Below are 125,339 nucleotides of genomic sequence, written 5' to 3' on the forward strand. Positions count from 1 at the left end.
GCACAGATCTAGGAATAAACACTGAAAGCAATGTCTTGTTATGCAAAGCAGATAGTATTTCTGCTCATTTGTCTTCCACTCTTTTTCTCAACTTGAGTGTGCACCTCCTTTTAGAAAAGTAGAATCAGAATCTACTCAGTGTTCATATTTTTTAATTACTACCAAAAAAAAAATCAACCAAAACAAACCCTGAAAGCTAAATGACACTACCATGTAGAACAAAGAGGGAGAAAACTTTAGTGTGTTGGAGGAGGCACGGGGAAAAGGGGAGGCAACAGACTCATTGTGTTGTTCCGGACAGGCAGGAAGAAAGATAAGATGCAAGGGATGTGGTTTATTTTAGCTGCAGCTTTATTAACTCAACTCCCCTGGGAACTACTATCAATAACTTGTACAGTGCAGGTCGTCATTCTTTCCATAATTATTCCCACCTGCTGGAGAGCTGCAGTTGGCCTCCTTTCTCCCATCACTCCTCCCCTCCCCACACACACCTCCACAGCTGGTCACCAGCCTGCTACTGACCATCAGACCCCATCAAAAAGGGTAACAAGGCTGGAAGAGAGAGTTATCTCCTTGCTGTTACAGCAGTTCCGACTCCCTCTCGGTTTCCCTCTCAGCTATACCTTTCTCTAAGTCCTCCTGCAGTTCCAGTTTATCAGACGTTTAGGTATTCAGGGAAGAAATAGTTGTGCTGTGCATCTGCCACTTGAAGAAGACAGCAATTGACCCTCCTCCCTGTTCCCCAGAGTTAATTCACATTTACAGTTATGCATAAAGCTCAGTGTGTACAGACTCAGTAAAGTGCCTGAACTAGAAATAAATGTCATTTAGCCTAAATGCTGATTATCATGATGTTTAAGATTGCTGTAACTTTTACTTAGATCAATATTTGAAATTACTATTTTAAAATAGTAAAGGAAGTGTTTCTTTATATTAGTCAGAGAAAATAAGAAGCAAAGAGCATTCCAATTCCTATAGTTGTTATATATACATAAGATGATCTGTTGACCTCACATTCTTGACTTTGTTCTTTAGCAGCTCTAGGAATGAGTATGGTACCAACAGGAACAGAGAACCAAGAACTTGGAGTAAGAGGAATGATGTGTTTCACAAGATCCTGAAAGAAGGTTGTGGCAATGTGCAGGTCTGCCTTTTCTCCTGTGTAACTAGTTATAGGACTAGAGGGAATGGCCTCAAGTTGTGCCAGGAGAAGTTCAGGCTAGATATCAGGAAAAAAATTCTTCTCCAAAAGAGCAGTCAGGAGCTGAAATAGGCTACCCAGGGAGGTGGATGAATCGCCATCCCTGGAGGTATTCAAGAGGTGTTTAGATGTTGCATTGAGGGACATGGTTTATTGGGGAAATTTTTGTTCAAGGTGGATGGTTGGACTAGGTGATCTTGAAGGTCTTTTCCAACCTGGGTGATTCTATGATTCTATGATTGTATCACACATATGAGAATCAGACGCACCTACTCTCTGCATGCAAGACAGCCCCTTGGGTTACTTAAACACAATGTTTATATGAGTTGCATTTGTGCATGTGTGATATATGAGTGCATGTGTGCACTCCTTGAGAACAGCCCTGCAGAGAAGGACTTGGGGGTCCTGGTACACAATAAGCTGGACATGAGCCAGCAATGTGCACTTGCAGCCCAGAAGGCCAAGTGTGTTCTGGGCTGCATTAAAAAAGGAGTGGCCAGCAGGGAGAGGGAGGTGATTGTCCCCCTCTACTCAGCTCTTGTGAGACCCCATCTGGAGTACTGTGTCGAGGCCTGAGGCCCCCAGTACAGGAAGGATGTGGAGCTCTTGGAGCAGGTCCAGAGGAAGGCCACTAAGATGATCAGAGGGCTGGAGCACCTCTCTCATGAAGAAAAGTTGAGGGAACTGGGCTTCTTTAGCTTGGAGAAGAGAAGACTCTGGGGAGATCTTGTGTCCAGGTCTGGAGCCCCCAGTACAAGAAAGACAGGGAGCTGTTGGATGGAGTCCAGAGGAGAGCCGTGAAGATGATTAGGGAACTGGAGCACCTCCCCTATGAAAACAGGCGGAGGAAGCTGGGCTTGTTCAGCCTGGAGAAAAGAAGGCTGCAGGGTGACCTCACTGCAGCCTTTCAGTACCTAAAGGGAGCCTACAAACAGGAGGGGAATCAACTCTTTGGAAGGGTTGATAAATGCAGGACAAGGGGAAATAGTTTTAAGATGAAGGAGGGAAGATTTAGATTGGATGTCAGGGGAGGTTCTTTACAGAGAGAGAGGTGAGGTGCTGGAACAGGCTGCCCAGACAGCTTGTGGATGCTCCTTCTCTAGAGGTGTTCAAGGCCAGATTGGCTGGGGCCCTGGGCAGCCTGGTCTAGTATTAAATGGGGAGGTTGATGGCCCTGCATGTGGAAGAAGGGTTGGAAATTCATGATCCTTGAGGTCCCTTCCAACCCTGGCCATTCTGTGATTCTGTGAGATCTCATGGTGGCCTTCCAGTACTTGAAGAGAGCATATAAACAGGAGGGGGAACAGCTGTTTACGAGGGTGGGCAGTGATAGGACAAGGGGGAATGATTTTAAACTGAGACAGCGGAGGTTTTTCATGCAGAGGATGGTGACTCACTGGAACAGGTTGCCCAGGGAGGTTGTGGATGCCCCATTCCTGGAGGCATTCAAGGCCAGGCTGGATGTGGCTCTGGGCAGCCTGGTCTGGTGGTTGGTGACCCTGCACATAGCAGGGGGGTTCAAACTAGATGATCATTGTAGTCCTTTTCAACCCAGGCCATTCTATGATTCCATGATTCTATGATTCTATGATTCTATGTATTCACTGGCAAGAACATGAACCTGCGTGTGCAGTCCGTGTTGGGAGGAACAAAGGATGGGCAATGGGAAAAGACAAGAAAAATCCAGTCAAATTATATTCCCATTACAAGTCCATTTTTTAAGAAAATAACCAATTGTATACTGAAAAACATGCAAATAAAAGCCATTTATCAGGAAAAATGCACAAAATTACCTAAGGAAAATTCCATTTAGTAATCAAAATGATATGACTATTGCATCTTAAAAAGTAAACCGTTAATTGTTATGCTTCTAATCTGCTATGAATTTTTATTTATTTTGGCAATATATTTACATCTTCTGTGAATTGTCAGTGAATGTAGGAAAGACTTTCTAAGATCCTCAGCATAACAGATTTGATTGAAATATATATATATATTTTAAAGCCATTAAAACATGGTCGTATGCAGTAGTTTTGCTATCACTTCCATGTCATTTTAGATAAGTATCTCCCTTCTGCAGACAGCTATTAATGCAGATACTAACCATCCCTTCTTCCAAACTGTCTCTTTTTTCCTCTCCTATTGCAGAAGTAACTGAATTAAAATAATTAAAAATTATACTGGTTTTAGACTCAGTATGAGACCAGAAATAAGTCTGTTCACATTGACTTCAGAGAAAATGGCTCATGAGATTCTGGCTCCAGTAATACATAAGTAGAAGGATTTTGCATTTCTTTTTGCTATTTATTTATTTCTTCACACCTAATTAATACATGAAATCAGTTGTGTGAAGGAAAAAATGAATATATCAAAATAGAACACATTTTCATCTGTTTTTTACATTTTCTGAATTAATTCCCTTAAAAATGAAGTATTGAAACACAAATAATATATTTATTGCTTGTAAAAATATGTCATGTGCAAGATGTTGAATGTTGAACTGCTTAGAAAAATTTACTCCTTTCCATTTTTCACAACAAGTTCCACTATATGAAGTGATGGATCTTTTCTGGAACTGAAGAGATTTGTCTCTGTTCTTGAATGCAGAAGAATGGAAATATGGTATTCTATCATTTTGCTGTACTTGGTCCAGGTTCATTTGATTTTTTTCCTCATGTTTTGGAAATATACATGACATGAAAACCAATGTCTGGCCCAGTAAGAGATAGTAAAATACTTCACAAACACCAGATGGGATTTTAACAATGCTTGTAAAAACATAAAATGCTTGAAGCGTTCTCTGGAAACCTAAACCCAAACACGTTCCATCTCATTATAAGCCTTTTTTTCACCTAGTGAATTCCTTTAAATTTTCTGTTTGAAGACTGACGGTGTAATAGAACTCTGCTAAACAGAAACCTCCAAATCAACCTTTTTGGAAACTAACATTGATACATATGATAAAATTCTTGTGTGATGTCACCAATGTAACTCCTATGTAATCTTAATAGCATGATTGCATGGTCCCAAAAAAAAAAAAAAAAAAAAAAAAAAAAAAACCCACATCATGGTATTTTTTGTTCCATTATTCTATTAGATAACTGAGGCATAATATACATTATTGTATTTATGTTTTAACAATCAGATAATATTTTAAAAGTAAAAAAGCAGACTACCCATCCATCATCACATCAAAAGAAATAATGAGTTCCTACTCCTCCAGGATTAGGAATGCAGCAGAATGGAAAAATTTAAGAAATCTACTTTTTCCACAATACATACAATGATTTAAATTGAAATTGTCTGGAGGGTGATGAGCTAGTTTAACCGTATTTCTCCCTTAGAAAAAAGTATTGACAAGAGTTATTTAGATGACTTTCCAGTTTATTTTCTGTTTGATGCATTTTACTTTCAAAGCTTTAATCTCAAAATGTAAGGTAGTTATAGTTGAAATAATATACATTAAAATGGAATGATATATTTAGAAACGATCAAAAAAGAACCATTCATGTCAAAACAGTAGGTAAGCTCACAGTCATCTCAAATTTCAACATACTGCATTAACAAAGGATGAAGAGAATCATCAAAATCTTGTAAATTTTCCCTTTCTATATAAAACCCTTTCTATATAAAAGCAGACTTATAGCCTACTCATTCACTTAAATCCAAACAATATTATAACTAACTGGATATTTTTACGTATACATTACTGAACTATTTTATTTTTCTCACAAACATTTCTTTTTTATAGAGTGGCTTCACTTTCCTGAGCAACAGATGAGCAACTCTCATACAACCTGATATTTTTCTGCCTTCATGAGACAAAGAAGTTCTTTCAAGGTAAGATTTGTAGCCAGCATTAATAGGCATAAGTATGTGTTTTACTAATCCAGGAGTCCAAGACTCCTTTATTCTGTAAGTGGCAAAGCCAAACTTTCTGCTTTCCTTTTGACTGCAGATCTTTGTGATCAGGGTTTAGCACTCTTCTCATTGTGCTTTGACTGGGAGCTAACTCAACACCAGGAAAAAGGAAAGACAGTGCCTGAAGATAGCCAGGCGTATCAGCTTCATGGGCTGCCAGGGTCATGCCCGAGGATCTTTAGGCAGTACCAGAAGAAAGTAATGTTGGGAATTAGCTTTTCTAGAATCTTCTTTAGGAGTTAGGTACCTTATTTCAATGCAGATTCACCAGTCATCAACTTTTTAGACATTCTGGGGAAGGAAAGAGCAGCTAAACAATAATAATACAAAATAGATTAGATTAGTAAGATTTAGTTACAGAAATGCCTGTTTCCATTTGAAGGTACTTAATGGAGTGTGGCACTGTAGGTATTTTTGCAACAGATTCAGCAGATTTTCTCAGTTGCAATTTGTGTTTATTATTTCATTTTAAAGAGGTGACAAATTTGTGACCCCCTTAGAATACAGGATATTATTAGAATATAGTATTAGAATAGTAATTGTGACTCTTGGATGAATTTATTTTCAAAAGTACAGTAAAGCTGCAAATAAGTTATCTTTAAATAAGGTCTTGGAGTTAAGTGTCTTGGAGTTTTTCTATCCCTTTGTACTATGAGCCAGCATCTCACAAGGTGAAGCCTGATATCCGTATGTTTTATGAGCCTAAATTTTGCACCAGCAAGTGCCACAATCACATCTTCAAACATAGACTTAGCTTGAGAAAACAGATGGATATTTGGGTGATTGAAAGCCCAGTGAAGACTAATTGAATCCAGTGTGAACATTTCCACCAATTTAATTGGTATTTATGTTCACAGCAGGACTGTATTTTTATTACAAAATTAAAGATTTATGTAGACAGGTACATAAAACAAACAGTAAAAGCATGGAGTCAGAAACATTGTGACCTCTGGTTTGGTGTATGAGAATCCCACACTGAAGGTTGTCCAATGAAGGATGATTTCAGCAAAGCCAGTGCTGAAACAATCATTTTTTGTTATGCATTTTGTGAAGTTGCTTGTTCTATGACTTTAGTAACAGATATCAGCTACAGACACTGAAATACTGTGCATTATTTATTGATGGCATTTATTCTCTTCTCCTGTGGTATAATATTGTAGTTCCTGAGAGTTTGATGTGAAATGTTTTTTCTGGGTTTTTTGGTTAAGTATTTTTAAAGCCCTAAAGCTATCAAGATAAAGAAAAGGAAAAGCCATAATAGATTCTACTCATGAAAATTTTATTTTGGTTAAGTAATGTATGTGCATCAACTGCACATTTGGCTGCATCCACTTGCAGACAAAATCTGCCTTCATAGAAATTTATGTGCAAAAACTAGAGACAAACTTTAAAAGTCAGAGCACTTCAGTGGAGATCTTTTTACAAGGGTCCTACAATTTGAGTTCATCAGTTTCACTCATGGCATCTCCTGGAAGCCCACCCTAATTTTGAGCGTACAGTCGCAAAAGAATCAGATGCTATATATATCCCTAAGTGAGAAAGATATAAGCAGTCAGTATCCTCAGGGAATTCACAGAATATAATCAATTTCACTATTTAGTTGCGTACTAAAACACATATTTGTACAATTGTGGTCTTTTCAGTATTTTTATTTCTCTGTAATCCCATATAATTTCTATCTTAACTTCAAAGTGAAGGTATGTGCAGGGTTCCTTTTGTGAACATCAGCCTTCCGCACTATGTCTGAAATGTACAAGTCAAAGTAGTTTTTCTCAAGTTTATATTCATCAGCATCACCAGTAAAAGATCTGCAGCTGGACCTCCATTAGCAATGCTATTGTGCAAGACTGATAATAAACCAAATCATTCTCACTGTATTTTCTGGCTCTAGAGAAAGAGGAAAGCAGCTAAAACATACTGGCAAGAGCAACACCACCTTTGGAAGAGCTGTGAGCTACACATGTTCCAGTTTTTGTCTGCCTGCTGCCCACACATAACTGCTGAAGGACAGGCTGCAGGCTGCCTGGTGGTGCATCACGTTGGATGTGGGCCTGCACTGCCTTCCCTTTGCTTAATTTTATGCTTCAGATTTCCTTAGCGTGTATTTGAGAGACTTCGTCAGTCCTGAAGGAGTTGACAGCTCTGTAGGCCAAGAGTTCTGTGGTTCTCTGAATTATGAGAGCTTTGTCATCAGACTATACTCATCCTTAGAATCAGTACAGTGAGCTGGTAAGACTCCACACACAATGAGAGCATGCAAGAGAAGAAAGACTGTACCATCTTTATTATGCACCTTCGCTTTATATACAGTAATTGCCTTCAGAGTTGCATGCTGAAGTGTGGCGTCTGAATTTCAGTATCTCCCTTCGCCTCTTTCGAATATGGCTATCTGTATGTTACTTAGGCTGCCACAAGAATTAAAAAAAAAAAAAAAAAACTAAGTCATATTGAGAGAATATTTTTCCAGTTTCTTTTTGGCTAAAGAATGCAACTGTCAGTTATTTGCGCTGGTGTGTCTATGTGTCCAGATGCTGCTTTTCAAGTAACACATCCTACCCAAACTCCACATAATGGCTCCATCCACATCTAGAGCCTTCAACTGCTCTGGGTTCCCACTCCTACCTCCTCTTTCTCATCCAAGAGAGAGTCTATGAGGCTGAATGAGTCCTGAATTATAATCCTTTTAATGGACCCAAATACTAACTGCCCTTTGTGTGTTTGAAAATTTACATCTGGAAACAATAATAAAGCCACTTTGCCTATAAGTAACTTTATCCATTCCACTTACAATTTACAGAGCATTTTCTTTGTATTTCTATTTAAATAATTTGGCGAAGAGATCTCTCGGATCCTGGCTGATTCTCCTTGTCTTGGCTAAAGGGTGCAGTGTACCCTTTCAACCTCCAAATGTGATCTTTCAGGCTCTTCTGAAAAGAAGGCTTCTCTTTGAAGTGCTGAGGCAAGCCAGTGAGGCTGGTTCACCCTCCTGCTTCCAGAAAACATATTATTCATAAATTGGAACACCTACTCGACTGTATAGGACCAAGCTATGGGCTTTGATACAGCATATTTCAGCAAACATTAGCCCTTGTTATTTCAGTAGAAAAACATAAAATGGAATAAATGATTAAAAAAGAATTTATTCTTCTATAAAAGCAGATATATTGAATATAAAAAGAGGTTAGGAAAAATAAAACAGATTTCATGGAATATAGACTGCATTTTAATGAACAGTGCATGCTTCTCCTAGGATTTTTTAGGCAGCATATGGAAGATTTTCTTTTTTTTTCTTTTTTTTCTTTTTTTTTCTTTTTTTTTCCTTTTATAATAGAATCAAATTGGCTAAAACCCAGATGTCAATGAGAGTAGCATGTTCATATTTTTAAATTAAATGGCATTTATACTAATTACATAATTGGTTCTCCAGAACTTTGGAAATGTGCTAGAAAATCAAAAAAGCGTGCATAAATCTAACACCTAAAGCCATGCTCCTTTTTTTTTTTTTTTTTTTTTTTTTTTTGAAAGCAGATGCTGTTCAGCAGTGGCCTCAATTCTTCAAGCATATCTGTGCTGTGCAGCATCATCTAATGCAGCCCTTCAGTCATTCATGTGAATTGAGCTAGCTCTGCTACCTGAGGCATTTGTCCAGAAAGACTTGTCAGTACTGTCAAAGGAAATTCAGGTATACTGATATACAAATACACAGGCAGGTAAACAGCCATGCACTGTGGCATAATTTATCCCTTCTGACTCAAAATTTCCACTTAATTCAACAAAAATTAGCAAAACAATGAGTGAGCTGAAAGATTAGTCCCTACAGCTGAGGAGTTGAGATAATTGTGCAAGGGAATGGGTCCCTGAAACTACACTGTGCTCAGTGTGAGCTGATCCCCCTACCTTTCCTAACCACATCCTAGCTCAGTTAACTGAAATATTTTTGTCACAGAAAAACCAAGCCTTGAAACATCATCACTCAAATCCCAGTATGTGACAACCAGGCACGGACCCAAATATGAACAATACAAATTGTTTATTACAGGTTCTCACATCACTTACACATGTTCACAAGTTTTCCTTCTTTAGATTTCCCATCCACCTTTACATGTCAACAAAGTGTCCCACAAACACTCCTTAACTGTGCATACAGGTGCTTATCCAATCAGAGCCATGGGCCATTTCTTTTGCTTTTTTCTTCTAGAGATGCCATTGGTTCTCTGCCTCGCTTTCTCATTCTGTTCATCTTGCTTCACAGCTGCTGCTCTGAATAGTCTTTCTTATATTCCCACACAAGTATCATGTGTCTCAAAGCCAGGTATAAAGCAGAGACAAGTTTCCAGTTTGAGGATGCTTTCAAAGCAGGTTGTTTTCCTAAAACTCCAAAAGTAATACCTCCTGTTTATTTCACAATCAGAATTGTAGGGGTTGGAAGACACCTCTTGAGATCATCTAGTCCAACCCTCTGCAAAGCAGACCTCCTACAGCAGGCTTCATAGGTAGGAATCCAGGAGCGTTTCCATTTCCACAGAAATAACAACAGATACAAAGAGTATAATAACACAGTTTGATAGAACAAATTCTCAGCCACAATACACTATTTTTCAACACAGCTAGTACCATTAGCTACGTATTTTTGCATCAATGAACAACAGCCGGCATGCCGCACTCATCAAAATCTACACCAGAGGAGGGGACCCACAGTTTCACAGCTGCTATGACTGAGCCATTGCAAGGAAAATGTTGCCCGCGCGGTCCACCTTTTGTAAGTGTGAACAGATGAAAATCAGAGGGCGCCAAATCCAGACTCAGTGGTGGGTGTGGTAGGACAGTCCAACCAAGACTGGCAATATGCTCCACAGTTTTAAAATTAGTGTGGGTCCAAGAGTTATTGTGTTGCAATGGAAAAGATGTCTTATTCTCTGATCTGACTCTGAAAGTTCAAGCCTTCAACATAGCATCATGATGTAGCCATCAGAGTTGATGGTTTGACCAAGTTCCAGAAGGATCATTTCTTTGCTATCCCAAAACACAGTACATATCACTTTACCCTCCAAGGGCTGTTTCTTGAACTTTTTCCTCAATGGGGAATTCACATGTCACCACTCCACAGACTGCCATTTTGACTCCAGCTCATAGTGGTGACACTACATCTCGGCACCAGTGATGCAATTCGGGAAGCAGTCACCTTCAGCCTTGTATTTGTTCAACAGGTTCTAACAAACTTGCATACAGTGTTCTTTTCCTGTATGAACGTTCATGTGACTCACCTGGCACAAACTCAGAGATATTCAAATGTTGCCACCATCAGTTCCAACATATTTAAGCCAATTTTCAGCTCCTTACACAGTTTCCTGGTTGCAATCTACTGATTCATGTGGATGAGCTGATCAAGACTCTCATCATGTCTTGTGTGACAGCTGTGCTGATGCTTGATGACCATCTGGAACATGGCTCGTCTTTCACGTCACTGTCACCACCGTTGAAATACACCACCCACCATCTCACTGTGTTCCTATCCACTGTTTAGTCTCCATAAACATTCAGTAAGCATCAGTGACTGTCAGCGGTACCATTTTTTCCGCACAATGGAATTCAGTGACACATCTTTTCTTCATATGCATTTCCCTGTAAGACACTGTTTTGTCAGACTGCCCCTTTTGCTGCCAGCTGTTATACAGCAACAAAATATAACAGGATATTGATGGGAAGGTTCAACCTCCACTGCCATGCTACCAACATCTGCCTCTGATGTCATGGACCAACAGAATGAAATAAGAAGGCATTACTTTCAGAGAAATCTTCATAATTTAGAGTGGTAAATGGTGTCTATTGACAGCACCTTCATGGGCTGAATGCAAGTGAGTTGTGCAGACCTATCTAATACATGCTGTTGATACAGGGCACTTCTGAAGTAGTCACATTATCACAGTGAGTTCTAAAAATACCCAGTTTACTAGTCTATACGTCATACCAAGCCTTAACTATAGATGTGTTCAGTTTCCTTCACATTCCTGAAGGAATATTGCTGTTTCTATGTGCTTTTATCATGCCTGTGTATGTATCAAAAGGATTAAAAAAAGTTACAGATGTGTTAATGTAGCTAAAATCATTTTAAATATATGTACATTATGCTACAAAATAGATTGAAGAAGGATTGAGTGTTCTCTGTAGATAACATCCGGTAGGTGCTACAACAGAATAGAGTCAATTAGGGGCACGTGCCAGTACTATCATTAATCCCTTGGACTGCATTGTAGGTTCAACATTTCAGCAAGTATCACTGATACAAAACAACCTGTAAAACATAAAGCAACTTCAAATACAGTTTTGTCCATGACATATTCAATGCCAATTCCTTCTGGTAAAACAGACCGGCAACATATTAAGGATCATACGAGATTTTTCCAGCTTATCTTTGTACCTTCCAATTACGATATTTTTCTATTTCCTTAAAATTTGTCTAGTGAATTGAGTACTTTGACCAGTGAAAACTAACTAGTCATGAGGACTATTGCCATAAAACTGCCAGGATGTGTTGTATCCCCTTCATCATCCTGTTACTTACATTATAGCTGAGTACATCACTGCTAACAGGGAATTGAATTTGTCACCCTGTTTCTTAAAGATTTCAAACTGTTCCTTCAGAATTGACCTTTGTGGGTTAGGCTTTAGTCATTAAAACAAAATAAAACACAAAAACAAACAAACAAACAAAAAAGCAAGAACTTTGAAATACATTTCATAATAATTCTGATAGCATATTTATGAAGGCAGCTTTCCTGAAGATTAATAGAAAAAGCATTGTCCTTCTTTTGAGGCTTAGCTTTAAATGAAATCACAACACAGGCTCAGACTTTTCATCTGATACATTCATGGCAGGATGAAATGGAATCTGTTGTAGTAAGCTGATCTCACTACTTTTTCATACCTAATTCAAACTCATCAGATAAGAACCGAAATCCATTTTCATCCATGGCCTGAAGAACCAAGAAAATCACATTGGACTCCTGAGTAAAAAAAGGGAAAGAAGTATTCACAGAAGCTAAGTCTAGTCTTCAAAGAACAGACTTGCTAGACTACCTTTACTGTTGATAGAGGAAAAACTGTACTAAGAGAAAAAAAAAAACAAAAAAACCAAGAGCATCTAGAGCATGGTTTTTGCTCTGAATCATCTTCTAAAGAAGCCTCTCTCTCTTGTGAATACTGTATGTGTTTCCCTGCTTCCTTATGGCAATGTAAACTTTCATATAACCTGTGTACTGTTGTTCAGTACTTTGAGGAAGGATGGTGAGCTCGCAGTCATATATTTTCACTCCTGTGCAGTGAATGGTTGTGGAAAGCAGCTCTGTGGTAATGGTTGGTCACAACACAGGGTGTTAAAAATATTCCTTTACATTCATACAGTCTGTGTGTCTTTTCCTCATTGTACAGGCATGTTGGAGACTACCAGATGAACCCTCAGTCTAAAATTCAGAGTCTAGGATTCTTTTCTAAACAAGCTGTATGTGATTTTCCCCAGCTTTATTAATCAGTTGGTGCAGGGAACGGGAAAGCATTTTCACTAATGACTGAGGAACTCACCAATCTGCAGCCCTGTACTCTGCACCTGTATTATACTTCTCTCTCCTTGCTAAGGCCTGCTGTTAAGCAGAGTTGAAGTGCAGGAAGTGGATCTGGGACACTCTCTTTGCACAAACAGAATGACATTTTCTACTTTGGAATATAAAAGACCATTCAAGATGAACACTGTGTTAAAGGCTGCATTATACAAACTCTTTTTCATAACTTTAATGTTCCTTTCATATACTACACGTTTAGTATTGAAATATGCAACACTGTATGTTGGATAGAGGAAAAGCTCACAGAAGAGATCTCATTCAATCTTCAGCTCATGGCAGGACCAATTTCAGCTCAAGTTGCTTATGGGCTTATCCAGTTGAGATCTGAAAAGAAATCAAAGGATCTTGACGTAAATTATGCTTGAGAGTACGGGAATGGCTAAAAGTAAGTTACAGATGGGATATTCATTTTCTGCTGAGTTTTACACAAGGGTTGTTATACTGCATCCTCTCTTCTCTACTCTTCCATCTCCTTTAGTCTCTCAGAATTTAATTGTTTAAATAAACTGCAACTCATTTGTTCTCAATTGCGTTGTTTGAAGTTGTATTCTAGAGAAAGGTTCAGAACACCAGCAGCAGCCAGCAGAGGGGGCCCACGTTTTTAACTTGGTCTGGTCTCACTGAAATCCCTAAAATAAGGAGCTTATGGCTTCTGCATGAAAACGGGAGCGTTGGTTAGAGGTGGTAGCCAAATTACTTCTAATTTGAGCAGAAATCTCTCTCTTGTGTGCGTGTGTGCTTTTGGCAAAACAACAAATAAAATTCCCGGCTTCCTGTAATCAGTAGTAAGAAGTTATTTGCTATGAATATACAATTGTATGGGAATCTATTCAACTTCTTCACAGATCAACTTATAGATATGGTTGGAATCTTTTAATTAACCCTTGGCCTCATCTGCCTTTTTGTCTGTCACTACTTTTTCAAAAGTCAAAATAACATCTTCATCTTCTTCACTTTACTTACCACTTTAGGCTCCAGCCTTGCAAACATACAGTGACTTTGTACACACAAGCAGGTCCCAGAAAAGTTTTGTAGCACACAAGAAGTGTATTTATAATATCTACGTGTAATTCTTCCAGAGAGTTGTTTGTTACTTCTGTGTCTTTCTGTAATATGCTTTTCTTAATAGCTCTATCATAAGTCATGTTAATTACTCTTTGTATGAAAGTATTAATAAAAGGTACTATATTTTCCATGTTAGGTAAATGTTTTGCAGGATTTTCTCTGCCATTCACCTGAAGGTAATTCTAAGCTTTGGATTTTACTCTGGTGATGTGGTGAGACAGAAATTGAATAGTCTTGCATAATAAATGCTACAAAAGCATCTATTATCTGGACAGCCCATAGTAAATAAGCAGTTGCATTTGAGAAATATCTATGCACTTGGTAAGACATTCTCTTGTATCTATCAACATATATAAATAGTAAGAGCCAAAATAGCTTACTACCAGATTATTTCAAATTTTTGCACCTCAGAATAAATTCGTGTTGGAATTAACTGAATAATTTCTTTCAGATCTAAAATTCCCAAGAAACAGAAGGAATTCTTACTATTTGGGAAAAAAAAAAAAATCTCTTAAAAATGCATTGGGAAAAACATTGCCGATAGGCTGCTGGGCACCAGTAAAACTGGAGAAAATTCTAACTACTAAAACTCTGAATTAAAATGTAGCATAGATTATCTCTTTTTGATTACCACAGTTAGTCTAATGTCTTGAATTGTTTTTAAGTTGTTCTGAATTAATAACTCCGTCCTGCAAGGTGAAGACAGCAAAAAATACTAGTGCCTCAAAAATGAACAGTTGCATTTTGATAATATAAATACACAGAAATACACTGTTCTGAAGATTTGGGGTACAAAGGAACATTACTAAAGAGTAGTAGTATCTGATTTGACTCAAATTAATCTGTGAATGATATGCTCGTGACCTAAAAAAAAATTGAATATAAGTATACAGGCATATTCATAACATAATGTATAATCTGACAATGTATCCCAAGCCTCTAACACTGCACAGAAGATGTAAATTTTTGCTCTCTGCTACAAAGGAATGGGTCAGGCTGCAAGTTGTTGAGAAGATATAAAATCTGAAGCAAAAGTGGGTGTCTGAATTCAGTATGGCCACCCACAAACAACACAGCACCCTTTATGAAGCCTTCCTCTCTTCCCAAGTCATTTCAGTTGTGTTAAATTTCCATTTTCAAAGAAACACTCCCTAAAATAATCAGCCAACAGACCTGGTACTTATGACTTCTTTCCATAATAACATTTGCTAAAATTCAACATTAAACATTATTGTTCTTAATATAAAATGCATTAAGCGCATATTTGTTGTACAGATGAAGATGTGTTTCCTGAAAAGGAAAATGTATCATGGAAATGAAAACGTAGAAATAAAATGCAATTGACTTGGTGCTTTTGAAACACATTCCAAGTGGTCAAACTTAAAGTAATTATTTTTCAGTACAATGCATTGCTTTCTCCTTTTGTCATTTTCTTCCACTTAGTATATTTTAGATTCCATCTGTTTTTACCATAGTTCACAGAAATATGTCAGAGAAAAATTAAACTTGACCAAAGGCCGCTTCCTATTCCACTGCTCCTTCTGATAGATTCCAAGTTGCATTAGACCAAAATTATTAGTACTGATTTTCTTTCAACCTTCAATTTCACCTATCTCAGGGGCCCATGCTTTGAGCCAAATGCAGACAAAAATATGTACGTAATCAGAATACTAAGCCTGAGTTTTTTTTATATTAGCCCTTATTTCTCAAAGTTTCCTCTCTCCTGAGTATAACATCTCAGAGCTCTGCTCTACTGTAATGTTAACTTTAATCACAATCAATGCAAGCTTGCTTTTTCTTGGCAACCTTGGTTTAACTATCCACAAATACATAAAATAATTAATATAAGTGCTTTGAACTACCTTCTGGAAGAATCTATAGCTCTTAATCAGCTTCAGAGAGATGCCTAGGAGATTAAATTTGGGTGGTATGAACACTCTCTCCTCATCTACTATCTCCATTAATTACTAAAGAAAAGTAGCCAAATGCTTAGAGGCCTGATTTATTAACAGAAATAAATGCATTGGCTTCCGTGAAACCATACTAACACTGTATTGCCCTGAATCTTGCCCTTTCAGCTACTACTGCAAAATGAACTTTACTCAGGATTTACAAGAACTTAACCAAGGTCTGAACCAGATCCATAGACTATAAATTTGAACTTCTTTCAAATGCTTCTTTTTTAAAAAGTCCTGCAACAGCCATGCTTTGGACATTTCAGTGCTAATGACAGTAGTCTCAGAAATATCCAGCACTGAAAGCCTTGTAAGAGGCTCTAAGGTTCCCTGCACAATCAGTGGACGTTAATGAAGTTTTCTCAGCTTAAAGCCAGAGTTGGCAAGTGCCACTCAGGAACCCCTTTGGTTTCAAAAGTGACAGAGGAAATTCAGTGATATAACATCCTGTTCCATGCTTTTATAGAGACGTTGCATGTTATGGGTCCATGCTGACACTCCATTAAGCAGGGTTTATAAATAGAAAGGTAGTTCAAGTAAGCTGATTGCCTCAAAGGGAAACACAACTCAAAACAGCCATGCCTACCCTACAGTCAGCTCATCAGCCCTGCCAAGGAGCAGAAGAGAAGCAACCTAAGGCATGTTAAAAACACATTAATATTATATAAGACTCTGATTCTAACATTCAATCCAGAAATATATCTCCATCTTTCAAAAACGTTTAATGCAAATATATAGCAATTAACAGACTATTAACACTATCACGGGCACAGTTTGTAGAAAGGCCACAGAAAATTGATGGTTGTGTACTTCATAATGACTACAGATTCCAAGCCTTTTTACCTCTTTCCCTTGCAAGTCCTTTGTGAGGCACTTTCCCAGTTCTTCTTTGTAATGACTTCCTTGTGACTCCCATTCCAAATTGCCTCTTAGTTCTGAATGTCCCAATATTCTTCTTTCAAACACAAGGCTCCTCTAACTCATCCATTCTTGTCTTCCTATAAATACCTGGGCTGTAATCAGTCTTCTTCCCTTTACTCCATGTTTCTCTTCATAAGGCTCCTTAAGTCTTCAGCAGCTGCAGGCGCACAGCTACATTTTTCCTTCCTTCTGACTGCACTGCTGCAGTCCCCTTCCTCCAGCTGCAGCAGAGGCACTGCACAGGTGGCAGCCATTAAGAAGAAACAACACTTCTTGCTCATCTATGTAAGCACTCCATTTTTCCTGCCTCACTGGTAGACTCTGGTGGAGCCTTTGTGTATCTGTTAGAGGGATAGACATATGCTTTAATCTTTCCCACTCTTTATGTCATTCTGAGTTACTGTAGATGGGACTACATTAACACAGAAGAGTTAAGAGGTGGGTAATGTGTCCTATCAGTTTGTCATAATGGTTAAACTTATCAAAGTGAAAATGAGGTATAGGGACCACAGAAAGATGGACTCTTCAACACTTGCTCCAATTAACTATGTACTATAAAGCTTTGTTGCTTACTTTTGCACTAGACAATATACCAACAGTTTTCCAAAACTTTTTAAAAAATAAAATCCTGTGGAGTATTTCCTGTTTGACTGTTCTAAAGACCAGTTCAAGAATGGGAAAAGCACTATTATCACAGTGATATAGAATGTCTGAAAAATTTTGGTCTTATTTGTGACCAAAAAATACTTCGCCTCCCTTTCTGCAAAGAAATCCTCTTTTTCTGTGCTTACAGCTCAGGAGCCAAACACTTAGATAAAAATAAAAAATAATGTAACTTTTCCTTTTAGAGAGGGATTTGCAGGAACACCAGGCATTAGACCACATCTAAAGTCTCTTGTTAATTTGTCACAATTAGGTGCTTCTTAGATGTAAAACTGCTGATCCTCAAATGACTCTTAAAACTACCAATGAAAAGGAGAAAAAAAAGAAAAAGAAAAGAAAAAGAAGGAAAAAAAAAAGAAGAAGAAAAATCCATTATTGTGACCTCCTTCAAACAACTGCAAAACAATGTATTCGCTCTTTATACAGTATCATGCAAATACACTTCAAAAACCACAGGAACCCCAGGGTGTTTGCCACACAGACACAGTGAAAGAAGGAAGGATGAAAAGAATTGGACAGAATTTCTGTATGAGTTGCTAAATTAAGAAATGACTCTATGCATGCACATGGTATATATCAACTCTCATCTTTACCCAAAGAAGAATGCAGATCTCCACAGCACGTACAGGACATAGAAATACATCATACATCTCCACACACCCACATATTCAAGGGTTTTATGTTTTAAAAATGTTAGGGAAAAAACTCTGCAACTCTCTATGAACTGGAGTTAACTTCCTCACAGATGTGGATGTATTGACTTTCTACTGAAATATGGAACTTTTGTTGCATTAAGTGAGAAATAATTTGCAGAGCTTCCTCCAAATCCCACTGACAAACACCACCAGATATGGCACTTTCTGGACTTACCACTGTGCTATAAATATGTGCAAATTATTTTAGTATTTGGCTTCAATATTTGCTGTTAAACTGAATGACTGGTTACCGGTTACTCTGCTGCAGTGATGAAGAAACTGTACAACTGAGAAAACAGTCACAGTGATTCATCCATCACAATGTATCTTTCCAATGTCATGCTTTTTCACATTTTTTCAGTCTTTCTTGAGCAAGATTTGATACCACTTGTTATTTGAGGTTCAAATTTGTCATATGCTTTCCTGTGCATGTAAGAACAGACAAATGCATGTGAAAACATGACAGACTGTCTCACTCACAGACCTGTTGCAATGACTTATTTACAATCAGAAGGTGTGGTTCAGAAAACCATATAAATTTGGTTAGTGGAAGGACCCAGACGATTTGACTTGCCTTAGTGCCATACTGCTTATGCCTCATGGTTCTTAAAAAGCTGCATCATGTCTGATGGTGATTCTCTATGGCTATAGTAAGGCAAACTTTGAATGGACAGTTAGATACAGCTTGAGAAAAAAAAAAAAAAAAAAAAAAAAAAAAAGATTGATGAGCCAAACAGAGAGCTGATGTTTTCAAATATTAGTTGTATTGATGAGAGATATTCCTCCTCCTGTATCATCTTACCATTCTTCATTTACATACAGCATACGTGTTTTCCTCTTGTGGTCTTATATGATATACAGATATATAAAGATACAGTAGCAGACCAATTACTGCTAGAGTTTAAAAGCATCACTGCAAGTGTTATTTAAAACACATCTTTCCAATTTTGGTGAAATATTCACTTAATGCTTTTGCAGCCTGGCTTTAATTCCCTAAATGATGTCACATCCACCTCAAACTCAAAGTAATAGTTTTTCTTTATATAGCTTATTTCCACTTCTTCACCCTAACACATGGATTTTATTTCCTATACAGAGTATTACTGTAATGATCAGCTTTCGTTCTCTCTAAACAAATATTCAGTAAATCAGCCTCCTATGTATTTACATTTCTTCCTCATTTATATTCCCAAATCACTACCTATTAAAATGTGCCTGGAAAAACATTTCTTTTTCACTTTCTGTGCGTGCTTTGCAATCAATTTTTTTTTCGGAGTGAAAGTTATATCAGACATCACAACGTGCTTCAAAATTATACTAAATCAACTGTCACAGTACAAATTGTAATAATAATTCCGTTTTTCTATTTTCGTCCCTTCTTCCCATCAGCAATTTCTCTACTGAAGAATATTTCAGGTAAATCCAAGTAAGCTTCACTTGTCAAATGTGCCATCTTGCTTTTAGCATAACTTCAGAACTGTTGAGGGAAGACTGCAGCTAGGTGGCAGTGTGCCAAACAAAAGAATCAACATAAGAAGATGATTTCTAAAGATTCGTGACAGAGCATGCCCTAAGTAGCATGAAAATCTGAACAAAAACAAGTTAATGGCACATAATCCATAATATCATTGCAATTGACATGTTGTGGCCATGTGGTAAATAGAGCAAGGGTAATTATAGTTTTGTATTTCTTCTAGGTTCTAAGAGCGACTCTGCCCTAGCCATTCTCCATTTATTATGTAAAACAGAAATGGTGCCATCTGCCTTGGTCTGAAGAACATTGTAAATACATGTTTTAGCTTAAGATTCTCACTGAAACAAGAAAGCTACAGGACGCAAGTGTGAATGTTTACTGACAGGTAAATATGAAATTGAACATAGCATACAGCCTTTGCTGTATGTATAAAAACACCACATAGTGATAGTTACCAACTGAGAACTATAGTTACTTAGTTATTAAGTGAGAACTATTGGTGATAGGCGGATGGTTGGACTGGATGATCTCGTAGGTCTTTTCCAACCTTGATGATTATATGATTCTGTAGTTCTGTGAAATGGCATACTCAGTCCCTCGAGGCTGGCCAGAACAAAAGGATGAGTCAGGTGTCCTGCAAAGTGAAAAGAATCCTTCTGCACAGATAACCATGCAGCTCCAGCACTGCCCTGCAGTAGCACAGCCTAAGGGTTAATGGAGCTTCACACTTGCTTAATGAACCGTCTCAGTCTAAGGACTACAACATGCTCAATGACGAATTTGCTCCCCCAGTGGTCAGAAAAAGAAATCCCACTCTGTACAACAGCTTTGTTCTTCCATGGCCTAACTACATGGTTGAACTGCCTTCTGCGTACTTACTATGGACAAGAAAGGAAGAAACATGGTATGTTCAACTGTAAACATAAACCTTCCCAATTGTTTTTTTGTTTTGTTTTGTTTTGTTTTTGTTTTGGTTTGGTTTTGCTTTGGCTCTGTACTGGAGTTGCCTTAATACCTAAGCACTGGCTGCTACCTTTGCTAGTGCAGGATCTGTTACCCTTTCTGTTTTAAACTCCATTTTGGCTGGGACAACCAATCATTGCAGAATGAGGTATAACTTTCCATTGTTAAATGCTTTAGGCACACTACTTTTCTTTTTTTTTTAATAAGTTCATCCAGTTTAAGCTTCCAAAGCAGAAATAGCAGTTAAAGTTTCTTTTTATAGTTCTGTACTTTAAAATCAACTTTCACATGAAATCTAAAGCTTGTCCCACTGTAATTAATGATCTGCCCAAAAGACACATTAAGTATATCTATCTACTGTATGAATTGGTGTGTTTTTAGTGTGCATATAATACATAATGTTTTTTGTTTCTTAGTACACAAGCAATCCAGGAAAATGCCTTTTCTATTGATAAGCCTTAGAGCTGGAGGATCATCACATTATTACAATCAGAAGACAGCTTCTTTGTTTGAGTATCAGGAAGACAGGAAGAGATTCAGGACATCGTTTTGCTGAAAACCCTTTGGGTTTTGTTTACTACCCTGATAAAATCCAAAGATGGCTGCAGAGTAAGTGACTAAGACTGCATGCCAAGATGTGAGAACCTGCTGAAAGTCTTAGGGTCTCAACAGCCTTTTGGAACAACAGCACCTTCCTAAAACATTACCAAACCGGCAGATGTTTTTCCTTTTCTCTTTGTGGAGAATCAGGGACCTGTAAGAAAATAAAAGATGAAAAGAAAATAACTGTAAAGTCTAATTTAAAAGCACAAAAGTAAGAACTATCCATATCCAATCCTATCATATCCTTCTTTTAGTCCTCCAGTTACTCTTCTTCCAAAAATTCTTTAAATTAAATAGAAGCACATTCAATGTTTCAAAGAAAGTCACTAGCAGAACAAATGTATTCATGAAAAATAAACAACACTCAAAGGAGGATTTTTAAAGTTAAACTCTCACTACAAATTTATCTGTCCACTTTCAGATATCTTGTGCAACTGGATCAAATCCTCAGTGGAAAAGGAACTAACAGCATTTGCCTTGTTTTCTAGAACAAACAAAATATGTATGTAATAGCCTCAGGTTATATAAATACTATTTCCCTACACTTATGAGAAATATTTACTTCTTTGTTAACTAAAACTATTCTGATACCTGTGGCAGAGAATGTTCGTGACTCTAAAGTCATGAAGCACAGATGCCTAAAAAAGACTATTTTGCCCCAGAATAAAGTAAAATATTCAGAGTTTATCAAACCATTAGCACATATCTATTCAGCACAACATAGAATCATGGAATGGTTTGGGTTGGAAGGGACCTTCAAGATCATCAATTGCTAACCCGTTGTCACAGGCAGAGTTGCCATGCAGTTCAGAAACAGAACTACTGCTATTTTGCAGAGACACTAGGCATGGTTAGTCTGAGATTTGGAGTGGAAAAGGTCACCCTACTTCATGCTGATTCTTGCAGAATTTTTCTACTTAGCCATTTTTTCCTGTAAATCTGTGCTTTCAACGACTGCTCTCATTAGCTTAGAATAAGGTGATGCTTGGGGAAAGCTTCCCACCAGCACATAGGCCTAGATTGACAAAGCATTCAGCCTAATGAGCAAGACAGCAGATTCCTTCTTTATTAATTTAAGTAGAGCACTTGAGCTCCAGTGCAAGGTCCTTCTGCAGCTCAGGTTACATCCAATGATGGTCCAGAGGTGGGAATAGGAATTAGAACCTGGGTGGTATGTAAAAAACAGTATTTTGCCAGCCTTTTCATTAGGCTCTCATTTCAGACTTAATTGTAGATTCAGAGACGGCATAGCTGAAAACCTTTAACTAATTCTCTGCAGTGCACAGCAAGCAGCTTGACCAACCATCCAGCCACCAGTTTAAACAAGACTTGGGCTGGAACGTGGTTATTAATCTGGTTGCGAGTCCCAAGCCTGGAGCCTGTGGTGTGATTTGGAGGGGGACAAAAAAGAACAACCACAACACCAATGTGGCACAACAAAAAGGCTCAAAATTTTGCCATCCTCACCACTCCCTCGTTTTTGAGGGAAAAGAACGAGGGAAAGAGGGGGCCAACCGCCATTTCACGACTACTCCCCTCCCGCCGCTGCCCTGAGGGGAGCTGCTGCCCCGAGGGAGCTCCCGCCCTGAGGCGAGCCCTGAGGCGCCGCGGCCGCCCCGCCCCGGGTACCCCCCGCCTCCCGCCTCTCCCCGCCCGCCCGCTCGCTCGCACGGCGACGCGGGCAGGGCCGCCGCGCTACGGCGGGCAAGGCTGGGGCGGCGTCAGCGGGCGCGCGGTGCCGGCCGCAGGGCTTTAAAGCAGCGTGTAAGCTGAGATGCTACCACAGACAGCGGCGCGGCGGCGGCGGCCGCAGCAGCTCCACGAGCCCAGCCGGCCGCGGGGCGCGCGAGCCGGGACTCATGGCGACGTCCCGCGCTGCCCGCGCCCTCCTCCTCCTCCTTCTCCTGCTCTGCCTGCCCGCGCTGCGGCGGGGGGCGCGGGGCGGCGGGCAGCGGCCGCGGGGCTGTCCTGCGCCCTGCCGCTGCGAGCAGGAGGGCATGCTGCTCCGCGCCGACTGCTCCGACCTGGGGCTGACGGCCGTGCCCGCCAACCTCAGCGCCTTCACCTCCTACCTGTAAGTGCGGGACGGGAGGGGGCGACTTCCATAAGTGCCAAGCGGCTGTTTGAGCAGCGGGCGGGCTGTAAGGCGTTTATGGGCTTCTCGCTGTCTCCGCGCCCGCTCCGGTGCCTGTAGAGGATCGCCATGCGATGTGCCGTTCGGAGGGTAATTGACAGCGGTTGCAACAGCAGAAACTCGATTAGATCCGCGGGGACGTTGTCTCTGAATTCTCTTCCCGGGACAGCGCCGAGAGCTGCGGCTGCTGCCGGTGTAAGAGCGGTTAGCGGCTGAGAGCGGCGGGCAGGTGACCGGGCCCGTCCCGCAGCCGCCGCTGTGCCCCGGGCACTGCCGTAGGGAGCCCCGCGCCGGCGCCAGGTGAGCTCCGCGCTGCGCTGCGCCGTGCGGGGCGGCCGGGACAGAAAACCGCTGCATTTCTTGTAATAACAGTAATAATCCCATGGAAACTTTCTTTCTTTGCTTGCTTTTGAGAGGGCTCGTCGTTAAGCCTCTCTTGGTTTTGTGCTGGTGCATGGTGTCCTAGTGCCCTTCGTGCTGATTGCACGCAGTCCTTTGCGGCTACGTGTCCAGTAGCTTGTTAGTGGGATGCTTCTCTGTATCCAGCACTTCTTGCGTCTGTCTTGTCCACCTGTGTATGACTGCTGACATCCATGCTACTGCAGTTGCTGTGAAGATGCATTCCCCGGGCTGCGTGCCTGTGTGGTCCTGATGTGGTAATTCTGAGCTACCTTGTCACTGCTGTGCTTCAGAGGGCATAGAACACACGTTGCATCCGGAAAAGTGGATGGAACTCGGCTAGAAATGACAGACGTGACAACATACGCAAGGTAGAAATGAAATTCAACCAATAAAACGTGTTTTAGAAGAGAGCTTAGTTGAGAGAAAATAGTGGCTTTGAAAAAGGATGTGCGACTGAAAGCCTTTTCTTTCTGCACTTTTCTGGAATTTATCTTCGTAAGATCAATTTTAGCTTATTTTATCCTAAACATTTCAAAGTCAAAGCTATTAGTAACGTTAAAAGGCGGAAGCCCATGGTATTTAATGGCTGCTTACAGCACAGCAGAACTTGGCTACACACAACTGAAATGCAGTCTTTAAGATGCGCACAGAATTTTTCACTGGTTTCTCAAGCAGCAGGTGAGGATTTGGGGAACACACATGACTCAATACTTTCTTGTGCTTTGGAAAGTCATTACCAGAGAGATAGGTAATGAACGTATAATGGCATACGTATTTAAATTGTACATGTCCTGTGTCAAGAAGAAGATCCCCTAAACTCAGTACTGCTTGTAGGAATGCTAAAACTGGAGGGGAAAAAAAAAAAAAAAAACCAACCCACAAAACAAACCAAACTTCTGAAAGCCTACTGTTTGACTGTTTTATGAAGAGAAAAAGAACATAAATATGCATGATGATGTCAAAACACCACTGCTGTGCACATCTGCTCTTCAAAAGCTGTGTGTCTCCAGCAACCTGCTTCTAAGCAGACTAATAACCTGCTCCACACTTTTGGTTTTCTCAATCCTCTTGTCCTTTAGTGGGAGAATGTCCTTCTCCAGTCAATAATTCTGTTCTGCTCAGTAGCATGCACCTTGAAGTGTAAAAACTCCACTGCGGGGCAGGCAGACTTCTAAGTGACCTAGACTGTTTGCATGCATGCGGTAGTCAAGTGGGTAAAAGACTGCCGCATACACGGGTGCATCCACACTTACAAGGCTGTTATTCTTGGATTGATTAATTATTGCCTAATTATGCAGAGCTGTAGCTCCTGACTGCCTTCTGTACAGAACTGCCAAGATTCATTTTCTTTAGATGGCTAAGCAATGGTATATTTTAAAACATGCTTGCTCGTTATAGAGATATTTCCTTCCTTAAGCTTTGTGGTGCCCAACCAATTGCTTCTTGATTTATTCTTTTGCCTTTGGTTTTGTTTTCTGAACAAAAGAGAAATGTCTTTTTGTGTTGTGACAATTTTTGCTTTAGAATAAAGCAGGAGGTTAAAGCTTTATGCTCAAATTAACTCTCTTTCCAGCAAAGAACATCTTCTGTGGCAGATTCCCCCATAGTACAGTGTATACATCTGGCCAAAAACTGCCTGTGGTATTACCTTATGCTAAAATTGTGTTTTTGTAGGGTTGTTTTTTTTTTTTTTTTTTCCTGAATTTCTGTCATTCATGTCTCATTCACTTGCATAGGGAAAAAAAAAGATAACAATATCTTGTTGTATGCTGGATATTGTGTGAAAATTTCAAATGCCAAGGCCACATTTGTCTTATGCTGGGACAAACATGTACAGATGATGATATGTCATGGTGCCTAGATTCCACTTTTTGTATGAAGGTGCTCTTGCAGTAAAGCCAAATGTAGTCTACAGCTGGACCTGTTGTATGTTTCCGCATTCTCATATAAAGTTTCAATCCTTGTTTCCCCATCAAAAATAATTTCACTGATGGTTTTGTATCTGCTGCCATGAACTGTTAGACTTTTTAAGAATAGACAAGGAGAATCCAGGAGTTTCTTGCCGTTTCTTCTTCATTTGCTTCTAGGCTAAATAATGTACTCAGTGTATGTAACGCAAGTCTTGTTGACATTAATGTGAATTCCATGTGCTGGTGAAGGGCAGCACTGAGTCTCTGTTTCAAATTAAGAACATGTCACTTTCCTATCAGTACGCAGTGAAAAGAAGAAGCCAGGATCTACAGGTCTGTGGCACATGGGACCTCATTAATTCTCAAACCAAGCCTGTGAGTTAGTGAAGTATTATTACCGTTTATTGTGATGTGGAAAACTGAGGCAAAAAAGGGGTTGCTCAAAGTTAAAGTTTATGACAAAGTCAGTAATTAAAGCCAGAATGCTTTATCCTAACTCCATTCTTTAACCACAGGCTCAGCCTATTTCTCCTACATAACTGCTCATTAAAAATAGCGTAAGATTTGCCTACTCCTGTTCAAGAATATTTAATATGACAAGTATATTAAAAAAAACTGTTTCATATCTCTTGTGATGACAATCCAGAATATAGTATTTAAAGATTCTGAGGGTCTTTGTCGTATGGTTGGGTAGCACAGAAAAGAAAATCAATCATAAATGCCAGTGCTGTCTGACAGTTCAGCTGCTGTGTTCTTCATGATCAGAAACTTTCCATGAGGCCTTTAACAAGAAACTCTTAAGTGGAATATTTTCATAATGTTACAATCTTGGATTGATACAGATGTGTGTGCATACATGTGTAACTATCACAGGATATGGTACATTGCCTTTTCCATCATGATTTACTTAATGCGGTATTTTAAGCTAAGTGTTAATCACATTTTAAAAATGCTACTTTTGAGTACATTGTAAATCTGCATAGTAACATTTAGAAAAATCTGGTTTGTGTCATTGTTAATCCTTTATAGGAATTACTTGTTAAAAAGATATTCTTTTTTAAAACTATGTTAACACTGATAGTATTACAGTAAAGCCTATGAATATCATAAGTTTTATAATACATTCCTGGGATAAACTTTGGCCTTCTGTTTCATTCATTTCCATAATGTTGTATTTAATAGTAATTATTCCTGTAAAGCACACTTGAAGCTTTTGAGGGTCTTTGAAAGTGTTTAAGAGAACTCAACATTTAAAAAAAACAATTCTGGGAGAAAAATTATTTATCTTGGAAGGTTAAAAAGTACATTTGCATAAATTATCTGCACTTCTGAAATGAGACGATGGCTTCTGTGTTGGGAATATACAAAAACATGAAGCCAGATTCTTTGGGGTAAGCTTGCCCTATTTTATTATCACATTCTAATATCACAGTGCAAACTCAAGATCTGTATACCTCTTCATCTAACGTACCATGGGAATGACTGCAGTGTTTCGGGGAGATCAGACAGCGAGGTATCGTCTTAAGCAGGAGCAAGCTCTTTAAAGTGTCTTGCAACTTGCAGATCCCTTGACAAGTCTGAGGTGTTAGGTTGCTAGTAAAATGCCTGTGTTTCCTTAGAAAGGATTTCTTTACATAGCTACAAACTTTATAAACCATTTTTTCTCCTTTCTAGTTGAAATACGTTAAATGTTCAGCGCATGGTTTCAGGTCATAATCTGAGTCTCGTCCTAGTGAGAGATGAAGGTAAATCCAGATTCTGGGTTTAGAATTTGGTGTTACATTCCCTTTTTGAAACAAAAACAGGACCTTTTTCCTCACTGCTCAGTGGCAATGGTCGGTATAGAGAGGTAAAATGTATGCGTAGGTAAATCAGAGATGCATGAAAACCAGGGAAGTAACAGCCTATTTAATGTTCCTGTTCATCAGCTTCCAAGGGACTTGCTTTAAATTTCAAAACATAGTGTGTCAACTCTCAGCTAGTTTCTTTGTGAAAAAATTTAGATTGAGTTTGACAGTGTCGCTCTTCACACTTGAGAATACGGTGCTCAAATTAACTCCTTACACTGCTCTCAGTATAAAGGCTGAGCAGCCTTGTGCTGCTCAGAGGGGAAGAAAGGCGCGCGCGCTACCTCTCTCCTTTGTAGCATTTACTGCGTGGAAATGCTGCATAAATTGACAGGGAAAAGGAAGCTCTCTTTAGGCTGGTAGAATACAAGGAGCTGGCAGGGTGGAGGCACCTTCAGTTCGGTTTGGTGTCTGAAGTGCACGGGACAATTGGCCGGGCAGAGGGGGCCCGACTCCAGCTGGGAACGCGTGCTCCAGGCTGACCTTCCCAGCCAGCATGCCAGCAGAGATTAGACTTCCCTCAAGTGCTCCCTTGTTAACCCAGTCTTTGCTCTGACATGATTTGTCTTCCAAATGTATAAAATTGCTACTAGTTTTGCTGTCTAGATCTTTCTTTTTTTTTTTTTTCTGTGTTTGCTGGCCAAAGATAATATTTCATCCACATGCACTGCTTTCCTAATTCTCTGTTGGTCATTTAAGTGGTCTCGATTAATGCATTTTATGGTATTTTCTTTCATTTACTTCCTTGAACTGTCCAGCAGATCTGATTCTTTTCCCAGTAAAAATCATGGTAAATAAGGTGTGGTTCCTTTGGCTCCGAGTAAACTGACTAAGGGCAGAACATGATGTGGTGTTTCTGACATACCAAAACAGCTTTAGACTTCAGCTCAAAGAAAATACCCTAACGTCTTTAAAAAAGAATGAGATGTGATCAAAGCGTGCTTACTCCTCAGAGATTTAGCAATTCAAGTGGCAAATCCTTATGCTACACACTCTGTGCTGTTTGCTGAGGAGGCCTGAGTAATGTCTGTGCTCTTCTGCTGATCAGGTGTGGGAAAGTTAATGCCTGGAGAATTGCAAAAGAAATAAATGTAGCTGGGGAGGGGCAGGGTCTGAAGTGGTATTGCTCTTGCTCACTGAAGAAGTATAGTCCACTTCTCTCTTTCGGAATGGAGATTTAGATGAAAACTGCACAAAGCGAAGACAATGAGCACCTTATACTATGTGAGAGTAACTCATGGTACCCCTCTTTTTCATCCAAGCATGGTTTTGTGTTTTGTTTTCTAAAAGCTTATGGGCAACAGCTTGGAATTTTTGAACTAGAGACCTCAGAATGAGTATTAAAGCAGCAGCACTCATTCTGAATTCCATCCTGGAGCCTCTTTTCTATTGAGCTGAGAAAGACCTATCAGCTGCTGCTTGGAGACAAGCAATTGTTCAATCGGGGAGAGCACAAGCCCAGTGGTACAAGGTACAACCACCACAATTAGATACAACCACCACCTGTTACTCTGAACAGGAAAGGAGTGGGATAGCAGTGCAGATCCCCAGGAACTAGTACAGGATGTCCCCAGCTTGATAAGGTCTTTGCAGAGACAGCGCATTCTGTATCACCTTAAGATTTATGATTTTGCTATGTTTTATTATACTTTTTTAGCTACGAGCTTTAGGTTTTGGAGTCAGTGGCCACCTTTAGGAAAAGAGCAGTGTCCTGTCTAGACAGTGCTGCAAAAGTAATTATTCAAAAGCGTATTGTTATCCAGCAGTGATAATTGTAATAATCAACCACTCTCAAGACTTTATTGGTAACAAATGGACTCTTAGTTTGGGCCTGATTGTATAATTTGGCTTCAGTCCTGCAAATACTTATTCGGATACTTAACTGTAGTGTCAGGAGTGGTTCCACTGAAATCACATGTGCAAATGATTGTAGGAGCAAGGCCTTGTGTAATTTTAAAGCAATTCTCACCTTCCCCAAATATGAATTCATTTGCGTGACATAGTTTTATTGCAGTGTTCTTAGAAACTGTCTCGCTGCACAGCCTAAAACATTAGGTATATCATAAAGAACCTAAAAGCCTGTATTTTCTTTTTTTTTCTTTTTTTTTTTAAGTTTTATATAAAATGTATACATAATTTAATGTGAAAAGCACTATCTTTCAACAATTATGTAATTGCAAGTAAGCAATGTTATGAATAGATTTTTTATAACTATTGCTGAAATATTTTATATGATAGTATTTCATGAGAAGCGGGAATCACTTTGGCTGGGGATAGGACACTCCTGACAGGTGGGTAGATACTTTTTTAACAGTGTGCCCAAAGCATATCAGCACCTTGCAGTAGAAACAAATGCTTCTTCCATCTCACAAAGTCTCTTGCAGAAGCTTGAATAAATGTTTCTTTTTTTATTGATTGTAACCATGCTTACTAATGTCACTCAAGAATGAAGTTTTTGGGTAAGGCAGAAGTATTTGTGGGATTTAGACTTAATCTGTATAATGATTGTGTATAAATTTAACCCTTTTCATCTTAAGAACTTTTGTTGTGCTTATAGATACATAACTATGCCAATAAAACCTGTTCAATAATTTCTTGAGGCTTTTTACGAAGGGAGTGTAAAGATGGTGTTCAGCACTGCCTGTTTAGTGCTAATACTTTTCTATTTTGTTTATGTTTTTTGCTATTAGTTCATTTACGAAACACTTTGATCCATTTTGCTAGAGGATTAAACAGTTATAGCACCAGTGTTTAGACAGAAATAAAACTTCCCTAGCTCTTGTTTCTGCAGCACTAAGCATCTTATAATGCCAGTTACACCATGTCTTCTGGATCCTGCGATAATATAAATGCTAGTCTTAGTGAATGAGAGAGCAGATGTGAGATGATGTCAGCACTAAGAGAAGTGTAACTGCACTGATTTGGCATTCACTGAGTTTGTAAATGAGTCTCTGTGTACCCTGTGGGGAGAAGTAGGTCATAGCTGGCAAAGGAAACAAGATAAGACAAAGCTCTCTCTCACCCATCTCTGAAATTTACCTGTTGTAAACCACCTTGATGAGTAACTTGCCTTTGGGTCTCAGCCCAGTAAGTTTAGCGTTTCTTAAATGCCCTGCTTCACAGAGGTTGCCATTTTGGAGGCATGAGGAAAGAGAAGGAACTGCTCCTGCAAAAACGGAATGTGATCAATAGCCAGGATCCAGATAGTGAGACCTTTGGGTTCTGCTGCTGACTATGGTCATAAGTAATTTACAACTTCAAGCAAGTCATGCAGCAATTCTGCAATCTTACTGCATGGGTTAGACAGCTATCTACATCTGAGTTTAACTAATTTGGTAGTGACTGATAAATGCTGGAGATCAATAGATTAAAAACACATAATGAAGTGCTAATTGTGAGTATGACATGGTAAAACTAGGTGAAATCCCAGAGGATTTGTGTGTGTGTGTGTGTATATGTACATCTCCCTTTCAGTTTTGCTCATGGTTGCTTACGTGGTCTCAAATCAGTGATATATATACAATTCTTATTGCAACAAGTAAAATCTATGCAGGCATCTGAAAGCAATATTTGACCTGCTGACAAAAAAATACAGGATCCATATGTTTGGAAGTATTGCCTGCGCTCATGCTGAAGTTGTACAAAGACAAGGATTTGGAAAAAGGCCAAAAGAAGTGCAGGTTCAACTTTGTGACCTGACAAAGGTCTCAGGGAGTAAACTGCAGTCCTGGGGTGTCCCTGTATAAAGCCTCAGTGTATTGAATTTAACCTGCAACAGGCACACACTATTTCAAAGGGATTAACAAAGGCATTACAAGTGCATTGTGAAGAGAAGGCAACAGGTAGCCCAGAAATCTGTCTGTATTGGAGCTGTGGAGCAGTGAAATGTGGCTCTCATCAGGCAGCTCAACTAACTTTAAACCCCTGGGACAGGATTGGAAATCACGGTTTTCATTTGTGCCAGGTGTCAGCAATAAGATTTCATAGGGTACAGTTACCTTGGCATAGTTATTACCTGAAAGGTGTGTGACTAACTGGATCTACTGGAAGTAACACATAAGTATGGCTGTAGTGGGGTGAAAAGTATGGGTTTGCAGTGCTGCTGCTGTTTGTTTTGAGTATGGGGCACTGTGAAAGTGCAGTTGGGAACAAGATGAGGTGTTCACATGGTGTTATTTAGGTCAGCACTGACAAAGGATGGTGTGAAAGCTCACAATGCTGAGAATAGCATATGGAAAAGCTGTTTCACAGCATACAGTCTACTCATCTGACCTGTTGCCTGTACATACGTAGAGTAGTGTGAACTGCTGAGTGCCAGAATATTTCTGGCTAAGACAGAAGATGTGAAAATAAAGGGCAAGACAAGCATCGTGGAACATCCTCTCTGCCTGAAGACCAGAGACAGTAAGGAGGGTAACAGAGTAGATTCTGGAAATCTTGAAGTAGATGCGTTTTTATTTTTAAATTCTAAATACTTGCTAAATACTGATTAAGGGAAAAAATAATCTGGTATAGAAAAAAAAAACCCAACATTGTGTAGAAACAGATATATATAGGAGAATATCATACTAACAGTATTTCTAGGGTTTTCTGAGTGGAATATTAGGAAAAAAAAAATCATTAGAGAATGGGGGAAAAAAACCCAGTGCCAGATTTATCTCTATATGTTATTCCATCCGTGTGTGTAATTTAATGTTTATGCCAAGGAAGACCTCAGGTAGGTTTTTCTTTACTTATACTGATGGAGCTAACTTGATTCTCTAGAATTAGGACTGCTAACACAAATTCAGTTTGAAAAATTCATAGATTTTAGGAAAGTATTAATATAATTAAATTAAAATATTTTAGTCATAATGTGGTAGCTCTTGAAGGAAAAGTCATTACTGTGCAGGGTATCTGTCTATGAAACAAATAGAAGTCAAAATTATTTTAAGGAAAAAAAAAAATAGATGTGCAACCAAGTAATCATTTCTGTCTTGCTTGTATCAGGATCTGTACTTTGCCAGGAAAGTTTCATTGTGTCATAGAGTTGTGATCAACTATACAGATTTTTCAGCAGTTTGAGGAAGGTGAGATTTTTCTTTTATATTTCAGTCTTTTCTGTTGCTGAATGATAGCATTCAGTGGAAAATGCAACAGATTTTTTTTTTTTTTTTTTTAAGAGGATGCTTACATAGCACCATGATGCTTTTGTTATGTTTATTATGGACAGATATCATCCCACCAAATAGAGTTATCAAATCACATTTGTCCACATACTGGTGCCTCAGCCTTTAATGGCTATCTCCAGTCATCTGTGAAGAATCCTGTAAACTTGAAGCCAGATGTGGTCTGTTTTCTACATTTATCATCAATCATGACTATAGCATCTTGCAGGCACGTAGCCCTGTGTTCCTGCCTGTCTGACCATAGGGCACTGCTGTAAGAGCATCAGATTTCATAAAGAATTTGCAATATCCAAATTTGCTGGATAGTATTATATTCACTGTTATATCTCTGTGTGGGAAGCATATAGGGAAATGCTGCATGCTGTCAACATACCACTAGTTAATCTGTTCCGATAAGGGCTTGTGAAAACTAATTATGAAGCAGTTCAGTTCCCAATGAAGCTAAAATAGCATCTCCTTGTGATTATATGGATTGAGCTCCTGGAATGTCAGTTAGCTCTATTGTAGTACGTCCTATTGGGTCACAGCGAGTCTAATCCTTATCCAAATATCACTGTGTGTCGAGTATGTAAACGGATTTGTTCTTCATATTTGGTGAATGAATAACTGCCTGAGAACACAATAAGAGTAATTAATTGTAAATTATATTCATTAGTGGTTTTGTTTATCACAGCATTGAGGGCTTCCATTAAAAGTGTTTCCCGCTTTTATAAGATAGCATTAAGGTGGTTGTTCTGATCAAGATTAGACCATAAGGAAATAAGTGTATCATCGTGTAATAGTATGAATTCAGTAATGGTTGGCTGTCCTGGCCACAGGAGAACAATAACAGGAAGACATACAAGAAAAAAATACTTTGTAGCAACACAGCACTATGCCTCCGTTCCTTCAGTCAGTAATACCATTACTAAAATTAAAGATAAATGAAATATATATCAAGCTGTAACAGCGTGAAACAAAATCAGAGGTGCCCTATGCCTTCTATTTGTTGTTTGCTGACAGCAACATAGTGTTGTTCATCAGAAGCAATTTGAAAATATAAAACATTTGGTAATCTAACATTTAATGCCACATTTAGACATTAATCTGAGTGTTCCTCCATGCCATCAAGTCCATCACAACAAAATGCCTCAGACCATTACTCTCTAGTGTGACTCTGTCTGACAAACATCTGGTATGTTTGTAGGCTTTTTGACTGATGGAGCAGCTCCTGGCTTATTAGACAGGCTGAGGTGTTCAGCAGTGTGACAGGCAAACTTCTGCATTGGTCCCCTTGGGTGCAATTAGAGCAGGCCTGTTGCTACTGCAGTGACCTCGGGTGCACTTTGGGAACACGTGGCTCACCACTGTGTAAGCTGACCTGAAAGAAACAGCCCAGGGCTGTTCCAGGTGGGGAGGATGACACAGAACAAAGGGAACTCAAAATTTTTCTTTATGTACTACGGCAGAATTATTGATGTAGTTGAAATTGATGGAGGTGGAATTTCTCAGTAGTTACAGTAAAAAAAATAGGCTTTGAAGTTGTGTACTATGATGATTCTACAATGCTGTTTCAGAGTGTATCATTCTTTAGTATTTTAATGATGTAATACATACATGTTTTTCACTTCTAGTTAAAAGAGCTTTGAATAGTTTCTAAAACATCAGGGCAAGTACAAAAAAATAGTTGAGGTGGTGGATGCCCTGCCTCTGGTTACATTCAAGGTCAGGCTGGACAGGGCTCTGAGCAACCTGATCTAGCTGTGAGTGTCCCTGTTCACTGCAGGGGAGTTGGACTAGATGACCTTTAAAGGTCCCTTCCAATTCAAAAGGTTCTGTTACTCTATGATCTCAGTGCATGAGGATCTAAGTGTGGAGAAAGGAATCCTATCAACGTTTCTAAATTCAAACTCAATCTTTACTTCTGCATCAAGATGTATCTGAATAGATAATGCAGCTCATGTAAAAACATGAATGCTGTTTCCTGATAACTTTATTTATTTAATATTCATTGCAATCTGTTGACAAAGACCACTGGATTTAGTAAAATTACTTAGTTATATGGTGTAATAGGTAAGGTGATGGTTAGCTTTATTGTTGTTTTGTGCTGGCATGGGATCATACACTAATTTAAAATTGCTGAAGAGCACTCAGAGCACAAATTGCATTGATATAATACATTGGAGTATTAACATATGACACATAATTGGTGGATAAAAATTTTAACTAGAGAAACAAAAGAACAAGATTGACCATGAAATACTGTTCATAAACAATGGCCAAAAAAACCTCCAAAAAACAGGTAAACTTCACACTGTGTATAAAAACATTTGAGATGTCAGCATGGAAGCATATACACAAGGCTGAGTTATATTTTGAAAGGAATACAAGATTGATTTTATACCAATTCTGTACCTCATGCTGATCTTTCAGTATTTCACAAAATACAACATACAGTTGATTTTGAAAGATGCTGATTAAGAATACTGATTAAGAAGAGTCCTATAAGGGATACTGGAGTAGAGCTTTTGCTGCTTCTAAAAAGCCAGATCTGGCAGGGAAAGCTAGAAATTTCTTCTGCATTTTTTTACAGCTAATATTTCCTACCCAATGTAGGTTACTTAGGACAGTACTACAATTCACAGAGAAAATAGAAAATGCTTAAAGGCAGCTTATCCCATAGCTATCCTAGGAGCAGCTCCACTCTTCAGAACTGTCAAGCAGGAACATGAATTTGTTCCATCAACTTCTGAAGATGTTTGTCATGTACCACTGCCAGTCTGGTCCTGAAAGGCACATTAGCTGTGTTCACACTGATCCACAGCTGGGAGAAGTCAGTGAAGCACTGTTCCCAAGTTCTGTTAGAAATGAACAATATCTGCCAGATCTATTGATTTAGTTCTGTAGTTGAAATTATTGGCTTTGCTTGAATCTTAACAGACTTGAATCTGTACTCGTAAGCCATCATGTATAGAAGACCCAACAACAACAAGGTTTGCTAATTCTAGACAGAAGTCTCTGTTAAAATGATTGGATTTATTACACATAGTATTGTCTGTTTTTTGGAGACAAACAAATGCAAGCCAATGGAAATACTTGCATCTTCTGGTTAATTACTTCAGCTGCAATGGTTCCATAAGGTGCAGAAGCTCTGTACAGAAGCTTATAAATTCTTATCCTCAGTATGAAGTGTAAAATATATAAAGATATATTTAGCTTGGAGAATAGAAGGCTGCGGGGATACCTCACTGTGGCCTTCCAATACTTGAAGGGAGCATATAAACAGGAGGGGGAATGGCTGTTTACGAGGGTGGATAGTGATAGGACAAGGGGGAATGGTTTTAAACTGAGACAGGGGAGATTTAGGTTAGATATTAGGGGGAAGTTTTTCACACAGAGGGTGGTGATGCACTGGAACAGGTTGCCCAGGGAGGCTGTGGATGCCCCATCCCTGGAGGCATTCAAGGCCAGGCTGGTGTGGCTCTGGGCAGCCTGGTCTGGTGGTTGGTGATCCTGCACGTAGCAGGGGGGTTCAAACTAGATGATCACTGTGGTCTTTTTCAACCCAGGCCATTCTATGATTTAAGAATCATTGTAATTTTTATCAGTGTTTGAATATTTCATTTTGTCAAAGGAAAAATACTTCTGTTGTTCTATTAGATAGATTAGTTCTATTAGATTAATTAGATACTAGAATATCATGTTTTCTAGTAAGTTAGACAATGATGTAGTTTTGGACACAGATACAGACCTACCTATTTTGTATTTGGAGGGAAAGACAGATCATGGTGTAACTGGTGTGATATCAAGTAATCCAAATGTGGGGACTGTTACCTCCATATTATCTACTCAATGCCAGATTCATTCCCAGTAAGCCTGTGTTTGCTATCTGCATCTGTAAGTGCCAGTACTGCTTTTAAGATTTTTATCCCTTCAATCTTCAAACTATTAAAATGGGAAGGAGATGTCTTACAATGGAAAGCTAATAGCTTACTCAAGCTTCTCAGATTACTATTTCAGATCTAGGAAGGGATTGTTTATAAGAAGTTTCTAGCGATTTTGTCTGAATTTCATCTCACTTTATACGATATTATCAGATAAGACAAAGAATGGATATCAGAAGATTGCCTTTGCAAGTTACATTTGGTAGAAGACAAATATATTTCTGTGCTTGTATGCAGATTGGGAAAGAAGTTCTTACAAATATTTGGGACTTAGAATATTTATTTTTACATTAATTTTTATATTTTATATTGTTTAAATGTGGCTGGCAGTCTCTCTGAAGAAGACCTGGTAATAGACACGTGCTGGCACCATCAAAGGCCCTTTTTCTTGGAGCACCTCTCCACCTAAATTGTTTTTCTTCATAAGAAACTTGCCTTTCTAGAAAATCCTAAATCTGTTACTCTTCACAGCTTACAAAAAAAGTCTGTTTTGGTTTCTTCTGCTTTTGTATGAGGAGATTCTATGCTGAAAGAAGAAAACGTGCATAGCTATATCAGGTAATAAAGCATATAAATCAAGCTTGTACCAAATATATTTTGTAATCACATTTTATATATATATTATACATATAACATGATAAGGATTTGCATTAAAAGTCTAACAAGATGAACAAAGCTGTATTTTGAAGCCTCCTACGTAGTGTTTAAGGCAAAGAAAACTATTATTTATCTCTTTGTAAAAAGTATTTCTTAAAATTGACTTTATTTGTTTTGCAGTTCAGAAGACTCTGCAGGTAGCCTTAAGAGCATGTACATTTCATTATTATTAAACCAACAAGCAGAACTTCTTTCTGCCATTCTCTGGCAGGATTAATGGATTTTGGCACGATTTTGGCAAGAGTGAAAGCTCTTGCTGCGTAAGCTAGCAAGCTTGACTAATTCTCAGTTGTGCTAACTTCATAAACCTATTTTAAGGTTTTAACTTTGACTAAAGATTAAAGGTAATGATTTCATGCTGCTGCCTTTGAATATATGATACTCTAATACGATTACAGTTAGTAAGTGTAAATAAAATATAGCATACATATATCTTACGGTACACATGAAAAAAATGTATGTAATGGATATTTTACATCTTCCAGCAAACTCTCATTTTTGAGAATTTAAAATGAGATTCCACCAAATAATTGATACATTAATATTAAATACACACAGCCATTAAAATGTTTGAAATACTAAATGATAGACAGAACTAGTAAGCTGTATAATAGGAACAGATCATCTGTGTTCCAAAACAATTTACACTTGAATCAAAAAAGTGAACAGTTTTGATTTGATCTGATGTGAGGCTGGCTTACTTAGCAAAGCCGTTTTAACCTGTAGAGCATTCCAGTGCCTATCGGGTTTTTCACCTTGCCAGACAACCCTAGAATCAGTATTCAGAAAAGCCTAAAGAAAGGAGAAAAGAGAGGAAAAAATATTTTCAGCCTGTCTGACAAGACTACATAAAAAGCTCATGATCAAAGGATCTTAAATACACGTTACTGGTGTGACAAACAACATTTTTGTCCCTTTATTAGATTTATTTTTCTTCTGAAAACTGCAGTGGCCAGTGCATAGTTTGTGAAAGAAAGCTGGCAGGGTTGTATTCTTTGATTCCTAATTAACACCTTCAGTCTCAAAAGAGAACTAACAGAAATACCATAAAATGTTGCAGCTGCATTGTTATTACGCTTGGTTGGTTTGTTAAAAGTCGGCTGGGCATTGGCAGCTGCAATAAAGGAATAGCTCAATGGATGTTTTGTATTGTGCCCACTGAAGTGAAAGAAGGCAACCATTTTATTTTCAAATGGGCAGCTGCATAGTGATGTTTAAATGGAGCTAAATGTGAGATTTACTGTTAATTTATAGTAATTGGTTATAAATAAAGTAGCGGTATAGCTTGGCTTTCATCTGTTAAAGCCGTAGAACACAAGTTGAAGGGAAACTAGTTATGAAAGGCAAAAAGTGAATCGTAAGATACTTGAATGGTAGAAAGTGCTGCTTAAAGCAATTACTTAGAAGGAGTAACATCCAGTTTTGCAATGTAATGTAGCAGGGACCTTGAAAGCATCTAGCCAAGCCATTCTTTAGGTTGTGCTATGAGAAGTTAAGGTAGACAATGCTTCGTCCCACTATAGTGAAAACCAAAGTTGTAGTGATGGGGTCAGAACCAAATGCAACTCTGCCTGCAGTGTATAGATTTGTATTTTGGGTAGTAGAATAAAGGAAGCATTTAACTCTGGTCAGATAAATCTCACTCACATTCAAAAAATGCAATTAGGGAAATATGTAAATCTAGATGTTTCATCAAATGCTAGCTGAGGGGTTACCAGTTCTTTCCGTGCACAATGACTGAACTAAAGAACTTCAGTGTCTGTGTAAGAACCATTGTCCCGGCCTCAGAGCCTGTTGGAAACAGAGTCCAGACTGGCCGTGGGAAATACCTACATATTTGACACAGGCCCTGTTTCTGAGAGAAAAGGGGGTGGAATAGAAAGTATGGAGATTTTACTGTTGCATTCTAATCAGCCATGATCTGCCTAATTTGCTTTGATCAGGAAGATAAACTAATTTTCCTATAGGCTGGATAAAAGTAATTAGCAATCCAATGCTTTCATGTTTTTGAAAGGAGTGAAGAAAGGAAGAGCAGAAATTGTAATGGTGGGAGCAAAGTACATCTTTTCGGCTCATTTGAAAGCATTGTTACTTGAAAATAGGATGGTGCCATAAGAGAGAGGCCCTGATTAAGGTGGTTTTGTGAGGCAGGGTATCATTGTACGCTGTGATCTGTAATGCTGTGCAGCTAATAGTTTCTGAAGATCGGTTTAACTTGAGTTTTGGAATATTTAGATTCTGTTCTCCTTTATGGGAAAGAATTATCCTTCATAAACAGTGCATCTGTCATTCTCTAAGGATGCTGTTTGATTTCCCAAGGCATTTTGGTGTCTTTCTCCATAGTCATCGTAGAATAATTCAGTAGTTAATTAAAGGTTGGATCTACTGCTGACACAGGACTTACAGATGAGGGTTTTTAATCCCACAAAGTGAAAGCAAAAAAGCCATAGCCTAAGCCAAATTGCTGGACATCTTGATTCCTGATTCAGGTAGGTAGCAGCTCTGCAGGCCTAGCTGTGGCTGTCAGCCCAGTGCATGTGGTATGGCAGAACTCAGATAGGTTTTCTGGGAGATGTTATTCTATTTCTCCTTGGCTTCAACTATTATATTTAAGTATAAATCAGGATGCCCTGAAAGAGGTTAAGTTTCGCTCTAAAAGCATTAACATGCAATCAGCATGAAATGCCAGGGCATGATCCTGCAGTCTTAACCCAGACAAACAGTTGTCACTCATGCAATCTTACTGAATGAAGTTCATGGGTTACAGAATCTTCCACTTTTAATCCCTGTCTTTAAAACGAAGACTGTTCTGGAAATACTTACTAACCAGCCTAACTAGTATTATAATAAGAATCCTTCAAAGAATATATGCACCTCTCATTTTGGAAGCTTGCTGCCAATCAATAGTCTGACATTCTGTCTGTAATATGCCTATTATTGTAAGCAGATCTCTAAATGACTTAGAAGAAATCGCTGAACTGCTTTGTTCAGTGTTTAGCTATCTCACTTCGACAAATGTGTCTTACAAGGATATAGAAGGTATTGTGTGGAGGGCATTGGAGTTGAAACCCTTTCCTTGCAGGGCCAAGACGAACCTTAAGGCCTCGCATTTGCACATATATTTTTGTGCTAAGCAATAATAATGCGGAGAAAAATCGTGTAACCTTAGGCTGTACTAAAGGAAGGTTAAGGATCTTCCCTTAGGCTTCCCCATTTTTCAGAATCGAGTAGTTCAGCAAGCAGCTACAGCCAGCCTGCTTCCATCCACCTACATCTTTATATACTGAAAGTTATATTTAAAAGTCAGATAAGCATAAGGATTCTATTTATCATTTCTGTTTCAGTTATATTGCAGTCCACAGCCATAATCAGTACTGTGAATCCACTATGTCAGGTCCAGTTAAAATACAGAGGTAGGCCCTATAAAAGCTTTAGTAGGGAAAGAAAAAAAAACCAAAAACAGCTATTTATGATGAATGGGAAAACCATTTTATGGTGTGGATAGAAAAAATGGGGCATATGTTCTGTCTCAAAGACGCTCCTATTAAAAAAAATAATATCCTTTAAAGACTGAGTTTGGAAAATTAATTTTCCCTGCCAGCAAGATGCACTGAATAGTGTTTGTGAGGGGAAAAAAAAGTATATTTCTGTATGATGTCACTCTTAAACTGAAATAGATAACAAAGTTTTTGGTTGACTTTTTATCTTCTACAAAATGTTGGCATTGTAAACATCTGCAGTACTTGTATCCCAACCCATGTTATGTCATCTGCAAAAGCTATGTTAGTTTGAACGTGAGAACATGGTCACAAAAATAAAAACTGATGGAAGAATTGCAACAAAATGTAGATACATTCATTGAGGCACTACTGAGAGTTGAGGTTAGCCAGGGAATATTTACTGTTTATGCTTGAGGAGGCAGTGTCATCCCGTAGGTGATCTGACAATCAGGCCTGGATTTTCTTCTCAGTTTCACAATCCTGCTTGCCACAGCAAGATCAGTTCCTCTCTCTTTTTACAACCTCTTCAAATTCTAAATAGTAGCTTACTCTTTCTTTAGGGGTTTTTTTGAAAACTACTCCATAATTGAATATTACTGTATAAAAAGAAAAATTAGATGGAGGAAGTGGTAAGCATGTAATTACTTCAAGTCAGATAAGATGTTCCTGCCCAGAAAATTCTCACCTCCACCATCCCTGCCAATGTATATCATTCATGGTTATTGCTGGACAGAAGATGCACATCTGGTCCTTCCAAGAGAAGAGATAGCAATTGTGTCTCAGAACTTTAAATTATATCACATTTTCTGTACAATGCAAGCTAGAATACAGATGCCTACAGCTCTTTATCCACAAATCAGAGGAAGGATGAGATTGCTTTTTCCCTTTTTCTGAGCTGCACAGAATTAGCTTCCTAAGTCCTTGGGGTATTTAGAATAAAAACTAGGAGGAAATAAAAGGATCTATGACTCCTACATTCGAAAAACACTGGCCCTTGTTCTGAAAGTCATCCTTCTTCCAATAAAAGGCCAAGGTTTTTTTTAAATGACATGGCAATCTGGAAATCCAACTCTTGTAGTGTACAGATAAAGTTTTACAAGGAACACTTCACTCTTCTGCAATACCACTCATTTCTAGTCCCGAAGGATTCAACACACATTTGGAGTAACATCTACACAGATTTTTTTAGAAAGAGGTGTGAACTCTGCCTTGTGTTCTGACCATCTGGAAACCATCAGCAAAACACTGAGTCTAACCTTACCTGGCAGGACAGTGTGAATCCCAATCTCAGAATTCAGTGTAATTGCCAAAGCATAAGTAACTATTGCACTTGATTTGCCTTAGGGTATCCTGCCTGGTCTTCAGCTGTGTCTTCAAAAGGCAGCTGGTCTTGTTGTAGATCATAATGTTATGTTTGCCAGGCTTGCATGGATATCTCACGTAACTTAAGACTATTTCAGATGGCTCTATGTTTAGTCAACTAGATTGATTCTCTGTATTTTAATGCAGCATTTAGCTGCTCACACATACTTAACTCATGCGAGTTAGGGTACTTCAGGTTGTTTGACATATCCCCATGGGGTGAAAAAGAGCTGATCAGTGCAGGAAGCGCATTCCCTGCAGTGTGGAAAGTATTTAGAAGACAGACAGGATACTCTAAGGCACCTCACGGAGTGGCCCAGAGATAAAAATCTGACCCAGCTTACAAGAGACCAGTGGCATAGTTCCTCCAGAAATCTTCAAAATACATAATTGTGATATTATTAACACAGTAACTCGGGGTATGGAGAGGGGCCAGTTTTGATCTGGGAAAACCCTGCTGCTTAGGCAGTGTGACACACTTCAGATTAGTTTTGCAGTGAGTTGGGCTGAACTTAGGTGATCTGTTAGATCACATCCATGCTGTAGCTCATACTTAAAAGTGTGAAGTCTCTTCAGCTGATAGCAAAAAAAGTGGGGGGCACTAGTCCATATAGGTTGATAGTAAGGTAGATAAAAGAAGATGCAAGAACTGGCCTTCAGGTATAGTTCATGTAAATTTGCATATATAAGTATTTGATTACGATTTTCCCTTTTGTCTGAGTATGGTGATCTTCGGATATCTTTGTGAGGGCTGTCCAGTGAATTTCACTGATCCCTACTCTGGGTATGGTAAAAAGGTCTATTTGTTCAGACAATGAGATTTATCTGGACCAGGAGAAATTTGGCAGGGATGTGTTTTCTCTTTTGTGTTTTTGGTTTTTTTTTAATCTATTTAATATTAAACAATCTGCCTAACATTGTGTCATTGGAATCTCTTCCAATTTTGTTTCTGTTTTTCTTATTTTCTGTGATGCAAAAACATTTTATCTTGATTATTTTAATAGTAACAATAATTAGATGCTTTGTACCCTTCAAAATGGTATTACTGACTGGTTGCAAAATGAAAAAAAAAAGGTCATACAACAACTTAAATAGAAGTGTGCGCATTATTAAACTTGCAATGCATAAAGTTTTTATTAAATAATAGAAAGTAAAAATGTTGAGCTACAATTATTACAGAGTTCTATCTTTGCTTTTACTTTAAACAAAAAAAAAATCTTCTGATTAAGGGAAATGTTAAACTGTTTCATTAGATGAAGCAATCAGGTTGTGCTTTAATCTGTTTCGTTGTTGAATTAGAAGAAACATACCTTCCACTCTTAAAATAGTAATGTAATTGTAAAGTTGTCAGTCTGGGGTTACTATTTGAACTGATTACACTTGATAAAAATAACAAGCCATGACAAATAGAGGGGCTAGGTTTCAGTAATTCACTAAAGAATGTCTCTACGAAGGCTTTGTGGCAAAATGTCTTGTTTGCAGGACAAATGAAGAGTTGAAATAACAACCCATGAATACCACTGGTGAAATGGCTATGTACACAAGGTGAATGCTAAAGTTTTCCCTTCTGAATGGACCTTTTAATCCAGGCATTATCTAGGGTCTGAAAAAGTCTTCAGTGGCCTTATGTACAGATTAATGGGAAAAGCTGAGACTCGGAGTTGGGCTATTTGCAGAAACAGTTTTCAAGATTTACTGATGGTTGACAAATGCCATTTAAGCTTTCAAAGCCATCAATATGCTATTGAAAGGGATTTAGAGGGAAATCTTCCCACTATAGAAGACGAGGACTTTGAAGGATCTTGGTGGAAGCCCTTGGTCTCCCCACCCCTCCAAACCTTTCACTGCCTTCCTTCAGCATATAGAGCCTGAAACGCGTGGCTATGGGAAAGGGGGGTGAGGTCCCTTTCAAGGGCGTTTGTATATAACCAAATGTGCCAGTCTGCTTTTGTTCAGCCATGAGAACTGAATAGGAGTGTTTCTAGAAAAAGTCTCTTGTGCTCATGGTCAGCTTTTCAATAGGCTTTCTGCTAATAGATTTTTAATATGTGAGCTGCAAATGGTGAAATACAAGTTTGAAAATTTTATTTAATTGAAAAATTGCCCAGAAAAGACTCTCTGCCCTATAGCATTACTTAATGATGCTACCATTTCACCATTTCCTTCTCTAACTCTAACTTCTAAATAAAAGTAACCTCATACATTATACATATGACAAGACAAATCATCGGAGCTTTGATTTTAATTACTTAAAATAATGCCTTGTCTTTTTTTCCACAGACATTTTAAAAACATGCTTCTATGTCCTTTCTTTTCTTTAGTTATTTAAAAGCTCATTTACAAACCACATGTCTTTATTAAAAAATGTTCATTACGGGACCAGGTTAGCAAAGAAAAAAAAAAGACCTTTGACTACCGTGTTTTTTGTTAAAGGGGTTTTAATTTAAGATCAGGATAGCTTGAAGTCTTGGTTTGTTTTATGTGCTTTTTTTTTTTTTTTTTTTTTTTAATGTACTGTTCTGGATACTCAGAAGCCATGATGAAAATTCTGAAGAAATTAATAAAGCTACAAAAGAAAAAAGAACTTGCCAGCGCCTGTGGTCCTCTTAATAGCAATGGTGTTAATACATGTAGAGCCATGCAGTGCCATCATCTTCAATCTACTGCAAGGGTGTGAAAGTGCTGCCATCCAAAAGCCAAAACCATGACTGAGAGGGGAATCCCTCACCTAGCAAGTCTTCACACCAGCCTGTGGGTTGGGTATTTTCTTCGTGTATCAGGTATGTGGGGCACAGACCTGTCTGCACCAGTCTGAGTCCCACCAACCCTAAACACCCCTTGGAGAGAAGGCCAGGCTGACTGGGCTCAGGAGAATGCGGGCAATAGGATAACACCTGTGTTTCAAGATCTGCTTCTGCTTCGCAAATGCTTTGACTTTATTGCTGTCCTATATTTCATTACCACCTGAGTCATTCTCAAACAAGCATCCTTTTTCTCACTTCTTATGGAAGAGTTGCCAAAGGTAGGCAGTGTTGTGATCACTTGTGCAACTTGACCATCACAAGGTAAATTAAACCTTGAGAAGATCTCCCAGAGCATCATAGAGGCTGAGCCTTTAGTTCCAAAATGTTAATTCCTCTTCACCTATAAAGAACTATCACAGTGTAGATCATTGTGAGTAGACTTTCTGTGCTCCTGGTAGAGCTGACTGGAAACCTCACATAAGACAAAAGTCAAGCAAAGGCTTGAGAGGAGGAGGAAAGGAAAAATGAGCAGAACCAACAAATTGCTTTGGAAATAGATGAGGAATTAAAATATAAGTACCCAAATAACTGAAGCAGCCATTACAAGGAAAAGAAATAAAAGAAATAAAGGCTTTAATGGTGAACAATATGGAAGTAAAATAAACTGAGATAAACCACTCTTACATTTTCTGAACCCTCTTACCTGGGAAAAACAATAATATTGATTTTATATTAATATTGTGCCTCTCTCTCCTTACCATTCTATCTTTAATTCAACAGATTTTAAAAATGATAAAATAAAAGGGCTAGAAAAAAAAATAGGTAGCAATCTTCCCAGTGAACCCAGCAGTACCCTTATCACTACTCCAGGCAGAGATGTGCTGTTGCATGATTTCCATGGCTATGCAATACTGCCTATTGGGTAGAAGCTGGCATGAGGCATCGCAGGAAGATGTTCTGCTTCTATGAATGTCAGTGGGAACTCTGCTCCCAGCATCAGTGGAGCCAGGTGTTTGCCCCCAGGCTCTGCTGCAGCGCTGACATTGATTTGCTGTGCTGTGAGTTGTAAGTCATGTAAATAGTAGGACGACTGATTCTTTCCAGCATTTTTATGGCATTTGGAACTGCTAGAGAAAAGAACCAAGAACTTGGAAAGTTCATTTCATGTTTAAAAAAAAGCAGGACAGGTGTAGTATAGGGAACATACTTATGTCATATATGCACCTGTGTGCATATATATGGCTCTGCTGCCAGCTGTTGCTAGTAAATTCTTGCTGGTTTACATTTGTTAAAGATTTGTTTTGCCTACTGATGTCTTATAATATTACTCTGTGTTATCTCCAGGAAGACCCCAAACTGGTATTTGATACTTGAAACTAAGACATAGCAGTAGCTGTGGCTGAACGGTGCCCATTAACTGTTTATCCTGAAGAGATTTTCTGCAGATCATTGTAACAATCACAAGAAGTGGTGGGTCACTGGCCTTGAAATGAGGTTGCCAAACAGTAGATTGCATAAACACTGTGAATAAAAGGAAGGAAACAGGAATCATTTAGCTTGAATCACAGTCTGCTAGCTCCACTCAAACTAAATGTTAGTCCAGCTGATCTCAATAGAAATAGTTGTGAAGTATTTTGCCTGCATCGATTTTGCATGTACAGCTCTGATTCCAGTTATTTAAGTAATGGGAAAGGTAAGAAAATTATCTGAAGAGGAGACACGTTCATAAAAAAAGCAGTGCAGCCCTTTTCCCTGATGATTGTGCTGATATGACAACATATGAAAATCCATGCCAGCTCTGTCCTGCACAAGTCAGGTCTCTACTGGAGGTTTCCCCTTGGCATAGTGAGTTAGTGTGTGCTCAGCCCTGTCTCACAAACTGAATTCCTAACAGCTACCTCAGGTATTTGCTGACATGAAGTACAACTGTTCAGTTATAAGCAAACAACGTGTGTGGACCAGGTATAGATGATGTCTATATAATATTAAGGATTTGATGTTTATTTATATTCAGAGTATTTTATACCAGCCCGTGTGAAAGTATTTGATGATGAGAGAATTTTGAGCATTTCAGGAAAAAAAAACACAACTTGATGGAGAAATGCAGTATTTTTAAGTGTGTTATCTTTGTAAGAAAAAAAGCTATAAATATTTCCTGGCACTTACTGTTGTAGAAGTTTTGGTGTTCAATCTGCCAGTGACAAATCTGACAGCTCTGTCATTGCACAGAGCTCTGTGGAAGGTGTTGTAAGAGGCTGTCAGACAGTCATGAGATGGCTCTGTTAGGCAGAAAGGGAAAATGTGTGCATAAAAAAATGCACAGCTTTGTATATCAGAAGAATATTGAGACTATTTGCATCCAAGGCATAAGACTACCCCTAAGCCAACATGGCCAAGTAAAAAACATTCTGCTTCACTTCCCTCATTTGTTTCTCCTCTGTACTTTTTCTGGTGGTGGCACAAGCAGCAATGCAATGAACCAGATCAGAGAATTGATTTGCATTAAAAGTTTTTTATTTCCCTGCTGGATTTGTTTTAATCTAGATCAGATGCAATTTTGATTCAAAAACATCCTTAAAAGGAAGGTGGGATGGGAGGAGATCAGGAGTGATTATTCTGGTAAGAAAGTCAACTGAAAGACTGTGCAGGTAATATGGCACTCATTGGATTGTCCATGCAATAAAGAGAAGCTTCTGTAAATAATTATTTCAGCTAAGCAACAGCACAAATACAGTCATGTGAATAATTCAGACTTGTAGTTGTGATACAGCATAGCATCGTTTACTCTTAGATAACTCTTCAATAACACAAATTTTAACTGAAGTATGGTAAAAGTAACAGTGCAATTAGTTCAGATAAAAGAAGTGAACCCTTGGCATGGCTGAATGAAGATTTTGCCATTTCCTTTACCAAGCTAAAACCAATTAATGAATACCAAGTTTATATCGAATACATCTGCTATTGTACCTTACAGAAAATAACATTGTGCAGAGCCCCTGCCTTGTGAAATTAATACATCATAGCAGCATCCAGCACTATCAGGGAAAATTAGCCTGTCTGAGAGCACCTCCCATGATTAAAGTAGCTTCAGCTCCAGATCTAACACACTCACCCGTACCTGGGGCTCTCAGCACTGGGCAATGTAGCATGTGAATTTCCTGTTCCAAATGCAGCACAAATTCATGCACAAATTTCTGTATACTCAGGCTCCACCACAGCTAGAATGCATTTGCAGTAGGTGCTGTCAGAGCTGTTTAATGGTTAAATCTTCAGATCTGTGCTATGGAATAGAGTTGGGGCAAATTAACACCAGCAGAAGTTATTTAGAATGTATTTTGTTATGAGTGAGATCAGGCTGATCCTAATTCATTTCTACTCTCAGCAGCCTCACTGAAGTTGTACTGGATGTTTTGATGAAAATGAGTTTTAAAATTGATTTGTATATTATGATCTGTACTGTGCGTTACACTCATCTTGGTATTGAATCCAATTGGCTGTGTGGCCTATGGCTTCCTTCATGGCTTTAGACCTGTATTTTGAGTCTGTTTATATTCAGGTGTCTTTTGAATTCCTTTCTGATGTTCTTAGGGTGTAGTGGGCCAGTAAGCAAAGTATTCTGTGCTTTGTAGGCCCCCTCCTCTCCTATCACTAGTCATGAGTTAGGAATAACTTCATTGAATTCTGAGGGATGAAATGACAAAAACAGAATTAAAAGAAATCTGTGCCTACTTTTTCTGAAATAAATGAACATGCCACTTTAGGAAAAGAAAACTATTCTTCTAAATTTTGGCATTGTTGTATCAAATAGTTGTAATAATAAGCAAAATGTAGAGTTGCAGAAAGTACTATGAAACTAAGAAAGACCCCAGTACTTTTTCCTAGACTTGGTCACTTCTAACACATAACTTTTCTGAAGTTAACTGTGCTGTCCATCATCAAAAACAAGATAAACAGTACCTGATAAACAAATAGGAAATGACAAAAAACAGAATAAACATTGTAGTAGACTTCTTCATAAATTGCAATAAAACATGTTGTGTATTGTCTTCAGTATTTGAACAAGATAAATAGTGTCTGCAGAACTCATATAATCTATTTGAATTAGTGCAGCAGAAACAAGTAATAACTCACAAAGTAAAATCATGCTAATGCAATCTGTGGGCATGGGAGGAAGAGGAATTCTATTCAAGTCTCTTTTAATTGCTTCTGCTGGCTCCTGTGCTATAAAATATTCCTTTAGATATTTAAGCTGTAAATTATACGAGTTAAGTACAGTGTATGATTGACATGTTGGAATGTTCTTGTAACTTATCCTGCTAATTATTACTTACTAGACTGAGTCTTCAATGCCAAGCGAAGAGCCATGAATCAGCTTTGAAAGTACATGGGTAATTTCACCTAGGGAGCATTGTGAATTTGATACACAAAAAAAGCACAGCACCAGAATCGTTGTACCTAAAATAAAATGTCAGGTACTTGTCAGATTAATTCAGCGCTGTGTTTGTTTGATCTGATCTTTGATCTTTACTTTCTTTTTGACCTTAATTGTTTGCACTGCCCTGCTCCCTCTGCTGGAGTCTTGGATAAACTGAATGGCAAAATTGTTTCCTGAAAAGATTAATCATGCACGTACTGTTTGCTTTACAAATGTTCTGCAGTCTAGATTTAAGCAAGCCTTTGATGGCTGTTTATATGACAGAACAGCCTACCACATTCAGAAATAATGCATGCTGGTTAAAGTGAGATTGGTACAGAGCTGCTTCAGTGATAAACCATTTTACTTTCTATGATATTAGAGGAATCCAGTGACTGGTGCCAGGAAGTTCAGATTTTGACCACAGAGTTTCATCAGTTCTGTTAGCGTTGTTGAATCCAGCCACGGCCTATCAACATGGTTTGCCTGGATCTGTTACTCAGCATTTGCTTAGCAGCAGAGAAGAGGTGCAGACAGAGCACTCCTGACCTTCCCATTGATCCTTGCGTAAGTTCAAGCCATCTATGGAATCCTTCCCATAGGTGTCTATTTAAAATTGCAGAGGTTCCATCATCTTTAAGCAAAAAGCACTGCTGGAAGTCATACCACTGGTGTGCAGAAGAAAGGGAAGCAAAGTACCGAGGGTCAGAGGGAAAACTGGCCCCATACATTAGCACAAAGCCCATGGAGTGGTGCCAACACACACACTGTCACCGCAAGCTCTATTCCGATACAATCTGGAAGATTTTTCTGAATAAAATGTTTGCTGCTTCAAATGTGAACCATGTGGTGGAAATTCACATCTTAATCATAGTTTCACTATGCAGGCCTTCAAAGAACCACAGGTGCATTTAGCAGCTCATTTTGAGAAGAAATGTCATACTTTAACTGCTAGGAAGCACTCCTCCCTGTGCTTCTCTCCATGGGTGTGTTAAACATGGAAACACATGCATACCAGTTTGCAAGTCAATTTTGGAAGACAGTATAATCCAGAACCATTAGACTGAAAATATGGTCATGGTTTTGTGTAGCCATTTTGTAAAGCTGTTCACAGCTCATGCATCCCCATTTGGAAGAGTACTATGTGAATGCTTTGGGGTACATTGGGGATCTAATGGAAAGGACACTGCACAAATCATCTTGGTGTTTGGCATACAACTGAGTTTGACTGACAGCACATCGCTTCACCATTTCTAATGGTCTTATGTCTTATGTCTTATGTCTAATGTCTTAGTTTCCCTTCTGTAAAGTGATGATAATTATTTATCTATTTATATATGGAGACCCTTGAATGAAGAAGTGCTATAGGAATATATTTTAAGAAATGGAAACTACTACTGCGGTGTTTGCAAGATTTATCTGCTTTTAGTAACTGTAGCAGATGGAGTTATTTTTAATATACATAGAGAAGCAATTGTGGCAACAGACAGACAGCAAGCTCTTAATAGCTAGCATATTCCTCCATCAAACAGTGGAGCTGGTAAAGTGTTCTGCCAACAGTGAAATCGAGCGTGCTGCAGTAAAAGGATATGCATAGTGAGGGAAAAGAAGCAGTAATTCTTACTCCTTTTTATTATATTGCATCACTACCTGTATGATAGTGTCCAATTTAGCTGTAAATGGATTAAGGAAATGGTCTGACTTTAGAAGTTATTCTCAGCTGGTAGGAACTCAGTGTATTCAGTTTATTGTCACTATTTTTATGTGAGTGCTTTCTCTTTCAAAGATTGCCATAAAAATAATTATTAATGCATCTTGTTGGGGCAAGGCAGTCCTAGAGAAAGCATAACTAGCAATCATAATAGTAAGGCTTGATCATTTTTTTAAAATTAGATTACAACTGTTAAAAAATTATAGACTACAAAATTCATTGTCTTTCATCCTGGATTATTGTATTAGCCCTGTGATGGGTAGAGAAGTTTGTACTACTTAGTATAATAGAAGCATAACAAGTGATAGATGAATAGGTTGGTGGAAGCCAATAGAAAACTTGTATATGCCCAAAGATGGATTATTGTTCTCCTTTAAAGGGCATAAGAACAATGTGGAAAACTGATTCCAAGGTGAATAGTCCCTGAAACATCTCTTGTAATAATAGCTAATAACAGGTTAGTAACTTGGCCTCCAGACCCTACTGTCATATGTTAAGAACTAGTTCACTTAACTTGTTTTACTGGCTTTGGAGAGTTTACTGTGAACTACTCACTTTAAGATGGTAACTGCATATTTTTTCCATCTTATGTATGTGTGGACAACAAAACTGGATGAGGGGAAAGACCTGTGTATTTACCCTTCTGAGCTCTGTTTTGCAAATGTTCATAGTTTGTTCATAGCATCACCAATTTGGAAAAAAAAAAAAAAAAGATTAGATGCACGTTGCAATTTGCAATATTTTCTGTTCTTCAAAAAAATAATCTGCTGCAGAAGAACCTGAGAGTTAAATGACAGGTAGGAATCTTTTCTCAAGTCACCAGAGACACAGCTGGTGACTGATTGGCACAGTATAATTAAGATATCATTACAATGAGCCATGTTGCCAGTGTAGTCAGTGAAGCAAATCTTTATCTTCTGAAAAGATGGAATTTTCATTTGCTGGTATGTTGCTTTTAGAAACACCAGTTGGAAATAGACTGTTGGAATGCTAATGGAAAAAGAGACGATATGTTCATTTGACTATTCAAAATAACCTACTGCCTTTCTAGCACAGTTCTTAAGCTCATGCTGAGCTTAATTTTCACATATGTTGATTTGATACTACTGCTATACAATAGGAGCATTTTAAAACTCAGCACACACCTTAAACAATGCAGCTCCTTACTGACATCAATGAAGTTTTCAGGTAATTTGATGGTGGAATATAGGAAAGGTTGTGTCTATCAACTCATTAAAAATTTTCAATACACTAATAAATTTAAGTTTTTCATCACAGTAGCTTGTAAGACTACTGAGTTGGATAAGAATTGATTGCAGTTTCAACTGTTTTGCTTCTGCTGAGTATATATGCACAAGCACACAAGGCAAATTGGGAAATGGATCTGATACAGAAACAGAATAGTTCCTCTGGGGATGGTTAAGAGACTTAGTACCTTGATTTAAATATTTTCTCAACATTACAGCGCAAATCCCAATGTACAAGCCACGTTTAATCTCCTTAAGTTTTCCAGTAAGAGCAAATTACTGATTTTGACAGGCTAGCCCTGAAAGGAGAAATCAGAAAACCTGTTTGATGTGCTTTTCGAAAAGAAATCATTGCATTTGCAGTGCACCTTTTATAGTCATAATCTGTAAGCCTCCAATTTACCAGCTTGCTCTTCCTGGTTGTTAGCTGATCAAGCTGATCAAGTTGATAGCTTGATCTATCTATGGTCATAAATCACATCCTAGATAGGAATTACAGAATGGCCTGGGTTGGAAGGGACTTTAAGGACCATGAAGCTCCAAACCCCCTTGCCACAGACAGGGCCACCAACCTCCCCATTTAATACTGGGGCCCAGCGCCCCATCCAACCTTGATGAACCTTGAACATCTCCAGCAGGGCATCCACAACCTCTATGGGCAGCCTGTTCCAGCACCAGGTATTCTTGGCAGTATGGTCCAAAGGCTGGCAAGTTTACTGAGAACCTCCATTTTTTCGTCCTTAGGACAGTATGAAGAATTTCTGCTCAGCAGCAAAAACTTTACAGTGTGATCCTCACATGAGATATGACTGGTTGCATTGCGTTAACTCTTCATGATTGTCTCACTTCTCTGAGCATCACTCCAAAGTAGCTTCGGATTGTGGGACTTCTAAGTCCCTTAGTTCCTTCAGCAAATGAAATTGGATGAAATGCATCCATGGTGACTCTGAATCTAGGAACCGTAAGTGCAGATGAATTACTGCAGTGCAAGTGATGTAAGGTTTATACGGGTGAAATAATGTCATCTAATCAGCCAGTTGGTACAGTTGGGAAAAGCAGAGGTTTTTTATTCTTCTGTTTGAAAGTTTATAAGTATTTCCAGCTGTATCAGCCTAATCAGAAGATATTACCTCTCTCTGCCGTAGTCTTTCTGAGATACTGAAACCATTAAAGCTGCAACAATAACATAGTGACAACACGGATTGCAGTAGTCAGTGTATTAGTTATCAGTGTGTTAAAAACAAGCTTGGAAAGGCATTATTGAACAAATCGGGAAAAAAAAAATTGTTTTTGAGAAAAATATTAAAAATATACATACTTATACTGATACACAAGGGCTGCTCTGAAAGTAATCCCTCCTACTTTATTATGTTGGCCCAGGACATCAGAGGTAAATGTTAGAGGTATGGCAATACAAGTTGAATCTTCCCATCAATATTCCATTTCATGTTGTTGCTGCGTGACAGATGTCAGCAGAGGGACAGTCTGACACAATGTCATCTGACATGGAAGTGTGTATGAAGCAAAGGTGTGTCACTGAATTCCTCTATGCAGAAATAATTGCCCCCAGTGATATTCATCGATGCTCGAAGAACTTTTGTGGAGACCAAAGAGTAGGCATGAGTAGTGCTTTTTGTAAATCCACCTCTGGGATCTAAAGATGCTTTTAATAAAATGTATATTGCTGATTTTCTGATTGTGCATCAAAGCATGTAATCAAAGTGGTCTTTTGATCTGATCCTCTTCAGATAATAGAGTGAGTCTGGTCTGCAGACTGCCTGTGAAAGATGTTATTGAGTATGGATCAGGAGTTCAGAGATGTGGGGCCTTGGGGATATCAGACAAGTCCTGCTTACTACTAATATAGATTAATGTACTATAAAAATAGATTTCAGATTTTCCTGGTCAGTCATCCAGAACATTGATTAATGCTGTTTGTAGAATGCCCTAAATACTTGCCTATTTGAAGAAGAATCACTCTCACCTTCCATTACCTCTGGCTTTTTGGGTCTAAAATGTGTTTTGCTATGTTTACAAAAACCCATTAGGACTAATGTTGAAATCCCATTATGAAACCATGTTAAAATGCCATTGTTGTCTTCATATTCAGTAGAATATGATTCACTGAGTGAGTTTTGCTTGTGCCAAATAAATCCACGTATTTGTTTCTCTGTCAGAATAAATCCTTTGAGCATTTATCAAAGTGAAAGGCTAATAATCTGCTAAACTGTATGGAAAAATTAGGTGATAAAGTATTACAGTAAAGAATGAATTTAGTAAGTGCATTTCTGAAATTATACTTTGATTTTGAAGTGGATGCAGAGAAACCAATAGTGATTTGATAATTGTTGTGAAGAATTAACACATTCCCTTTATTTCTTAATCTCTACGTGAAATGTTTTTAAATTACACATTTTTAAATTCAGAAAAAGATCAAAGATCAAAATTAAAAATGCTGACTAAAATATATATTCTGTAGTATGAAACAGCCTGTGAATAATAGAAAGTGGATGGAACACGAATAGAAGTAAGAATAGGAATGGGAATAAGAATAGGAATAGAAGTAGGAGTAGGAATAGGAATAGGAATAGGAGTAGGAATAGGAATAGGAATAGGAATAGGAATAGGAATAGGAATAGGAATAGGAATAGGAATAGGAATAGGAATAGGATGCCTACCCACCAAAGTACAGATAACTTATTTACCTTATGAGCTTTCAACAGCTGGAAGAAATAAGGTTATTCAAATACTATCCAAAGCCGCTAGAACCTTTAAGTGTGCTTTCAAGTATATATGTTTATATTGCTTTATTAAAATGATCACATAACATTGCATAAAATATGCCGTCCTCTGATATTTTTATTTTAACAGCATCTATAGTAATTTTGACATAGTTGTATAAGTTTTATCTTCCGTGTAGAATTTTATTATGCAGTCTGTTTACAGTTTTTACTCCTTACGCAAGTCAATTGTAATGATAGTAGTAGGCAAGACAATGGAAAAAATGAAGAAGCACCTTCAGAATAAGCAGTTATTGTATGAATTGTAGCCTGAACCATAGCCTGAATGAGCTCTGACAGAGCTGATATGGCTGGTTGTTTCCTGTGCCAGGAACTACTGTGGAACCCCACCAGGAAGTGTGCTACAGAGAAGGATCACATTACACCCTTGTTTTATGGTTCATTTCACTTATTTAATGCAATTTGAGAACCTGCAAAAAAAGAGCACTCTAGAAAGGCAATGTTTATTTTTTGAAAATATGTCCCTTATTTAATACAAGTGAGTTGGGTTTTGGGGACACCTAATGTGACACACGGAAAATCCGTAGGCTCATGCAGCAAGTTGTACAGCAAAAGCATTATTTTTCCATGCTCATGAAATGTAAAGAATCATGCAAATAGGTTGCACCTGTGCAGCTTTGCTTGTCTGCTTTAGTCAACCTACGGTATGCTACACTGCAATGACAATATCAGAGTAGTTTTCCTTTACTACTCCAAATAAATTTTAATATAGTACAGCGGTTTATTAAAATTATGTAGCCTAAAAGGGTTGTTTAGTATTCCAGCTGATTTATGGAGAGTGATAAAACATTCCAATTATTTTTTTAAATAAGGAACATGCGATAGCTTGTATTGCTTTGACAAAGCCATTTTCATACAAAAGTAGAATGTTTAAAGCACTAACTAGATAATGATTCATCAGTTCTGGCAGAGGAACTAATTTTTGTTAATGTATTACTTAAAAATGTGTGGAATGAACAGCTGGATACCACAGTTGTGACATGCCATATTAAGTCTCTGTCTGTTTTCCCCTACAGTGATCTCAGTATGAACAACATTACTAAGCTGCCCTCGAACCCCGTGCACAATCTCCGTTTCCTGGAAGAGCTGTAAGTATCATTGTATCCTTGATGGGCATAGTCAGTGCTAGACACATTCCTGTGTTTGTCTCTCATACTTACTGTGGGAACCAGATAAAACGGTGCAGGAAAGCTGTCAGCCTGACACTTTTGGCACATGCGGAAACACTTAGTTGAAAAAAATAGATTGCTTGTGATTCTGGAAGTGAACTTATAAAAGAGTTACCGAGAGGCTACAACTTCTCTAGGCAGGGACAGAGCCAAACAAATTAAAATTTTCAAACAAGGGCTGTTTAAAAGAACTGGATTGCTTTTTGGAAATAGTTAAGCAGCAGGATATTAAAAGTTTGAATGCTGGCTCATGTTTATTAAAATCGCAAGTAAAGCTATAATCAAAACCAAATCTTGCTGCTTCGTTCTGCCTGTGTCAAGGACAATTGAGTCCACATTTCGTAGTATCAAGGCTTCTTGTCCCAATCACTTTTAATTACTGTTTCCTTACTCTTAAGTTTAGCATCCCTGAAGGCTGACTGTAAAATGCAGAATCCTACACAAAGCTCAGTTAGGCCATCTAGTACGTTCACTGAGGGGGAAAAGCACACTGCAAAAACCAGCTGACCAAACACTACATCAAAAGAGGAATGCTGGTTTGAAGTGATGGTGACTAACCAAAAGTGAAAAGTATTGTGCATTCTTGAGACCTGGATTTAGCAGTGACCCTAGCTACAATGACCCAAGCTTAAAAGAAAATTTAAGTTCCTGAGGAGCGACAGAAACTCTGTAAATGATGTACCAGAGCTCTTGTGGGAAAGAGCTGGCACCTGCATCTGCATCTGCATGAATACCTCTAAAAGTTGATTAAAAGAATTGTGTAGGCATCGACCTCTCCTATGAATCGTGCTTTATAAGCTTTTAAAACGAAAGCCCTTTTTTTTATAGCGAGTTTAGCTACTAACACACCATAAAACCCACATAAGATATGCAAAGTCATGATTGTGCCCTTCTTGCAAAGCCGCAGTTTATTTTAAGCTGTGAAATGTGCACAGTCCTCTGCAATTTAAATCACCTTTGGGTGTGTATTGCACTGACGACTTCAGGTGTCCTTGCTAACACTCATTAGAATTTTGACATCTTGTATTTGCAATTGGCATCTATGAAGGGAAAAAAAAAGAAGAAAAAAAAAACCATTTTAGTGATGCTGAGTTTGAACAGTGCTTCTTTTCTTCTCTTTCCTTTTCATCTTATATATTTTTGTTTTATCTTTATTATTGGTAGCATTTGCATTTACAAAGCATTATTTCTTTTAATTCTGTCTTTTCCTTTGCTTTCTTCCTTGCTTTGATCTTTATTGCTACTGGTGCAGGTTTCAACCAAAGCAGGGACATAACAAGGAGAGATGTCAAATGCCAAGTATTACATATTAAGTGCACGTGAAGGGAATCATGCCATGAAGACTTAGTGGACTTTTTTATGTTCATGTTTGCGTGGTCATTCTCAAGGAGAAAGAAACAAAAGTTTAGGCTTTTCCTGGAATGAAGTTTTCATGCATTAAGCCAAGTTATCTTCCCTCTCAGAATTAAATGACCCAAATAGTGAGACATACCACTGTTTGAGAGATTATTCAGCAATCTACTTTGTCTCCCTGGTCAAGAAATTTGGAATTATTTAGAAGTGTTATTCTTGTGCTGAACCCATATGTTCCACCTTAAATATGAAACCACTGTCTTTGTAACCCTTTCTTCCAAATTATGTAATTTCGTTTCTCATCATTGACAGCACCAGGAAAGTATTTCATTGCTACATCTTGCATTCTGTGCGCACACTCAGCTCCCCATTTGTTTCACACCATCCAGTCATTCTGATCTTGCTTTATAACAGCCTTCCAATTTATATTCACTTTTTAAGTAAGTATAGACAAGTGAACCCTTTGAAGATGTGACGTAACTGATTACCTCTTCTTAAGGCAAATTCAAACACATTGTGCAGGGAGCGCCTTGGTGTTTAGGGACATGTATAATACAATTCAGTCTAGTAATACTTAGAAAGAAATGTAGACAATGGAAGGGGAACCGTATATTAAGTTTTAAAGCAGGCAGTAACAGCTACTGTAGTTTCCACACTCCTTTTATACTCATTTCTGAGCATTGATTGCATGTATTAAAATTATTTTACCCATCCAAGCATTGCTATATTATTTTTATTCCTGGCTTACCTGGGAATTCTGCAATTTGTTTATCTGGCTTGGTTAAGGTGGACTATCGTAAAATGTAACTTGACAAACAATGCAGACATGGTAAAAATAAGGTTGTACAAGATGTTTGTATCAAAGCATTGACTTCATGAGATTAAAATGTATCTTAGAAATGCCTATCCACTCTTCGAAATGCAACAACAGCAGGAGCTTAAAAATGCAAATTCTAGGGCTTTTTAACATTGAAAAATGTATTAATAATCCCTTTATTGTAGGTCTGGTTCAAAAATCTGATAAAGGTTAAAGACTAATCGACTGAGATTTAGACTAAATGCTACACGCTTGATGTGTGGTTTGGCAATACTAGTATCTCATTACCCCCAAAGAACTGGTCAGGTCTGCTCTGCTAATTCTGACCTCCTAAGCTGACTGATCCACTCCTCAAGCTGAGGTTCAACACCTCTGCAAGCAGCATTCTTGAGGTCTTGATGATTGTGCCTGGTATTTATCTTTAACCAAAGCCTTTGATCATTGAAATGCAGCAACATATTGAAACTATGCCATATTTTTGAGATGCCTTTTCCTCCAAAAAATTTTGGAAGATGTGGTATTTTGAATTGCTCTAGCTCCTGAAAAGTTTAGTTTTCAGCAAGGTCTTTTGTTTTCAAAATGATTTTTTTTCCAGGCCTTTGAGACCCATCATCATTTTTTCTTAAAATGCACATGATGGAACTCCCACCAAGAAATAAATCTATGCTTCAGCTGCTAGATTATCAGCAAGTTGCTCTGCATGGACTTGTACAACACCATTAAGGAGAGTTCTTAATTATAAATTCAAAATAACTGCAGATATTTATCAGTATTATTGAGCCCAAGACTCAATCCTGTGTGGAGTCTTTTTATATCTGTGTCATCCTATGATATATTTAGCACAATTGTATTAATAGAGCAGTGAATTACAGCAATGCATTAAAAAAAAAAAAAAGCTTTTTAAAAAATATATAGAATTACGTAGGTTAGGACTTTTTAAGACAACAACATTTGAATGTAAGCATATCATTTTGAGATCACTAACACTTCAAAGCAGTGCCTGAAAGTGTTTTATTTTATAAATTGATATACCTGTGAAGAGTGAGGAAGAAAGCCAATAATAATTTAAAATGATATGATTCAGATCTACCTACAAACATCTCCAGCTAGTTATTTCCGCACATAAATGGATACATATATATATGTATACAGATAAATATATGCACGCTCACCCATGCACACAACGTATATGAGGCTTTTATTTCAATTTTAAACGCAGGAACACTCCATAGAAGAGCAAATCTCCAAGTGATTCTTATAGTACTTCGCAGTTTTTCAGCAACTCAGAATTGACATTTTAGCAAAACTAACAAAAAAAACAAAACATACAAACAAAAAAAAAAAACAGAACTGTTTTATTACATTTATTCAACCTAGAGAGTAAGACAGTTTCACAAGATCAAGAGACAAAGACACCGTCAAAGCTATGTACAGCTACAGGCAAGTTTATCGAAACCAAAGTCCACGTTTTTTCACATTGCCCATAGTATTATTACATCAGTTATTTAGGCAAAAGTGACTTTAATCATGCATTTTAATACTAGCAAGCAAGATTACAGATACAGTGCAAAAAAGATGTATTATGTGAAACTCACCATCATGTGTGTGGAAATCCCTTTGCATTGCAGAAGTAGTTAAAAGACCACTGTATACATGAAAATGAAGATCTAAATAACCAGGCATGACCCATTATCATCTGTTCTTATTTACTATTTTCCTTTTACTTCCCTTCCTGTTTGCTCTGTTTTCCTACATAGAGGTTTTCAAAGCTGTTGGTGAGAATCAGGTGTTATTTTCCCTGCCAGCTCTGTGTCATTGAAAACTGAGACCACTGGCTCTTGGGGTTGTGTACCATCTTTCTTTTTGTGCTGGTACAGGCACTTTGTGGCTAGCACTGAAAACTGGTTCTACATTTTTACTGTTGTATAAGCTAGCAGTAAACATTACAGTGCTGCAGCTATAGTCCAAAACATTTTGGGGGAAGTGGGGAAATCTCTTAATTTACTTGAACACACTTTGGACGGGATGCTGAAAGTCTTTCCCAAAGATGAAACAGCATAGTCTTAGAAACCTCCAAAGAAAGAAAAGTAAAAATACCTACAACAGATGTGCACAGTGAAAGTAAAACTAGGTCTTATCTACTGTCTCAAACTGTCTACACACGTCCTTCTCATGTCAGCTAAACAGCAGTTTTATGGGTTTTGCACAGCAGGTTTTACAGCTGCTGTTCCTGATGGAAATCAGCTTGTGCCATCTCCATCAGCGAACGTTTCATGACTTTCCCTGCTAAATGACTTCCCATCCCGTGTGTAATTCCAGTGCTGTGCGCCAGCTGACACATGACCTGGATATCCAGTGTCTTCACATGAATTTTGAATTCAGTGTCTTCACTTCATACGTGCACACATGCAGAGGCAATCTGTTTGGGATATGCCCTGTGCTCAGTACACAGCATTTATCAGTGGCACATGGCTGTGGCACATCATAAATCCCATCACTGTGGGACAGACTTTGTTGATAACTCAGAGCTGTGGCTCCGTGGCTTTGCAGGGAGGCACGGAAGTCCTGATAGAGGGAAGTGCACCGGTCATTGACTGTGCAACAGTAAAAACAGTGGGAAGATATTGATCAAGTTAATCAATTGGAAGCAATTGTAATCATTTTCACCCCCAGCTTTTACACAGTCGCTTTGATTTACTAGAAAAAATACCAGATCCAAATGCAGAAGATTCCTAATTTACAAGATGACAGCCCTGGTGGTTCTGGAGCTGTCACTGCCTTTGTCTCTGTCCCTTTGATGCCACCAAGCTGAAGGACAACAAAGAACTTCCCTGTGTGGCTGGGTCATCTTGGCACCCTCCAGACTGCCCCTCTTGCTCTGTTATCAATGATGACAAGATGAGGAACAAAAAGAAGACAAACAATAGGGCAAATGCCTTACTAAATTAGAGCAGCTTGCACTGCTTGTAGAATGGATTGTGCTGACAGACAGTTATTCTTGAAATGTTAACACAAATTTCAGGGAGCAGCCTTGACACTGCTGTGCATCTGTGGTGTGAAAGGGCAGTAGGGAAGAAGTGAGGGGATCAAGATAAAGAGAAGTGAAAATAGGGAGACTTGTGCAAGTAAGAACAATGAAGGTTCTATGCTGATATCCAAGAAACTATCAGTGTATCAGTGCTGCTGCATTGCTCTTACTGAATGCGAGATAAAGTGAATTTTCAGCTTGTAACTTGTACATACTGCTTGGAACCTGTAATTTATTACTAGCAATATTCAGTAGGAACTGGTTTATGCTATCAAATAGTCACAGGAAGAGCTTTTTGTGTTTTGCGATCAATACAGATAGTAAAATTATACTTAATTAACTTAGATGAAGCTATACTTTATTAAATGTGTTATATTTCTGTAGATCCTGAGGCAGGTTTTTAATTTAAGTCTTACACATTCTGCACGTACTGCAGTAGCAAGTATGCAGAAATTACTTTTTGTCAGTGGAAGTTCAGCCTGTTTGTTCACTGCTTCGTTTCAGTGCAGTGCACAGTTCCGATACGCACTTCTACTTTTCACTTACTTTAGGACTACAAGCACTGAATTCAGCCTGCATTACATTTATATCTCTTTAAGCACAGTTCTTAAGTTTGGGTTTGTTTGTTTGTTTGTTTGTTTGTTTGTTTGAATTTCCAAACAGGAGTAAGTAATTTATCCCTAGTTCTTTAGCATCGTTTCATTGTACTACCTGGAGAAAAGCTGTAACATCAACATTTGGAACTGCACAATTTGTGTCCTTTGCCAATGGCACAGCAAGGACAAAACAGTGAAGACAATTTGTTATTGATTCTTTGATTGTGGTGCTTCATTTCACAGTACGTATCAACCAATTCCTGTTATCAGTGATGATAATTTATCCCAGTATCAGTATCAAAAGTGTAAGCAGCACTTTGAAGGCTAAAAGTAGGAAACGTAATGTATATAACTTACCACTTGTTGTTTCATCTTACTGCAACATTGAAACACAGAGGAAGGAAATTTAACAAATTTGAGATTACTCTGAGACCCGTGATTTGGTGACAGCATTCTTCAAAAGTGGAAGTGAAATTCTTTCTCTTACTGCAAGTAACTTTGGAATCTGATCCTGTAAATCAACATAGGATTTCCTGGCTAATATTGGCATGCACCCTAGGAATTCAGTGTGTTGTAAGCCAGAGGGCAGGTACCTGGCTATGTGATAAAAGGACACCACTGGAGCCCTCTGGTAAGGCACTGGCCACTGCAATGCTGAGAGCAAGGCAGATTGTTCCCAGCACTGGCCATGGGCAGCTGCATGAATGGAGCAGTCAGTTGTCCTTAGAAACTGTAGGGTCACAGTACTGAATTGTGCAAGGTGCAGATAGAATCCTCCCTTTTTATAAGTGGAAAGAGAAATAGTAAATTTTAGACCACATCCTTAACTGACAGCAATCTAAGATCTCTTTTATGAAAGCCAACTCAAGATCAAATACACACTGATTTCATTCCAATTGCTCGAGGTCAGTTGGAGTTATTCCAGTTTACACCCTCTGAGATTTTGGCACACTCATTTTAAAAGGCAATTAGGCCCTAAAGCAGGAGCAGACTGTGTTATATTTGAATTTCCAACAAAATTGTAAGCAGCAATAAATGTAATATACAGCACAATAATGATTTGCACACTCCCCTCCTGCTTTCTTAAGGAAAGGAGAGCATCTTTATATTTTGTTCTTTGATCTCTCTGATCATCGCATTTTTTTAATATATCATTTGACCTACTTTTTATATTACTGTGATTACAGTTTTAATTAACATGACAGATTGAAATATAAAAAGATAATTAAAATACACAATAACATTTAAATTCTTAGTCTAGCAAAGTAATTCCATAAAAACATTTTGAAAAATATATGCTGATATCATCCATTAATTAATTAATAATTAACACAGTAATTATTCACCAATGAATTCATAAATTTCTGTAGCATTGGCCCAAGAATAATCATTAAAAAAATCAAACTCATATCTCAAATTTTAATTGACTTTGCATATGTTCTTGATTAGTATCCATGTTGTCAGAACTATTTTGATCTAATAAGCAAGAACATTTTATCTACGTATAGATAAACTATATATACTACGTATAGATACGCATATATAAACTGAGGAAAGCTAATTATCATAGAAATATATATTGACTGTACATTTATATAAACTAAAGGTGTATACAGTGTATGTGTTGTGTTCATGTCTGTCTTTGGTTAGTTTGACAGGAAACAAAATCGAAGCAAGCAATTTAATGTGAGCAATTCTTCCCTGAACAGGAGCTATATTTTTTAAACTCAGAACAAGATTTTTAGGAAAAAAAAAAAATGGAAATATATATTTTCATGTTATGCTTCTACATTGTTTCTCCAAAAATTACTCCTAGGAGAAGTGAATTGCTGTCAGATATGATACTGAGACATGATGCAGTTATGAATCCAATTTCTGCTTACATCAGTGCAAATTTTTTCGCAGACATCAATGGGAATGAGATTTCACCACTTATCAGTTACTGAGAACAATTATGGCAGCTGAAGAGGAGGATCAGGTTTTTAGAAAGAAATTTTAAATTACAAAGGCAAATTTATCTGTATAGATCTGTAGGTATAAAAGAGATAGACTACAATTTCATAAATATTAAGGAAATTTTCTATGTGGCACCAAATTTGGCAAGGTTGGTACCATGGAGCAGCAGAACTGGCCCAACTGTGGGGATTTTTCACCCTCTCAGGTTTTCTACACTTCTAATTTTTATTTGCAAAAACAAAAATTTCTATCACCAGTTTCTAGGTTTGTCTGTATAATTCTTTTTCAATTTTCTGTCTGGAGATTTTGTTAACTGCAGAATTAATGTAGCAAATAAGGAAATTAAACTTGTTTTCAAGGAAAACAGGCAAGCATAAAATTCATTGAGTTGTAACATTACTGATGGTGAACTACCCATCTTTAAATGTAATTTATATATATGTAGATATGGCCAAATTCATACCAGCATTCTCTTAGTATATGCAGTTCTTGTTCTCATTTCTCAAATACAATCAGCAAAATAATGATCAGAAGTAAAATGCAGAGTCAAAGGGAGATAAATGCATGATGGCAGGAAATTATTTCTGTAGATATAGCTCAATATATTTTCATAGTTGACAGATGATTTTGAGTTGCACTCAGATATTGAATATTGCAATACATGTAAGCAAATAGCATATGGAGTGATTAAATATAATGCAACACAAGTGATTAGGGGGTCTTTAATATCTATGATATGTAACTCAGTCTGTACAAAAGGACATATATTCTCCTTTAATATACTGTTCAATATGCCCTTTATATATTGTCCAATATATTTACCATAAAGTTGAATGTAATGGAGTTCTACATAACAGTGCTCATTCAGTGTAAGAATTAGAACAGACTTCTCATTTCTTAATAGAAGAGCTTTACTCTTGTACTGCTTATTCCTGCTATATGTTGAGCCATACCAAGATCCATAACAACATTTACTCTTCTGCATTTCTTCACCTTGCAAGACTTGAACAGTAATTTGTTCAGGAAAAATTTGTGTTAATCCTCTTAGAATACAGCATGAATGTTAATTAATATAAATGTATGCTATTTCCCAATGAGACTACTATCTTCCTTTCATCTCTTTCCTACAGTTTTGGTAGTATGAGATTTTGAAATGCACTTTACGGGTGCTTGTTCAGCATTTGTTGAACTAGATCTTACCATGGACAAAGACAAAAAGCAGCCCTTGCCCCCGTCTTACTCTGACTGCCTGCTGCAGACTGTGAGAAGTAGCTTGGTTAGGTTTGCAACAGTTTCTAATGGCTACTGAAAAGGTGCTTTCTTTATTAAGTGCCACAGTTCAATTACTATGCAGATTTTTTGGTGTTTCAAATTCACCTCCCTTTCCAGTAGGTAAGAGGAGAGGCTTGGTGCCAGGCAAAGTTTCTTTCAATGCTGAAAACATACAAGCACAAAGCAATTTTGAGTCAGTGAAAAAAAATCTTGTTCTAGAAATATAATGGAAATACTTGATTGTGTCCAGTCACAACTTTATGTTTATCTGCTTCTTTCTGAGGAATGAATCCGTTCTTTTTAGACATGAGCAAAAGTAGAAGGAAAACAAGAATTTTCTGATCTTTTTTAGAACTTTCTATGGATGTTTCATCAGTTGTGCTGTCTTAGGATTGTTCTTCTGAGTTGGGGATGACCATTTCTCAGAATTGTGTCACTGCAAGAGATGTCAGAATGTAAAAAAGAGATGCACAGATGAACAAAGCTCACAGGAGACACCATATATGCCTTTTCTTAGATCTGAGCAAGACCAGGAACCTGACCTGAAGCACTGTAGCAATTCCAACACCAAGTAGAGATTGCCAGCTGGGCTGAACTGTGTTGAAACATACTTCATAAATTGTTGCCACTTGAAAAGATAGAAGCAATATGCTTTTCTGTCAGCTCATTTATTTTACATCTTTTAGAAAGAGATATGCAGTAGTATAGAAATTCAGCCTTTGCCACTGCCAAAAGTATCCCAGTATCTTGTCTTCAAGAGTCTCAAATAGCAGGCATCAAGAGAAGCATACAGTGACACATCCCCATACGTTTTCCAGCTGCCATTAATTTCTGTCTTAATTAGTAAAAGAAATGAAACAGCGTAAGTTAAATCCAGTTATAAAATAGTATAGCTATTTTAGATATATGCTATCCAAAATCAGCAATACTGACTTTTTTGATTATCTTTTCATTAGAGATACGATAACTTTGAGACTGAATTAGTTTAGTGTGATATTTCTAAAATAATAACTCTCAGAAATGCTGGAAAAGAATTTATTTTTAAAAACTGAAATTTAGAGTTCTTCTAACAGTAGAAGCCAGCCATTTGGTTATGTAAGTGTTATGAAAAAGCTAGTTTATTCCTCCTCTCAGAAATCATTAACTAAATGCTAAACTGTAGGAACAGATAGGATGTCCATCCTCATCTATTCAGGGAAAGCAATATTTACCTATCCAGACTGAAATCACTACCCAGAGTCCATCCAAAGTTCAGTAAAAGTACTGGGCAGCTTCCCTGAAATAGCTTAGGGTAATGGAAAACAAAATCCCTGATATGGAGATGAGTAAACCCTGACAGATGCTTGATAGATACCTGTAGAGTCAACAAGGGGATTTATTTTCCCCTATGCCAAGACTGAGAATAGAAACACAGCAATAGCAAGAAAAAAATCCAGAAGGAAGGTATTAAAATGGTTGGGAACAAATAAGCCAAATTTAATGAGCTTTGCAGTATGTCTTAAATAACTGGTGTGCTAACTTCCATCCAAGAATATTGAAAGAATTAAACAATGAGCCCAATGAATCATTACTGCTGATTTTTTCCAAATCCCACAATGCCGGGGAATTCCAAAGGGCTGGGAAGATGCTGCTATTGTGCCAGTGTTCAGAAGTGGTCTTATGGAGCATCCAGGGAATGGATAGGTGGTTTGCCTGACTTGGATCCAATGGAAAATCATGAAAAGGATGTCATGAGAAAGAATTTACTTTGGTAACTGGAGGTCAGACATCATCATTATATAGAAAATGAATGTTGCCAGAAGTCTACATTTTCTGATGCTGTCAGTTTGCTTGGTAAGAGAGCTGCACAGACATACATCTATTTTGGCATGTGTGATATCTTTAATTTTGTCCTCTGCTGAAATATAATGGGCTATACGTGATAAACATGATCCTCTGCTACATAAGCAGGGGAGAGTCATATATAAGGACAGTAAGCACTGTCTACAAAATCAGTTAGAGCTCTTTCCAAACTGAAAAATAATCAAAGCAGAGCTAAAAGAATGACCCAGGGCTTGAAAAGCTCATAAGGCGCAAACACAGAAGCTCTGCTTATGAAATAGAAGATTAACATGTGGTTTCCACTGTCTAAAGTGGACTTTTAATAAATGAAAAGACATTTAATTGACAAGATATTCTATAATTGAGAAGTTGTGATCTAACAGGAAAAGAAACAGAATACAAAATGAGATTTGGAATCTGAAAAAAGGGGAAAAAAGAAAAAAAAGGTGGGAGGAATTACATCTCACTTTAAATGTGCAGATAACTATCATTCAAATGATAGCTCAGCAAATAGCTCAGGAACAGCATTCTTTGCTTATAGCTGTTTGTCAACTTCAGATATTCCTCTGAATGGTGAAGCTGGGGCTGTGTAGATGGGTAATGCTCTAATGGTGGTTGTGGGTGGCTGGATAATTCAAATGGGCATTGTAATAAAAATGGTAACAGTTTAGAGACAGATTTTTGTTCACAACAACTGACAACAGAAGGAAACAGAGAAAAAAAGATAATGGAAAAGTAAATATAACTTTCTGCAGTACAGTCTCATTAAAAATGTGCTGAATGCCCATGAGCCATATAGCCATATGTATGTGAATTTCTCTGTGCATAGGTATTTCTTTCTGTCTATTAGTTATATATTACAGGTTCCATAAAACCATTTTAAAAATTATGACTGTCCATTTTCCAAAAAAAATGGCCAAGCATTAAGGCTTACCACAGAAAGACTTCTTGTTAATCTAGAGTCAGTATTACACACTGAAACAAAAAAAGCTGGTTAGTGTCACAATTACATTACCACAATGCTGCATTTAAAGCAGGGAGGAGCATGCTTCCCATACCAGAGTGCTTAAAGAGCTCTAATTTTCTTAGCTAACCTTTTAAATAAAGAATATTTCAGATCCGAGAAGCAATATGAACATGTAGTGTGTCTGCTAGTTTGCTTTGCAAGAGCTGTGAAATTTATTGCAACACAGCCACTCTTTAAGACAGGATGGTACCCTGACAGTGCCAGCTTGAGTCTTTGGAGATATTAGTTCAGTTTATTGAACTCTCCATGATACTAAGTGAGACACTTTTAGTAAGTGGAAACCTCAGCACAGAATGGCCAGGGTTGGAAGGGACCTCAAGGGCCATGAATCTCCATCCCCCCTGCCACATGCAGGGCCACCAACCTCCACATTCAATGCTAGACCAGGCTGCCCAGGGCCCCATCCAGTCTGGCCTTGAACACCTCCAGGAACGGGGCATCCACAAGCTGTCTGGGCAGCCTGTGCCAGCACCTCACCACTCTCTCTGTAAAGAACTTCCCCATGACATCCAAGCTAACTCTTCCCTCCCTTTCTTCCCACCTGCGCCTACTCTTTTTTTCAGTAAAATTTTATAGTCTCTTCTGGTTCATGTCTAAGACTAGAGTTCAGTCGTATCAGTTGTATCAGTAAAATAACAGTACAAAAGGCTGAGAGGGTTAAATATTTTGTAGACTTTCCAAAACTCTGTATAGTAAACTGAGATCAGCATTAGAGAGATTTCTAACTTCTGCTGGTATATAATCCACAAACTGCATTTGCTTTCAGAGAACAAGTGCCTACTCTACTATACGCCTGATTTATCCAGTAGCAGCCCAACAGTCATTGCCATTCCTTTCCATCCAGAATGAAAGATGAAGCTGCAGGAGCCTTTCACACATTAAAATAAAGTCAGCTTGGCCGCTGAGTGCTTCTTTGTATGCAAGTGTGTGCCAGGTTCTGCTCACTGATCTGCCTGCTGGAGTGCAGGTGCACATACCCAGGTCTCAGATGCCTGAACCTCAGACCCCGGTGCATCTCATATGAGCAATGAGCTCAGTGGCTCTATCTTAGTGAGCTCTGCAAAACAGAACTTCGCTCTCTGAGCAAGGTCACACCAGTCAGCAATTGTGTGCGCACAGGGAAGATGCCTTCCCCAAATTTAAAATGCATGAAAAGTCATTGGAGTTGGCATCTAGAGTGATGCCAACTTCCACTGTGACCAATATTTTTCTGTGTGGAAGAGAAGTCTAAAGAGCAAGTGAACCCAGGGCTCTGTAATTATCATGGGGTAAATAAGCTTCAAAGGAAGATGAAGTTTAAGAACAGTCAGTGCTGGGTCTTTGGGATTACAGTTCCAAGCACCTGGCACTTTCTACGAACAGGATTAGAAACTCTGGTGCCTACTTCAGTGCTATAGGTTCCCCTCTGGCAGCACAAGGCATTTGATGGAATTCATGCTCTGGTCTTTCCTAAGGGGTCAAATGCCAAATCAAATGTCAGCTCTGTCACCACATCAGCTGGCCTGTGCTAACTGCAATTTTGATGTACAATATCTTAACTGATGAGAAATTTCAAGTAATTCTACTTGGCTTCACTTGGTATGCAAATAGGGTGATCAAATCATATCAACCCACAGTTACGGCCATCCAAGAGCAGTACGCAGGGTTCTACTGACACACAGTAACTTGACTCTCACCCCAACCAGTCAGTTTTCCAGTGCTGGAAGAGGTATCATGGCACATTCCTGTTGAACTGCAATGTCAGGAGGGTAAATGCAAGATGCTCTGAAGTTCCACTGCTGAGGAACATACCAATGGCACTTCACATCAAAAATATGAGGGCTGCTCCCAAAGACAGTGCCTCCTATTTTATTATATTGGCCCATGACATCAGATGTGCACATTGGTGGTATGGCAGTACTGGTTGAATCTTCCCACCAATATTCTATTACATTTTGTTGCCATGCAACAGATGGCAGCAGAGCAGCAGCCTGACACAAGGGCATCTGATATGGAAGTACATATGAAGCAAAGGGGTGCCAGTGAATTCTTCCATGCTGAAAGAATGGTACCCACTGACATTCATCGCCACTTGCTGAACATTTATGGAGAGGAAGCAGCTGTTGTGAGCAGAGTGAGATGGCGGGTGCTGCATTTCAGCAGTGGCAACAGTGACAGTGGGGCACCTCTGCTGGTGCAGACTGTTACAAGCACAGCATGCAGGCTCTTTTTCATCGTTGGTAAAAATGCAGAGTTAATGGTCATAACTATGTGGAAAAATAATGTTTCGTAGTTGAGAATTTGCTCTATCAAATAGTCTATTTTGCTCTCTGTAGTACTTTCAGTGGAAATAAATAGGAGGCATTACTTTCAGTGCAACCTATGAAGACTGTCTTCCACAGGAACAAATCCTACATAATACTTCTATTTTTTAATTTCTTTTTATCAGAGTATCATACTTTACAGAGATATTTGTTGTACTTTCCTCAGTCTGTAAAGTATTCTGAGGCATTCTGAGAAGAAGTGTACAAAAGAATTAGGGAAAAAAAACCTACAAATTTTAGCAAATACACTGTCATGCCACCAGCAGAGAAGTTTGGGGTATTGTTATTGTAAAATGAACTTTATTCTTTACTATGTGGATATATTTTGATATTATGTAGAAATGAGTTAATGCAGCTGAGTTAAATGTGCACAGACATCATATATACACAATTCCAAAAGTGTATGCCTGTAAATCTCCTGATGCTAATTATTGTTAGTGTTTCTGTATTTTAGTTACTGAGGTTGTTCTAGTGCTTAAAAAGAGAACTACAAAGAATTAATTGTCCATTTTAAGCCATAATCTTGATTTATAATGAACTTGCATTTTGTCTCTGCAGTCCAGCTGTCAGTAAATCAACTATACAGTTAAGAGCTCCTCTTGATATTTTGCTTTTAAAAGTATATTAATGACAAAACAAGGCTCTTTTACTACTACCTCTGGCATCAGTGTTTCAAACATAGCTGTGTTACACTTTTTAGCAACCAAATTAATTCCACATGAAGGGAAAAAGTATTCACTCCTTTTTTCTTTCCCTTTTTCAAACTTTGCAGACGTCTTGCAGGAAATGGCTTGACATACATTCCTAAGGGAGCATTTGCTGGCCTTTTCAGTCTTAAAGTGCTGTAAGTAAACTGTGTGTTGTTTGATATATTTCTGATTTCCTAAATGCTCCAGGGAACTAATTAACCAGTGAAGTTTTGATCAAGTAAATTACATATTTTGATCAGCTCATTTTGAACAATTCAGTTGAAGTGAAGATACATATGAACGTCATTAAATCTTTGTTTTTTCATAAAGAAAATATCCTAAACACAAGGATTAGAAGGCATTAATTGCATTCTAAAAACAACTTGCTCATCAAGTAGATGTCTCTGTACAATATCAAAGGTAAAAATTGGTTCAGTTCATAGTTTCTTTAGTTGTCTCAAAAGTTCTGCATTCAGGCCTAAACACCTTTGGATTTTTCATGATCACACAGAAGTGGGGGTATACTGCCTTTTCCTTTTCTTGAGAGATGGGAGGGAAATCATTATTGTAAAACATGCCGCAATTTACAACTAGTTCTTATTTTGTATCTTGTTCTTTGTAATCTAATTAAGATAAGTTATTAAGAAAATGACTAAAATGAAGTAGTGAGACGACATATACAGTCACTAAAACTATTAGCAGGCCAAAAGTCACTGTATATCTGTAAAAGGGGATCTTTTCCTTCAGTTCAGAGGAATTTTTTTATTTGCAAGAACGCCAACCTCTTAGGCAGTGTCAAGCCAAGCCAGATGCTACTATAAAAGCATACTGAGCTTTACTGCAAAGATATTAGGTGGGAAAGAAGTACAAAGAGCTACCCATTCCATCTACTCTTAAGTTGGGCAGATGTAACTCTTGTTGGCCTACAGAGCGTCAAGCCTGCCAAAAAGGATTTCACTTACAATGTCCCACTGAGTATGCTTCATTTTGAAGACACGCACTATTCCAGTGTTACCCAGATAAAATCCTTCTATAAATGGAGAAGTTGGTCTGAACAGGGATGTTAGGCAGTTTGAGTGAAAATGTATTCTAAGGTAAGAAAAGTTTCTACTGAAATTTAAAAAGATTTTTCTGTCTTCGCAAGCTAGATCATGTGACAGCCTCAGAAAATAAATTTATCAGGTCATTGCTAACAAACTTCCTTTTGAGAAAACTGATTTCACTGGGAAATTTTCAGCAGTTCTTACTGAGACAAATTTATACAAACTAAATCATAAACTGCTCATACAGTTAAAAATGGTGTTGGCCATAGTAGCTTTTTCTTAAGTGAGAATTTCAAGAGTCGGTCTGTCAGAACTTTATCAGAGTAAGAAACAGAAGTACTGCAGAAGGAAAAAGAAATCAGTACATGCGGATGACAATTTCATAATCACTGGAGGCAATTAGGAGCTCAAGCTCTCTCAAAAGCAAGTAAGGTTTCATCTGTTAACTTCCTCACCTACTTTGAAAATCCTGCTTAAAGCTGACGTGTTAACAGAGCTAATGTACTGCATGTAATCGTTTGCTTTGAAGAGAGAGAATGAGCATTTTGAAAGGAGCGAGGAGAACGGAGCATTTGTGTAGACTGTTTCTGTGCTTGTATTCTTGAACTAAAACCAGTACAAAGGAGGTTAGCTTAGAAGAAGATTTGCAGTAGAAAAAAATACCTTTACCGTGTTGATTCTGTTCTTTTTTGTTTTGTTTTGTTTTGTTTTTTTGTGCTACTCAAAATGTAGAATGCTGCAGAATAACCAACTACGCCAGGTTCCTACTGAAGCACTCCAGAACTTGCGCAGCCTGCAGTCTCTGTAAGTATATTTGGTAAATCAACAGTGAGGTTGTATTAACAATAACATATAAGATTACCTATTAATTACCTGTTATATTGCTCAGTAATATCTTGAACCTATTTCTTCTTTTAAATCACTCTGAAATGCTTTTCAAGAGAATTGTACTCTCAGTTAAAAATCAAAAGTGACTGATTTCATTCCAGTAATTTACTGACACTGGCGGCTTTCTTGCAGTGTTATAAATTAGTTCACCATCTGAGAAGACATTCCTTGCTCTGCAATATGTTCTGTCTGTCAAGAAGAATACGGTCAACGGAGCATCGGTCTTTCCCATGACTTCTTGTTAAGGCTCTTTACAAGGGAAAAGAAGGAATCCCAAATAACACCCTTGATTTTTTTTTTCATTTAATTTTTTCTTTTTAAGCAATGTGGAAAATACTATTAGCTCATGAAACAAACTGGAGGACACTTAATTATATTCTGTGCTACAGGCAGATCTCCATATTTATAGTTCTTGACTGGGTCATGCTGACTCAGTCCACAAGCTCCAGTTTTAACAGAACTCCTGCCAGATTTCCTAGACTAGGAGTGAGGATTGGCTGCTCTATGGTATGAATGAAATTATTTTGATGTGCTTCTGCCTCATGATTTAACAATGGTTGTACCACATCATGCTAAAAGCTGATCTAGCCCTATTAGACCTTCAATAGCAGATACTGAAGGAAAATAAAAGCTCAGGTGAAAAATAAAATAATACTCCCTTGGTAAACTGTCCCAACTGCCAAAGCTTGGCGCTCAAGGACTTGCTGAGCGGCTTCTTTGAACTTGATAGCTCTTAGAGGATTTTCTTCTGTGAGCTTGTACAATTGCTGCTTGAGCTAATGTAACGCCCATTATTTTCCATAGCAGCATATCTGCTGATCAGCTAACTCTGTGATGAGATACCTTTTTTTGTTTGCTTGGAATTTACTATCACATTTGATGGTAGTAGATGCTAATAGGTGCAGACTCTAGAAGGTATAAACAGCTGTTCCTTATTGAGATATCCTAGATTTTATGTACCTCTGTCCTATCTCCAATGGTTACAACTGTTGAATTGTTTCTCATGTGGAAGCTATTCCCTTCATCCGGTCATCCTTGTTATTCTTTACTGAACTTTTTTTCAGCTCTTCTATATTTTGTTTGAGATGAGTCAAGGAGGAATAAGACCTGCATAGAATACTGAAAGTTTTTGCACAGCCTGGATTTACAGAGGGAAATTTTTTGTTACTTGTTTTCCTGCTAACCCCCAAACTTCATTTTGTTTAATTGTTTTAACTGTTACTGAACATTAAGCTTTAATTTTTACACTTACTGCAACTTCAAGACATGATTTTCTTAGCATGTTAAGAGTTATTCAGGATTTTGTCTTGACAGGTGGGAATTTCCTTCACTTCATAGGCCTAACTTTACATCTACCTGTACTGAAATCCATCTGCCATGTTGTTGTTCAGTCAATTGATTATCATTAGTTCCTTCTGCTGCACCTGGAGTTCACATTTTGCAATTACAAGGCCACTGTTGCCGTCTCCATGTAGGATGCAGAATAAATTCTGTTTCTGAATTATCCACAGAATTTCATCGTCACTTCATACAAGAAAAAAAGATGGCTAAATTTTCTAAAGTATGCACTAACTTTGAATTAGCAGCATGAAATCTCTAGATGATTGAAAGTAGGCATGTTCTTCAGACATAGACAAACATTAGCTGAGATCTACTGATTGGGAAGCATACTGTGCTAAAAATGTTCTCTTTTTTTTTGTGTATAAAGATGTTCTACCAGAAAGTTCACATCTTTTGCACACGTTCAATTCCGATGAAATCCAAATAATGAATCAATTTCTAGCAAACTTTTGTCGTCGGTGTATAACTTACCCATACACAGACACACATTATACTACTTTAGCTCCCAGGTTCTTATGTCTGTCTCGAACAATACTTACCTCCTTAATATACAAAGCATTCGTTAAGGTTTGTAAAGGTGAAAGAGCCTTAAGAATTAATTATCTTATAAATTGTTATTTGGTCTGTACCTTTTTTTCTTTATTGACCAGAGAGACTGAAATATCTTAGCCATATACTTTTGAGGTTGCAGTTCTTTCCTTTGATCTTTTTAAAAAGTCATGAGAAAATGCTGGTCTACTGACTATATTAGATTTTCTTTCTACTAAACAAACAAAAAAAAAATCTTGCTGAGATCACATCATTCTATACACATTCTGGACCAAAACACGATAAGCCAAGCAAACAAGGGTTCCTTTGTTGCTCTGAAAGAGACTGTTGAATTTCCAGTACAGTTTCCAAACAAAATGACAGTCTCATTCTTTTCTGCAGATATTCTTTTCCATAAGTGAAGAAGCTGAAGAAGTGAAACAAACGTAATTGCAGTGTGTAGTCTGTGTGAAGAGCTGATGTTTTGTGACAAAATTGAGACAGACAGAGAATAGGGGTGGTCAGCAGAAACTTTTAGACAGCTGCGTAGCAGTCCTAAGATGGAACGATACGGGTTTGTACAGAAAAGCTACTATCAGCTGAAAGATGATCACTGGCAAAAGAGACCTTTTTGAGGGAAAAAAAACTATTATTCTTTTGTTTGCTTAAACTGGGTTGTGCTTGTCAGATAAAGGTGTGCATAGATTCAATTTCTTGTTTCTTACAGTCTAGGAATTTTCTGCTCACGTAGTGGTTCTTGCACTGGTTTCTGATTTACAATAGAAGTATTTCTTGAAACCTTTGAAATAGCAGCAGTCTTTTCAAGGGTGTAATTAAGAGGTTAAAAGCCTACACAAAGGCAGGTTCTATAAGATAACAACTTCTTGTGTTTATTATGTTTAACTAAACAGGTGGCATGGTTTTCGAAAGCCTCATTAACCCTTTTCTTTAGGTTAGCATAGCTGCAAAAAACTGAAAACTGATGACAGGGCTTAGAACTGCCTTTTGTATTTTCACCCAAGAAGGGAGTCATGTAGAGAGGCAATCCATACTAACCACCTTGATACGTTAATGAATATGGAGAGGATTACGTTAAAATCATTTTTATATAAATATGTATGTAATTTTGTGTGTACGCACATTAGATGTATACAAGGGCTGTTCTGAAAGTAATGCCTCCCATTTTAATATGCTGGCCCACAGCTGTGTTTATCTCCATGTTCAGCATTTTATGTGGGCTATAATTTCCTTTTGAAATTTGTCATGAATACAGATTATCTGGTTTACTAGCCCTAACAATTCAAATTATGTTTGCTTCTGTTAAGCCAAGAAGAGGAAAGTAAGTTCTCAAATTCCATGACTGAAAACAGCCAATACACAATGACTGGTGTCACAACTTAGATCTTGGCAGCGGGGTTTGAAGTGTCACTTGAATGCTGTCTCCTTTATTATTCACTTTTCTGTAGAACTGACTGTAAGCAGATGGTCTCTGGATTTTATGTTTCCCAAAGCTCCAATATCTCCACTCTGCTTTTAAATCAAGAAGGCTTTTAATGATTTTGAATATATCTGCTTAATCCAAAAGCCTTTTGTGTAGGTTTACTGATTTATTTTTGAAATATACCTATTAATCATCAGCTTGCTTTCTGACCAACTGTTTTAACTGAATTTAAGTATTTGTTTAAATAGGTATTTTTATTTCTAGTGAGATCACTTATGTACCAGAATTGACATTTCAGTATTTTTTGAACAAGAAGGATTGATAAAGCAGGCAGTGATGCACAAATTATTTTTTTAAGATCTCTTCCCTGAGCATGTTAAAACAAATTTTATGCTATTAGCAACTAGTAAGTTGGAGATCTTCATTTGTAAATTTTAGTAAATAAAGGAGGGAAGTCTAATTGGCACTGCTGATGGAGAAGTGAAGCTTCTGCTGCTCTTTTACTGGGGCTATTGTAATGCAGCACCTTGCAGTGAATGCCACAGATTCAGATTAATTCAGTTTATTTTCTTGTTTAGAAATCATTGTTTGTTAGTAAGAAGCTTTTCCTATTTCATTGTCAGAGAGAAATGATAATCAAGAATAGATTATGTCACTATCCATGCTACACCAGTCATCAAGGATATTTAAAAACAAGCATTATTTACAGTAAGACATGACACTTGTTTTAATTCCTGTAAAACTTAGAAGTTTTAGTAGTAGAAAACTTTAGTTAGTTTTCTACTTTAGTAGTAGAAAACAGAGCAGAACACAAGACAGTACCTCTTCCAAAGCGCTGGAAACAATTGTAGAGGAAAAAATAAACCCATTTTTTCTCCACTGAAAACCTGAAAAGTTGGAATTTGGTGTAGCACACAGATTTGTCTTTACAAACATAGGATTAAAAAAAAATAGTATAAGTAAGTTTAACTTTCTGATAGAATTTATATATCACTTCAGTTTTATTTTTAAGACACGTTGCTATGTGCAGAGCACTTTATGATGCATTTTTACATGAAAGTTGAGCTAGAAATAATCTTGGCTGTTCTTAATAGTTTGCTTGGCTGGAACAGGTGAGAAAATGGATTTTTTTTCTCCTGCAGGAGAAGGAGATAAAAAATCCATTTTCTCTCCTGTCTCTAAACATTTGACTTTTAAAAAGAAATTCTTAATCCGAAAAAGGAGTTGAAGACTTTGATAATACAGAGTTCCGAGATGCCTCCAGTTCAGTCTTAAAACTAAAAAGCCTTTTTTCAAGAGTGTTAACATTATAAACAGGGTTTTTTTTCTGTGTGTTAATAATCCTGATTTTTAGTTAAAAGACCAACCAACTTCGATGAAATCACATTCTCCCAGGAGAACTGTTTTCATGAAAAGACAGGAGTTTCAGTTGTGGTTTTTCATGTCACACCCCATGATAATGAAGCCCACAGAAGGCTTTATCCTTCTCAGGAAACCCAGTACCTCAACAGTTACCCTCAAGCTCCCTAAGGAGGAATTTCCCACAGTTTGAATCAGGGTTGTGCGTACTCATGCATACAACTCTACACATACACAAAAATCTCTCAAAACTCACGGCTACAGTCTCATTTTACTTCATGTTTTATCTGCGTGAGCTTCTAGAACTCCAGGGCACACTACATAACGAAAGAGGGACTGAATCGTGTAGTACCAGGACAGTGTCAGAGCACCCTTCTCAGTCACACATTTTTCCAGCTTGATAAACAGCTAGGAGGAGGACAGGCATGCAAGAATCCCCAGTCTGTTTGTGCTACCACTAAATATTTGAGTCCAGTCCCTACACAAGCAGATGTAGGGTCAGACTGCTTTCAAAGTGGGGTACAATTACCCAAACTGGGTCAGCAGTTCCAGGCCGCTGAGTGATGTTTTCTTGCATCCAGTAGAAGCTACTCAGTGTCTGACTCCTTTCTGTCTGCTGAGCAATCTCGTAAATGAGCGTTGCTTTTTTTTTTTTTTAATCATACCTGTGAAGAGATACATTTCTCAACCTCAGAACTGTTAATGAGAAATCTTTCTGTGTGGCTGAATCCCACCAGGACATACACTGCCTGTGGGACGAGGACAAGAGGGCCGAGTGCTGAAATGATCAGCCATGTTAGGTTCAAATCAGATATACAAGAAGGTCCACATGAGCATCATGTGGTGACACAGCCTTACCACAGTTGGTCTAGCAGGGCAAACAGGGCATAAGAGTGCTCCAAAGCTCTGGTCAACACCATCTGCCCTGCTGCCTCATGAGAAGGGTCCTTGGCATGCTTCTGACTGCTGACAGATGAGGTTTGGCTGAGTGGTTACCTGGGGCCACTTGGCAGCCCATACAGGCCTGGGCCATCCTGTCAGCACCCTGCATGCAGCCACCTGCTTTGGGAGGCCAGCGGAGGCTACTGGCAACATTCCCAGGCACACAAGATGTCTGGTCTTGGACCTCTGTTCTGCAGCCAGGTTCCTAGCATGACCCAACAATTCCTGCTGGCCTCACTTTTTCCAGCTTTTGGGGCTTTGAGGCTAGTTTCAGTATGAAAATAGCTTTGGAACTGGATATTTGTGCATTATACAACATGCTAGTGTCCTGGCACACCATCCAGGATACACCTGAACAACGTATTTGGATATAAAGAGAAATGCTAAGGATCAAAACTCTCAGAGCTGTTGAGACCTTCTCATGTTTTACCTGCAGATAGAGTTTAACTAAGCAGCAGGGCAGAAACAAATGTTCCTAAACTATGACTTGTGACTTTTTTTTCCTTTTTCAGTCTTGCTGTTGCTGCGCAGGGTTTCTTGTATCAGTATTGTACAAGCTAATACAAGGGCTGAAATCTCTGGGAACTGCTGTGCTGGCATGTTGTAATTAAGCTTTCACAATAGTACTAGCATTTTCCCCTGAGGATTGTCCTGCTTAAGGGGACATGTTGGAGAAACCATGGTAGCCAACTTTATTTTCATTATATTCACTTTTGAAAGCCAGTACTGATGTCACTCTTACCATTCCTTACATGTGGCTTTAGCCTAACTCCTATGAACAAACCCTTGAGAGGGTCCATGTCACCACAATCTGACACCCTCCTTCCCGTGATACCCACCCCAAATGTGCCCTCTCCCCCAGTCCTTGTTCATAATTGCTCCATGCTTTCAACAATGCCTGTGTGCTGTAGAACCTGGGGAGGAAGAAAGAGGTAGGAGAGGGAGGAGCATGCCCTTCTGCCATCTGTGTACCTGTCATCAATACTCATACGCTCTCAGTTCCTTGCCCACCCTGCCTACTGCATGAAGGACCTTAACATTTGGTTTTGTTGGCATTGTATTCTTGGCCTCTTTATCTATAGTTGCAATTTTCCTCTTGTCCGGTCCCTTCATTATGTTCAGTCCCTTATCCCTTGCAAAAAGAGGCAATCCATGTGATAGATGTTTATCTCAAAGGGGAAAATGACCTGGGAGAAGTTTCCTTCCTGTTCCCATACCTAGCATTTGACTTAACCTTGAATGAAGGAGGAAGACTCACCAACAAGACTTCAAGGATCTTCTTGAGCGCTAGGTATTTCACTAGGTTGTACCTGCGCTTACTCTTGGGATAAGACTCAGAGAAAGGAAAAATATATGTATTCATGTGGAAACATACCAGTGGCATAAAGCTAGGTGTCCATATTGAATTGATCCAAAAATATGAATCAAAACTTTTTTTAAAAAACCTACCTTCACCCTTTTCAGAGTAACAGCGAATTAGTCATGCTTTCAGTCCTGTATGAATAATATCTTTTCATCGTATATAACGCATATGGTCCTAGCATTCACAGCATGCCACAGGAAACACCAGTGGGATACAGTCCACGTAGCTCAAGCATTTTCTTTGAAAGGTTTGGACATTTTAAGTGAGCTCATGGTGAATTTCATACTGTCTGCTTTATTTACATGTCGCCTATCAGAAGAGATCAAGCTTTTCTGTTTCCCTAAATTAGCTCTCTCTGGAATATAATAGCAGCTTTCAAACTCACCATGTTATCTATATATTTTCAATTATAAATAGGGTCATGTTTGTGAGTTAATGGGTTTAGTTTTGAAAGTGCCAAAACTTTGATCAACGTATGTGAAACAATTGGCTGAAAGCAATGATTTTGATCAATGCTTTATACATCAGTGTGCATTACCTACAGTATGACAGGAAACGTAATCACTACTGAAATGTTTTATTATCTGCAAGAGGGAAAAATGGTACTTGGAAATTCTAAAAAGATTAGATAACAAAAGAGCACTTGAGGCAGTGCTTATGAGCACTGGTAGACTGTATAATCCAGCAATAGGACATGCAATACAAATCATTGTAGTTTCAAATTTTCTTACAAAGTTTATTTAAGGAATCAGCTACTTAGAATCTCATTTATATTACAGCAGTCCTATGTTGACTATTTTGTTTACATAGTAGTAGTGGACTTATATTTGGAAACTTCAGTAATAAAATTGGCTCCTTGATTTCCTCCTGAATGTTGGTAAGGTAGAAACCCTGACCTCTCTGAGAACAGCAAAAGTACTGCCTCTGCAGCCACAGAATCACACAAACAGCTGACTTCTGGCTTTGCCACGCGAGCAGGAGTTCTGTGAGTAACTCCTCTGGAGTCTGTCCTCCTCTAGGAGGTTGGAGCTGCACAGTCAGCCTTGGCACTGAGCAAGAAGCTGACTGTCACACAGTGACACACTTAGGCTGAATAAAGCCTCCATTCTTTAATCAGTGTAACTGTCAAACTAATGCAACTGTAAGTTCTTAGTTTACATACCAGCATCACACAGGGAAGAAATTTACGTCTAACCAAACACAAAGAAACCTCATCTACTCATTCAAATTATACCTTATTTGAAAACACAGGCATGGCACGGTTGTTGCCTGGGGAATGGGGTACAGCATGACTGTTTCTAAACACTTCCAGCCTCACCCATTTGTTGACCGACCCTTGAATTATTTTGAAAGTTCCGTCTCTGCTGCCTGCCATGTCAGTTATTATATTGAAAATTTAATTGTACAGGGGCTTTGACACTGAACTTTATAAATTTGTTCCAACTGACCTTGTCTCAGTTATTTGCCAGCCTGGCACAAAGGCTTCGCATTCATTATTTGTTCTCATGCAGAAGGTAGAAGGAGCACAGGGCAGGAGATAGAATGGACCTGACGTTTTACATGACTGTAAATGAGGAAGCAGCTTTAAATAAAGAGATTGTCATGCCCATCGCAGAGAGTATTGCATTTCTCTCAAACAGAACGAATTTAGGTTGTACAGAATTACTTATTTGTACCTTGGTGTGTGTGTTTTTGTTCTTTGGTTTGTTTTTTTTATAGTGTTTTCAAAATTTCTATTTAAATTTGTTTTTATTTCATCTCTGTACTCTTCTGAACAGACATCTTCAAGAAAAGTTTTAGAGATTGGCTTCTATGACATAGTATTTCTAGTGCCTAATCTGCAAAAAGTTAAGTAGATTTAATCCCTACTTGCAGAAGTGTGAAAGCAAGATATCACCTGCAGCTCAGGAAAGGTGCAACATGTAGTTGAGCTCCCTCTGTTGGCTCTGCAGAGGTTGAAGTTCATCAAGTAACTTCAAAGGGAATCAACTGCATTAGCAACACCGATCTCTTGTTTAAAACCATTTTGCTCTACTATTAAGAAATGTTACGTTCGTTGCTCATTAGAATAATTGAACTGCACAACTTTTAAGAAGGAGTAAAACATGAGCAGAAACCCAGAAATAATTTTTATTTCTAGCTTTTAAAAGTGACAAATAGCATCTGGAAACCCAAAACAGCTTTCAGCACTACAACTCAGTGATTTATAGATTCTGAAAGAGAGTGTCATGCTGAGTTTCTTATATTTTTTTATTCCATACTTTCAAATAATTGGTAAAGCAAACAACTTTGTGACCGGTCCATAGAGAGGCTGTGTTCAAAAGTGATTAGTCTATGCTCTCAGTGAACCAGTCACCCCAATGGAGAGCTGTAAGCAGTGAGCCAACTGCCTAGGAGACTTGTGAACACCATGTGAGGTCCCAGAGATAATGTTGCAAACAAGATGGAAATACAGAATCTCTGGGAAATGAAAAATCGATGTGACAAATGCTGCCTATCCTCGTTGTGTTCTTGATGATAGTTTCTTGTGAAAGTCACTGTTCTTTTCTCAGAATCAATTTTCTTTATTTCTTTTTCTCCTAGACGCCTGGATGCCAACCACATCAACTATGTGCCCCCCAACTGCTTCAATGGCTTGGTTTCCCTTAGACACCTGTGGCTAGACGATAATTCCTTGACAGAAATACCCATCCAAGCTTTTAGGAGCTTACCAGCACTTCAGGCAATGACACTGGCACTGAATAAAATTCATTATATACCAGACTATGCTTTTGGAAACCTCTCGAGTTTGGTAGTTCTGTAAGTTTTATCAACTGCTTTTTAGCCAGAATCTCTGCTTCTTTGAAGGGCTTTGACCTCTTTGTGATTAATTACTTGAAGATACAGTGTTTAATTTAGGTGTTACTTGAGACAACCTAATAGCTGCATACCTGGGTTCGCTAAGCCTCTATTTTTTTCCTTACAGTGTTAATATTAAACTTACATTATCTTGGACTATAAAGCTGTAGTTTCCTTCTACTTTTGCACTAGGCTTATGATGATACTCTTTATGTGTGCAGTCCTTTCTGCTATGGAAAATATTTTTTAAATACCAAGTTGTTTTTTTTGTTTTGTTTTGTTTTGTTTTGTTTTTGTATGAGTACAATAAATGATTTTTTAATTATCTTAGGGAAACAGAACTTCCACATCATCTTCAAGTCACATTTGCTAAAGTGCTTGATTAATCTAACTTAAAAGTTTTGTCTCCAGTAAAAAAAAACTGTGTAAGGGAATTTTTAAAAAATCACCATATCTGGTCAGCAAAAGTAACAGGAATAGATGAATTGTATGCTTTGTAAGGCAGTACTGAATGGAGAAAGATTAGAAAAAAGAAATGAACTGAAAGCTTTCTGGGTGACTTGGAAAGAATGCTGCCTGGTAGAAATTATGTATAGTTCTACTTCACAGATAGTATATGTAGCTTTATATTCTGATATATTTGCATACCAAAACAGCTAAATGAATCAGATGCAAAACCGTCTCCAAAATCTGGAAGGAATACTCTGGAACTCAGTTTTTTATCTTCTGGGAATGCACCAAGTGGAAAAAATGCTAGACAGGCTGCAGAAACTAAGGAGGACACTGAGGAGAAGTTATTTCAGGATACTTTGGAATGTGTCAGTATTATTAAGGAGAAAATAATATAGTCAAGAATTACAACCTGTCTGAAACTATAGTCTGTAAGAGACTTAGTGTATTTTGGCATATTCTAACCCCACTGCAACCATTGAACCTGGCACATTCCAGGGTTCTTTATTGAGTATTGTATTCACTTTCTCTGCCTAGTGCTTAATGTATTCATTTAAATGTATAGAGCACCAATTACAAGTGTGCAATAGCTGCCTTGTAGTACACAATCCTTGCCCTGTGTTTACATTGAGTATCGGTCCCATTCCATTTAAAGTGGATGGAGAAGTGGATAGACTTGTTATTTAACCAAGCTCCTAGACATATCAGTAATGCTGTGAAGGTAGAGAATGTCTTGAATGTCATTCTCTAGATCCCTACCAGAAATGCGGAGATAGGAGGACATATAAGAAAGCCAGGAGAAAATGACCTTTTTATTCCCTGATTGCTTCTGCTCACTTAGGTTCCCATATTTTAGATCTGACCTGCTTACCTCTGGTCCCCTGGGTTTCATATTGATTTATAATTAAATTATTCCTCATTATCTGCAACATCTGATGCTAAGCTGGGCTCTTCAGCCTGGAGAAGAGAAGGCTGTGAGGTGACCTGATAGCAGCCTTTCAGTATTTAAAGGGGAGCTATAGGAAAGAAAGGGACAGACTTTTTATCAGGGCCTGCGGTGAGAGAAAAGGGGAAATGGTTTCAAGCTCAAATAGAGTAGATTTACATTAGACATAAGGAAAAAGTCTTACAGTGAGAGTGGTGAGGCACTGGAATAGGTTACCCAGAGATGTGGTTGATGCCCCATCACTGGAGACTTTCAAGGAGAGGCTGGATCAGGCTCTGTGCAACCTGATCTAGCTGGGGTGTCCCAATTTATTGAAGGGGAGTTGGACTAGATGGCCTTTAAAGGTCCCTCCTAATTCTAAGGTTTCTGTGATTCTATGATTCTTTGGTGATTTTTGGCTCACCAAAATATTCATGTGCAGTCTTTTGTTTGCTACTCTATTCAGTCTGGCAAATTTCCAGCTGTGTGTGAATATGCATGTTCGTCTGGCACAGGTTTGAAGCTCCATCACTAGCAATCCAAACTGAAGTTGAATTTGTAGACATTCTTCATGCTAACTCAAACATTACAGCTCAGTGTAATCATTTAAAAAAATGATTACTTTTTTTCCTAGGAGGAGGGAAACCTACAAAACATTTGTATATTGCCATCAGGAACTTACTTTTTATGGACAGAGATACTCAATGTCTCTAGGTTCTGTGATCTTTAAAATTATTTTCAGAACAGAATGAAGCATTAAAGGGTATGTAACCAGCAGCTCCTCAATCACAATCCATCTTTTCTTTTGAAGTGTTACTCCCATAGTTTTCCTCCACTATGAGAGTGAAATGTGAAGAATAAAGTAGAAGTTTGCTGCGAAAAACGCATCCTCTTCAAAAGCCAGCTTAACTAGCACTAAGTTGTACACACTTCCATTAATGAGCTTAACACAGATTGATTTTTTCCATGTCAGTATAAAAATCTTAGAAGTAGGCAGCATTCTGATCCTTCACGTAGGAGGGTTTGACTGAATAAAACATGCAGCAGTTACTCTCGGGGGCTGAACATTTGAGAAGTAAGTGTTGACCTACAGGTGTTTACAGGTTCAAAGAAGAACAAATTAAAGCTCTAAAAATTGATCAGTTCACTCATCTCAGTGAAGCTATGACTCCTTGTCCTATGGCTTTGTGTCTTCTTTCATTCTAGCAAGGCTAATGGCTGTTTCTGCCTTATTATCCTTCTACTCACCTGCTATTCTGTGCCATCCCCGCTAACAGCCTCTGAGTATACGTTTTCCAAGTGAACACCACCCACAGTTCTAAAGGCAACATGTTAATTAATAATATGTGAGAATATGTATACAATTTCACAACATTTAATGTGCAAAACCCACTCTAAAATTCCAGGTTATACCCTTTCTAAGCCATGTAGGTGGTTGTAAAACAAATCCCTTCTATGGGACCAAATTGAATGCGGCATGGGTGGAGTGATGTCAGGAGAAAGCAGGGAGGGCAGTGAAAGTGCCTCCTCTACATGCTCTTGCAAAAGCATGACTTGCATTTAATTGGTGCATGCCTGAAAATAAGTTTATTTTGATTTAAGCATCAAAATGTTTTGCTTGAGTCCGCTGTGGGCAATGTGCTTTCCTGACTGTGTGCTTAATGTTCCCCTGCAGACATCTCCATAACAATAGAATCTACTCCCTGGGAAAGAAATGCTTTGATGGGCTCCACAGCCTAGAGACTTTGTGAGTTGACCTCTTATTTGTTTCCTTTTTTTTTTTTTTTTCCCCAGTGTTTTCATTAATATTCTGAAAGAATAAAAATGGCCTAAGAGCTAAATGTGTTTTTTGGCTTGCCTAATCGCTACAGGGTCTAAATGATGGTTTCCAATGTCTCTATGTGGCAAATAGTATTTTTGACAATAAAATTAGCTTGCCTTTTTAATAAGCACCATCAGTTGATAAACTGTTTAAAGGACATTTGAGAACTGTATTGGGCATTGAAAAATAAGTGGCTAATCATGAGCAGTTGTGTTTGCCTAGTTTAGTACTATTTATTTGTCTGGTTTAATCAATAAACTTAATGGCTAGATTGGGAAACTGTCAGAGTGAGAAGATTTACCACCAAGAAACTGTCTCGCCATAGAAGAGGGTTATGAAATCATATAATTTTATTTTTTTATCCCTGGAAAAAGAGAAAGTGCCAAATACATTAATCATGTATGTTTTACAAGGAAAGAGATATCTCAGTTGTGTCCAAGAGCATGTCTTTAAAGAGCTTTGCTAAAGAATAGCACTGATAAGGGTTCAAATTGCCTCAAGCTTTTGTCAAAGTTCTGTTCATATCCATCTGCTAGAGTAGGTAACAGAACTCCAAAATGCTGCAGGAACAGTAAAAGCTTGCGTATTTTCTTCTCTACCGCCTGCTACAGTCAGCTAAATCCTTCTCAGAGATTTTAGAGATTTCACCTAGCCAGGGCAGAAGATGAAGATTTGAGGAGCAAATAGACAAAATATCAAATCTGAATAATGCTAGTCTAAAGGTAACTATTTTCTTTCTCATCCACAGAAGTATGTACTGCTCACTTTCATGTTTCAGTAACATCAGAAAGCAAGAAATTTTGACCTTTTTTCTTTTTCTTTTCATTCCCTAGTTTCAGTTGCACTGATCCCTTCAAATGAAATGCAGTTTTACAATTTTGACTTTTAGTCTGCTGTGAGTTGAAAGGAAGTCCCTTAATGTAGCACCGGAAAGGGGGACAGGAAAGAGAGAGGGAAAATGTAGTAGTTTGTTGTGTTTTTTTAAGTGAGATTCACATGGCACTTGGTCAAAAATAGGGGAAAAAAAAGAACAATGGAGTAAGTAATTGCAAACCCAGTCCCAGCCACCTGGTATGAAAGAGATGAAAACTCAGAGGACAGTCATGAACCTGGGAATGGATATAGGTGGAGTGTCTTCACTGCAGTAGGAGAGTGTCGCACTTGCCTCAAGCTCACTACTTGCGTACTGTATAGACCAGTTTCGAGGTAATTTCAAGACAATCTAAAGAGATCTCAGCATAAACGACGCAGGTCAGCTTTAAGATCATTTGTTTGCATTGATGCATAAGTCTGAAAATCACATATCACTGGAGGGCAAAGGAGAACTGTGCTTGCCTGTAATCTCTTTCTGTCAATAAGCAGGAGAGAGAGATTTACAAGCAGGAAGGAAAGCTTCCTTGAGTTCAGACAGCAGTTTCCTGCCTGAATTACTTCAGCCTGATACTGTTTCAATTTCCATCTATTGTAAACTGTGATTTCTGTTTTGCCCATTCCATAAGGCTGTTTCTCAAATTTTTCGGACTATATTCTTCACAGAGCAGTGTTCAGGGTGCACCACACAGGTGCATCTCAATTTTAGTTTCAGGTGTCTCCTGAATACTAAAGGATGCACACGTCTTGCTCAAGGCAGAAGTATGGGTATAGTTCACTCACTTCACCATAATGAAGTCTAATTGCCACTGCAGCATGAGCAGTTCTTAAAGCAAAGGTCACTACCCTAGCTAAACTACTGTTTTTACAATTTGTATGGTTAGAAACATTCTCCATGTGAGTACTGCCAAAGCTTAAATTGAACAATACGGTTAATGATAAAGTTGGGCTTATTGTATGTTTTCCCACTTGATAAGAAAATAGGAATGAGAATGTGCCCTAAACAGATTTTTTACAGAACATCCGTGCACTTTAAAGATTTCCTCGATTTGGCTATACGTTTCTCATTCAATGCATGAAAAATGGTATTTCATTACAAATGCCAACAATTCTGTTATTCCTGATGTAACACAAAACCTAAATAACACAATCTATTTTCACACAGAGATTTAAATTACAACAGTCTGGACGAGTTCCCCACTGCTATCAAGACACTAACAAACCTAAAAGAACTGTAAGTACAGCATTTGTATTAGGATGGAGGATGTTTTGTCTAGTGTATGACTGATTATTTTCTTAATGCTGATTTTGTCAGTAATCCCTGAAATCTGATATCCTAGGAAAAGCTAATAAATGTGCCAACATGCATAAAAGATAATTTTCAACATGCAGCTTAGAGCATTCAAGTTCTGACAACTTTTATACTGCATTGTGCAGTAAATTTTCTTCAAGAACTTCATCCTTGGAAGCACAGCTAATTTGTTTTGAGTCCCAAACACAACAATTGTTCTTTCCAAGCAGTCCAAAATATCACAATCTGCTAGACTAAGGAAAAAACATGGCCCTCTTCCTGGCTTATTAAGTTTAAATGTTTTCTTCCATCTCTCCTCCCCCATTAAATTAAAGCATTCTCTTTTCATTAATAGTCCTTTGTAATGTTGTAAACAAAACACTTGTGGATGCACAGACGTAGTTTCTCTAAAATAATGTCAACACTGAAATGAAGCCAGCCAAGCTGAGTTACAAAAGAATGAACGAAATATTCACACATTTTAAACATGATGTGTACAACAGTATGTATGTCCAAAGTTCTTTCAGTTTGAAGTAATTGCCACTCTACACGTACCATCAGCATAGATTTTACAAAAACTAGCTAATCTTATAGCAGCTAGACACAGTTGACACAGTTGTAGTATTACTGCATCACAGGTAACAATGCCACTTTTTATGGCTGGGATTTTTTTGGAAGCAGGGAACACCCAAGCACTGTTGACTCCAGCTCAGTGCCTCCTGTGCTGCAGAAGAGTGTGGCTCTATGAGGCTGTGAGTTTCTCAGTCCAGCTACTCTCAACTGCTGTTCTGTATCCTGAGGCCTAAAATAATTGGTATGAAATCCAGTGGCCTCGAAGAACTGCCTTTCTGCTGACCTCTGGAGTCAGTAGCCAAACATAGATAACCTAGGTTTGCAGTAAATGCACCTTGTCCAGTCCAGCAAATTGCCTGATGTGCTTGAGATTTCTTGACCCCATAGCATCTCACATCTAGGTATCAAACTGCTTGTGTCAGCTGAACTCCTCTGTGCAGGAAATCTTTGGAGTGTGAAATTGTAACCCGAATTCCCAAATCCAGCACAGAACCTGACCGTGTACATCAGTATTTTGCTTGGGCCCTGGAAGCTGATCTGTATAGGAGACACATGAGGTGTCTCTTATAGGGTTCCTTCTGTTTTTGCCAAGAGGAACCCAGTGCCACAAAGATTCAGTTTATTGCAGGGCTACATTACTAAGGTGTTTCTGGGTCAGGCCTCTTCTCTTAGAATTTGTGCTTGGACTGAAAACACTGAATATGGCTTTTTTTTTTCTTGTCTTGGAAAGAGCAAGCCATCAAGGCAGAGCTATACCAGTCCCAGATGCTCTGCCTTTGGTGATCTCAGCTGTAGGGCAGTTCTCTCTCCAGAATGGGTATAGATGTTAGGTTTTGAAGATGCCTGTGAAACATTTTTCCCAATGTGGCCTTACTATAGTGTCCTTACCCAGGAGTGCCGATATATTTAAGCTCTTTTGCTCAGTATGTGAACTGACAAGCAGTAACTCACCTTTGGTTCAGATGAGGTACATTGCTGAGGTGCAGAGCCCAGGGTATGAGCTATAGCCATGATCACTCTCTCCCAGTCACCTCAGAAGTGCCGTAGACTCTGTTTTACAGAAATGCACTGCAATTTCCTTTGTTTTTTTGATGGGGCTGCTCCCACACTCTGACCGTGTCAGTGGTGATGAGGGGCCAGACTCTGTTCTGGGAAGCAGTCATGCCATTTCCTTTGCCTTTCTCTGTACAAGGAATTCCATTCAATGCATCCACAAAACCAGTCTGTTCACTGGTTCTAGATGAAATGGGATCCTCATATTGCTTGGAATCTGTGTCTGCATGGATGCAGTTTTTATGGTGTGCAGAAGGACAATGGATTTAGAGCCTTGTTCTGTCTGATCAGCAGTAGCACGGTGACTAAACAAGTGAAGCCAGTAATGTGGAACCTGTTGAAGTAATGACCAAGTGTGCTTGCATCAGTGAACAATTTGAGGCTTTCTAAATGTATAAATTTAATCTGGGAAGCCCTTTTCATAGCCGACTGAACTAATGGGAGTTTCCCACACAAATCATCATTGTTCTTTAGAAACCTTAGTTGTTTCTTTTGTTTTTCACAATGGAGAAGTACTCATATGAATAAAATCCAGTAATTAATGATGAGACCAAGTTTTGGCCCCCTATCCAGCAGACACATTGGATAGCTTGTTCATTTCTACATCTAAAATATTTCAACAACAGTGTGGTTGTGGGAGACTCAACAATATAATGTGTAAAATCATTTACCTTATAAATTTGTGTAATTCATTATTATCACAGTAAACGGAATAGATGCAAATTAACAAATACGGGGAGGATACATGTATACATGTATATATGAACTATTCAGTGCCTATATTTACATTACATATACATGATCTACATACCATACAGCTATGAAACAGTTTCCTGCTGTGAGCATCTGAATTTTAAAATGCTATTTTGCTGTTTACTTCACCTGCATGGAATTTCTTGTGTAGAAGAGTGCTGAATTCCAGACATATCTTTACTTTTTCTTTTGCTCTTGCTTTTACCAGTTGTCTTACCCCAGAAAGCAAAAAAATATCTTTACACACAGATTTTCCATACTACAATCAAAGAAATTGTTGTGTACGGTGAATACAGATTGTGCCTTCTCATGCCTTTTCTTTACTGTGTAAACCATTTTTTTGTTTCGTAGAGGATTTCATAGCAACAACATCAAGTCGATACCTGAGCGTGCATTTGTAGGTAATCCATCACTTATTACAATGTAAGTGGTAACAGTTTATTCAGTGACACTTTGTGTAAGACAATATGGTATTAAGTACCATGTTTGTTGCTATTTGATACATCTTGTGAATGCACTGTGTAGCACATAATAATGCAAGTGAACAAGTTTATATTTTTCTAGCCTTATGAAAAGTGTGGCAATTTGCATGCCATATTTAAAGGGAGCGAGTATCACTACTTGATCATTGACCTTTCAGTTGAACTACTCTTTATAGGTCTCTTAGTATTGCTGGCAAAATAGAAGATATAGAAAAATTACTCGTGATGGATTCCAGTCTCAATTCTCATTATTTTACATGAGAATACATTTAATTGGCAAACCTCAATGTAAGAAATTGTAAAATAAATGTAAGAAAAATAGCCACAAGTTTTGAGCAGCATTTTTTTAATGAGCAAAAGCAATACTCCTTCACAAGTGCAGTGGTACTCAACTGCTGTTGATGGACAATGTCTTCTGAATATGTGAAGTTCTGATTTCTTCATCCATCAACTTTGCCATATATCATAATAGAGTTCTTCATCTTTGAATTTTAATCTTTCTGGGAGAAAGAGGAAATGACAGGCTTCTGGTTTTAAATCCAGAGAAAATGGATACTTCAGTATTAAAACCGTACTTGATGGACATAGGCTAGCAGGTGAGAAAAGGCCCACAGGTGCACAAAATGTCTGTGAGCATACAGAATTACTCATTTGTATATATTATAATCATGTGTTTTGAATCTTTTAAAATATTCCATATAATATTTTGTGTATGTGTCATTTGTATAACATTGTGTATAACGTTGTGTATAAAATGCCTTTTTTGCTCTCTTTTTGCAGACATTTTTATGATAACCCTATCCAGCTTGTTGGAAAATCTGCTTTTCAAAACTTACCAGAACTCAGAACTCTGTATGTGTTTCGTTTCTTTAAATTGTCTTTAGTTGCAACGTTAGAGGTGTCCCTCAAATTCCTCATTGCAATTGTATTGAAACGATGTTTTAAATTCTAGGACTTTAAATGGTGCCTCACAGATAACAGAGTTTCCTGATCTGACTGGGACTACAAGTCTGGAGAGTTTGTAAGTAGTAGAGGATTATTTTTTCTTTGTTTTATATTTCTGATATTTATTCTAAAGAATGTCCCAAAAATAAGCATTTGTTTTGCAATCTTTAATGTATTTATTTATTTATTTTGTAAATTCTCTCAATAGGACACTCACAGGAGCACAGATCACCACTCTCCCCAGATCAGCTTGTGACCAGTTGCCTAATCTCCAAGTGCTGTATGTTTCAGTATGATTAATAACTTTACATCAATAAAAAAGATTAATGAGCAAATGAAATCATTATGATTTCAAAATTACCCCATTGCTGCTATTTTTGTGTATCACATTATTGCATAGAAATCAGAGCAGGGAGCAAGTCCCAAATGTTACTGAAAAATACCATCCTCCAACAGTTCGCATTCCACATACCTGTCAGTATTTCCCATGCATTGCTGAAAAAGATCATTAACTTTCGTCTTTTTAGGAAATGCCAAAATGGTTCATGATTTTGTTTAAAAAAAATCAGAGCTACGTTCATTGACTTTATTTTCATTTATTCTGCCTCTCCTGTAGCACTTTTGTTTTCTTCTGAGGCACTCAGTGAAGTGAATGGAAAATTTATCTGCGTATGGAGTTTAGCTTTGAGCGCTTTTCATGCGTCTCTTTTAGATTTTTCTCCAGACAGACTTAAGTAGTTGACTGAAATTTTGATAGACTATTACTTGGCATTGTTGGGGCATAGTTCTTATACTAAATATCCAATATTATTTTAGCTTGGAAATGTCCTTGGGGTTTGCTTAATCACTAACGAAAGTAATCACTGTGTCTGCTTGTTTGAGAATCAGCCAACGCTTTCCTCTATGTATTACATCACTTGGAATGTATTTCGTATTGCTTCTCTGGCCAACATTGAAATAGGACTAATTATAGCACATGATTTGAATACCAGTGTGGATGTCATTAACATTTCCAGAAAAATTAAGTTTTAGTTGATGGACTCAGTAGAATCTTACGCTGTCACTACTTGCACTATTTTCACAAGTCAAACATAGAATCTACGAAATGCCCCTGTCAGAATAGTAATGGCAAAGATAATTTTTTCCAAGAAAGCAAGTGGGTAGATACGATTCAGTTTTAAAGGACTGGAAGCAGGGATGAAAGTAGATTACTCTTTTACTTGATAATATTAAATAACTATGGGAAAAGGACATTTTTTGTAATTATACATGTAAGTTTTATTCTATATTCTTTCCACCAGCAAAATTCAGATTCAGTTTTCCCCAAACAAGATGTATATATAGAGAGAGAGACTGTTGAGAGTGGGTAGGAGAGGGGCGTTTGGTTCTTTTCCTCCTTTTTTTTTCCCCCTCCAATTTCTACAAATTGCCTGGGCTTGTTTTTGATTAGTTAGATTATACTATAAATCAGTCCAGATGTTCCAGTTATTCTGTAATTTGTTGAGTTTTGGCTCAAGTCTTTTCAAGAGCTTTTTTCCCTCATGTAGTGATTGATTTCAAAGTTAGTTCCCATATCTTTAACCACAGTGCTCAGTTATAAGATGTAACAGTTCTAAGGATCAGAGGCAATACTGATTAATCAGAAGTGTAGAACTGAAAGCTAATTACAGTTCATTGTGATTGTTGCCAGAAAAATATAGGATATTCTCACACAAAATGTACATATACATTTAACATATTTATAAATAGATACTTATTAGTGCATTTTAAATGGTTTAAATATTTATCAGAAGTTTAATGTGATGAATATGAAGTCTGTGATGCAAAGCCAATGCTCCCTACAAGCAGACTGCCAATATTGTTACTGTAAAACATTTAGAAGTCTGCACTTCAGCAGGAAATTGTCAGACAATGCAAGGAATTTGCAACAGCAGTATCTGGAGTTAATATATCTTTCCTTCTCCCCTCAGTTAGAAATTAGAAGCTGACAGATGAGAGATAATAACTGAGTCTGCACATTTCTATTCTCCTGTAAAATAAGTTATTTTTAACTGAGCATAGAGACAGGAAAGCAAATCTTTTAGCATTACACTGAATGTTAATCTTTTCTTTTCTTGTGTATTACAGAGATCTGTCTTATAATCTTCTGGAAGATTTACCCTGTTTTACTGCATGTAAAAAGCTACAAAAAATGTAAGCTCCAAACTATCCTAAAATGCCTAAAAAGAGGCATCTAGGCAGAATTTGCTTGAGCATCATTAATTCAGTTACTACTGACCAATTTGATGTACTCAAATACGTATCTTTACAATGTACTGAAATGGATCATAAATGGTCTACAGTACTGCCTAGCGTCTTCTGGATACCTTTGAAACTGAGAGAATTTTTATTACTGTTTCAGTGACTTGCATCATAATGAAATTGATGAAATCAAAGCAGACACTTTCCGGCAGCTGGCTTCTCTTCGTTCTCTGTGAGTACGGCACTAATGGTGGTTCACGTTGGTGCTCAAACACATGGGGTTATATTTTCTATTTATTCACTGCCTATTCACTGTCTGTCCACTGGCTGCCACAAGTCATTCTAATTTCTATTTCTCCTCATTTTGATCTTTCATCCATTAAGTTGCAATTTTGAAAGCAGAATAAACATTGTTAAGTTTAGTATCTGAACAATGAATTCAGCTAGGTAAGCTTGCAGATATAGAAGCTGTTATTTCTAAACATTTATGATAGAGGTGGAGAAAGATGCTGTCCCAGAGCTAGTATCTATTGGCAGAATCAGCTCCGAGGAGCATGAAATCATTATAGAGGTAAGTGTTCTCTGTGAAGAAGAACAATAAGAAATACATAGGTCATTCCAAAAGTAATTCTTCCCATGAAAACGACAACAGATACAAGGAGCATAATAACATTATTTGATAGAACAAATTCTCAGCTACAAAGCACAACTTTTTGTCGTGGTCACAATTAGCTGATTTGCACAGATGACCTGGTTAAGATGCTCTTTATTTCATGATGTGACAGCTGTGAATGGCTATCTGGAAGGTGGATTGTCTTCCACATCACTGCTGCCACTGTTGAAATGCACCACCCACTGCCTGACTGTGCTCACATCCACTTTTTGGTCTCTATAAACATTCAGCAAGTGTCAATGTGTGTCATTTTTTCTGCATGGAGGAATTTGGTGATGCCCCTTTGCTTCATATGCACTTTCGTGTCACACACCATTTTATCAGACCTCTCCTCTGCTGCCATCTGTCACACAGCAGCAGATTGTAATGGAATATTGGCGGGAAGGTTCATCCTCTACTGGCATACCACCAACATCTGTTTCTGATGTCTTGGGCCAACATAATAAAGTAGGAGGCATTAATTTCAGAGCATCCATCATAAATTTAAAACTTATGTATGTTTCTAGTGTTCATACAGACACAGCAGAATAATTTTGTAGAGAAATTACTTATGAGATTTGCAGGATCAAGTCTATATGTATATATAGTATATTATGTAGCTACTTTTACTTATTTCAGTTTTTCCTAGTTTGTGACTAAGTTAAGTTTATTGACAATGGATTTGCTGTTGCTTGTCATATCACAAGGGCCTCTTAGAAGTAGTCTGTATATCCCACTCCTCTGTCTGCTGCCTTGGGAAACTGAAGCAGACTGAAAACAACTGAGTTAGACTGTGAAGGGCATTAAGAAGTTTTAGAGAATGTTGTCACTTTAGTAACTAGCTCCATTAACTGACTAACATAATTTTAAAAATTTCAGTAAGACTTTGCAGCATGAGATTTGCAGAAGTTTATTGAAAATATTTGCATGTAATTAATACCTTTTTTATATTTAGGCACCCTAATCAAGTGTATGAAAACTTCCATATTCACTCAGTGGGTATGTAATTTTCCACTCACTTTTCTTGTAGGGATTTAGCTTGGAACAAAATTAAAATTATTCACCCCAATGCCTTCTCCTCTTTACCATCTCTGATCAAACTGTAAGTATTTGTATATCTTTTACATTTAAATTTTAACATTTTTCTTGCAAGAGCATACAAAGCACTGGTAACTTGTTAATTGCCCCACTCAGCAGAAATAGAGGCTGTCTCTGTTCTAATCTTCTGGTCTGTCAGATTTGTATCTAAATGTCTGCTTTCTTGTACTTCACCAACTCCCGTAGGTATTATGGCAAAGCTGCATATACCATAGCGTAATCAGGGTGATTAGGGCTCCATGAAACATATCAGTGTATCTGCCATTCTTCTTTCAATTTGTTAGTCATTCACTGTCTTTTAACAGTGGGGTGGATACCTTATTAGTTGTGTATCAAAACAAAGGACATGGATTCAAAATCAAATTACAAACATCGTTTCTCATTGCATGAAATAGTTTTTCTTCTTAAGTAACTTCAGTCAGAATATTTAATGGATAAAACACCAAAAATCCAATTTTGTAGGCCTTACTTACAAGCACTTCTGTCTTTACTTTTTCCTTCTTCCCACTATAATTGCAATACCTCTATAAGGTGAATCCCTGGGGTGTATCCCTGGGTACAACATGAAAGAAAATTCCTCTGGAGTTATCTTGCTCTGCAGTTGTTCACAAATGCATGCTGACAGGTATCTGATCACAGATAATCCAGTAGTTTGATTTGGGAGTTACAGGAAACAAAAATTTGAAAAGAGGCATTAATTTCTTTTGATGGACTAAGCCACCTCTCTGAATGGTGGACTGAAAAATGTCTGTGAGGAGAATATTGCCTATGACATTCTTTTTGGGGGATCCTCCTTAGTGCTTTCTTGCAGAAGAAAGAGTACAGGAACATTGTGCTGCCAGCAATAGATTCTGCCCTTGATCAGTAGAAAACCCTTTGAACACACACATAAACCATTGTACCAAGTGTTACCTGAAATGCCACTCTGTAGCCCTCGTCTGAATGAAGTCACGATAGACTTCACAGGTCAGTTGGACCAAAATTTTGCCTTTGGTAATTAACTATCTTGTGAGCAGTAGGACATACGCATGCACAAGTACGTGCACATTAAACATGAAAAGGTAGAAAACCAGTACATCAACAGGTCTCTTATTTTATGACTAGCCCTTTAGATTTAGATGTCCAAGGGAGAAGAACTTTATAGTCACCCATAAAAACATTCCAGTGGCATCAGACTCTCCTTTTTTCTGCTTGAGCATTGACCATCTTAAATATTGCAGTGTAGATTATCATGAAGGGGACTGAAACAGCTTACTGAATAAATGGAAGGAAGAGGGAGTAATAGAAAACAGAATGTGTCTGAACATCTGCCTTTGCTTACTTTACCACTTCCCCTTGATCACTGTTAGCTTTCTGCTGAAAATATTGGTGTATATTCCTGAGTGCTGTTGCAGTTTTGCTCTGTTGATTGAGACTTGTGTATAACACAGTCATTTTTTATCAGTTTGGAAAACTATAGCCTACTTCTCCAATATGACACTTCTATTACAGAATTAAAACAAAAGAGAACCTGTAAGCTGATTTTTATTTGCTGTTATGCAGGGATGTGTCATCCAACCTTTTGTCCTCTTTTCCTGTGACGGGGCTACATGGTCTAACTCATTTAAAATTAACAGGAAATCATGCACTACAAAGTTTGATATCATCTGACAATTTTCCTGAACTCAAGTGAGTATATCATTGAAACTAATAAGTTACATTTGTGTTCATGTGCAGTGGAAGGTGTGTCAGTGTGTAACGCATGTTGTTTCATATTGTCAGTCTTTGATCTGTGCTATTAAAACCAAAGCAAATATGATAAAAATGATAGACTTATTTTATTATGTTCCCTTTTAACTGAAGAAACTGTGAAGTGTTTTGAAATATTAACCCCAGTATTTGGTTAATGTGAGCCACATCTGCTTCCTGGTGATATATTTCAAAAGCTGTTAAAACAATATGATATGATATGTCTTTCTACTGGTCTGTGCTTACAGAATTTCCCTTATGTTTACAGAGAACTCAGTAAATATCAAAAATATACTACTGAAGTTTTAAGATATTTGGCCGTTTTTGTTTCAAGTAAAAATGATTTATTTTTTTTTCTGTAATATTTGGTTTAAGATTCAGATAACACAGAGACATGGAATTAGGAAATTGCAGGGGTTAGAAGGGATCTCAAGTGATCATTGAGTCCAACCACCCCCCAAAACTTTGCCATTATTACTATAACATTTTGATGCTAATAATTTTCTGCTGGATGCTCTGTGACACAAGAAGGAACTGTTATCTAGAGATTATTTGCAACTCTGCTAGTCACTGCATGACCATAGAGAAGTCACAGTAAATCATTTTGCCTCTGATTTCAGGATACTGGGGACTGTTCCTTAACTTTCCTTTGACTTTCATGTTTTAATTGGAGGATGCAAACTGAGAAACATTCTTTTTCCTCACTTCAATGTAAAATTTTTGATACCATAAAATTCAAAACAGTTAAACAGTATGAACATAATTACAGAATTACAGAGTGGTAGAGATGGGAAGGGATCTCTGGAGGTCATCTAGCCCAACCTCCTGCTCAAGCAGAGTCACCTGGAGCCAGTTGCCCAGGGCTATGTCCATAAGGATTTGAAAGACTGCAAGGAAGACTCCATACTTACGTCCTCACTAGATTTGCATTTTGCACTGGAGGAGTTCCATAAGTCACTATATGCAGACAACTCAAGGAGATGTGCTACTGATGGAAAGGACTGGAGTTTTTGTAGTAACAAATAAAGGTGTGATGAGTAGAAGTAGGGAGATGATAAAATGTTTGAATAAAGCACTGGATAGAACCATACTGGAGTACTTTTATGATGCTATGTTAATGTAAACAGAGAGAAGAGCTGCAAAAATGATTCAAGCACCATGAAACAGTGCCTTAAAAGACTTAATAAACCCAGTATTTGCAGTTTGTCACAGAGGAGATTGGGTAGTGACTCAATCGCAGTGTGTAAAACTACTTTGTAACATAAATGTTCAAAGTACTAGAGGACTTATGTAAGTCTTCAGAGGAGTCTCAGAGGTCAAGAAGCAAGTACCATAAAAAGTTGTGAATGTCTGAGCCTGAGCTTCTGCCTGTTTTTCTTCTCTCACTGACTTTGCCAACATGTTGAGGCAGGTGATAATTCTAAAATGCCCAAAGCCTCTTGAAAAGAATCTAAACACAAGAAAATTGATCTCTCCAAAATAGAAAATACATAGTAATACATATACTATGTGTATACCTGTAGTGGTCCTAGAACAATTTATTGTTTAACTGAAATTGTGTACAACTAAGATTTTTCAATTCTTTTATCAATATTATACTTTATGTGTTTTTGTTTTTTTTTTTCCGCAAGATAAATTACATATATTGCTAAAATGCAACTACAAGATATTTAGTTGGAACAAGTAATTAAAAAGGATGTGCCAAGCAATAGCTTAATTCTTTAAAAAGATATAAAAAGTATGACTGATATATCTAGGGCTGATTAACATCTGTAAGAGTAAATTATATCCACTCAGGAGACAATGGGATAAAATCCTATCCTGGATCCTGTAGGACTTGTACCATAAATTAAAATGAGGCCAGGACTTCATGCAGGATCACTGCAGACATTGCATGAAGCACCAACTTGAACAGAGATCTGAAACGAAATGAAATTTCACCCTTTCTAATTGTTGGAACTACACACTGGTTACATTAAAGACAAATTCCTGTATAAAAACTTCCTGCTCATCTAAATGGGTCATTGCTGTTCAATACACAAACACATCAAAGAGCTGAGCATCCTCTGCCCCACCTTCAGCAGTGGCACAAGAATGCTCAAAGAGCCGAGCCCAGCTTGCTATAGCAAGCTATGAGGAAGTAAAGTCAGGCTGCCAACCACTCCTTCCCTCTTTATCTGATGCTTTGATTCAGTGCAGTAAAGAACTCAGTGACTACCTCCATCTGTCATAACTGTGCATTTCCATTCACCATCAACCAACCCAGCACCTTCGTGAGGTGGAAAACAACCTTGTGTTCCCTGATGTTTGATCTAAAATCAGGAAAAGAGATATTCCTTGCAGCAGGAAAAAAATGTCAGGGGTACAGATACCATCAGTAAGATAAGCAATATATAAAAATAAATTCAGACAGTGTTTCTACGGGACTATAATTTGACAAACTCCAAATCTAATCACCAATATCACATAAGCACCAGTTATAAAAAGGACTGTTTCTGGTATTGTATGGCTGAGAGTTGCCTTTTTTTTTTCTTTTTTTTTTCCACTTTAAAAGTTGCTTTTAGAAGAAAGGAACTCCTCTGTCACCAAGAACTGGCACTAATTGCTTTCCATTGCAAAGTATACTTTATCCATTGTGTTCTGGGTCCCAGTCAGTCTGTTCAAATATGCTTTGCACAGAAATTCAGAAGTATTTGCAGGTTTTAGACCTGTATGTATGACCTAGTAACTAAAAAATAAAAAAAAAAAAAAAAATAAAAAAATTCAGCTGTTTGGGTTTATCAAAAGGTTCTTTAAAGTCCTAAAGAGAGGATAAGAAATTGGAGTCTTAGTCTTTAACTAAAAACAGTTTTTCTGGCCACTTTGTGGAAGCTGTGGAACAGCACCATGTGAGAGGTCCACATTTCAACTTTGTGACAGGCCAGTGAGTAAAAGCTCAAAAGAATCTGAAAATCTGTTCTTGTTAGCCATGCATTAAACACAGCACAGCCAACTGGTCAGAAGAGGAAACATTCAGAAGAGAGTAACAAAGCAGGTAACGGGGCTGGAAGGCATCTCCTGTGAGGAGAGGCTGAGGGCACTGTGCTGCCCAGCATGGAGGAGAGGAAGTTGAAAGGTGACCTCACTGCTCCCTGCAGCTCCTAAGGAGGGGAAGCAGAGGGAGGTGCTGGGCTCTGCTCCTGGGAACCGATGGCGGAATGGGAACAGAACAGAGCTGCAATGAGAGAGTCAGGCTGGGCGCAGGAAGCATTTCTGTGCCGTGAGGGTGGTCAGACAATGGGAGAGACTTCCTAGCGAGGTGGTAGATGCCTGTCAGTGCTGAAGAGGTGTTTGGACACTGCCCTCTGTAATGTGCTTTAAGTTCAGGTCAGCCCTGAAGTGCTCAGGCACTTCAGGTGAAAGTTTCTTCCAACTTAATTGTTCAATTCCAAAACACACTTGCTTTCATTTCTTGAACCTTAAATACCCGCTAGCTATTTCCTCAGCAATATTAAACACTTCAGAAGGTTTAACATCACAGGTTGCAGTGATCACCTTATAGAAATTTCAGTGTTTCCTTTTTTAAAGTGTTTTGTGTTGGTTTTTATTTGTTCTTGTTTTTGTCAGCCCAGGCAACTAACTGTTGGTCAGTTTTGTAATGCGTGGATATAGTAATAGTTTATTTAAGAAGAGCTTCTGGGAAAAGTTTACAGAAATGTTTAATCAGGATAATCTTCATATTTTAAAAGATCACATGTAGAGAAATGAGTTAGAAATTGAATATTTAAGTCAGTCAGATGGCATGAAGTTGCATGATAGAACTTACTTTTCTTGTACTTTTACTGGAGTATTGAAAAAATAGCTTGTGCAATTTTGTACTGGTTACAAGAGTACAGATTATTGTTGCTAATGCCCAACAGAAATCTAAGTGTATAGAATCTAAGTTCTCCAAATGCAATAATTTAAAATTCACTGTAGAGCATAAGGTTCGGTTTGTTCCTTTCTAAACTTACTAGCATGCAAGCTTAAGTCCTGTTGGCATTGGGTGCAATTCACCAACTGATTCTCTTGTAGACTTTTCAGGGCATTAAGTGTTGCTCAGAACATTCATTATATTAATTCATATGACTAATTTGTTGAAAGTAACCTGGTAGTAGTCACATATTTACCTCTGAAGGTTTATTGATCTGTTGAAATTAAGGTGAATTGTTAAGTTTCACTATGTTATTACTGGGGATCGGCAAACTAAATGTCTCTATTTCCAGTGCATAAAGTATTTCTCAGGAATAGAAGAAGTAGCCTTTAGAAGTTGTATATATGTAGTTCTTCCATACTACCCCAGAATTTGCACATCCACAGAGAAATGGAGTTGAAAACATATTGGAAATCAGTAATTTTCTGGCAATAGATGCCTCAGAATCTTTGAAAATCACTCATCAGTACTCAGTTTTGTGTTAGGAATTCCAATTTTACTAAAGGAGTTAGGAATGACCATTCAGTGTCCTTCAATGCTCATTCCTGTGACAATTAATAAACTAAAAGCCTTTTCTTCAGTGACATACATTTTCACATATGCTGCATTAGTGATTCATTCACCTTTCAGTTTAGAACACTACTTTGTTGGTGTATATACAAAAAGCAGTCTCCTTGTTGCCATTTTACTGTGAAAAGTGTTTGATGTGGAAAGAGATTTGAATAAAAAAATAGATCTTATTTCCCAAAACTGGAGAAATTCAGGGAAATGAGAAATTTTGGGAAATGAGATTTTTGTTTTGCCTGTTAGGCAGGTTAGGCACAATTGTGATCTTTTGGTTTTTTAAAAGAAACCACTAAGAAAGTAACATGGAGAAACCGCTGAGTTACACTCAAAAACTATTAAAAGACAAAAGAGAAATGGAACTCTCAGAGTAACATTCACTCAAGAGCAAATTCTTCTACTTCCATATCTCCCATGAAAATGCGTAAGAATATTTCACTGAGCCTTTACTACAAGTACCCTAGAAATCATCTGCATTTCTGGTAGAGGATTTTATCTGTGAATCTTCAGTTTGTATCATCATGATTGATTTTTACCCATAAATATTTTTACTTTCAATTCTGGCTATTTAACCAAGTTAATTTGCACTGACATTAGAGAGCAGTACAATGAAGTAGCTGGTGCTCTATCCCGGTATCATGGTATATTTCAATGTTCTTCTCCAGGGTCATGGAAATGCCGTATGCTTATCAGTGCTGTGCCTTTGGAGCTTGTGAGAGCCACTACAAAATCTCCAGCCAATGGAACAAAGATGAGAATAGCAGCACTGATGATTTTTCCAGGAAGGATATTGGGTTGTTACAAATTCAAGGTAATTGTTACCTTTCATTTTTAAATCTCCCTGAAGGCTGTGATTTTTCAAGAGAGCAGCCTGTGATATTAATCTTACCCAATACTCTTTCACAGTCACAGAGGCAGCCTCTCCCTCTCTTGCCTGGCAATATATTAAAGTGTTCCTATGCTTAGGGAACTCATTTTGTAAGGTTTGCCTTTCAAAAATCTCACTCACTCATTTTTCTGTCCAAGTATTAATGTGGGGAGTGAAATCTTCCCTTTATCTGAAAGACAAGGAAGTGATGCTCGTATGTAACTCCATAAAATAATCAAGCAGCGAGGACTTAGTATCTTGCCAGCCTTGGAAGCAGCAGCACTGCCTTCTCTGTCCTGCTGCACCCGTGCTTCAGGATATTACAGAGCTTGTGTGGTTACTTAGGTGTAGCTGCTGGGTTTTTTTCCTAGTACTTTCTGGGTACCAAGAGTGCACCTGTTCTGCAGAGCAGAAATTTACTTTATTTTTCTCCCCCTTCAGCAGAAGTTCTGTTATTTGACCTGCCATGTAAATGCATACATACATGTTATACTAACCTTCTGCTTTCATTGCTGTCTCCAGTCCTGAAGACTGGTAGGTCTCAAAGTTCAGGGCTAGTTCCAGCAAGAGCAGAGCCAAGAATACATGGTAGCTCAATGACACACAAAGAAACACAAGAGCCTGGGTTAAATCTTAATAGAGGGGCACAACAGTGGAATTTGTATTTTTAACTCCTTCCTACACAGTTGTCACACTGCAAATGAAGTAACGGAGAAAGCACCTTTCTGAAAGTGATTGTTTTCAGAGAAGTGATGATGCCAACTTTTTAAATAATCCTGAGTACAGTGACTTAGAACCAAGAAAGCATACATCTGCTTCTGCTTACAGTTTGGCAGGCAGAGAGATGAGAACAGGCCTTAAATACCCAGGACTTTTTTGCAGCTTGTACAAAAAGAAATTTTCCTGAAAAATGCAGTATCAAATCTGAGTATTTTCTCCCCCACAGATGAGCGTGACTTTGAAGATTTTCTTCTCGACTTTGAAGAAGATTTGAAAGCTCATCATTCGGTGCAGTGTTCACCTGCTCCAGGTATAGAACTCCAGTAGATGGGAATCTAAGAGCAGTGTTGCTGGATATTTTAGATGCAGTAACAAACTCTGAATCTGAAACTAGGATGGGGACAATATTTTTGCAATAATATTTGTACAATAATATGAAATTCTGCACAGTCCTCCAGAAAACTCTGCAAACACTGATTTCATCTATGGACGCATCAGAAATTTCACACAGTCCTCTGGCAGATCCTCACTCTTTTCCCTTTTCAGAGGAATTGGTCTTCTTATCAGGGGGACAAGAAAGCAAAGGTTCTGTTCTGCCAATAAATAGATAATAGTAGAACAGAATCTTTGCTTGCTCTTTCCTTTGCAAAACTGAAGTACTTCTTCATTGAGTTATTCTGTACTTGAACTTTTTGAATAACACACAGTTTAATGTCTAGGACATACAAAACACTACAATATTGAAATACATACACTCCATCACAAGGAACACCCAGCACAGTCATTTCCTTCAGAGAGTAGTACATCCCTGGCTTTGCAGTATGATGGAAAGGTTTTAAGGTTTAAAAAATAAAAAGTGATTAAATTGCAAAGCTACATGTCACCTGTTACACTTAAATTTTACCTGAAGATTAAGAAAGTATTTGGAATATAACTTTTAGTTTTAGCATCCTGTTCAGCAAAGATTCTCCCTAGTTGTTCTTCCATTGTGAAGCATAAACAAAAATCAGCTAGTACTTTGAAACTCACTCCAAGCCAAGATCCTCGTATTTCTCTACTGCTTCCTTTGTTATTGAGTTCACAAAAACATCATTGTCTTCATGACAAGTTGTCACCAGACATCTATAAACTGACACAACGGATGCTTCTGCCTACTCAATGGCGACAGTTGTAGTTGTATGGAGTACAGCTCAGCAGCAGAGGTTGTGTCTTCATGGAGAAGGTGGATGACTTGCTTTGAGGAAGCATAGCTGACTAGTACCAAGACAAGTAATGTTTCTTATATATTCAGCTTCAATCACACACTGGGCAACCTGATCTAGTGGGTGGCAAACGGGATTCAAACTAGGTGATCTTTAATGCCCCTTCCAACCTAAGCTATTCTATGATTTATCTTCACATCTTGAGAATGTGTCATTCTGAAACTGCTATGTCAAACAGTCTACCAAATAACACTTTTCACTCTCTGCAGTGTTATTTCCTTATTTGCAGTATACCTTGATAATCAACTTATGCAGAAAAGTATATCTGAATTGTAAGTCAAAGATTTAGGAATTCCACTCTGGGGATATTTCTCAAATTGAGTGGTCCCAGGAAATCTCTTTGCAGACAAAATAAAACATGTCAAATCTTCCATCATGAAAATTCTTCAAGAACCCTGATCTCCTTTAAAAGGTCAGATTTATCACTGGAATCTAAATGGAATCCTCTCAGATCTCATTGGATCTCAATCCAAACTAGTAGATTACAGTGCATTTGTCTTTTGAAGATAGGATATTTAGTATCCATTACTTCACTGAGAATGCTGGAGATGATGACAGGCTTAAAGATGGTACCCACATTTTTCTGTCTCAACAACTTGCCTTTAAGGATTCATTCCAGATTCTTGGCAAAAAGATTAAAGATTCATCCTGAATTTATTCAGAATTTAGTTGTTCAAAAAGAGATATCCTATTCTTTCCAATGCTTCATGTATTAAAGTTTTCTTCCTCTGGTGTTGGATGTTGAAAAGTAGGGCTGGCCTTTAGCTTTTCAAAGGTCAAAGCCATTCGAGTCACCTCGTAGAATCAGTAAGGATGAGAAAATGAAGAGCAAAGCACTCCTCTGAATAGACACTGCAAAGGGGTCTTGAACTCTGTAATGACATGCTGTTAGGCAGCCAGAGTGTATCTGTCCATGTGCATTACATCAAACTTCACCAGGACTCATTAGCAACTTGTTCTGGTTTAGCAAGAGATCTTTTTCAGCTTCACAGGACAGCATTCACTGAAACTACGAACTGGACATTCTATTCAGTAAGTAAGAAATCTAGTCAGTAGTTTCACATGAAAGTTTGACCTCCAGCTACTAGTTTAACAGCAGTAAAATATGTGTCCAGTAACTAATGCAAGAGACAAGCCTTCAGGATTTTTCTGGTAAGCTTCCTGTTTCCCCACGTGATGTTCTGCATATATATGAGCCCATAGCTGGTGCAAGAGGAAGGTACAGCTGTCCTTTTCTTTCTTGAAGAATTTTTCATGGCAGTCACACTGCACTTGTACTAATAGATTAAAAACATAAAAAGAAAAAAACCTAGAATGTTCAGGCAGAGGGACAGATGCATGCAACATGCATATAAGCAGTGCACTATTGAGATCTCTTATTACTCAAAAGAAAGATAAAATATCCAGATCTCCTTTTGGAGTGAAATTCACAGCATGGCTATGCTAAGAAAAAAAGTGAAAAATTAAATTTTACTTTACATGAGTTTTCTTCTTTTTTTTTTCTTGTCTTTTCAGGTCCCTTCAAACCATGTGATCATCTGTTTGGTAGCTGGCTTATCAGAATTGGAGTATGGACCATTGTCGGTTTGACCTTCGTTTGCAATGCACTGGTGACAGCTACAGTTTTCAGATCGCTGTTGTATATGTCCTCCATAAAGCTTTTGATTGGTCTAATAGGTATTGTAAATGCCTTGATGGGTCTTTCCAGTGGAGTACTGGCTAGTGTGGATGCATCGACTTTTGGTAGCTTTGCTCAGTACGGAGCACAGTGGGAAAGTGGAATTGGTTGCCAAATGACTGGTCTTCTCTCCATTTTTGCTTCAGAAGCTTCCATTTTCCTCCTTACCCTAGCTGCGCTTGAGCGTGCATTCTCTATAAAGCATGCTACAAAGTTTGAAACAAAATCCTCTATTGCTAGTGTAAAAATTGCCATTTTCTTTTGCTTTATGTTGGCACTAGTCATTGCAGTGATACCTCTCCTCACTGGGAGTGAGTATGGGGTTTCTCCACTTTGTTTGCCATTACCATTTGGAGAACCCACTGCTATGGGCTACATGGTAGCACTAGTATTGCTGAACTCACTTTGCTTCCTGGTAATGACTATTGCTTATACAAAGCTCTACTGCAGTTTAGAAAAGGGAGAACTAGACAATATTTGGGATTGCTCTATGGTCAAACATATAGCCTTGCTGCTTTTTACTAATTGCATTCTTTATTGTCCTGTGGCCTTCTTATCTTTTTCCTCCTTACTAAATCTTACCTTTATCAGCCCAGAAGTGATAAAGTCCATACTGCTGGTGATTGTCCCACTGCCTGCATGTCTAAACCCACTCCTTTATATATTGTTCAATCCACACTTCAAGGAGGACTTGGGAAGTTTGCGAAAGCAAACTTTGTTATGGAGGAGGTCAAAACATGCTAGTCTGATCTCTGTGAATTCAGAAGACATAGAAAAACAATCTTGTGACTCGACACAAGCACTGGTAACCTTCACAAGTGCTAGCATATCATATGACATGCCTACCAGCAATTCACTCATGCCATCGTCTTATCAAATGACAGAAAGCTGCAATATTTCATCTGTAGCATTTGTTCCATGTCGCTAGTTTCAGTGGCAGTGCAGAAAATATGTATGTTTACAATTTTTTTTAACCCAAAAGTAAGTATGGGTGTGTGTTTTCAAGCTAGAGATTGCCTCTGAATTACTGTTACATGCATCACAAAACAGATGATGACAAAACTTGCAGCAGGCTGAAAATCCAGTAGTTTAGCCTTCTCAGTCAGTTTCAGAACTGCTGGAATGAAGAGAAAATCTGAAAGCTGCAGCAGTTTCTGCAGTTGTATTGGCGGTTCCCTTTCAAAGTAGCGCTACTCAGAAAAGGCAGTTGGTCAAGAGCAAAAATGCTGTGCTGAATTGGTAAGGTTTTTCTTCAACACATCTTGGGTTTTTTGTTATTTTTTCCTGTTTAATATAATTTGGTCTTAATAATAGATATTCAGTGCCAAGTCTGTTTTTATAAACATCTGCATATGGCCCTCATTCAGCAAGCTGTCTAAGTGGGAGAGTAGTCCTGTTGGAAAACCTAAAGGTTTCTGCAGAATATACTTCAATTAAGCTCCATGTTCAACAGATAAAGTTCATTTAATAGTTTACCTGCTGATGGGTTTGGTTTTTCAGAAGTTGTCTGACATGACAAAGTATTTTAATTGCCAGAAAAATCTACAGAACTATTATATATTATAAAAGCAGTTAATCAAAATCCTACCAAGCACTTAAAATGGAATCATAAACGGCAAGCCATTGCTACGTGAATATTTTTTTCCAAAGGTTCTGCACAATCTGGTCATGAATTACCAGCATGCCAGTAGAACTACTAATGATAAAACTGACAGATGAGAGACTCACAGAATTTGAGGGTGAGAAATACTACATGGAGGGTCATGAATACAGGCAGACAGGTGTATTGAGTACAAGTAAATGACATGAAAGGCACTCACACAGAAACACTGATATAAGGTCATTTGTCTAGGAATGAAACCGATAGTCCTGCTCCAGGCATTTCTAGAAAGCCTCTCAAGATCATTAGTTGAAGATGTGGAGGTCACTGTGTCTTTTTGGCTAATGATAGATATGGGAATACAAGGAATGAAGGTTTTATGATCTGTGTTCTTAGCAGTGGTGCAAGCACTACGGGAATATTTCAGACAGTTTTTGTACTCATATGCTGTAAAGAACACTGGGGAAATAAAACATTTCAATGTCATAAAAATATATTTAAAAAAAAAAAAAAAGCTTAAAAAAAAAGCAGCTTGACCACAGTTTGTAAGTAGCTACTTCTGGAAAACAGAAATTTGAGAGAAAGGACTAAGTCAGGAGGAGAAGAATCTGGTAAGGTCCCAAGGAGTTGATGCTAGGTATGTATACACAGCATAAAAATAAAGGTGTGAATTGCTGACACTAATGGTCACTGCCAAGTAGAACAATTTGCCATGGCTTGGAATGAAAACTCACCAAGTAACTTCAAATTGGATACATTGCCAAAAAAGGTTTTGGAGCAGCTATTGGAATTCAGGGATGCCTGATGGCATTAGTTTAGGAGCTGGTTAGATTAGATTAACATAGAGTACCTCTCTTGATTGTAATCTGTTAATACTTTGCTGAATCATCATGTGTACATTTACACATCGTGCAACTAGGTGAGAAGACTTCAGACCTTTTCCAAATGTAGAGAGCTCACTTCCTTTGCCCAGAAGACAAGCAGTCTTTGACCTTGGCCAAGCCGTCAGAGGACCTTCCAATCATCTTTTCTTAGAGCTGGCATATTTTTGCTCAAGTGAGCTGATCATTTATGACACGGAAATGCACAGATTTGTTAAAAATAGCTCCCTGAGGAGTAACCTTTAATAGCCCAGTAATCACTGCGCAGTTAATGGCCACTCAACTTCTAGGTGAATTAGACTAATTTTTGAACATTACCACAGTTAGGCTAGCCCAGTAATTAAGATAATCAGTTACAGATGGTCACTGTTGTTCATCTGTTACTGTATATGCAACTTTCTGGGACTCACAGGATGGATTTTCACAGTGAAGACTATTGCCAACAATGGATATGCTTTGGCTTTCTTGTCTACTCACACTGGCATATTTGCAGATTTGCAGTTACAGATGGCATCAGTTGACTTTGGCCGACATGTTCATCCTTCAGGGAAAAAAAATGAACCAATGCTGAAATTATGTATGATAAGGTCAGCTGAGTACTTATCTGAATCCTTTATCTCTTGTGGGTTTTGAAGCAGTGCAGCATACAGCTGGGGAATGATGCCTGAAACCACTTTGAATTAAACAGAGGATCAGTCAAGCATTGCACAATGCCTATTATCGTGTTTACTTAGCTTTAATTTAACTGGGGTCTGTCTGTGCTGCACTGCTTAATGTCAGTGAAATTCCTTTCAGCTCGCTATATTTAAGAAGTTTGTAAAGTGATTTGAGAATCAAAGTAATGTTATAATTCTAAAGACTAGTTAAAGAAAGCTTCTTTTATCAAAACTTTTTTAGCTTGCAGAACGTCCTAAAGGCTCCGTGTCTTATTTTTATAAGCATGTTTGAAATATTTTGATCAAATATTTTAAACTTGAAATTGTTAAAATTCATTTAATAGATTTTAAAGTAAAATTTGTAAATATAGAACTGTATTTATTATTACAGTGAAATGCAACTCCACTATAGGACGTGAGATTAAGCCCTGTACAGTTTCGTATTGATATTTGCTATATTTTCTGCTCAAATATATTACTAAATTCATTATCTGTAAATAATATAATGTAAATGTGTAGTGATTGTAAATAGATGATGTGCTTTCTTTTCTACCGGTGTTCCAAACATATGTCAGTTGTAATAAAATGTGACTACACAGTAAAGAGCATTTAATCAGGGCTTAACACCTCACAACTGTGTGCATCTTCAATTAATCCTTCCCAAGTTATTCTAATATTTACACAAACATCTCCAGATGTCCAGAATTCTTGGCCAAATATAACTTGCAGGTTGTGTGCTCTCATTATGTGCCCTGGGGAGCAAAAAATATTGAAGAACAGTGTTTCATTTCAGCACGAACTGAATCTTCTACAAAAAAAAAACAGGTTCTGCTCCCTGCTGTCCGTACCTCAGTGACAACCACACACGGCTGCCATCTCAGCTCAGACCGTGTGACACAGGCATGCACCAAGTCACACAATGAAGGGTTGCCTGGCAGACTTCTGACCTCTGTGGACCACACGGGACATGAGGGGCTGCTGCACTGGCTGCTGATGTATGCAGGACAGAAAATTCTCCTATATACATCTTCATTTTCTTTCTAATGCTGTTTGTGGCAGGCAGAGCTGGTAATTCATCTGGCAAAGCTCATCCGATACACAGCAGAGGGGCGGTAGCAGCATCACATACAGGAAGCACAGGGTGAAGATGTTCAGGGTAAGAGGATGGTGAGCACAGAATGTGGGACTTAGCCAGAGTTACACGGCTCAGCTGCACCAGGGGTGGCAGCTCTGCTAGAGTGAAGGCAGAGTGCAGCTGAAGGCTCAAGTCATCCTTTAGGTATCAAGAAAAGGTGGTGGCAGATGCATTCTTGTTGGAAGGGACTATAGTCAGAACAGTGCTACGTGCTTATTTTTTCAGAGATTGTGAGTGTGGGTCCTTTCTGGGAAGAACCTGAAAGAGATAATGCACCAATGATGTACAAACACTGGGAAAGCAAACAACCATTCAGACAGGAATTCAGTCCACATGGGAAGTAAAAAACTACAAAGACAAAAAATAAAATTAAAACTATTTCAGTTGCAGGTAGATTTTAGAACGGAGTGCACAGGTTCTCAGAATAAATAAGAAAGTCAGAGTTTATGGGGTCATCCAGACAGAAAGGCCAGTGAAAAATAAGCAATTCTGATGGATGAGTTTGGGGACACTCGTGTTAAGATGGGGCAGAACCAGCAGTGAGTGGTGATGAGAGGGCATTAATTACCCACAGGAGGAAAAATCAGTCACATGGCAGAGCACAAGAGAGTGCACAACTCAGGGAGCAAAGTGGGCTTTAAGTTACAAGAGGCAAACAGGAGCAGAATTTGATGGAATGTTAACAATAGTAGAGTTTTGTGATGGATGAAGAGCTCAGAATTAATATAAAAGATGAGAACAGTGTGATGGCTGAGGAGACAGTGAAGAGTTTTTCACATGCACTTATGTGCTCCAGGCAGTATCAGAGCTGGGGACCGTGTGGGAGAAGAAAGGTGTGCTATTTGAGGAAGGAAACACTGCATCATGATCACACTCTCTCCTCTGAGAGACAGAAACCATGGAGGAAGAATGGGATGGTTTGATGAAACTTTTGGTGGACAGTGGAAAAAGAAGTCAGCGTTGTATGTTCTGGAACATGGAAGATGGACCTATTTGACTTATTTGTCAAACAGCGAGCAGTAGGGCCTGTGGTCAGCTTCAGTTTTCTGGTAATCTGTAAGTACACATGAGCACGGGTGACTTCTGCCTTCAAACACTTGTGCCTCAGAAGTGTCACCACCAATAACAGCTGAAGGAGAGCTTACCACAGTCTCAGGTGACGAGTTATTTAGGTAGCAGGTAGAGCATGCCACCTTTTCCCTATGGCACACTGGATCCAGTGCCAAGTGTTACTTAGGAACTCAGAAAGTCCTCAGGGAAGATAAAAATTTGGCCAAAGAAGAACTAGTCAAACACACAAGTAAAAGCCATAAAGAAGATGGGATCATCTGCTATGACAGTGTGCTCCCTCCTCCCCTTCTTTCTCCCAACTTCCTTCTTTGGCTTGGTCTTCCACATGAGACCTTGCAGAGAAAGACAATGAGCAACACTACTGGTAACACTCTCATTAAGATGAATGACCACAAATCTGTCTCAAACTGAAACAGTTGATACCTGGTTCAACAGCCAAAGGCCCATTGAGAATGCTCGTAAAAACTACCTATGATTAAGTCAATTGTTTTACACCATGAACAGCAAACAGCCCAAGAGCCCCTTCAGCTCTCCTGCATGGCAGTGAGCTGGATGACAGGATCTACCCTCGAGCAGGAGCACCTCTCATGGTCATGCCTGCACAGAGATCCCTTACATCTTGACATCAAGGCACCATGCCAATAAAGATTCTCAGCAAGTGACTGACTGTTTAAGCTTTGTTAGCTTTGCTAAGATTGTTGTGCACATAGATAGATTGTGCACATATGGTCCCTTATACACAAACCATTGACCAACTTTTGGATTAGGAGCAGATCCAACCACAACTGGGCTCCTTACCTCTGCAGCTCAAGAAGTTTAGGAAGCAAGGGGGTCCATTCTGAACTTCGTGACTCAAGAGGAGGGGCTCCTCTATGTGTGTGTGTTTAACTCCCCTCTACGTAGTAAATAGACAAGTGTATCCAGCCATCTCAAATCTTGCTAAGTTGCTGTTAAATCACTACATCATATTATATCAATACATATATTCCTGCTTCTCTTTTATGAGTGAAGTACATAGTGTAGATGCTTCCACTTGCAGCACCTACAAAAAAAGCAGAAATGGGTAAAGGCCACGCTTAACTTTTAGTGGAGGAGAAGCCCGGATAACAGCTTTTGGTAACCTTGTAGTTGTTCTTAGTCTCAAATTTAGGCCCACTCTTTGTGCAGTCCTTGCTGCTTCTGCTCCAGGCTCACATTTTGGCCCACTGACCTGCATATAGAAGCCAGCAAGTCAAACTGTCTCCTATTTGTAGCCTCTGTAATAGGAATTCCAGTATTGGGCACCAGTTATTTCCTCTGGCTGTTGAATGAAACACTGCCACAACAATAATCTCATTATCAGGCATTTCTCTCTCATCAGTTTAGGTCACTGTATGAAAGTTAAAGACTTGCTGAAAACCTCATTAGTCAACCACATAAGGAAAATCTTAAATTGTTTTGTAGCAAAATTAGCGTGCATCCTCCAGGAAAGCACTGGAAGTCACAAAAGCAGAGATAAAGGAGTAGGAACATGAATACAGGAAGGCTAACAATGGCAGATCTGAACTAGGATCACAGAAGCAACAACGTTGTTTGGAAATCTTTTGCAGACCTGTGGGGCATAATAATTGCACAAAGGCTCAGGTGCTGCACGAGAACACAGCCCTCAGTCTCCAGAAGAGCTGCGCCCTTCTACCAGCAAAGTATTGGAACAGTATCTCCACCAACCCCAATAATCAACCCGTGTTCTCTTTCAGTAGTGTGCCAATAATAATTCTGCAAGGGATGAACTTATCACTCTCCAACAATGTTACTGTTAAAAGAAATGGGATGCTATTGTGTATTATCGAAGCTAAGCTCAGGAAATTGATTCAACACATATCTGTCTTTGCTAGAACAGAATCCTAGCTCTAAGAGACTTGAATTTTTAGAGAAGAATGCAGATTTACTCATGCTAATAAATAAGTAAAGAAGGAGTTCCATCTCTTCGTACCTAACACAAACATGCTGGAAAGGAAAGCCAGTATCAGCATTAAGAACATCTTGTTAACATAATGAGAATTACAGATTTCTGCTCCAGTGAGTCTAGAGACAAAGGAAACATGAGTATATTCCTTCCATAAAACAATTTGTTGTGGCATTGATAAAATTATCTAAGGATCCAATCTCAGCTATAGTTAAAAACAAACATTAGGAATATTCCTCTTGAGAGCTGGCCCATAGCCAGGAATTCTAAAAAACTCAGTCACAGACAAAGAGTCCACTCAGAATCCCCATTCAATCTTTTCACAGGTGGCAACATTTTCCACTTGTCAAGCAAAAAAGAAATGCCTTCACTAGCAAAGGGAAAAAAAACTGTCCATCTGTGGGACTAAAGACTTCCACTAAGTATTATGCAGGCACATATCAGGGGTCTTCAACTGGCTTTGAAAGTCTCAGGACTGCAAAACTAATACTTGAAGGAAGTTACAAACATCTCCTTTTTCATCTGGAGTCATTCTTGATATGTAATCATTGTTTTGACAGGTGTCTACAGTTATTAATTTTGTTCCATGCATAATGAGGACTCAGTCTCTCTATCTATAGATTTCACTGCAGTTATCATCAGCATTTCCAATTAACAAATTTTTTCCTTGAGGAAGAAGCTCTCCCAGTCTTCTCCTGTAGGAAGAAACACAGCCTATTGTGAAATCCTCCCAGGTCTCTTTTTCTCGTTAGCTATGAATGTGAAATCCAGAAGGTTTCATGTACTCAAGGAACGAATTCTGGGATCTGAAATTGATCTGAAGTCTGCAGTGGTAACAAGTGCCTCAGCTCTTCCTTTCCTGAACACAGTCATTGGTCAGCAAACAAGAGGAGCCAAAATTACTACTCCAGGGAGTACACCAGAGAGATTGATCAGGGGATATCTAAACTGTGGCAAACCAACTGGAAGAGCCAGCCATCAGCATCTTAATTCCTCAAGTGAGAAGATAATTACTTGATTTGATTAAATGAATCATACAGTCATAGAATCATTAAGCTTGGAAAAGACCTCTAAGATCATCTAGTCCCACCATCAGCCCAGCATCACCATTCCCACTAATCATGTCCCTCAGTGCCTTCTCTTTGCTGACAGAGGTGGAAGACCTACACAGAAGGCACAAACTCCCTGCCCTCGACCAGCCTCCTTCCCCTCGCCTCAGAGCTCTCCCAGGTCCTTGCTGTCCTCGTGGGCTGTGAGCAGAGAGCCCAACATTTCTCTGGCCTTGCAGCTGTGACCACAGCTGGCTCCATTCCAAGGACGCGTCCTGCTAACAGCACCAGCCCTGAGACACTGAGAGGGAGCTCTTTGTGTCTGAGGGACAGCGACATTCTCGCTGGGGTGATATAAGGCAATAACATGCATGAGGTGGAAGCACACCTAGGAACACCTGCAGCAGAGCTGAAGCGTACTCCGTATCAAAAAGACAAAGAGGCAGTATGCTCTGCTAGAGGAAAACACCATTTCACTGTAATAATTGGCCAGGAGGTGAAGTCAGAATAGACTGGAAATACTGTAATGTCACCAAGGGTCAGAAAGTTCATGGGATTACCTTAGGAAAGTGGAGACTGCAAGTCAGGGAAGTGTTATTTCGGAGAACGCTTCAGAGAACATGCTTTGGCTTTGCAGCCCCACGCTGCAGTTGGGGGCTGTTGTCTGAGCAGTGCATGGTGATGAAACATCCAATCCTCACAGTGCCACCCCTGGGCTGGGTGCAACCTTTCTGCTCCTGAATGAGAAGCTGTGCCACTGGAAGTCACCAGCCCTCCTCGCTCTGGGCTGAAAGTACCACAGGCACTCTGGGGGGACCTCACTGGGGCCTTCCAGTACTTGAAAGGAACTGATGAACAGGAGAGAGACCGACTTTTTACATGTTCTGGCAGTGATAGGACAATGGGGAATGGTCTTAAACTAGAAGAGGGGAGATTTAGGTTAGATTTTAGAAGGAAATTCTTTACTCAGAGTGCAATAAGGCACTGGCACAGGCCGTCCAGAGAAGCTGTGGGTGCCCCATCCCCAGAGTTGCTCAAGGCCAGGTTGGATGGGTCCCTGGGCAGCCTGAGCTGGTCAGTGGCAACTAGCCCACAGGAGGGGAGTGGGAATTGGGCCCCTTCCAACCTAAACCATTCTGTGATTCTGTAAGTAATATTGGCCCCAACTCTAAGAAGGCAAAGACAGAGGTGCTATATATAGGTTGGAAGGTGACATTCGACTCTTGGAAGAAAAAGAAGAAAAGATAACTCTTGCAGAAAATGAAGCAAAAGCAGTTAAAAATCTCATAGTCATAAAGGGCTTCATTCCCAAAAGCAGCAAAGAGAAAGTGAAATGGCAAGAGCAGTTGCATGTGTGCATTCACACCAGGCACAAAAGAGCACTGACAATACTCCACTGGTTTTGCTGGGGAGAGAAAGATCTCTGGCCTTAAACACAGAGAGGTATGTTTATCCACAGGTATTGGCAGGGCATCAGAAAGAATATAAATACTCAATACAGAAATACTTGAAATGAGAAATTCCTTAAAAATGCTTCAGCTTTACCACAACCATCAGTAGAAAACAAACAAAACAATAAATCACTGTGGTTTGTTGGGTTCATCGGGTGTTACGAGCTGTTCAAAACTCAAATATTTTCCTTCTGTTCATTTGAATAGGACTCAGTGTATGGGCTTGTATGGAACTGACACACTTCACAGTGTGTTTATTTTTGTTCAAAAAACATTTAGATGTTGTACTGAGGGACACGGTTTACTGGGGAAATATTGGTGATAGGTGGACGACTGGACTGAATAATCTTTGAGGTCTTTTCCAACCTTGGTGATTCTGTGACTCTATACAGGGTTCAACAAATTACCAGCATTCATAATTTAGATCTGTGTCTGAGTATTCCTTTTCCACCAACAACAGACGACAGGTGCTTTTTTTTGTAAAACATTCTCTCTCCATTCCCCATACTCCTGACATTGAGTTCTACACAACGCTGCTGGTGTAGGTAGGACTTTCCAAGTCTTTAAATCCTTGTTACCTTCTTGGAGGGATTTACAGCTCTAAGAAATCCATTTTGTAAGCCTTAAGTGAACTGTTCACAGTATTGATCGTTCTCTACGTACATTATTAGCTGTGCCAGGAGAGCACTCAGGAGCTTTGGACATGGAACACATCCCTCTGCTCTAAGTGCTGTATAAAGACAGAGGGAAAAATATTGCTGAGAGCTCAGTGCTAAGCTCTCAGCATAAGTCAGCACAAACAGATGGGAAAAATGGGTGAGAAAGCCCACAGGCTCTTCCAGTGTGGAATGCAGAGGCTTTGTGAGAACCTTCTGCACTTTAGTGCTTTTCAGCAAGCTTCTATTTCTGCACCAAATACTCCTTTCTGCACAGTGGAACTTCTCACGTTTGTAGGCAGTGAACATCACAGACTTAAAAGTTGTTGCTTTATGGCAGAGCGAAGAATTTCACATCAAGCCTGGGACCTCATAAATGGATACCCTAGGTCTGATCTTTTTTTTAAAGGTAAATAAGTGATAAACAATAGTGCCATTGTCCAGAAAGTATAATTCTTACACCAAGGGCCTTTCATAATGAGAGCACCATCATAAAAGTGCTTTGATCTATGAAGGATCAAATATCTTTGTTCTCTATTAACATAACTTTCTTTCCCAATGGAACATGGAGAATTCCTGATAATGGCACTCCATTAGGATAATTAGAAAAAGATTGTTCAGCTCTATTTCCCCTCTTAGAGCTCCCTGGCAAATTTCTCTTTCGTGTCATTCAGATTTTCTACCCCAAATATTTCTGTCATAAGGAAAAAATTTAGAACTTTCACATTTATGACTCAGAAGTTTTGGCTGCCAATGTGATATTAACCAGCCATTAAGGGATTCTGAAGAGGGAGCCATGCTGAAAATTAAGCCATCAGCTTTTAAAAACCTAATAATTTCTTTTAATGTGAACAAGCTTGTAGATAACTATGTCATGGATCTTTTAACAAGGTAGCAGGAATGTGCCTGGCCTTATTCACAAGGGAGTCACGAGAGAGTGTTCCGGGAAAGGTTGGCCCCAAGGGACTGGAGGGTGTAGCATGACCAGAAGCAGGACTGTATGGCAGATGACAGACAGAGGAAGACACTTGTTAAGAGAGTGTTCCCAGACATCCCAGCAGAAACCCCAACGTCTTGCTCTGTCTTGCAGTGCAGTGACATTGTCTCTCCCATTAGGGATACAGACCTGAGGCCAGAGACAGACGAGGCCAGCTGAAGAAACCTTGTTTGGCCCCACAACCTGTGCCACTATGCCTACACACACTGTTGCGAAACATCTACCATTCACCTTCCCAGGTTCTGGTTCAGTGAGTTGCCCCTCATCCAGAAACTGCAGAAGGGAAGTTTGAGGAGACTGCCTATGTAGATTTGGGGAATTCTGGCAGAGGGGAACTCCCAGACTCTTCTGCTTTGGTGATGAAGGAGACAGGAACAGGATAGCAATGTGATCCTCATAGGCTTCGGTGGTTTTCCATCTGAAATACAGCATCCTTGATTAGCAAGATGGATGCCACTCACGGTAAAGCACTCCAACCTGCAGAAAGGAAGTAATCAGTGAAGAGATCAAGTGATAACGCTGATCAAAGGGCACTAACATCATTGGAGAAAAGCATCTCATCAGTCGCTCTGGGCAAAATGATGGCAGGAAAGCCAAGGGCACAGAAAACAGAGCCCTATCACACAAGTCTGAGAAAAAGGGTGAATGTGGGGAATGGGAAATCATGCATAGGGGACTCTGAGGTCTGTGCAGAAAAGTGGTCATGAAACTGAGAAAATGAAGTCCCCTGGGAATATTTTTTTCCAAATCTTTTCATTCATCATTCTATTAAAAAGTACATTAAAAATCATGTGCATGTTTGCTTCAGCTATCTGAAAAAATAAGCTGTAAACCCTGAGTGCTTGGAAGGCTGGAGATCTGGGCAGCAGTGTTCTGAACCTGCTGGAGTGTTACAGCTCTTGATTTCAAAATCTTAGAGCAGTTGGGACATTCAGAAGGAAAGCCAAGAAAACAGCCAGTACTGCAGCTCACTTCAGTGCATGCTCCTGCCTGCCTCTGAGCCTAATTGCACAGCCCAAATCCAGAAGCCTTGCAGGCAGGGCATTACAGCAGGGACACAAGAAGAGACTTACACTCTTCAAAAACGTCCTGGAAATGTCTCTCAGTCTGTTTGCATTTGACTGTTCGTACAAGCCGGGGTCTTAATAACCATCACCATCACTGTATCCATAAAGCCATATAAAAATATAATCGCTTTGCTAAGTGAGCATCCTTCTTTACCCTGCATAATTATTTACTTGTTCTTATTCACTGCAGCCATGAGGCCAACATTTTGTGCTGGCTTGGAGGACCCGAGGGAAAAGTAATGAGTGGAGCACTGTGGAGTCCCATGTGGGAGATGAGGCCAGAAGTCCAGCTTGCTGTCCCCAGGCAGAGGCGTTGGGGCCCTGTCTGAAGCACTTGGGACACTCAGGGCCACCAGCACCCCAGTTCCATGCAGCGAGAAGCCAGCAGGCTCTGGCTCCAGCTGGCTGTGCTCTCCAGAGCACATGGCCTGGTGCGTGTCTCTAGGCACACAGGCCTGTGCTGTGAATTCAGTGGAACAGAGCTATCCTCTGCCCTCAGTCCATAATTCAGGCCCATGTGCTCATGCTCCCTCCAGTCTTTCTTCTCTTCTAAATAGAGTGGTCTTGACCATAAAACATATGAAAAGCATTGTCTGGTCCACATCAATTCACCAAATAGCAGGACAAGTACTGGTTGGGCTAAAACCATGCTGAGGAGTCTGTTAGCAGCGTGTTGGTTTGTCTATGCTTGAGCCCATATCCTGCCCAATATCATTGATCCAACCAGTGTTTATGGAGTTTCTGGCACAAATCTAATGCTCTAGACTGATTGAGTCCAGGTTCAGAGTTTGCCCATCAGTGTTCATGGCAGGTCTGGAAGCACTGTGTTCCAGACAGCTAGGTGGATTTCTCCCTTTTCTTGGAAGTTTTCCAGGCACTCCAGTATCTAATTTCCCTGAGATCTGACCAACACAAAATTAAATTTGGGATGAGATCCAGTTGCCCATCAGCAGGCACTTTGCGATTGGGATGGAGCTTTTTGATTCAAAGAAGTTTCTCCAGGCAATTCTCCATGCAGCCACTCACCCCAGTTGTGGCCTAGGACTCTCACCACAGTAGAACCCAAGGCTGAGCAATGCAGGAGCCTCGCTGCTCTCCACCCAGCAGCATGTTGGGCAAGAGGAGGCCACAATGAAACAGATGTTTTCATTGCTCTGTTTCAACAAAAGCTTTTCATGGCTTAAAGCCTCTGGACTGCTTAGTAGAATTGGACAGAAAAAAAAAAAAAAAGCTGAAAGGTAAACAAATATAATAATCAAGCCTAACCTTTGATCTATGTTGATCTGATAAAGCTCTGGCACAGGGCCTACAGAAACGACTCAACATAGCACTCGAGGAGGATTGTGCTGAATTAAGCGGTACAAACACAGGCTTTGTGTTCATTGGCACTTTATAGACATTGACCCACTCACATGCTGATCTCAGGCAAAAACATTGACTTTTTACCTTCCAGAGGAATTACACTGGTCGTATTATTATCTCCTCTCATGCAATTATATATCCACTTATGTTATTTATGGTGCAATATCTTTGTGTCTCCCCACTATTCTGCAATCCTTCAGGTTATAATGGGGCTTTACAACCAGGAAGCACAAAAAGCGGGACTTTCTACTCTCCAAGACAAAACTGCTCTGCTGTTGGTGTACAAGTGCACATGCCAGTCCTCCTGGACATTCCCCCAGGGAATATGTCACCACTCTTTCCTGTTCTTCCAACAAGAGATTAGACAAAGTTTGGCTTTTCTTGACTTTCCTGAGATTTGAACTGTGCAGGTCCTGGTGGTGACCTTCCGAACAGTGGAATTCCTTCCAAAATCTAATCAACCTCTTCTGGAAGAAAATGGCGTGCTAGCATCTCATTCAGAAGAGAAAAAAAATCACAGAATCACAGAACCATGGGGTTCAGAAGGGACCTCTGGAAATCATCCAGTCCAACCTACTGCTAAAGCAGCTCCTCACAGTAGGTCATACAGATGCGTTCTGTATATCTCCAGAGAAGGGGACTCCACAACCTTTCTGAGCAACCTGTTCCAGTGTTCTGTCACCTCACTGTAAAGGAGTTCTTCCTCATATCTGTATGAAACTTTGTTCTGTCACTGGAAGAGTGGAGGGGGAAGGAAACCTCAAGAGGGAAAGGTGAAAGTTGGTGGGAAAGGCAGATGTGATGGCAGTGAGTGGGGGCTGTGCAGGAGCATGTGGGCTGTTCCCACACCACATCAACATCATCATAACAAAAACTTCTTCATGCAAACTTGTAAGAGCAGTTATTTTGCCATTCCATTCATGCTGCATGAGCTCTTCTCAATACAAGTGTTGTTCTCATCATTGTTCTCAAGACCTGTACATAGAAGATCCCCAGCCACTCTTCCTCAGCCACACAGCATTCTTGAACAGGTTGGAAAATGGACTAAAAGGGACACAAATGGGAGTCAAATCAGCACTTGTCATAGAAATAAAAAGCAAAGGTAGAATTCAACCATCATCTCAGAGAGCAAAGCTTCCTCATGAATCACTTCACAGGAGATCACCTACAACCATCATGTCCTGTGTGTGATAAGAGTGAGAAATAGATTGAAAATCATTTCCTTTTCAAAAAATGCAGTTTTCCCCAGCTCAGACTCTTTGAACCAAATCATTTTACAACAGCACCATTGCATCTTCTATGATGTTTTCTGCCAGATCAGATCCTGCTGCCCGCACTGAAAGGCTTACTTCTGTTTAGTCTTCGTAAGCATTTCACTGAGTGATGTTTACTACCACTCAGTCACTTCTGCCAGTACCCCAGGTGCAGCACTGCGAAGTTTATGATGGGTTTTTATGCTCCTATTGGCTAACAGTCACACAGATATATCATTGCCAACAATTTAACAAGGTTAACTTTCAATCACAGGCCATGCTCTGTGTTATTATCTGCTACTCAGGTAGGGCAACAAATTGTAGTAGGCAATAAAAAAAGAAAGAAAAACAGCAGTTAACAGCTACATCCTCTCTTAGGTCAAATTTAGATCTTGTTTTACATGGAAACAGTAAGCCACCTTGCTGATACAGATATAATAACACTCCTGTTCTGTTCTTCAGATCAACAGAAACCCCTAATATGAGATACTGACGTACTCTGGAAACAAGCCCTCTTCGGCTCTCCTCTCATCCCTAAACCCACAGGGAGGATGGTCCCGCACTCTCAGGTGAAAAAGCAGGGTGTGTATGGACATCTGCTGATTTCAGATAAGATGTATGTTCCCATCTACTTGTGTGCAATCTGACTGCCTTTGCAACCTGCTACAAATTTGTAATGGATTTGAATGTTGCTGAAAAATTATGAAGTTGCTGCTGCTGCATCTTCATTTGTACTCTATCGAAGCTACCCTGGAGCACCTCCACATCTACAATCCACTCCCACTGTAGGATTCAGATATAATTGGAACATCTTGTATGATACATGAAGTAGGTACAGATATTGAGCAACCTTTTTTTCACTAGATACAGAACCCACAGAATTACTACCTTCCAGCCAAATACTGCCAAGACTTAGATGCTTACGTTCAACTCATTTAGAAACCATCTCTTCAATCTATCAGGTGCAAATATATGACACAGCATCTAGCAAAGTTCTTTGAATTATTTTCTTTTGAGACTGCTAACACCAAGGATATATGTGACTCCTATTAGCTAGGTGCTGAAAGGTAAGCTGCATTTTGAGATACAGTTGACAAGGCAACTCCATGAACTCCAATCCATTGATTTTCAGTTGATTCAGCTGTTTTGGTTAAAAGGTCTGTATTCCTAAATTAAACATCATGCATTCTTCCTATCCCACCAAAATCCATCAGTAAAACTTTCCATGATTTTCTGTAGATATACAAATGATCCCAGAACAATTCCCACAAAGTTATCTAGCAGAGATGTGACCACACTTAGTCAACATAAAACCTGAGAATGGAAATGAGTTTGCAATTGGTTTGAATAGCCACTCATCATTGGAGAAACTTATATTTGAAATCCAAAGAAACATTATTTATGGGAAGAGATGACCACGTGCATGTTTGTCACAACATTTTTGATCCAATTGGTCCCATGGAAAGAATCTCAGAATTCTACAACGCTCATAGAACCAAAGAACGGCCTGGGTTGAAAAGGACCGCAAACATCTAGTTTCAACCCCCCTGCTATGTGCAGGGTCGCCAGCCAACAGACCAGGCTGCCCAGAGCCACATCCAGCCTGGACTTGACTGTCTTCAGGGATGGGGTATCCACAACCTCCTTGATTAACCTGTTCCAGAGTGTCACCACCCTCCGACCCTAGAGGTGTTCAAGAAACATGTAGATGTCATTCTGAGGGACATGGTTTAGTGGGAAATATTGGTGGTATGCAGACAGTTGGACTGGCTGATCTTGGAGGTTTTTTCTAACCTTGCTGATTCTATGATTCTATTCTACGATTACTTTGGGTTTCAGACTTACTTGTTCCAATAGTACAGAAATATTAATGCTTTGTAATTCTAAGTGACTGACCACAGGACAGAAGCCCAATCAAAGGGTCACAGAGGAGGGGCTGTTGGTCTGACTGCTTCTCAGGGGCAGATGCAGGTACCACACTGGAGCCTGGTAGGCAAAAACATCTCAATGATCTAGTGATGGGCAAGCCAACTACTCAATCTTGAGTGTTGTGGAATTGGATCCAGGCATACAGCTGGACACAGCATACATACAGATCTGTATCACAGAATGATGACTGTATAAGCAGCATAATGCTTTCAAGAAAGTTGAAGGAGATGGATGCTTCCACCCTCTTTTCATTTCTGTGCCTCTGAAGATGATGTGAATTTTCTGTTTGCCAGAATATCATCAGTTTGAGAAGTTAGCCTGCTTTGATAAACAATGAGCACTGAGGGCAGAATAGAACAGGTGCCGAGGAATATGCCTGAAGGATTTTGAAAACAAGCCAGCGTAAAACTCACACATATCTGAGGCATGGTCTCCACCACCACCAAAGATAAACAATCATCCTTAGCCTTCTGGATCTAAAGAATCATGGTGTTGGTGTTTTTTTTTTTTTAGTTTTGTTTCTGTCAGTCACATAAACAAAAGAATTAAAATATGTTTTTCATTGAAGGCCAGGCTATCTTCACAAAGAACAAAGCCAGGCAAAAAGACTCCATCACAATCTCTGTACTATGTAAAATAAAGGGTGTGCAGTAGAACACCTCAACAAAAGCACTAAAGAAATCTGTAAAGCCCCTAGGTAGTTTGTAAACTGCTGCATGCACTAAAGTAAGAAATATTTACATCCTTAGCCAAAGGCAGGTCACTTGCTTACAGCTATGTCCCAGCAAGAGATGGTAGGAAAGAGTGCTGGCCTGACTCCACGATTTTTTGCCATTTGAATGAGGGAAAAGAGGGGGCAGGAGGAGGTGATTAGACTAAGGGGGTGAAAGTACACATTCTCCAGAAATGTCACAATCACAGAATGGTTGAGTTTGGAAGCAAACTGTGGAGGTCACATTGTCTAACCCTCTGTTCAGGCAGGGCTGCCAGAGCAGTGCACCCACAGCCACTTCCAGATGACTTCTGAAGATCTCCAGGGAGGAGATCCCCACCCTCCCTTCTTCATCTCAGCCTCTAGATAACAATCCCACTGCAGTTAGCACTTCCAGATACAGTCAAATCAAGCATAAACCGTAGCAAAAGGCGACAGGTAATATTGGTAAAGGTAACCAGGAATATTTTAATTAAAACAATATGGATTAAGACCAGCAGCAGATAGAACATCCATTTGTCTTTCCCTTCATCTCCATGTGAGAACTCCTTTAGGTAGAGTACTGCAGAATCACAGAAGCCCATGGTTGGAAGGGTCTTCAAGAGACCATCAAATCCAACCCTCCTGCTAAAGCAGGCATCCTACAATAGGTCACACAGGTAGATGTCCAGATGGGTCTTGAATATCTCCAGAGAAGGAGACTCCAGAACCTCTCCAGGCAACCTGTTCTATTACCTATGATTATTCCTTCATGAAAATTTTAAGCAAAACTAGGCTTTTTGTTATAAATCCACTGTAAAGCAAGATACGAAAGGTAAAAGAAAGTAACAGTCCTATGTAAAAGAGAAGCATTTGCAAGATAGCATTAAAATGCTATAACCCTTGACAACATTATTCAGCAGAACAGGTAAAATGGCATCATGCTACAAACCTGCATAAATTTAGGTGTTGCTGAAGAAAAATGTAAACATTTCATC

At 38.6% G+C, this 125,339-nt stretch overlaps 1 protein-coding gene across 1 annotated transcript; it reads left to right on the forward strand.

Moving 5' to 3' along the window:
• Positions 1–22,721: 22,721 nt before the first annotated feature.
• LGR5 (leucine rich repeat containing G protein-coupled receptor 5) lies at positions 22,722–110,369 on the forward strand. The gene is made up of 18 exons (XM_085221325.1): positions 22,722–23,151; positions 55,914–55,985; positions 71,012–71,083; positions 72,704–72,775; positions 82,417–82,632; positions 85,722–85,793; positions 87,904–87,972; positions 90,760–90,831; positions 91,671–91,742; positions 91,843–91,911; positions 92,044–92,115; positions 93,963–94,028; positions 94,237–94,308; positions 95,759–95,830; positions 97,369–97,494; positions 102,736–102,881; positions 103,885–103,968; positions 106,436–110,369. Exons 1-18 carry the CDS (start codon positions 22,937–22,939, stop codon positions 107,524–107,526), a joined length of 2,730 nt encoding a protein of 909 aa, XP_085077451.1. The 5' UTR covers positions 22,722–22,936; the 3' UTR covers positions 107,527–110,369.
• Positions 110,370–125,339: the final 14,970 nt, after the last annotated feature.

The sequence above is a fragment of the Meleagris gallopavo genome, chromosome 1, assembly GCF_905368555.1.
Source record: "Meleagris gallopavo chromosome 1, MGAL_WU_HG_1.1, whole genome shotgun sequence".
NCBI lineage: Eukaryota > Metazoa > Chordata > Aves > Galliformes > Phasianidae > Meleagris > Meleagris gallopavo.

What these genes read in the sequence shown, in the direction of transcription:
- LGR5 (XM_085221325.1), top strand. Translation starts at nt 22,937, where the DNA reads ATGGCGACGTCCCGCGCTGCCCGCGCCCTCCTCCTCCTCCTTCTCCTG. An exon ending in ACTACAAGTCTGGAGAGTTT is followed by an intron (nt 91,912 to 92,043) that starts GTAAGTAGTAGA and finishes TTCTCTCAATAG; the next exon opens with GACACTCACAGGAGCACAGA. An exon ending in TGTAAAAAGCTACAAAAAAT is followed by an intron (nt 94,029 to 94,236) that starts GTAAGCTCCAAA and finishes TTACTGTTTCAG; the next exon opens with TGACTTGCATCATAATGAAA.